At 38.9% G+C, this 101,497-nt stretch overlaps 3 protein-coding genes across 4 annotated transcripts; 1 reads left to right on the forward strand and 2 right to left on the reverse strand.

Moving 5' to 3' along the window:
• The first annotated feature begins 10,494 nt into the window (after nucleotides 1-10,494).
• Nucleotides 10,495-16,585, forward strand: hspa8b (heat shock protein family A (Hsp70) member 8b). The gene is made up of 9 exons (XM_042486484.1): nucleotides 10,495-10,680; nucleotides 12,877-13,085; nucleotides 13,168-13,373; nucleotides 13,683-13,835; nucleotides 14,519-15,074; nucleotides 15,170-15,372; nucleotides 15,461-15,659; nucleotides 15,752-15,984; nucleotides 16,074-16,585. The coding sequence occupies exons 2-9, from the start codon at nucleotides 12,881-12,883 to the stop codon at nucleotides 16,257-16,259; spliced, it is 1,941 nt and encodes a 646-aa protein (XP_042342418.1). The 5' UTR covers nucleotides 10,495-10,680; nucleotides 12,877-12,880; the 3' UTR covers nucleotides 16,260-16,585.
• Nucleotides 16,586-18,328: 1,743 nt separating this feature from the next.
• Nucleotides 18,329-23,582, reverse strand: lim2.3 (lens intrinsic membrane protein 2.3). Its single transcript, XM_042487312.1, has 6 exons — nucleotides 23,432-23,582; nucleotides 20,148-20,280; nucleotides 19,331-19,523; nucleotides 18,748-18,897; nucleotides 18,526-18,660; nucleotides 18,329-18,429 (listed from the first exon to the last, which is right to left on the reverse strand). Exons 3-6 carry the CDS (start codon nucleotides 19,503-19,505, stop codon nucleotides 18,368-18,370), a joined length of 522 nt encoding a protein of 173 aa, XP_042343246.1. The 5' UTR covers nucleotides 19,506-19,523; nucleotides 20,148-20,280; nucleotides 23,432-23,582; the 3' UTR covers nucleotides 18,329-18,367.
• A 6,126-nt stretch (nucleotides 23,583-29,708) lies between these two features.
• On the reverse strand, nucleotides 29,709-99,262 carry zgc:77784 (uncharacterized protein LOC402947 homolog). 2 transcript variants are annotated; one of them, XM_042486367.1, is made up of 26 exons: nucleotides 98,712-99,262; nucleotides 86,983-87,309; nucleotides 70,484-70,641; nucleotides 68,610-68,730; nucleotides 68,389-68,527; nucleotides 66,002-66,129; nucleotides 60,457-60,581; nucleotides 57,752-57,923; nucleotides 57,154-57,359; nucleotides 53,774-53,855; nucleotides 53,385-53,553; nucleotides 49,360-49,526; nucleotides 48,928-49,049; nucleotides 48,471-48,687; nucleotides 46,730-46,848; nucleotides 44,098-44,275; nucleotides 42,091-42,309; nucleotides 40,381-40,423; nucleotides 40,158-40,294; nucleotides 39,787-40,074; nucleotides 37,664-37,799; nucleotides 35,663-35,988; nucleotides 35,330-35,446; nucleotides 32,297-32,476; nucleotides 31,861-31,982; nucleotides 29,709-30,244 (listed from the first exon to the last, which is right to left on the reverse strand). In XM_042486367.1, exons 1-26 carry the CDS (start codon nucleotides 98,758-98,760, stop codon nucleotides 30,233-30,235), a joined length of 4,059 nt encoding a protein of 1,352 aa, XP_042342301.1. In that variant the 5' UTR covers nucleotides 98,761-99,262; the 3' UTR covers nucleotides 29,709-30,232. The 2 variants fall into 2 exon arrangements, with proteins under 2 accessions (XP_042342301.1, XP_042342300.1); XM_042486366.1 differs by having other exon boundaries at nucleotides 39,787-40,077.
• Between the last annotated feature and the right edge of the window lie 2,235 nt (nucleotides 99,263-101,497).

Raw genomic sequence — 101,497 nt, forward strand, 5'->3', positions numbered from 1 at the left:
ATTAAAGTACTATCTTTCACAATGCATTAAACATAAAAAATTACCTACAGTATAAAAAATCTGGGACAAAGAATTGATAAAGTATGACAGGGACTCACCTGTAAGTCTTCATTTTCTGTCTCGCTATCGGCCAACAGATCTCCCCATTTATAGTGTCACTCCACAGGGGCGTGTGAGGGATGTAGCAGACAATAGTGTAACATGAGCTGGACTAGCATCTTCTATTTAAAAATATATTACATGTGCATTTGGAATTTTAACAACAATTCATCTAAAATAAGATATTTTTTGCACAGATCAAGACCTCAGCTTCAGTTTTCCCTTACCTTAACCTGCAGTTTTTAAGCTTTTTTGAAGCTATACCCAGCTCTCTGCCACAATTTACTGGTGTTATGGTCGTTATGGTTGTTATTAGTAACAAATAATGATTGTTTCTTTACATATGTATGCAAAGTTGAATTTGTCAAAAAAATGGTAGACTGAGGTTTCATATGCCATTTCGTCACCTTTTGGAAACAATTATCTGAGATGTGGATTTTCTTTATCAACAGTTATTCATCAAACAAGTTCGTTTAGTTTTGAAATCATTAGCCATACTTTCCGGATTCAAATGCAGACATCTGACTTTCTAGTGACCATATGTATAATAACTCACAAAAACAGTATGCACTTTCACTTTCAAAAGCATTTTCATGCTTTTATTTATCACCTGGCTAAAACAATTATCTGAGATTTGGATTTTTTTTTAAATCAACATTTATCATTGCTGTGATTAATTGTTTTATTCATTAAATAAGTTTAATCTTCACTCTGAAATCGGTTACCACACGTTCTGGATCAAATGCTGAACTTTAAATAACTTTCAAGTGACTACTATTTATAATATTTAACAACAACAACAATATCAACATTAGTGCTTCCAGTGACACTGAGCCGGTTTTCTATCTTATTTGTTAATCTAAAATGATCAGTCTCCATGCCATATATCCACAGCGCTGTATTATTAATGCTATGATATTGATCTCAGCAGAGAGAATTTATTTTTGCTCATCCCAGTCCTCAGTGAGGTCAACATGTTATTTAAAGACAGATACAGGAAATTGAAACTGGGTGCTTTTCCTTGAGAGTTGAATGAGTTCCCTGGTAAGTTATTTGTTACTAAAGATGAAATATTGTAATCCATTCTTTGCGTTTATCACACTGTGCTGAAATAAGGATGTTTGCCAACACGGCATCAGATTCTGACTTAATCTCCTTTTGTTGCCACATTTACAGCAGTCAGCTTCCAGTAATGCATTAGCAACCATCTCACATTTTGTTTGGCATAGGATACATAACTTTATACTGTATGTAGGGTAATGCAAGATTAATGTCTGGTGATGCACGATGGAAAAACACTCGACCTATGTCCTGGGTATGGGCAGGGAGAGCGTTGCATAGGAAACCATAATGTATATGGACAAACAGTGTTTTATTTTTCGTAGGATGGTGAAAGAGCAAGATCAGCGATCTGATCGCAAGTGTTCTCCTCAGAGATCTTCTGATGTGATAAAAGTCTCATTATTGTTCTTCTGAGTGCAAGTTTTGTAATGGATCAGTTTTTGTTATGGCCTCAGGCTGTAAATTGTAAATAGAAAATTTCAGTGCTGTTTTGTACAGTCTGCGGATGAAAGACACACCTATCTGAGAGAAATCCAAAGTCTTTTGTGAAGCATCATGACACGAAAGGGACTCCTGAGTAACTCAGGTCCCCAAAGAACACCACCACAAAGCACCATGAGGATACAGCCTGAAAAAGGTGCTTGTTAGATTACTTTAGACGTATCCGATGTCAAATGCCAGTTTTAATCACCCCTTTGTTGTCTAAATAAGCATTTGTCTGCAAGCAATGCCATCAGTGTTACTGAGGGCACATTTCTCAAAACTTGGACCCAGAAGCTGTAAATGTGGTCACCCTTGGGGATTATGATTTTAACTCGGTACAGACCTCTGGCATATTTGGGTCAGGACTCATGAAAGAAAACAAATGTTTGGTATTAAAATGGAGCGGATAAAGGTAGTGTTTTCTGCTGGTTTGTCTGAACATTCAGTTCACACACGTAGCGTTTTTAAAGAAAAACAAAACTTGGATTTTGACCATTTGAGGATGAACCGAACCTCTGTTTGAGCTTAAACATCTAGCCAGCTAACAATACAGGCTGACGCGTACTTATAAGGTATTAAATAACTTATTTGAAAAAAAAAAAAAAGAGATGGGGTGACGTTGATTCCCCTTGTTTCCTGGGAATAAAGTAAACCAAGAACGTGTATTCTTAGCTTTGATGAGATGCATGGATTGTAGGGCGCGGCTTATAACAGACATATCAGTATCAGCGTGTACATCACTTTATACGTAATAAGAAATTGTAGTACAAAAATAGTCATATAATATATAAAGATATATTTCAGGTCATTTAGAAAAATGTTCCCACTCTACATCCACTGTACACCACTACTCTGCACCAAGCATTTAGCGAATAGCTGCCAAAGATAGTGGAGCTTTGAGCAGCTAAAGAACCAGATATATCCCTCAGGAGACCAAAAACAGAGTTAAAGTTGGATTTAAATTTTCCAGGTGGACAGAAAAATTACTCCAAATGAATGATAATGGTGCTCCATAACTTCTGTATATGTATGTATGCAGCTGTTTGGTATTAAATATCTGAGTTAGAAATAAACACAAGATAAAATGGCTTTGTTCCCTCGTGTTTCCTGGGAATAAAGTAAAGTAAGGTTTATAATATATAATAAAGTAAGGATGAAACATTTAGCGAATAGCTGCTGAAGACAGTGGAGCTTTGAGCAGCTAAAGAACAAGATATTTCCCTCGGGAGACCAAAAATATTGAATATTGAACTTATATTCACCAGGTGGACAGAAACACAACTCCCAATGAATGATAATGTTGCTCTGTAACTGCTGTATGTGTATAGCAGTTTTGTGGATGATTATATGTCAATGTTGTGTTCACAATTTTTTTGCACTGCCCCCCATGTGGCCAAAATCAGTTACTGCAGGTTTAGTTTTTGAGCTTGATGGTGCATTCACATGAAATTACATTAAATAAAGGCAAACCAGATATTCATTTCAGTGGGTGAGACCAACATGGTAAAAATAACTGAGGCAGGCAGAGAATATGCCCACAGAAACTATGCAAAGTTAAAATATTTGAACTTTTTGCCATCCTCCACTACAAAATATATAACTGGATATTATGTAGCTCATTCACACAGGGCAAAAACACACGCAATCTGGACAATTAATGGACATTCTGAGCAAATTACATATAATAAAAAACATTATGGTCATGCACGATGGTTTAGCGTCCTACCATTCTATCAGAAAGCTTGTTTTTCTTGTGGCATCCAGTAGTAGTTTTATGTCTGCTGTCTGCCTGATTCCATGTGAATGCAGCATTATAGAGGGTAGGCAGACTTTGCAGCCTTTGGGCAGAGCCTTGCTAGCTGTTTCTATGTCTCTAGTCTTTATGCTGAGCTAAACAAACTGGCTGAAACTACATACATGCAGGCAGATGTAACAGAGACATCTCTCCCCCAGACAGCAAATAAGCATGTTTCCCAAAATGTCAAACTTTTCCAGTGTGGAATTTTTATCAACAATGCTTGCTTGTTTTATGTATTTGTGTGGAAAACCAGATTTTCAAACTTTATATTAAGACAGAGCCATGACAGCTCCTCAAAAATGAAGCCAAAATATCCTGATCACCCCCTGGTGGCTGGCTGCAGTGTGCATTGATTGCTTGAGTTCAAAATTGTTACTTGCAAAGACTTAACGGGGCTATAATCAAAGGCTGAATCCAAATGTCCACCCTCCGGTCTTGTAGACTGGGCCTTGCGGACTTCAGTCATCCGCACTGTGACGTGTTCACTGTCATCACATAAAACCTGCAAGCTCTGATAGATAGGCCCGCCATACCAGATCTTTCACTTGTTGCAGTGGAAATGTTTGATAGCTAGAGTCATATACATGGTAATCACTTCTGTCATATTCTATGTGCTCATCCGTCCATACAAATAACAAAATCTAAATTCCATGTATAGGCTTTTTTGTGACAAAATGATATTCACACTTTTCTATTCAACATATAGGCTACACATACTGTATCTTTCATGGTGTGGTTTTGTGGCTCAAATGATTCAAGTAAGGTTTTAATACAGTAATTTAAGTGTGGTATGTTGTTTTTAGTCAGCATTTGGAGAAAAACAACAGCGCCATGTCTGTATTGCTATGAACTGTGGGTAATTAAACCTGCGAAGTCTGGTGAAGTCTACACCCCGAGTGGACTTTCTGGAAGTCTAGAGAAAATCCGCTTGAGGCCTCTCGTGGTATCGAAATTGTTGATTTGGACAGCCTTCAGCACTCAAAGACTTCCTGTGAGCACACCTGTAAAGTCTGTGAGTCTGCAAGTGCAGTGAAATCCAGAGATTTGGATTCAGCCAAATTTTTTCCCTAAACAATGAATCACATAATCACATGTGAAAGGGAATTATCTCTCAACACTGCAGTTGTGTGTGCACTTGCTGTTTTTCCTGAACAACCATACGTTGTTCAGGAATGGCAATCTTGGTGTGTTTATCCATAAATGTTAAAATCCAATAAGTCTTGAACAGACACACCTAGAGCAGCAGGGTAGTGTTTGTGTGGAAATGAATGAGCTTTACTTCATCAACTTGCACAACACTTTGCAACAAAGCCAGGCTACTGCACATGACACTCTCATGTGTGTGTGAATGTGACTCTCAGACATGTGAGGGGTATAAGACTTTACATACTCTCAATGGGAACAAAGGCATCAATGGACGTTTACAATGAAGCAAGAATGGCAGTCAAGTCTCAGGGGATAAAGCAAGTGTCTTGTCTCTATAGACTTGAGATGCAAAGCAAATTCAATATACATCCACTAAAGGGCCTCTTGGGAACACTGCAGTGAAAAATACAGTTCATAAACAGAATTACATAACCCAAGGCCACACTGAACGGCCAATGTTTTTGTACAATCTGACATTTTTAATCATGTTTTTTTTTTTTTTTTTATGCCCACTAAACAATGTGAGGAAACCTGACTTAGGAGAGGAGGGTTTCCGGGTATAACAAAAGGATTTTTACTGACAAATTAACAGTTAACTTGGCATAACTGAACAAAGCTGAACTCAAAGTAGGGCGACTTACATTAACTTATCATGTGCACACAGCTACACACTGACATCCAAGGTTCAAAGTTCAAATAATGCAACCAGCCAGAACCAAATGCTCAAACAGACCCTTCCATCAGCAGGAGTCAACCGCGGCTGTACCATACTATTACTGCAATGGAGTGGTGCACCACTGAGTCCTAGAACGCAGAAATGAGTTAGCATTTTAGCACTCCCAGTTCCCTCGTCTTGAAGTCAGTGGGTTTTTTGAATGCGTTTTCAGTTAGATGCCTGAAAAAATGTGGTGTGATGTAACAAATTCATAATATTTCATTCCAGTACTTAAGTATTTTTTGGAAGTTTGTGTACCTAACTTAACCTAACTTTTTTTTGTATTATTTCTGTCAACTTTTGCTTCAATTTTACTACATTTGCTTATTAAAATGTATATTTTTATTCCACCACATTCCCCCTAAGTATTCTAGTTACTTACTACAAAATAGAGAAGGAACTGGGGAAGGGCCGGATGGACAAATAAAGGAATGGGAGGGAAGAAGACAATGGATTTTGCTCTTTAAATCCTTGAAGTTGTAAAAAAAAAAAAAAGACTTAATTTTTCTTCAAATGTAATTTAGGCTCCATTTTAAGATGGTGTATATTACGAATACATAAACGTCATAATCCTAAAAATTCTGACCACTTGCTTTTTTATTAACTGCATTTATTTGTACTTTAACTTTCAATACTTAAGTAGTAGTATTTAATATCATAAAATTACTTTTGATACTTGAGTAGAGTAAATATCAGACACTGTAAGAGTTTTACTAAAGTGATATTCTAATAGTTTACTTTAACTTCTACCAAAGTCATTTTCTGGTAAGAAATCTGTACTTACACTCAAGCATGGCTTTCCAATACTTCATCCACCTCTGAAATGAGGTCTGTGGTTAACACAAGCTTAACAAAGTTGTGTTAATCAAATTTTGTTCTACGACATAAAAATGTCAGCTAATAACCCACTTGTGAGTGTTTTTTTAGATGTTTAAAAAAAGACAGTTGTTTTAATAGTGCCTTAATGAGACTACAGAAAGTCATCACATTAAACATGACTTTGCTCATTGTGGTGGCAAAGTTAAATTCACATGACTGTAATGTATTTCGTTTATCGTCAAACATTAGCTTTTTACTCCTGGAGTTTGCATTTACCCTTCAAAAATCCTAAAAGTGGTGTTCAATTGTGAAGATTATCTTGCTGAACAATATGTAGGCATCATCAACTTTTATTTGGCACAGAGCTTGTTTTTTTTTGCAATGATCCAAAATTCAATAGGAAAATTCCATTGACTTTTTCCTGAGGGATCCAGGGCAATGCAAACTTCCGTGCCAGCCTAAAAAAAAAAAAACGTTTTGCCTGCAGCACTCTATTGGCACTCTGACAATAATGAGTTGACAGCACTTGACTCCAGCCCCAGCCACATAGCCTGTGCAGACATAAAACAACCGGAGAACAACACTGGAGCTCCCCAGGGCTGTGTGCTCAGCCCCCTCCTCTACAGTGGCTGATTGAAACTGCCCAGAACATCACTGGTTCCCATTTACAGAGCATCAGTGACCTCGCTGAAGTGAGGTGTCTGCACAGAGCCCAAACGACACTGAAAGACAGCAGCCATCCCAGACGCAGTCTGTTCACCCTGCTGACATCTCGGAAAAGCTACAGAAGTATCCGTTGCCGAACCACCAGACTTCGGAGCAGCTTAGTTCCCCTGTGAGACTCATAAAGTCTTCCTTTGACTCCAAAAGATGTAGCAGGACTTTAGGACAAATTTTTATTTTCTTTTTTTTTAAAATAGATTAAAAAAATTACTAATAAATCTATTTTGTGCCTTGAATTCAAAAGTTGCCAATCAAACATATTTAGCAGCTTCTCATTACTGTACAGTTTGATGTTCCCTTCTTTTCACAATCGGAACACTCCAAGTTACCCAAGTTTGAAAATGTATGTGAAGTTTACTAAATTAATGGTTTTACCCCACAATGGAGTAAAATAATTTACAGCGGACATCTTATTTCCTATTACATGCTGCATATTAATGCCGTCAAAGATTTTTTAAAATATTTTTCGTTTTTTTTGTGTTATATTTTATTTCAATATGCATGTACATTTTAAAATGTATATTTCTGCCATCTTATCAGATGTTATATTTCCCCTTCTGTTTTGTATCAGACCTTTACCAGATCATTTTAATCAGAAAGTATTTCATTGTTTAGTTTTACCTTACAAAGTATTTCTTTTCAACACCAGGTATTGTAGGTACATGCTGCACACTGAGTCACACTCAAATAACACCTAAGCAGTATAATAACAAGTTATACCAGTATCATAGGAGGAGCCCTGAGTAAAAAAAAAAGTTACACCAGGACACAGGCCTGGTGTGTACTGTACTGTAAAAGGTAAATCAATCCCAGGATTTGATGTAAACTTGATGATCTGTGACCTACTTGTATTTTTTGTTGGAAATCCACCCTCATCACATCATCTATTCACACATTAATATTTGGTGTTGGTCTACATATCAGGTATTTTTTAGAGGTATTAGACTACGATTCACACCCTTCATGCTTCCACAGGTTTTAACATGACAGTTAAAGGCGTGGTTAGGATTTTATGTTCTCGTTGTTCTAGCACTGACTGCAACAAGTTCAGTCTTTGAATTCTCCTTCTTCAGCAGGAGTACTCCATGCCAATCATTCAAAAGCTTGAAACTTAATAGGACTCATAATACAGCAGAATAAGCCTTCAGAGTGCTCTGTATATGCTTTATTTTGCTGTTTTTTATCTCTACGACTGATTTGTGTGTAAGCAGCATTTTAATCCTGTAGTTGGTCAAGATAAATCTTTACTTGATATAAGATACTGTTGGGTACTGTGATAAAATAATGCATTATACTGTATTTTGTAACATGTTTCACTAATGCAAAATCTTTAACTAAGTAAAGTAAAGTAATTACAGCTGCTGGATAAATACAGTGAAGAAAAAAAGTATGTCTCTTTAAAATATAGTGAAGTAAAAGTATAAAATATCATAAAGTGGTAATACTCAAGGCAAGACCAAACATCAAAATTGTACTTCAGTAAATTACTTGAACAAATGTATGATTAACTTTGTTGGAGTATCATTTTCAATGCAGGACTTTAACTTGTAATGAAGTACAAAGTACATTTATTCAAGCACTTTATGTACAAATTTGTACTTGAGTATTTCAATTTTATTCTACTTTATACTTCTATCCCACTAAATCTCAGAGGGAAATTGTATACTTTATACTTTTATAAAAAATTATTTTGACAGCTTCAGTTAATTTGCAGATTCAGATTATACACACAAAATGTCAATTAACTAAAACATTATGTTGTAATATTATTGGTTAACTAATCGAGCCATATAATCAGCCCTAACTTTACCAGCTGCAACATTAGTGATGCTAAAATATTAATGCATTGATAATTATCAGCGTTGAAGAGCAATCAAGTACATTTACTCAAGTGCTGTACTTAAGTAAAATTTCACAGTACTCTCTCTTAGATGTAGAAGAGTACAAGTATAAAGTACTATTAAATGGAAGTATTCAAGTAACAACATTGTGCTCTTGTAGATTACATGTAAATGTACTCAATTACATTCCTAATGCCGCCCTGTAAAAATACTCCATTACAAGTAAGAGATCTGTATCAACAAAGGTTACTTCAGCTAAGTATTTATTATGTAAATGCAGACCTACTTATTTAAATTACTTTACTTAAGTAAACTTTTGAGGTCCTTGAGCTTATACATCTTTAAAACCAACATTATACTTTTTAATCCATGACATTAATCTGACAATAGTTTCTGCTGTAGTTAACTATTGAGAATATTAATACAGAATATAAATCAACTTACAAATTTAAATGTATTAAGAAAAAAAATTGTTGAAATTAGCCCCACATTTACCAGCTGCAACCTTAGTGATGCTCACACATTAATACATCAATAATTCCAATAGAATTACATAATATAACTGTGATATTCTTGTCTTTTACATGAGTAACATTTTGAAAGCAGGACTTTAATTTCTAACAGAGTATTTTTGCACTGCTACCTTTACTGAAGTGAAATATCTGAATGCTTTTGCCAACACAGACCATTGTGCTCAATGAGTACTTTTACTTCTGGGAGGCTATAGTATAGTCTACTTTGATTGTAATGTAGGCCTATATGTGATCTACTTTTATTCAAGTAAGATTTTGAATGCAGGGATTTCACATGTAACAGCATTTCACACTGGGCTACTTTACTGAAGTAAAATATAGTACTTCTTCCATTACTGATAATTATAACAGAACATCAGAAGCAAAGAAGTGGCAATTGAAAAATCGCACATCATAAGACTTCTCTGTGACAGTCATTTTTTTCCCATAAAAGGCTCTGAAATGTGGAACACCCAACCAACCGAAGTAAAATCAACACAAGATATTACGATTTTTAACAAAAGTGAAGTGAAACCCTTCAAAGCCATCGAGAACAAAAATGTCAACTCCAAAAACTGCTTTAAAAATATTACAGATTCATATTTTTCCATTTTAGTGGGTTTTATCTTCGATCAACTTCAGTCTTGATCAAAACTAGCAAATATTCAATTAGTTTCAGGATTTTAACACTTTAAATGCCAGTTGGTTTACCTGACGTCATGTAGTTTTTATGAAAGAACACAAAAAAGTGATTTTCCATATAATAAATGCTGGGGGGCTGGAGGATTTTTTTCACAGTCTGGTTGTAAATGTGTGCACAGTGTATTACAGACCCATTTGAAGCATTGAAATTGGAACTCCACAATTTATTAAGAAAAAAAAACAATCATGCCATATGCAATAACACAGCAAAATGATTGCCAAAACAAAAGAAAAAATGAACCATTTTAACAAAAATGCTCATAACGATACCCGAGATTAGGTTAGATTTTGTATGCAGAACTTTTTTTTACTGGTACCTGAGTATTTCTACACGATGGTTAAGCTACTTAAACTGAAGAAAAAAATCTACCTTCCATCTCTGGGCATGAGTACTTGTTTGAGTTGCAGACTTCCTCCTCCACCCCTACAATCAACCAGTGTCTGACAGCAGGAAGAACCCGTTGGGTTTCATAATAATAATCTTGATAGCAACTGCTGTGGCGCTGTGCGGAGCGTATTTTTGATTGGCCCGTTTATGGGGGCAATGATATGATGGAGGGTGATTGGTCAGCATCGCTCCTCCTGGTTTCTGGAGAGTTCTGAGGGGACTGCAGGAGGAGAGGCGGCCGCTCCCACACACCGACACACGGACAGCGGGGACCAGGGGACCAGGGGAGCCGACACACTGAGAGCCACCCAAGGGAAAGAAGCCGGCCAGTATTATTAACTACCACTTTGACTTAAGCCGGTTTAACGACATACTTCTGAATCTAACGGAGGTGAGTATTAGCTAGGTGGATAACTTACTGTAATGAAATATCTTTTACTGGTCTTTACTTAACTTAATGAAGTGTCAATCAGTGTTTGCAGTTTACTTTAATTCAGCAAAAATGTGAGCAATCTAACACTTGTTGGCGTCCATTTGCTATTATTCAATATCTGCTCATTATTCACACTAACTTCACTTATCACCTGATGCTTCAAGCTAACTTTATATAACGTTATTGCGCATTTAACGAGAGTTTAGAGAAAGTGGCTAACAAAAGTATGAAGTGATGTTGTCAACACGCTTACAGTGTGGTTTGCAAAGTTGCTAGTGTGCGTTGATCATGCACGTCATATGCAGAAGCGGTTATATAACAGACAGACTATTGTGGGCAAGTGGCAACGAAGTGAAAGGAATGGTGGAGAAAGTTCCCAGCCTTAAATGTGCAGGACACGCCCTCCTGGCTGTAGCTGCTGCTGATAGCTAAGCTAATGATGCAGCACAACATGCTCTGCTGCTAACCCTGCTGCTGCTCAGTGGCTGTCAACTTTGTCTTTCCCCCAAATTAAATTACTTTTTAACAACCATCAATATGAGGGGAAATTATAATGCCTATAATTAATAATATGTATATATATATATATATATATAATATAATAATTAATAATATATATCCAGTTATATAATTATAACAACAACAGGAGTCAAGTCCTATTGCATAAACTCTATCTAGAGCATGAACTTGCATTTTTTTGCAGTAGTTTCTGCAGTGCAAATTAAAAGCTTTTGCACAGGCATACACACGAAAACTCAATGCCACCCTGCTTTACTTACTGGAACAACTTGGCAGCAAGGTAGATTTACGCATGTTTTCAAATTGAGTGACAATTGAACTCAGTGAGCTTCAAGTGTTTTTCAAATATTTTTTATTTCATCAGGAATTATAATACAGTTTTTTATTGTTGTTTTTTTTTTTTTTTTTTTGTTCTTGTTTTTTGTTAAGTTTTTTTTATTCTTTAATATATGATGAAAACTGTAATGAGGCAAATAAAAATAAAACATTTAAAACAATACAGATATAAAATATATATATATATATATATATAAATAATACAGGTTAAACAAATAAATCGATAATAAGACAGGATATGAGGTTATGTATAATGAATCAATCACTGAATAAAACACATGAGATAGGCGGAAAAGCAGCAATTCCTACCATTTGAGTTGCATAACCCAAAAATTGTAAGAAAACAATAAAAAAAATCAGTTGTACAACTAACTGCTTCAGCTCCAGCCCCATCATGTGCATTCTCCTGCAATAACTCTATAGTTCTCTCCACCACAGCAGACAGCGCCCTGCAGTTTAGTAACTACTGCCTGGGTTAGAATGCAATGACCTCCTATGTGGCATAACATTTGGCTAACATTACAGTATATTGATGATCTGCCGTGTAGCAACCGTAAAATTAGGGCCTGTTCCAAGAAGCTACTGCTCACTGAGTCATCTGGATAACTTATTGAGTAAAATCAGTACCACCCAACATCAGCTCATTTTCCAGATTTGCACTTTTTTATTCAAATTAATAATAATAATAATAGATTTTATTTATAACACACTTTACATTTAGCAAAATCTCAAAGTGCTTATCCAGTGAATTAACTAGTAGAGTTTATTTCAAACAGTATCTAACTTTAATGTTATAACTGACCAAGTAGCAAAGTCCCACAGCCCAAGTTAACTTAATGTAATTGCTTGTTTTTTATCTCAAATCCAAAGACAATTTTACTACCACATAAGACAAAGAACAGCAGAAAAAATACACAATGAATCAGTTGATCAACTTAACAAATAACATTTCAGCTTTGTGATATAATAATGAGTAAAGTCAATGGCAGTCCAGTGTGGTTATCAGTTTACAATAAACCTGCGTCTTAGAAAAGGTCATCTCCTCCCTGTTGTTGCCACAATAAAGGCAGCCGTTGCCAAGCTGTCAAACATGGGAGGCTCAAAAACAGGTGCTGCGGACCTCTACCTCACCGAGACAGTTTGTCTCCACTTCTGTTTAAGCTGCTCAGACTCTGTTAATAGCCTCATTACAGCCTACTGCAGCATACTGCCACCGACAAATACTCATCTGTCACATACCCAGAATGTCATTGTTGAGCCAGTGTATGATTAACAGGTGATCATATTCATATTCCCAGGAAACCATGTCCAAGGGACCATCAATCGGCATTGACCTGGGCACTACCTATTCCTGTGTAGGCGTGTTTCAGCATGGCAAAGTGGAGATCATTGCCAACGACCAGGGAAACAGGACCACACCCAGCTATGTTGCCTTCACAGACACTGAGAGGCTGATCGGGGATGCAGCCAAAAATCAGGTGGCCCTGAACCCCAGCAACACAGTGTTCGGTATGAAACATTTCACTAGAAAGGTACAACTAGTTAACTTTGCTGTTTCTGCTTAATTATGGCCTCTTTTATCGCCCTGCAGATGCAAAACGTCTGATCGGACGCCGGTTTGATGACAGCGTCGTCCAGTCAGACATGAAACACTGGCCGTTTACAGTCATTAGTGAGGATTCACGCCCCAAAGTTAAAGTGGAGTACAAAGGCGAGACCAAGACCTTCTACCCAGAGGAGATCTCCTCTATGGTGCTCACTAAAATGAAGGAGATTGCAGAGGCTTACCTGGGGAAGGTACACCTGTGTTTTGTTCTTGCAGAATTAATATTAGAAATTATTTGTTTGTTTATGATGAAAGGGGAGAACTGCATCAGTACACAAAATAATGCAATGACAAATTTCCTCTGTTTCCACTACTGTATTTTGGCAGCTAAGTTCCCTCCAAAACATGGAATTTAAACAGAATTCTGCAGGGATTTTATGATGTTTCAATAGACTGGGGATCTATAAGCTCTGATTTGGAAAAAAAATACTTTTAATGTTGAGAATGACATTTATTTCTCAGTAATAACAGGTCTTTGTAACCATTTTTTTTTCTTGCAGACTGTAACAAGTGCAGTCGTGACTGTGCCTGCCTACTTCAATGACTCTCAGCGCCAGGCCACCAAAGATGCAGGGACCATTTCTGGGCTTAATGTCCTTCGTATCATCAATGAGCCTACTGCTGCTGCTATTGCTTATGGCCTGGACAAAAAGGTAAAATAATCCTTAGGCTACAGCTGTATACAACAGTGGGTCCCAACTGGTCCACCCACAGGGGTCATATTTTGTCTTTAGTCATTAGTTTAAGATCCACACATAAGAAAAAAATCCGACATATTCAGTGCAATTACTTAAAACTTAGAGAATATATACTCCAGCAGCCCAAAAAAGTGCGTATTATTGCTTCAAGATCGGTGACATAAAAACACAACAAAGGTACAGCATGTTATTAGATCAAATAATACTAAGAACGGTGCAATAAAATAGCAGCTGAACAGCACTAACAGTTGCTTTCTGGATTCAAAAAGTGCATTCATTCATTAGCACTTGTCCTCTAGAGGGTCGTGGGGGGGCTTGAGCCAATTCCAGCTGACATTGGGTGAGAGGCGGGGTACAACCTGGACAGGTCGCCAGAGTTTCACAGGGCTGACACATTGAGATAGACAACCATTGACACTCACATTCACATCTATGGGACATTTTAGAATCACCAATTAACCTGCATGTCTTTTGACTGTCCCACTCTGGGTTTGAATCTGGGACCCTCTCACTGTGAGGCAAGCTGTGTTAAGTAATATAATAGTATAGTAATATAGACCTTGAATTTGAAGGTCAAGGTGGATTTATCCAATACTAGAATAAACAACATATCAAAGTAAAATCTTTTCAAACTTCAGGTTGGAGCCGAGAGAAATGTTCTCATCTTTGACCTGGGCGGTGGCACATTTGACGTCTCCATCCTGACTATTGAAGATGGCATCTTTGAGGTCAAGTCCACAGCAGGCGACACACACTTGGGTGGCGAAGACTTTGATAACCGCATGGTCAACCACTTCATCTCCGAGTTTAAGCGCAAGTACAAGAAAGACATCAGCGACAACAAGAGGGCAGTGCGTCGTCTGCGCACGGCATGCGAGAGGGCAAAGCGCACCCTGTCATCCAGCACGCAGGCCAGCATCGAAATCGACTCTCTGTACGAGGGGATCGATTTCTACACCTCCATCACCAGGGCTCGCTTTGAGGAGCTGAACGCAGACCTGTTCAGAGGGACCCTGGAGCCTGTGGAGAAGTCTCTCCGCGATGCCAAGATGGACAAGGCTCAAATCCACGATATTGTCCTGGTGGGAGGTTCCACTCGCATTCCCAAGATCCAGAAGCTGCTGCAAGACTTTTTCAACGGGAAGGACCTCAATAAGAGTATCAACCCCGACGAAGCGGTGGCCTACGGTGCAGGTATAACCCCTTTACGTCCATAAATAAAACTCATCTCTAAAACATTGGAATTATATACAAATGTAAAACTCTGAATCCACCTATTTGCTCCGCAGCTGTGCAGGCAGCCATCCTGTCAGGCGACAAATCGGAGAACGTGCAGGACCTGCTGCTGCTGGATGTGACCCCCTTGTCTCTGGGTATCGAGACTGCCGGAGGAGTCATGACGGTTCTCATCAAGAGGAACACCACAATCCCCACCAAGCAGACCCAGACTTTCACCACCTACTCAGACAACCAGCCTGGTGTGCTCATTCAGGTATGACTGCCATATTTAGCTATTATTTTTCAGTCTTACATTTCAAATAAATCTCTATTAACGTGTTTACCCGTCGTTATATCTGCAGGTGTTTGAGGGTGAAAGAGCCATGACCAAAGACAACAACCTTCTAGGGAAATTTGAGCTGACAGGAATCCCTCCTGCACCTCGAGGGGTTCCTCAGATCGAAGTGACGTTCGACATTGATGCCAACGGCATCATGAATGTGTCTGCTGTCGACAAGAGCACCGGGAAGGAGAACAAGATCACAATCACCAACGACAAAGGTAAGCTGAAGCACAACTCTGTATGATAATTATTAAAAAAAAAATGACATATGGTTTTCAGGCATTCTTCATTTGAAATTAAAATCCTTCAGGCCGGCTGAGTAAGGAGGACATTGAGCGTATGGTCCAGGAAGCGGAGCAGTACAAGGCTGAGGATGACGTGCAGAGAGAGAAGGTGGCTGCCAAGAACGGCCTGGAGTCTTACGCCTTCAATATGAAGTCCACCGTGGAGGACGAGAAGCTGAAGGACAAGATCAGCGACGAGGACAAGCAGAAGATTGTGGACAAGTGCAACGAGGTCATCAGCTGGCTCGATAGAAACCAGGTATGAGTTTGAAGTTTTGTCGTCGGAAATTTTGGCAACTTGGTGCATTGGATTGTTAACTAAATTCCACTTCTTCGCTCTTTTTTCAGTCTGCAGAAAAGGAGGAGTTTGATCATCAGCAGAAGGAGCTGGAGAAGTTGTGCAACCCCATCATGACCAAGCTGTACCAGAACACAGGAGGGGTGCCGGGGGGAATGCCAAGCGGCTTCGCCGGATCAGGCGGTGCTCCTGGAGGAGGAGCGTCCTCCGGCCCCACTATAGAGGAGGTCGACTAAACTAGAGCTTCCAATCGTGCATGAGCTTGTTCTCTTTCCTGGTTTGAGGTTGGTGTGAGGGGTTATCACAGTCATTAAATCACAGTTATCTACATTGTTACACTCAGAACCATTAACCATGCCTTTTTTCGTATCGTTTTGATAATTTTTTGTATGCCAGGCTTCAAGGCAACTCTTCCACTGTGGCTTTTCTGGTTGGCAATCTTTTCAAGCAGCTGTGTTGCGTCACGTTAAACCAGTTAATGTTTGGAATATCACTTTTTTCTCCTTTCTGATTTGGTTATGTGCACTTTGCAAGATGAGACTAAATAAAAGACTTTTTTGAACTTGGACTCATTGCTCATAATTTTCATCACCTTACATAATGTAACATAGATTTCAGGTCTAAATATTACATACTAAATGTGTGTGGGTTTGTTCTGGTTTTTTTTCAAAAATTAAAAATATTAAAATGTATTCTATGCAAGATACCAACCCCCCCAAAAAAATATATTTTTATTAGGTACGAATGTTATTAAGGTTTCATAACAGTTCCTGTACATTTTGAATAGCATTTTTATTATAATATTTCTGTCAGAATACAAGTAATGTGTCATTTGGGACATACAGAGATATGGTACAGGTCATGGTCCCATGGTCATGGCAAACCTGGAAAAGTCATGGAAATTCACAATCATCTTCATCATCAATCATTTTTCAGTCCTGAAAAAGTCATGGAATTAGTAAAAGTCAGCTAAAGTTTTGGAAAAGTCATGGAATTTTGTTGTGTGTAATTACATTTTAAAGTTATCTTACATATATTGTCTGCAGCTGTCGACGTAATGTAGCTCTAACATTGATCGATGTGTGACGTTTACTGACATCTGAAACTAGAAGACCTAAAGAATCCAGTGGAACTAACCATGTCATGCTAGCTTCTCACTAAGGGGGCTGAATAATACACCAAAGTTCAATTTTGGTGATGAAAAAAATGACATGGCCATTTCACAGGGGTCCCTTGACCTCTGACCTCAAGATATCTGAATGAAAATGGGCTCCGTGGGTAGCCATGAGTCTCTTCTTTACAGACATGCCCACTTTATGCTCGTCCCATGCAGTTTTTTGCAGTTATTTGATTCCTAAAAACTGTAATGAAAATACACTGTTATGAAATACAAAATAATGGATTTCATAAAAGGAATTACAAAATGCAATTAATTGCGATTAACTATTTATATTCTGTAATTAATCACAGTTTTAAAAAATTATAATTTGACAGCCCTAGTTTGAATCCAATATGTCCAAACAATTCTAGGCAGTTAGGGCAAGGAAAAGAGGTCCTTGAAAAGTTTTGAAATTTTGTGCATTAAAAATGAGGAGGAACCCTGATTTTAAAACAAAAGTAATTCAGGAAATATTATATAATATTGAGCAGAACATCTTCACAGTAAATATGCCTGTTTGTAATGCATCTTGTTAGGTGGAGGTTTTTTCCACTCAGAGCTGAACATGGAATTACATTTAAAAAAAACAAAAACAAAATGCCACCCACAAATCATCTTATTTGCAGGTCACCCATTTACCCTTCACAAGCATTAATTCTTTGAACTGTGAGAAAATTCATTTGTTTTTGTTTTTTCAAAAAAAGGAAAAAAGGCAATCAGCAACTTGGCATGAAATGTTCCCCAAATTGCCAGAAATGTGTAAAAGGTGACAAGAAAATTGCCTACAAGAAAAACCAATCAAGAAAACTACATTTATAATTATTATCAATACGTATTCAAATTAGGTTACTATGTATACACACACACACACACACACATTTGATATTATTATCATTAATACTTATTTGATTTTTTTCAGGTCATTCCCTCTTTTTTTCCATTTAATTTTGTTTGTAAATTTCAGGTAATATTATTGTAACTTTTGACTAATTCTTTGGTAATATCTTGTTATGATACTTAAAGTATTACTGTCGAGAGACAACACAGAAAACAAATGCATTTGTTTTTTCCTCATTTATTTTGCTTGTTCATGAATATTCAGGTTAACAGGAAGCAGTTGGAAAGTTCATACTGGTGTTGGTTCATATATTACGGACCAGTGCTTATTTGTGTGTCTTTGGCAGGTCAGCGTGAGTTAGAGTTTCTTGGGCATTCATGCATCCGGTAGGCACACATGTAGAAGATACCTGGAGGAGAACAATCAGTTCATCAAATAAAGATTATAAACATGAGAACAAGGCATGGCTGTGTGTTTTAGTAAGTTAATAAGTTGGGATGCATACCTGAGAAGAATGTGAGCACCACTGCCACCCAGCCCATTATATAGGACCAGGAGAACCGCCAGCTGCCATAGCGTTTACCGTAGTAGTTCACTGTCACTCCTGTGTAGACAGCCATGGCCAGCAACACAAAGAAGCCTGCACAAGAGACAAAATCATTAGGCGTTTAACTGGTTAAAAGGTCCTAAGTTTATCAGAGAGGCATGCATGTAGCTAGGAGCTTACAGGAGATGAAGAAGAGGATGCCAGCTGCAAATGTCTTGTCAAACCCATCAAAGGAGGAGTAGTGGATGAAGGCCATGACGCCGATCACAATGCCGATGAAACAAGCCAGCAGGGAGAGAATCATGAAGGCCCGGGTGGCATCCCAGTACGCTTAGGGTGAAATGAGATGAGATTAGATTTGAAAGTATGACCAGAACTTCTCCTATTTTATACAGACATCTCATGTAATTTATAGTGTTGATATGTTTTATTTTCACAGTTATTTACACCTTTTTCAGCTCTAGCTTGCCCTCTAGTGTTTAGGAAAGGACTTGCACCTGATTTGTTAAATTAAACTTATGACAGATGACTGAAAATAGCCTGTAAATTTATATAAAGAAATCTGTTAATACAGTGTCTTAACCAAAAGAAACAAAAAGAGATTTCTTGGTAACATTTGCACTGAAACAAAGCCCCCAAAGGAAGCACTCCCAGTGTCAAGAGAGTTTGTGTGGTCTTCACAGGGTGACTGTCAGCAAACTAATAAATATAAATGAGGATCTGCTTGTGCACATGCAGTGAAAGACAACCCGAGAATTCTTACCGATGCTGTCTGTGTGTGTCATGCATTTCCCGGGCACACAGTACCGCCACAGGCCCTGGTGCATGTAATTGCTGGAGTGACGGTATTGCATCCAGTAGTCAGTTGCCGTGGAGACAATGAGGAGTATGTTCCCAACTCCGGCGCAGAACAACCCACCTCCCATGAAGCTGTACATCCTGCCAAAAAACACTGACTGACACACGGAAAAACAGAGCAGGTCAGGGCCCCGCAAACATCTGGCCCCAATTAAAGCAGCTACTTCCTGTTGCAGAGCATGGGGCTGCACTGACTATGAATAAAATAATATTGAAATTCATTCAGCAGGGTGCCACAAATGTTACGCTGAAGCTTGACATATCTGATTATAGAAACAGTACTTGTTAGGCAATGACAGACACGAAATTTACATGGTCAAGCAGTCAGCTCAATCTGACAAGTCATTAACCTCTAGCTGAGAGACAGATCTAACTTTAAATCCTTTTTCAAACCCTCATAAATTCATTTTAAATTCTAATTAAGATCGCAAACAAGCTGAACTATGAGCAAAAGTGTATACAATAATTTACAACAGATCTAGAATAGTTTTTAAATATTTGGTTCAATTCTGCATGCAGACAATCATGGCCTCTGGAGTTCAGTAGTTCATTAAAAGTGGTGTTTTTCCCCACATTTTAAGGCAACATAAAAGGTTATTTATTTAAGCTAAAAGAGATTTACTACCAATTGTAGCAAGAAAGAAAGATAACTTATCTATCTATTTAAATTTCAAAATATTGCACACATTTCACAAATTATGTTTTTAAAATGAATGACCTACCTTTATCTTTTTTCCTCAGAAAAAGTCAGAGATTCCAATATTTCGGGGTTGTCAAAGCACAGAGGAGCCCAATATTGTGCGGGGCAGGCAGGAAAGTTTTGTTTGTGCGTAGGAAACCAAGCGAACAAACGGGCTGAGGGAACAATGGAGCATGCTGAGCCACAACCAATCACAGAGGATGAGTTTTGTGTTTTAGGGAATCTGCTGAAAATACAAAACTGTTAAAGCACTGTGCAGTAATACTGATGACACAGGGCTTTTAATTCAAAATGCTGCACAACCACACACACAGTAAACTCACGGCCTGCTATGGGCTCACCCACAGCTATTGCTAGAAAGGTTCATTTGACAGAGATTATTTTAAGTGGTCAGAATGTAAAGCTGAACTCATTTTGAATCATGTTTCAGTTGATGCGTTTTCGGAAAATCCTGCCCTATATGCTGATGGACAAGCAACAATATTTTCAGTAATTTTCAGGTCATTTCAGCCTAATACAATTCCCTGTACCAACTTATGTACAGATTATTGTAATAAAAGTTGTGCAGTGTGCTCATTTACATTAAATCAATCATTTTCTCAGGCATGTGGTATAAAATGATTAAGATATTCCAGCATCTGCACTCACTACAGTGTGCTTTTAATGGTTTTGCATCCATAATAACAACAGTGGCAAGACAAATTGAAGGTTAATTCATTAATGTCCCATATTTTAAAGTTCCTGGCATTTACTTGGCACGCAGTGAACCCAGAGGAATTGATTTAATTACAGATGACAAACTGCTCAGACATTTATAAAATAAAAACGCGCGTCGCAGTGAACTTGAATACAGTGAGCAGCATAAATTCACAGGCCGAGGTGCGCGCGGATAACTTGGCAGAGTAGAGGAGGATAAGCAGGATGGTGGGCGGCTAATAGAGTTATGGGTTTGTACAGTTTGGGGGATGAAGCTGCAGTAAAAGTAATTTATCTTTGTTTCAGTGTGTTGTAGAGAGAGTGGGAGTTTAAAAAGAGAGTTATGGGTGAGAAATTAATATTTCAGTTACTCCGTTGATGGTGTGACTGGTGTAGCATACTCAGTGCCGTTTTATGTGGAAAAAAATGGTATGAAAACCTTTTCATTGATGCAAAATAAGGCAAATAGAGAGTTTATCAAGGACACTGTCAGGTAGACAGGTCTGCTGCTTTCACCATATTAAATACTTACACACATATTATGTTGTTGTTTGTTGTATATCATTTTCTCTCATATACATATTTTGCCTCATGCTGGGAACAGCCAGGGCCAGAGACATTTTGTTTTTTTGGGTTTTCAGCTCATCTATCCCATTTCCATGAACGCAATATCTCAAGAACACTTTGGAGGATTCTTTTTTTTTTTTTTCAAATTCGGTACAAATGTCCACTTGAACTCAGTGATGAACCAATTAAAATTTGGTGGTAAATGACCTCATGAAACATGTTTTTGGTCAGAACTACAACACATTTATATAATGACAAAATCTGATACAAATTCCTAACAGAATAAACTTCTGAAGTAAGGGCATTTTACATCCAAAAGGTCAAAGGTTGACATCACTGTAACATGTTCTGTAAAAACACTTTTCTGACCATTATTTATTATCATAACATATAAGGGGGAGACATTTGGTCAGATACTGAATTGGTGACACTGATCTCAGGTGTTGAAACTGATTGTAAAGATCCTGTGTGTGTGTGTGTGTGTGTGTGTGTGTGTGTGTGTGTGTGTGTGTGTGTGTGTGTGTGTGTGTGTGTGGCTGCATACGAGTCTGTACAGACATGGATGTTAACTGCAACTTGACTGGTTTGCAGAGGCATATGACGCAAGCCAGTAATTTAAGTTTAGGCTTATATTTATTATGCCAAATACCACACTGGAAGGGGCAACGAAGCATTTCAATGCACAGTGAAGAGATATGTCGAGTACATAGGTGTAGATTTTAAGCGCAGCGTGTAGATTTGTGCCCCTCAGTATACTAACATGCCCCTGCCAATAAAAACATTAAAGTAGCAGGGGACTTATTCTGATGAATTGCTAGAGTGCAATACATTAAGACAATAATGCCTCCGGTACAGCAGGTGGTGAAAGAATGCAACCTCAAAAGCAATTATGGCAATCTGCCATTAAACAGGAAGAAAAAGTATGCACAATTGAAGCAGGAAGTGCCACCATATATTGAGGCAGAGGAGGAACAAACAAGTGCAGAAAAAAAATCACCAGAATGCAGGAAATTAAGTGCTTAACATTCAAACATTCTTGGAGGAGGACCCGAAGACTCGAAGACTCCCGCTTAATATCTGAAACAAAACCTACACCCTTGGTTAAGTATGGCAAATAAAAACTAAAACTTAAATTTACAATTTCCCCATTCTTACACTCCAGTTAAACCCCATAAGACCTGTGTACCCGCCAGCGATCACGCATTACTTCACTGTTTTTCAGAGGCCATGGCATGCTGAATTTTAGACCTCTCATCTCATGTTATGCGAGTGAAAATAACACGAGTCACTTTATAAACATGACCACTTTATGCTCGCCTCATGCAGTTTGGGGCAGCAACCATGCAGTGTTTTTGCATTCTATACATATGTGTTATTTTTGCTTATTGTATTTGGATATTTCTGCATACTGATGTTTCTAAATAGACTTTAAATTTCATGAGAATTTCATGCATTTCTTGAGTATTATTGGAAAGCTGAGACTGTGGATTCTATGAGCCCAGTTTTGCATGATAATGTGACCCCCTATTGCAGCCTTTTTGTTGTAATGAGAGTTTTTAAACAGACTCGCTGTATATAATGACCTATTGTGACCTCTAGGATAAACACAGCCTTATTAAACTTTACAGCCACAAACTAGAGATGAAGAACATTTAGAGGATACATAGCTTTTATAGGTATATCAACAAAAAGCCAGTCCCTGCGCGATTTTTCCAAAACATAAATGCTCGCCATAAAATCACTGAAAATGCATTTCATACAAAAAATCTCCAAACGTTGCATGTTCTAATACCAAATCACAACATAAAAAAAAACAAAAAACAAATGGTATCAACCCAAAAACTAATGCAACAACTTCTGAGACATAACTGAGCATGGAATGGCCATTATATACACCCACCATTATGTTTAAGCTCCTATATGCTCTTTAAAAGTTTGAATAGGGGCCTAATTTGACACTTAGTGCTGAGCTGCTATCTCCCCCCTGTCCCCCCTAACAAAGACAAAACTTGGTCTACAGTGGGTGTCAGTTTTAACACATACCTGTTCTCCTCAGTTTGCTTCCATACAGTTCCATTCCCCGATTTTTGCGCTGTAGCCCCATTTCACCACGTTGTCTTGCTGCTTGATGTTTGGAAATCCTCTCAGAAAGATACTTCAGCTCCTGAAAGTCCTGCAGTCACCTCCAGCAGACACGGAAAGCAGAAAAAGCGTCTTCTCTGGCAGCTCGCAGCCATAAGCGCCTGCAGAAGCGCTCCACGTTACACCTGGAGTCTGGTGTGTTTACTCCCAACTTTCTCTTCAAAAGGCAGACTTCAAGTTCGAGCAGCAGAGGTAAATCCGCATTTCAAGGTGACCATAGTCACAATCTTAACACACACGTTAACACAGTTTGGCGGACGGTCAGATTGCAGTAAGGCAGCAGGTAATCAGCAGCAGGTGGTATCAATTTGTGCGACCCGCCTTCATTTCAAAAACCTTTGGGCATGCGCATTGCTGTTTGACAGGTGAGGGCCTACCTATTGAGTCAAGCGCAGTTAACCCTTTGAAACCTAGAACGACATCACTTTTTTGTGCTGCACTCAGGCGCCTTTCAAAAGTAATTAAACCTGGTTTGATTTGTTTAAAAAGCATGGAGGAAAGGCAATGAGCAACTTTTTTAAAAAAACATTTCTGGAGCTCCAAAATGTAATTATTAGAATTACACATTTAAAATATTTTAACTGAGTAATTGTAATTTCTAAGCGATCACGTAATTTTCCTGTGCGTTTTACGAATTCCCTGCTAATTTCATGGTGATTTCTTATTTTTGACAGAAATTAGGCCAGTTTACAGAGGTTTCAAAGAGTTAGAATACATCTAGGCCCTGTCTTGAAATGGCAGAAGGATCCAAGGATTTTTATGGCATGCAATAATCCATTATTATGCAAATTTCTGAAATAATCAGTAAAACTAAACTACACTTTTTATATATTACCAGCAGGTGGTGCTTTACCCCAAAGGACCCAATGATCATACTTTATGAATAAGTGCTGCTTTTTATAGGCTCTGGGATGAGGTTTTTTGTTGTTGTTGTTGTTGTTTGTTTTGTTTTTAATAAGATTATATTTTGGGCTTTTTGCATGTATTTGATAGGACAGCTTAAGCTTGAAATGGGGAGAGGGGATGTCATACATCAAAGGGCAATCATATGGCCAATTATGAAGATTGTTTTCAGAGAGTTTTGAACAAACCAGTAAACTTAATATACCTTATATTCACAGGACTAAATGTTTACAGACATACAACCAAACACAGGCATAAGATAAGGCAAATATAAAGAAACTGCTGTATACAGATATAAACTGGACAACATCTGTCCACAGTAAGCCAGACTGCTGATCATGCAGAGAATACCCACACAGTCTGCTAAGGCGTATACTGTAGCAGATGAAGGATACGAACACGTCACAGGCCTTAACTGTAAGATGGACCTTCAGCACAATGCTCTCAACATCATGTAAACAACTTAAGTTCCCGAGAAGCTTTTAGACCACTGTTTAGAAGAGAATATGGCAGATTATATGGCAGTTTTAAACAAGTACGAAATTTTACTTAATTACAGAAATAATTTCTTGTTGAAATAATTAATTGTTGTTCTATCTGAGAACACTGGGTGTAGGTGTTTCTTTGTTCAGTGAGTCTTTTCACTGAGGAATGAATATACACGTATATATATTTGCTTTTGTCCCCATTTTTTTTCTTAAATAAAAGATCTAATATTTTTTGCACAAAAAGCGTAGTTCTCTCATTTTTTATCAACAGATTTGTTTATATGTGTGTTAGAGAGCACCTTTCCAATGTAATCCATAATCCATTCATCTTACATATCAAAATACTAATTTTATTGCATTATTGCTACGCAGATGTGCTTGAGCTGGTCACAAAAAAGGCAACTATGAAGTGAGCAGTTAATCACATAACACAATAGCATAGATGTTGCAAGTTTTGGGGGACTGGTTGGATATACTGCCAAAATCTGGAGACAGTTTATGGTAGTGAATTAAACATTCAATTAACAGGCAACGGCTATGGTGTTTTTAAGGGAAAACTAAAAGCTTGACATCAAATATCAGTGGATGTCCCAGTAAGGTAGATAAATTCCACACAAACCCCTGCAGCTTTAAGTTCTGTATAGAGGATGTACTGATGACCAACAAAATACAGCCAATGAATTCACAGAGCAACACAGTCACCCTCCATGTCTGCATATCACCACTAGATGGCGCTTTTCATTTAGTTCTGCAGCAAAGGCTGAATCATTACTTGGAGTTTTTCTCACACGAATTGGTTTGTTGCCCCAATGGGAAAGAACAATCACAATCTTTATTCAATTCTGAGATTCTCACTTGAGTGATAATTACTTTTTTTTGACCTGCTGAGCCAGACAATCTTCTTATCTCACCCCAGTTTCTATTATCAGTCTCTCCTGATGCAGAATGCTGTACTTAATTGTCTGTTATTTTAAACGTGTCTATCTAAAGCTGCCTTTTTAATAAGTAATATTTGGGACTAATTTTAACTTATTTTTCCTGTGTCTTTTTTATATTGACTTGTGTGATGGACGCATCTTTATGTCTTACGTAAAGCACTTTGTGTTGTCGTCAAAAGGCAAATAATTTGCTATAATGATAATGACACCAGCAGCTCCTGATGAACAGACACAGATGAACACCTGTAGAGCTGCTGGGGATACAACGTCTTTCTTAAGCAGGATTATCCGCAGCTGGCACCGTGGCTCAAGCTAATAATTTCTCATGATCCGGGAATTGTCGCTGTTTAGACTGGGTGTCTTTTATTCATTAATGTTCAGGTTTGTGTACTACTAATGTTTTATTCAGTAGATTAACATTTCTATTTTGACTTCTCTGCTTACTTTCTTACTAGCACATGTCAATAAGATGTTAGAGCTCCTACAGATTGGTGAGAGGCGTGTTTAATGTGTTTTGTGTACTAGTTATAGTGTGTTTGTTCTGCAGAATATTATTCGTTCCGTTAGGAGGATGATTGGCTGCAGTTTCCTGTCCCTCCAGGAACTGCACACCTCCAGGACCCTGAGACAGGAAGGACTGCGGCTGATCCCTCCCAACCCGAACAGAAACTCTTGGAAACACTCCCTTTCATCAAGAGGCTGTGGTCAATCAGGACCAAAACCTGTACTGTGAACCTGCACATACCTTCAACAATTTTGTCCCATTTTGTCCAAAATCAAGACTCGCAACTTTACTTTGACTTTACCAGTAATGACTGGTGACTTCACTTGATTTTTAGCCTTCTGACTTGAAAATACTTGATACCACAAGTCAAAAGATTAAAAAATCTGCTATTTAAAATGTGTTTCCCTTCCCGAATCAGCTTTAACACTTAATTAACCAGCAAGTCGACACTTATTTTTCCAGATCCACTTTGTTTGAATCAATTCAACGGCATCCAATCAAGGTGCAGGAGAGAACTGTAACAAACTGACTTTATATTACTGAGCACCAGTAGAAATAAATTTCACTAAAGATAATTTTCCATACAAAAACACTTCAGTGGAAAATGAATATCAAATTGCAGTATGCAAAACATCCTACATTCATGTCTCTTGATTAATTAATTAATTAATTTATTTATTTATTTTCCAGAACATGTTTTCATTTCTGAGTTTCATTTTCTCTTTTTTATGCCCCTACACACCAAAGCAAATTCCATGAACACCCACTTTGCAATAAACTGGATTTCAGTCCAGGTCCCCCTACATTCAGAGATGTGTTTTACTTATTGTTACTTTACTCAGATATGTGGCCTTCATTCTGCAGAATGGTGTTTGTGTGGCATTTGACACTGGAAGGTTGTTTTCACATTGATCTGCAGAGAAGGGAAAGTTTCTCTGCTCTCACCTTCAATTTCAGTTTAATCAGTTCTCAGTTCAGTTTAGATATGGTCTGTTTTGGTTGTACTTAACAACCTGTTTGGAGACCAGTGTGGGCTAATATGCAGCTCACAGTTTATGTGGAAGCTTGAAATTTCATTATTCCAAGCAGAGTATTTTTAAGTCTTAAATTGTGCCTGGGTGGCACCTTTGAGGTGATTAAAGAAGTCAGAGCACACTGTTTTAAGAAATGAAGTGTCTGTGAGAAAAATTCTTACTGTTGTTCCTGTTGAGAAGTGAACATGTGAAGTGGCCTCAGTAACACACCACAGCTGTCTGTGTGTGTGTGTTAATCCACGCTACAGGCCTAAAAGCATAAAATTGTAGAACCCTTCTAAATTGCATCGGATTACCATTATCCTCCTAGTCTGGTGGGACCCAGTGGGTCTGTGCCAGAGGCAGCAGAGTCCAACTCACTTTCCACACCATCCGACTGCCTCCCTGCCAAAATACTGTCGTACTTACACCAATGAGATCTGCACACAAGAGGCACATACAGCAGATGAAGGTGCAGACATGAAGAAAGCCTTTTTATATCCCATCGCTGTCACATCTCAGGAGTCACACTGAGAGATGAAGGTTAGCTCCTTTCATTGGGCCACATTCACAAACATGCCTCCTCACAAAGCTGAAGAAGGCATCAAATCATGCACGGTATCTTGTATCAGAAAAGCCATTTTACTGGGAACACGAGATAACAAACTCCTCAGAGACTTTTGGCTCTGATGGAAAAATTTGAGCTAAATTCTCTGTCCTCTTTTCTCCCCTCTTTCTCTTCATGCTCTGTAAATCATCTGAATTACCCAACCCACACACACACACACACACACACACACGCACTAGGATTATTTTAGAATATATTTAAAATATGAGTCAGTATTTTCCAAAACAAATAAAAAACAATTCAACAAACCTACATATCAACAACAACAACCTACATATCAACAATACTTAAAGTCATGTTTTCTGAGGCCGTGCTTTGGTATAGCATGCTCACATGCTGATGTAGAAGGTATAATGTTTACCATGTTCACCATCAGCATCTTAGATATATGTGATGTATACGTGTTAATAAGTAAAACCTCCCAACACCCCAGATGATATTAGAAAAGCCCTGAATTTAACCACTTTTAATGTAAACCTAAAAACTGTACTATTTTACATTTCGTACTCCCCCCATTAATTGTTTCTTATTTCATGCATTTTTTTGCATCTGAATGTGGAAGTATTTAATGTGCTTTTATTTGTTTTTCTTCACTTGCCCATTCTTTGTTTTTTTTTAAATCTTGCTGTATCTTTTTTATATCCAAAGCACATTGAACTGCCCTGATGTATAAAATGTGCTGTAAAATCAAAACTGCTACGACATGCCTTCAATTTAATAATCACTTCACACACAGATGAGAATGTTTTGCAGGTATTTTGGTCACTACAATTATTACACTCCATTTGACATAATTTATCACTTTCATGTTGTTAGTCTTGTGGTGCATTTACTCCCCCTCTTTTTGGATCTCGGACTGAGCTAAGTGGATATACTTCAGGTTTTTTGCTGATACTTTTAGATCCTTTTAACATATTTTACAGGTTGACAGGCTGTTTTGCTGTGAAAATTTAAACAGAACTGCATATACTTAGTTTAAAAGGGGGTTCTGGAGCACTTCATAAATGTTTCCATTGTCTTCTTTAAACTCTTGGCTGCCTTCTATAAGATGGGAGGCAAATACATAATGGGATATTAAATCGACAGCACATAATTTGTGCACACAAATTATTAACTAGAGAGCCTAAATTATTAAATTGAGCGCATGTACAGGGTTCTGCGGGTCATAAAACAATTGGACAATTATGTTTTTGACCCGATGATGGCACAAGATGGAAAGTCAGTAGGTCATCAAAGTTATAACAGTTCAGGGCTATGGATGGATTACCGAATGGCCCTACACAGCACAAACAAACTGCCACTCAAATGAACACAAACCAACCAGGTAGTGACTCCATAAAAACACCCCACAAAGAAACAAAACAACTACAAAGAGACAAAAAAGACCACAAAGAGATTCAAAAATGACTAAAGAGAGATGCAAAACACCTGCAAAGATATTAAAAATGACCACAGAGAGCAACTACAACACATTCAAAATGTCTACAGTGATGCAAAACATGAACCAAAGTGGTGGACCGACATTCCAAGGCCTACAGCGAGGCTAAAAATGCTTTAGCTATTGTGATATTCAATAATGTCACACATGGGCAAAAACTTTTTTGTAATAAATGTTTTATTGGTCAATTTAAAAATCTTGACAGAACTAACACACTTGTGATCTACAGGGATACCACAGTACACAGTCACACCGAAATGAGAGATCAAAACAGTAACACACACAAACACTACAACATGCACTGACACGCATACGCACGCACGCACTCCCGCATAATGATTTATTAACACATTTTCTGCCTCATGTCTTTTTCAGTCGTTCGTCAAACACTCACATTATCATGGTTTCATAGTCAGGAGTAAACAGAAGATACATTCATTAATCTGCTGTACAGTAATTCCATAGTTACATTAACTTCCCATTGCCTAAAAATACATTATTTTTTTGAGGCCCAGATCCATTTTCAGTAGCACATCTGATCACATCTTTAAAAAATAGCAAAGATGTCTATCTATATACACAGAGAAAAGGTGAAGGAAGTCACAAAAAATAAAGATGAAATCATTAAGATTAAAACAAAAATAGTTTGTGAAAAGGCAGATGGCAAGCCTTGATGCTTTCCCTTTAGTCTTCAGTTTTTTGAGAAACCATGGCAACAGATTGATGGTTCGCGAAGACAGGAAATTATGGAGGAAAAGCAGGATGTCATGGCATGTAATCGGTGTCTGTCTACATGAGATTCTGGAAACAAAAGCAACATAGAGAGCAATGAGACGGTGCAAAAGTCTGGGAGAAACATTTTGAAACGGGTCAAATACAGAAACATGGAGGTGGTTAAACAGGATAAAGCCTGGGCAATTCTGAATTTCATATTTAATTTTACATGTTTTTTTTCTAATTCCTTTTTTGAGACCATAAACACAGAGCACGAGAAAACACATATAACAATGTTTTCGTTTTTCTGAGATTGTAACTATATGATATGTTCTGATGGGACCAATTTATTATTGAAAAATAAACTTGTCAATGCTTCCTGGTGGATAAACTATCAGTAGTTTTAATGCAAATTTTCAGAAAATGGTAGAAATGAAAAAAAAAGGTTTTATTCTTGCTTAAACTGGAAACATTGGTGTATCAATAAAAACAAAATGCAAAATAGTGCAATCAAAACAGATCCTGCGGATAAATGACGCAGTGAAAACATGTGACACCCGCTAGAGCTTGAAGCCTTGAAATCAAGTCAAGGAAGTTTCTTTCACCTTGATTTATTAAAGCATGCATTCTTTTTTTTTTGTACCACCGTTAAGGTATGTAAAAGGATAACCATTTAACCATGTCAATCTACGGGCTAATGTTGTTACTCTTCAGTTTACTGCACTGCTTCCCAACTGGGTCTGGTGGGGGCGAGCTAGTGGTGCTGCTTATTCTGCAGTTACCCGAAGTAACACTGTGTCACCCCAGCAGCATTGCAGTGAAAACACTGTGCCACCGGTCTAACCCCTGGTCACACTGGGTTTAAAATAGCAAACAATGCTAAACAAGGTATTGCAGCCCAAAATGGAGCTGCTGTGTCACACGGGTGAGCTGGGGGGAGACCACAGGGTGGGCACAATGTTTCCACAGTCACGCCGTCTCGCCACAGTGACCCATTCCGGGCAGGACGGCCAGCTAGCTCCAGTCCAACCCATGTGGTGCCCAGTACAGATTGGCCGAGACTTGCTAACCAGCAGAAATCAAAATGTGGGCAGTAAGCACTGTTTCCACATGTTAACATGGCCAACTATCTGTGAGAAAAGCCAACTAAAGAATAAAATAAAACAAAAGGCGAGAAATTTACATCACAAAACATTAAGGTCTCACATCCTCTACTGGATAGCGCTTTAAAATGCAGCCCTAAAGCAAACTGAGTATATAAAGCTCCAGTCTCAAGAAAAAGGCCTCTTGTAGATCATATGTTTTTTCATGAAAATGAACTAGCTACTTACCTGTCAATGGCTCTAAACCATCAAAAGCAAAATTTAACGAAACTGACAGCCCTACCACCTTTATTCATCTGAATACTTTAAACACAGGATAACTTTTTTGAAAGTTTTGACAGCACTTAGGCATGAACAGCATGATCTTGCAATTTCCTATTTTGTATTGGGAGATTTTGGAAACTTCTGTTGAGTCACTATGTTAGATAACTTCTTTTGGCCCTTGCCCAAAACCCACGGGAATCTTCTACAACTCACTGTCTCGAGGAATCTGATAAGCAGCTCAAAATGCCCTCAGTTTGCTGTTGAACTGACTGCGACCCACACCAGGCAGACACAGTCTGTTCAGCAGTTCCTAATGTAAGTCTAGACATAGCCTACCTCATCCCTCCTCCGACCGGCGGTGGAGGTTCGTGAAAGAACTCCTCCACCCAGGGATCCGTAGCCTGACATCTGGGCCTGGGGCATGAAGCTGGACTGTCCATATGGGATTACATTCTCATCTGTGGATGACAAACAAATCACTCCAAGTTACAGCTGTATTTATATAGGCTAAACCCTAAGTGATGGTGCAGACCGTGCTATTAAAAGCAGAGCTACTACTGTGAGATAATAAGTGTGTATACACTGGTGGCAGTTGGTTCTGTCTAAGCTCAAAAGGATTTGTATGAAGCATCAGAATAACATTAATACACATCTATTTGGGTTCCAGCTGTTGACGCAAGATGGCTGTTGGGACAGATATTGTTCTTTTATAATCTCTCAATGACAGATACAGAATGACACTACACTGGTGAGGATCACATTTTGCACTTACCCTGCGATAACCACTTTGCAGCTCCTCTCCTTTGGGGTGAGAAATGTTCTCCCCTTCTCTGAAGAGTAGGCGAATCGCTCCCCTCTTTTCTTTCAGTGTCTGTTCGGCTGCGGCTCAAAACATCAGCCAAGAGCTGCAGGGAGTCATCTGTGGGGGGCGGGGCTGGTGGAGGGGGAAGTTCTGCAAATGATTGAGAAATGGTGATTAATAAAGTACAGATGGAAATAATGCTTTAAAGGTACAGTGCAACTTTTTAGAAATACATTTATTAGCTTTCTTGCCAAAAGTTTGATGAGAAGACTGATACCTCTTTAATGCCTGTCACTTAAATATGAGGAGTCGGTTATCTTAGCTCAGCATAAATATGGGAAACAGCTTAACAGACTCTGTCCAGTTGTAATAAAATCTGCCTTCCAGAGTCTCTAAAGCTCACTGGTGAACATACTCTATGATATCAAAGGTAACAATATTGTAACTTGTTAGTTTGACACGTCCAAATGATGCAGATTAACTCGGTATACCACCACATGGTTGCATGCCTCCATGCACCCAATTAATGTGCCTTTACAGTTTACATCAATGTCTGTGAAAACATGGCTGTTTTACATACAGAAGATTTATACAATCAGCTCAGTTCAAGGTGGGCACCAAAGGTTCTTGTGTTATGGCCATAAACATGGTTAATAAGGTCACCATGACATTGACCTTTGACCTCTGACCAACAGATTCTAATCAGGGCATCCTTGAGTTCAAGTAAACGTTTGTGTCAAATTGAAGAAATTCTCTCAAGGTATTCTTGAGATATCAAGTCCAAAACAGTGTGCTGGACATTTGGACGTACGTATGGACGGACAACCAGAAAACAAAAGTTCTGGCTGCATAAAAGCGACAAATGAATGTTTTAATGGGGGTAATGTGCCAAAGGTATTGTTTTTTTTCCATTTTCAATTTACCTTTATTTAACCAGATAAGTAAATTGAGAGCCACTCTCATTTACGATGAAGACCTGGCCAAAAGGCATCGACAGGAGGTAAATCAATACAAGACATCAAAACATAGATGCAATAGTGCAGGAAAGTAACATTTAACAAAATTAAAACATCACAGTATACACAGTCCACTATATACAACAACTGAGAGCTGTGTAGTGTGTTCAACTCAACAAAAACAGATGCAGTAATCAGAAACAATCTGTACATCAATTGTACTGAGATATTAGCGGGTGTAATGGAATGAGGGTGTGAAGTTTTAGCATATTTTGCAACTCTCTCCCATTACTAGGAGCAGCAAACTGGAATGCATGACGGCCAAAGAACGTGGGGATATTAAAAATGACCACACTAATGAATTTGCAAGAACGTAAATTGTGTATATTGTTGTAAATATATAGCAGTGAGCAGAGATATGGAGCACGTTTGCCAAAGATAGCTATTTAAAAGAACTGAAACCAGTGGATCTGTCGCCTGGTATGGAGTGGTCAATCAACTAGAAAATATAAGCTACAGTGTTGAAAATGGGCATCAGTGGCAAAGCCAATGGCAGGATGATAAATGTCATCTAGGTTATTAAGTAGGGTTTTGGAAGTGAAAACCTGTAGAACTGTCATTTTAACAAAAGTGTGCTTTGCAGTGTGGGCGAAAAATTCCTTAAAGTTAATAGTTCTTGGTTGGAACCAGTTGCTAGGCAACCAGTGAAAAATCCAGGATATTTCAGGTCCCAGCCAAGAAAGTGTGCGTCACCCCTTAAAACTCTTGGCAAGTAAGCACATAAGCATATTTCCCATATGTCAAACTTCTCCTTGGATAGTGTTTGACATTAAAAATAAAAGTTGGTTAAAATGATTAAACCACAAATAATGCAAGCTGAATTATTTCTCCTCCATGATGCTGAGCTAATAGCTAAAATGCTATCAGTGACAATACTAACATGCAGGTGCTAATGTTAACTATGTCAATAATTTTTCTTAGCGTGTTAGCATGACATTATTTCATACTTAGTACTAAACACAAAGTACAGCTGGGGCTAATGGGACACAAAGCATAGTTTTGGACAAAGTGAAATTACAAGTTGATGATGGCACCAGTAGAGTTAGGTCAATCCAGTCTGGTGTGCATGCTTAAACTGACTTGATTTATGCAAAACAGCTGAACCGGAAGCTTTCGTCATCTGTGTTTCTGTTTATATCTGATGCTGGCTTTGAAAGCGCTGCAGTAGATGAGGACCAGTGGATTCATTAAGTTTAAATGAGTAATTATTTACAGAGAACCTCCTTTTTTCACTACAAAAACCCAGCTGGCTGGAGGGAGAATGCTGGAAAGCTGAAAGTTTCTGCTGGGGTAAATAACCATCACTCAACACAAGCTAGGCGAATTTTACTTGCTGTTGGCTATCTTTTATGTAATTTCCTGAAAATATCCCATTGTAAAACGTGTTTACTGATTTAAAAAGTAACGTTACAAATCTAGGAAGATCTCTAAAAGGCTACTTACACATCTTTTATTTGGTTATGTCTTCAGACTGATCCCGAGCACAGCTGATATTAAGTGTTTTTTTTTTTTTTTACATGACGTGAAGTGCATTTTTAATGGATTCATTGTGGACGGAGAGCTACAGTGTTACACAATGCTACATAGTAGTCTGATGTTCATTTTCTGTTGGGACACACTGTCATTAGGTTCCCCTCAGGACTAACTGCTGAATCATGTGGGAAACCTGGTACAATTTGGTAAACCAGTCTGGTCCAATGTTTAGCTTAATATCAAACTGATTTAAATATTTTCACACAAGCCCAACCCTACGGGCCAAATTAAAAATGAAGGGATCACCAAAGTCATTACAGTTCAGCCTAAGTGGAACATGAATGTGTGTAGAAAATTAAATGGCAAACTATCTAATAGTTGTTGAGATATGTCGGTTGGGACCAAAGTGGTGGACCACCAGAATGACATTGCCATGCATAGAGCCATGCTGCAGGCATGGTTAAAAAACTAAACTAGAGCAGAAGTTAGATATGTTACAAACAGTGTGTCATACCTGCTTGGCCATGTAGCTCTCGCCTGACTTGTCCATCCTTGGGTGTTTTCTTCTTACTCCTGGATCTGTGTGCCTGGGCTGTGGGGCTCGACTCAGCAGCTGGAGCAGGAGATTGTCCTGACAAGAAAGCAAACTGATGTCATCCTCAGGAAACTTAGAGGAAACCAAGAACACTAAGCTGCACTCTGTATAAATACGACATGAATTTCGTGTACAAATACTTTCTGCCGGGTAACATCATAAACTAAATTATACATGACACTGTGTGATTGTGACTGCCTCTCGGGAAGTCACTTACTAAGATGTGAGGCTTTAAACTGAATATGAACCGACCTTTTCCAAGGCTTTCCCCCTTGAAATCTTCTGCCCATTGGCTGGTGTGGTACAACTCCCCGGCAACCCGGGTCTTGGTGCTGGTAAACAGATCTGGGTTGGACTGGGAGACCTGGGAGTGCTGACGAGCCAGGAGGTCAATATGCTGCAGCCGCGGACTGTCGCTGAGCTTGTGTGTCTCTCGCTGGGGGGAAGATTTTAGTGTTGCTGCGCAGGACAACTCATCTGGTTTTGAGGGTGGGCTGGAGAGTTCCTCCCTGGAGGTTTCCATCAGGTAGGTTCTGGCTGGCAGTGGAGGACACCAGTTGTCATCCTCTTCCTCAGAGCTAGAGGACGGACAGTGAGTAACAGCAGTATGAGTGTGCGTCTCAGAGCGGAAAACACTGAAACTTACTGATACATAATTAGAGAAAGTAAAACAAGTTTACAGTCGTGCTTGTGGCTCTGCGATGGTGCCCAATGGTGCTTTGAGCTACATGGTTACCTCAATGTCAGTTAGTTTAACGTGTTAACATGGTAACATTTGACAATCATCACTAAAGACCAAGGACTGTCTAATAAATGGACGTAGCTGCCATGACGTCACCCAATAGTTCGTGCAATGTGTCTGAGCCTTGAGTTTGGCATTTTGGTCGTCGACATCTCTTTTTATGGAGCCAGAAGCAAACCTTTAGGAACAGACCTGGGCTTTGAAGCCAATATGACATCATGGCAAAATGTGAAATTACAACTTCCTGTCTGTCACAAGATGCCATGGGGCCCAAACGGACTATTTCTATTCCAAAGGACTATTATTATACTGTCCAGTTCTCTTTGTACATCAATGGCCGAAAGTGATCATATTTTGACAAGAGGGTGGAGCTATGGAGGATATACATGCATAGACCTCCATCCTTATTGACAGGTTGCCTTGGAAGCAACTTGTCAGTCACAAGGTAGCCACACCCTAAAGCATACCCCTAAGGAAAATGTTTACTGAGGAAATAAATAAATCAAGTGAGAGGTCATTTTCTTATTGACTTCTATAAAATCAGAGTCTTCTACTGGAATTTACAACTCTTTTCCTATTTGTTTGTCCGTTTCCTGTCTTTTGGACTTCTCCCCCCCCTGCAGCTTCTCCACATATACTGCAGTCTGCAAACACAATTCATCCTACGTGTGTCGTTTTGCCATCCTGCCATTCTGTCAGACTGTTTGTTTATCCAATGCCACACAGAGGCTGTTTACCGTCTGGAGTCTGGCAGAATCCATGTGAACGCAGCATTGGGGATACATGAATGTCTTTACCAAATCTTATGGCAATCCATGTAATATTTCAGTCTGGACCAAAGTGGTGGTCTGATAAAACCAACACCTCTACACATAGAGACATACTGCTGTCATGGCTACAAATATTAAATGTAAGAAAATAAATTTATAAGTAAAGAAATCATTTATTTCATCTATTCATAATCATCTATTTATGAGTTCATATGAAATAGAGGAATGTAGAGGCAGAGAGAACCACCTCCGTGATGGTTGTTGTCACTTGAGTGCCATCAGCACTAATTTAATGATGGACGTGTCATTGAAAATGGAAAGTACTAATCCAGACTGTCAGATGGTGGCTAATGTCATTACAAAAGACACGGCACGGTCAGAACAGCCCTCCGATCCCACCCCGTTATGTCCGCAATCTAATCTGTCAGAACTAGTTAGAGGAGAGGCTCCCCTCCGAAACCCCACAGCTCAATCTACTCACCGCCTGCAGACACAACTGTTGTTAATTCGAAAACTCCCCAGACTCCAAACCTCACTCAAGTTTTGTTTGACAGCCTTGGCAGAATTACAGGGCAGGTTTGATATTCATTTGCCTTAACTCTCTCTGTCATGTAGGTAAAGTCAGAGGCCTTGATGCTATAAATAAACTGAGTATTAGACAGTACAAAGACCAATTGTGTTCTAAAAGGAAGAAAAAATGGGCATTGATGTACGAGTATAATAAGTCTGAATAAGTCTCACCTGTGTTGCTCTTCTTTGTCTGTCTTCGTCTGACCTCTGTCTTTGTTGGCAGGAAGAGGCAGCGACAAAACATCCACCCAGGTGAGAGGAGCTGACCTGGAAGAGGACCCAGCGGACCTCTGCTTTACCAGTTTGTCTATAAGCAAAACACAACATGTCAGATTGTGAACAAGGTGTAATCACTGTTTTTTTTATTTTTTTCCATCCCGACCCTGAGGCTGAAGCCACTGGCCTATTGAATATGCTCCAGAGGCTTTTAAACTCTGTGTTTATCCTTGCTCTGCTTATGAGCGCCTGAAGGATGTTTCTTTTTTGTCTATCAGTCTTTTTATTTTCAAGAGCTCCTTCAGGTTCTCCTTCACCTCTGTGTGGGAAATTGATTGAGCACTTAGCCTATTCATTCCTGTACATTTTTATTCACTCTAAATTGCCATTTAAATCTTCAGGTAAGTTAAGGAGAAAAGCAACAAAAAGACAGTTCAAAATGCTTTATCTAGAGCATGGAAAGGCCTTAAGATCAGACTGAAAAGAAACAAAACATAGTAAGAAAGACAAATATAGAAACACTTAGGGCATCAACTCTTCGGTAACTGTAACTTTATGCCATTTTATTACGTTATTATAATGAATTACTATGTGTAACAAACAGTATGTCCGTGCACACACTACAACACTTTAAAAAATCCTGTAACCAAACTGTATGCACTTTGTTTCTGGTTTATCTAGAGCTAAGGCATGGCACAATGAGTGGCGGTGTGAGGCTAATGTTGCTTTTATTAAGGAATATGACTGAATTACAGTGCGCAAGTTAAAGAAGCTCATGGGATTACATATCAAAGAAGTTGTACCTTGAATAATTCCATATGACAAATAAATGAATGATTGCTTGATTTAAGGTGGCGCAAGTTATCTCTGTTAGGAATGTAACTGCTGGAATGATGGTCTTTTCATTAAACTGGGATTATTATGCAGTAGAAAGACACAAATACTAGAAATTTGGTGCTACATGTTGAGAGAAATCGGAGAAAATGGGGCTGTGGCATTTGCTTTTGCTCGAAAGGTAGAAAACAAGCTACCCGAATGCACTGTGCTGCACCAGATAAATTAACGCTCCCACTGGTGAGTGACGTTATGTGAGCTTGGGAGTTTTTCCACTGGAAACAACATGGCGGACAGCTAGTAACAAACTCGAATTACAATTTTCAGTCAGCTAAAATAATTTTCTAAAAACATTTGAGATGAGAAAAAGGCAACTCAGTAACAGTGAATGAGAGACAGAAAGAGAGAGAGGGGCACATCTTTTTTTGATCCACTTCTTTACTTTTTTTGTGTCTGGGGGGAGATCTCAGGGAGATCTCTGCACTGGTAAGATGGAGGAAAGATTACTACACATACCACCCACACTGTTATGATACAAAGCTTGTTGAAAAAAATTCATTTTAGTCACATCTTTGTTAATTTGTCACTATTTCCACCTGCATTATTCAGATGCGTCTGCAGTTTTCTGGCATTTCCATTTTTTTATTGTGCAAAAATGCTATTTACATTTTTCAATTCTGGCATCTGATGTATATTGTATATTATATTTGTATTCATAATTTGGAAAAAAAGAAAGAAAATGGAAGAAAGAAAGCATGCATGCTGTGCAAGCATTTATAACACACAAACACTACATTTAAAAACAGTTTTGTGAGCATTGCACTATATCCGACTTATTATTTGAGTAGCATCATTTGAATTTACAGCCATGGCTATAACACTGTTTTACTGGCATAAAAGTTGGTATCAACATGCATCAAACACAGTTTAAACAACAGTAAAAACCTCAGTTCAAAATCATTGAGCATGGTGCAATTATCTGCAGGTAACCATGGCAGCAATACTCAAGCTTCATGCTGCATTACACAGAATCTCCCAGATGAAACTAAGTTGGCTGAAACTGATTATAAACCTGAAATATGGATTAAAAAGAAGTTAATACAGCTCTGGATCCTTTTGTAAAGTCAGCATTACATAAGAAATGCAATTACCCACTCAAACTGTATCAGATCAGAAGAGATGTTATCACATTTCTTCACTGTTTTATGAAATTAAAATGGATTATTGATGCATCAGACACTCACCATTGCTTTTCTTGGTGGTATAGTGGAGCTTGGCATATTCAGACCCAGACTGACCAGACTGGATGGTCCACTGGTCCAGGTCCAGCTCCAGACCTGCAATGCCAATGTTTGACAGTACTGGATTGCTGCTGTACGGGTCTGGACCCTGGTTGTACGACGTACTGGAGTAGGTGTCGTAGTACGCCAGCAAGTCATCCTCAGCAGCTGTGTTGATAGTGCTGTAGATGGGACTGTCATTGGATGCCGTGCTGTGTTTCTCTGACTGGTTCGGGTAGTTCATGATGCCAACTGCTGAACAGCAAAGGTTCATTAACACTGACGATCATATTTTCAGCATTCTGATATGAGATATTTTACCAAAGAGCTCTTACAGTTATAATATCTGTCTGAATCCAGTTTGCCAGAGCAGCAGTTGACAGAGTCTTTGCTGTTGTGAGTGAGGTTCGGAGTGGGCCAAGAGTCGGCTAGCCAGGGGTAGTTCCCCATATTTGATCCTAACAAGCCAGGCCTGGAAAAATAGATGAGCAATATGTCAATAATTTGTTCATCACATAGAGAAACATCATCGGCATCTAATTATAATCTTCCATTTACCCTCCATTGATGATTCCAGATCCTTCACTGTGAGCAAATCCAACTGGAAGAAGAAAAAACTCTCAATTACAAATCCTGTTTCCAAGCAGTTTTTGTCTATCAACAGACAAGATGATAACAGAGTTATTAGAAGCACTAGGACTACATTCTTCTAAATCTAGGTCACAATGACCTTGGACCATCAAAATGGAATTATTTCATAATGGACTCCAAGTGGATGTTTGTGCCAAATCTGAATAAATTCCCTTCAGGTCTTCCTAGGATATCATGTTCAGGAGAATGAGATGGACCAGGTTGCAGTAACCTCAAACTTTGACCTTCAATCACAAAAATCCAATCATCTCATCCTTCAGTCCAATTGGATGTTTGTGCCAAATTTGAGAAAAATCCCTCAAGGCCGTAAGATATGGTAATCACTACAATGAAATGGATGCAAGGTCACAGAAACCTTGACCTTTGACCACCAAAATCTAATCCATTCATCTTTGAGTCCAGGTGGACACTGGAGCAAAATTTGAAGATATTCTTACGGGGTCCTTCAGATATCACCTTCACAATTTTGGACAAGTTGACAATTAGAAAACATAATGCCTTCAGCCACAGCTTTGGTAGCGCAAAGGCACAAAAAACTGCAGTTGTTAAGAAATATTAATTTGCATTACATACATTTAAATTGCATCATCCCTATCAAATAAATTAATAAATTCTTATTCTTTAGAAAACAAAAGATTAACTGGAAAATAAATGCATTTGTAACTTAATTATGCTCCATTCCTTAGAAACAAAAGTTGATCCAGCACAGGGTTTAAGAGTTCAGAATTTAAGTGATATTTTATGAAAATATACATTTGACCTACATAAACACATCTTCATACATTATGCCTGCAATCCATGAGTTTGCAAATGTCATTTGATGAATCGATGAAGCTTAGTTTTGAGTTTGAGTCTGTGGCATCTAAATGAACAAGATAATAATAGACTCCATATGAGAAACAATACAATCTCCAGTCATTAGTATGGCAATAATAGTCACTGTTAAATATTTATGGGGAAATCAAATTGCATATGGTTTTGTAAAAGCTCTGGGCTGTCCATTGAGTATTTATGAACATGGACAAGTCAGAAAACAACTGATGTGTTTATGTGCTGATGTGCCAAAGGGCAAAAAATCTAAAATAAACTGCATACAGTGGTAAATGTTTACGCTTCAGTGTGTCCTCAGTGTTTTCTGTTATTCCTGCCATGAAAAACTGCCCAGTGGGGATAAATACATTTTAATTAACTGAATATGCAGTACCAGTGCACACAAACTAAAATTGAAAACATTCATCACTCCCTGAGATGTCCCTGGCGGTCTATTAAGAGCTTGTCACTTAAAATCTGACGGTTTGCTGTACAACAAATGAAGGCTTTTTCCTCCGTGACTTCTCCTTTTCATGGACAAGAAATTTATAATGAATAAGATGTGACAGAGTGCATCTGACGGTGTCTGAAAACTGTCCTAGGTCGTGTCATTGTAGCCTTTTCTGCTTTTTACAGTTAGTATTTAGGGGGAAATCTTCCTGACATAAAAAAATCTAAAGCTGCTGCAAATCTCCACAAATGTCAAATTCAAGAAATTCAATTTACTGATATTTTACTGTAATACTTTGAACACCCAACACCTGTCATGATGCTAAAACCCAGTTAAGATAAGCTTTTCCCACTTACCAGCCGGTGTGTACGCAAAGGAGGTGGTGTAGTGTCCCAGCTGCTTCCTCCTGCGGTGTCGACAGTACAGCCAACCGCTGAAGCCCATCAGCACCAACCATGCAGCCACTCCCAGCCCTGCGATGAAGGCCGGCTGGCGGACGACGCCTGTGATCTGCTCTGATATGCTGAGGTTACTGCCTTTCTTCTTAGGTGTTGAAGTCTTGTCCAGAGGGAGAGCTGAAAGAGCAAGCAGCAAAGCTTAAGACAAAGTGGACAGCTGTTGGCATCTTTCTTGTAAAAAAGAACATTTCTAAGTTTTTTATACCACACTGTATCATCATGCACCAACAATCTGGTTAAGTTTTTAGAAATACACTTATTTGCTTTGGTGTCGAGAGATAGATGAGAAGATGATGCCACTCTCATGTCTGCCGGTTATCTTAGCTTAGCTTAAAGGCTGAAAATGCAGGGAAACAGCTGGCCTGTTTCTGTCTAAATTAACAAAAGATAGATAGATAGATAGATAGATAGATAGATAGATAGATAGAGACATCTTTATTAATCCCAAAAGGGCAATTCAGTTAACAAGCGTTTGTTACCTCTACAACCACAACGACAAGTTATGTGGCAGTAGGCTTATGGAAAACAGCCCTCAGCAACTCCTCTTGCAAACATGTATTCAGCCAGTCCCTGTGAATTCTGTGCAACTTTGCAGTTTTCTTACATTCACTGCAACTGTACTGCAAATTTCACTATTTAAAAGTTGTAACCAATTTTATAGTAGATCTATGTGCAGTGTGTTGATTCACTCAGCCCCTCTTTGCCCTGCTCTGTCTTTCTCTCACTTTAGACGACTGCTGTGGGGGTGTGAGCTCTGTGCCATGGACAGAGCTACACGCACTGACAGGGCTAACTGTTAGCATCACATGTCTAAGATTATCAAACCTTTATTAACCAGTTTAAAAAGACAGAGTTGAGCCATTTTGGTGTCAGTGTAGATTTGTTGTGTGTTTGTTAGGGTTTAGGCAGAGAGATCTGACGGAGAGTTGGAGGACAGCACCTCACAGAGACGGTCTTCAGCGCTGCATCAAAGGGCACCAACATTTGACCTTTGGCAATCAGCTGTTGCTGCCCCCACCCCCATCCACCTACCATCACAAATAGTCTAATTCTATAAGAAACACTGGATGCTATAATATTAGGCTCCAAATTTGAGATAGCACTGCAACTGTTTTTGCAGTTTTCACTTTCCCCTACAATTCACCACAAAAAACCTTTAAATATCGCAGCACGCATCATAATCTGCTGTGAAATCAGGCATTTCAAGCTGGATCAATCCCAGAAAAAGCCTGCGAAATCCTGGAGGTACTGCCTCAATAAAATCACAGCCTTTTTTCCGCAATGTTTGTACAATTTGTTTTTTGCATGGGTTAAACAAACATGGTGCAATGTGTTGATTAGTAAGATTTACAGGTGGTGGTGGGTGGATTTCATTACCTCTGGACAGAGCCAGTTTCCAGCTGTTTCCAGGATTTATGTCAAGCTAAGATAACCAACTGGCTGCTAGATGTGGGTTTATATTTACTGTACAGAAATGAAAGTGGTATCAATCCTCTCATTGCTCATCTAACTCTGCAGGAGAATGAATGAGCATGTTTCTGTTCCTCCCAAAACTGCAGTAGAAGGTAAATAGGAGAGGAAAGAGATCTCAGAAAATACCAAATACAACACACCTCGTTTGGGCTACAACTTGTCTGGATAAGTGGCTCTATAGCTGACAAGACGTTTTACTCATGTTTTTCATGATCACTTCTACACTACTGCTAATTGTATTTATTGCAGTTTTATTGAACTGTGAATTCCTCAGTAATACTTTTTATGTTTTCACACAGAAAATCAGTGTTAATGAAGCCCCTTTTGTAAGGTCATTCACACAGTATCATTAACATTCAATATACAGATTTCATTAGAGGTAAACTGAAGCTGCTGAGAGCACATCTTGCCATAACAGTTTGAGTGACTCACTGAGGAGCAGGTTGACAGGTGGGCTTTGAGCACCCACACCCAGACTGGTGACAGCAGCCACCACCACCGTGTAGCGGACATCAGGCAGTAGGCCTGTCAGCAAGATGGACAGAACCGCTCCATCCACTGTTCGGTTTATCTGGTTCTCCGTCTCCAAGCTGCTGCCAAGACACCAGACCTGATCCACAGTAGACATTAAGGGTTAATGTTTGAATCATGTAAACACATAAAGACATTCATTTATCCTGCACACCCTGTGACAAGATGTGGCCTGTGATTATTATAAGACAGAGTTCAGATAAAAAGCTGCTTTTCATTTTTTGACACTGACGCTTTAACTGGTAGTACGCAGCAGAGAATGAATGCAGAGATACAGCAGAGATGAAAGAGAAAAGAATGTCAGTGCAATGACAGAGAAAAGCCAGATTTAAAAACCCGATGTTACAAGTGTACATGCCTTTAGATATTCACTTTATGTGTTGGATGTATTACTTTTCCCATGAAACGTCAAGGCAATGCAAGTTGGACTTATGAGAAATAAATAATAACATATAAGAAGTCTTCAGATTTCTTATGTAAAAGTGATATCACAATAGTTAAAATACTCTTTAATTTTCTTTCCTAATTTTTTTTCACAGCATCATGACTCCATGTAACGTAAGATTGTTTTTACACATTTTTTAAAAGCTGCAAATAATTATCATAAATTATCATTATTAATTCATTGCTGAAATGATTTATTAACTAATCAAGTCAATCAAAAGAGAGTCAATAAACAAACAAAAAATATTTTGTATTAAAGGGCTGTTTTGGCTACTGTGGCTATGTTACCATTACAGGATAATGGTAAGTGCTTAAGCTGTGTTGTAAAAGTTGCACAGGTGAAGGAGTCATCAAGTCAGCATCATCAGCCAACTGACTAAGTGATTTTTGTAATACAGCAGCATCTATCCAAAGTTTGCAAACGTTTGCCAACTTACTGGTCTTAACAGACCTAATAAGGCTTGGTGCATTTTACTGTGTATGAGAGCAACTTTTTATTTGTGGGATGAAGTATGTGTTATTTCCTCTGTTTAAAGCCACATACTGAAGTATTGCTTTAAACATCCAAATGCAAAACATGTACTTAATAGGAATACTTCATCCACACCCACCACCATGTGTACGAATATCAATTAGTCATGCAGTGTTACCTTGAATTTGAGAAGAAAACTTTATCTATACCGACTGAGCTCCTGGGCACCCCACTTTTTTTTTTTTTTTGCTAAAACATTTGCTCTCTTCAAAGTCAAACTAAAATACTAAGGGTTTTTTTTGTGAAAAAGCACATGTGTGTAGGAAGTACTGGGCACATGGCTGGATAAAGGTGACTTGGATTATACTGCATAAGTTGTGTGGGAGTTGTTTTGATAAATATGGTTATACATGGTCCCCAGTCCATCAATAAACCAAAGTTTTCGATTTTCTGTGGAGGAATGTGAGAAAAATGTTTTCTTCAGGTAACACAGCATGACTATTTAAGTTACAAATGGTCATTTTGTGGATGAAGTATTCCTTTAAAATAAAAGTACAAATGCAGAATTTAAGATGAGGAGGAGAGGGAGCTAGTTTGAATTACTTTTTGAAACAGCTGAATTCAATCAATATCAGTGGTTCACACTTAATAAATGAGCATTGAGTTATGTGGCTTAAGTCTTCTGCAACTACTAAGTAGTGTTGTAGATGAATGCATGCACTATTTGCTTCAGTGCTTGAGTTCAATATTGCCCTCCATCTCTGGCATAATCTGCATTATGTATAAAAAAAAACAACAACTTTTTATTAATCGTGTTTTTGTGGGGAAATTCTTTTTTGCTATGAGCTGATTTACATCTGCAGTATTTGAGCAGAAAACTGAGAATAACATTTCTATTTAAAAAGTAGTAAAGAACAAATGTATCCTGTAACACCTTACTGCCAATCCAACATTTAATTTTTAACATTTAAGCCACAGGGAGGCTTGTACAACACAGTGTGCCATTTTCAGCAAATTGAATGTTTAAGGGGATTAGGTATGATCCTTGCCTTCAGCTGATGAGCCTCCACACACAAAAGGATCTGGTATTTCATGATCAGACTTGTGCGGTTTTCACAATAACTTTCTACATGTAGGCACAGATGGGAAGAATAAATCAAAACAATAGAACTGCGTGTCCCTTTTTTTTCCTGGAATAGCAGCCTGATGATTAGTAATCAGTGTTGCACTCATACGAAGAGACAGATAATCAGAACTCAGTGTTTTTTCACGAAGCAAACAGATGACAGGGACAGTCAGTGTTCAGTCTGATGACAAAAATGAGTCTCTTTCGGTGGCTGCAGCACATGTACTGGCAGCAGATAAGAGGCATGAGTGATAACTAATTGTTAATTAAAATCAGTGTTTTTCATCATAAGTATCTAAACAAAAAAAAATTGGACAACACTGAGTAATGACTGAGTAAAAATACCATGGATTAAAAGAATCTGTTCCACTTTATTTTTAAAATCTATGGCTGCGTCACCGATTGACGAAATTAGAAGCTGAAATAAACATCCGAGAATAAGGTGGTCAGATTTTGTCTTAGGAGTCGTGCGCTGATAGCTGTAGTCTCACCTTGTACTCTCGAATGATGCCGCTCTGAGTATTGTGAGGCGGAGGCTCCCAGGACACACTGATACTGGAGCTGTTGGTGAGCTGAACCACAGAGACAGCCTGCGGAGCTGCACTTAGAACTGCAGACAGAGATAAGAGGGAAAATTACATTTCTATTATTATTAACTGATATCAGTGTTACAGTAGCGCTCAATTTTACAGGTCCATAAATTTGTAATAATGTCCAAGAGGTTGCCTTGAAAGAACTATTTAATTTGGTACTTTTATTCTGGAAAATAGGAATGTCCTTGAAAGAAAGGCTTAGTATAAATCCAATTAAATAGTCATTCATTATTTATTTATTTGTCACTAGAAATGTTATCCTCAAATATGTCACAGTTTTACATGTTCAGCTGACCTGTTGTGCACTGGCTCTCCCAAATATGCGTGGAAATGAACTAAACTGAAGTTTAACTGTCTCTGTACTACATCCCAAATTGCATAGTTGGGTCAAGGAAACCCTTTTGAAATAATAAACCTGTTGTGGTCAGTGTTTAAATGCTTGTGAGAGGTGTCAACAATCTCCTGCTAAAAAGTAGAACCTAAAGCTCAGGGCATTGTTCCAGGTATTCCTTTTTGCCTCCTGTCTTATAGCTTTTCTCTCGATGCTGGCTACAAGAGTAAAATTGGCCAGCTGGAAATCTCATATCCTTATGACAAGAGAAATCCTTTTTTTTTCTTAGACTGTAAATTTGGGGGGGGGGGGGGGGGCATTCTTCGTCCTGATTGCAGTGAGTCCAATGTTTTAGAGTGGTTTTATTGTTGTGTATGTTGAGGAGTGGGTGGTGTACTGCTGTACTGACCATTAGTGTCTATTAAATACAGGATTTACTGTAAGCTGGTTGACAGTATGTTTGTTTTCTTGTTGTTTTATTTTCATTTTCTCACTTTTTTGTGTTTGCGGTGGCATTGTTTCTTTTTTTTGTAGTCTCTTCAAGTTGTTTTGGGGTGTAGTAATATGTCAACTTTTTATGACATCTTTGAACATAATATTTACCTTTTTAATTTTTATAGAGACAGAGCGCATACAAGTCCCGCCCCCAGCAGGGACAAACAATTCATCGCTCTCCACTGACTTTGTATAGAAGGTGCCGTCTTGACATTCACTTCTGCTAGCAAGCAATACAAAAACGGCTTTAACCTGCCATGTGGTGAGATGCACTACCAACAGTGTAAAGAACCCAGAAATAAGTTTTTCAAAAACTGCCAAATCAAAAATGTGAGCTTTTAAGAGGACAAAAGTGGATGCACAAGTGGGGAATCAGAAGAGAGAATGGGGTAAACCGTTGGACCCTGACGCAGCAAGTAATTTGACAACACAATCTGTGGAGGTTGAGGCTCACTATTACTTTTTGTCTGTGGTAGACATAAAGTGCAAAAATGCTGACATCTAGCTTTAGTTAGATGTGGGTATTTTGTTAGTGTTTTAGCCTTGTTTGCATATGTAATCGCCAGTAGTTTTTCCCCTGGTGGGCATGACACATTGTGCTTTGTCTCTATAAGTGCTCTGATTATACAATTGCAAGGTTATCTTAAACCCAAAAATAAAGTACAAAGAAAGAAAAAGAGATTTAGGAAATTATGGACCATATCCTTAAGCGTTACCTACTTTAAACTATACTTTTAAGGGCAACAATATCAACTCTTCCTGTAATAATTACAGTTCTTTGCAACTGAAAAGTTGTTGAAAAGCATTTCTTACCCTCCTCAGGCGTGCGAAGTAGAACCATCAGGCTGTCATGTCCCTGTAACTCATTAAAGTAAGGGCGTATCTTGACTTCATACTCAGTGTTGCTGTACAGATCTACTAATATGACGCTGTGGTCAGACGTGGCCTCCACATCCTGGACCAACCAGGAGCTGCCGATAGTGCGGTAAAATACCCGATAACCCTGAATGTACCGAGACTGAAGGGCAACCTAAGAAAAGTGAGAAAGAGAGACAAAAAAATATATAAAAAAATACAGAAACCGAGTTTTACATTTATATCAGTAATGAAAAGCAGCCCCAGCTGTGTTTGTACTTCAAGTTAATCTGTTCGTGTCACGTAATGTTTGGAGGAGTTTTTGAAGTTAATGTCTGGAGATTAGCGTGTCCTCCGCACACTTCAAGCCGACTTTGAAAAGTAGACTTCTTCATCAGCCAAGTATACAACTCACAGTCCAAGAAATCCTGGCACTGGTAGGAGACAGAACCACAGGCTTCTGCAGGTAGACAGACACCTCTCCTAACTCCCTCTGCACCTGTCTGTGGTCCACGCCCTGTTCTGCAGGACTCCCGTCTGAAACAACAAAGAACTCCTTTCAGTCCAGGCCAAAAGAAACTGCTGAGCAGCAACTATTCAGCGAAAAATGTAAAGCTTTTTGATGAAATTCAACATTGCTCAAGGCAGAAAAGCATCACACTGAGAAAGCAATTAGTTTTGAGATTGCAACCTTTTCTAAACCATGTAGCTCATTATCTTAGTGCCAGCTTCAGTATCTGTAATTTCTTTCTGTAAAAATATAAACTGAAATCAAACAAGTACAGTGGGACTAATATTATGCAAGACTGTAATCAGAAAGAGATGAGTTTTTGCTTGTATAACTCACCCTGAGTCCTGACAGGCTCAGAGATTGGACTGGGGTCACTGAGGCCGTACAAGTTGACTGCTCGAACGATAAATAGATAAACAGTGTTTGGGAAGAGTCCGATGACTGTGTGCCTCTCCTGCTTCACGTGGTCCGCCACTGTTTGCCAGGTGCTGCCCACAGATTGGCTGAAGGACGAGAAACAAGAAAACATTCGTCCAACTCTTTTTTTTATTACAATTTACCTCTGTCCTGAGATTAAAGGAGTGAATTTGATGATTCTTTACTCATTTAAGGTTATAAGGAAAGTGAATTGGCAGTATCACACTTGGAGGTCAAGATCTGGAGGATAATATACTCTCATTAGACCAAAGTGCTGCACTCAACACAGCATTTTTTCACTCCTGTTATCTTGACAGCATGGCTTCATTATCGTGTTATCTTAAGATAACAAGGTAATGGGTTTGATCAAAACTGTTGGCCCGTTGCTGATAGTCTGATAGCACAGCCTGATAAAAGTGGAACAGGCAATGTCGGGAGGAGAGATCCAACTCAGCTGACATATTGGATAAATTACATGTAATATGGAAACTCCAGTTAATTACTTTCATTATGATATAAAAGCATCTGCTGCTATGTTGTGGCAATAAGAAAACAAAGCGTGATATCTGAAGATAATGACCAGGCAGCAACCTTGGGGGCTGAAAGATGAAGCCAATGCTTAAGTGCCAAAAAATTCAGTTCCTCAAATGGCCACTTGAGGCTGGATCCATATCAGAGTACATGGACCCCCAACTTTCCAACTTTACACAGAAATAACAGCAAATTACAGCCTAGTACAAAAATTGTTTTGGTCTCTGTAACTAATTTCCTCGTTCATGACAACTGTGCGGGTGTGAACTCTGTTTACAATTTTATTGAGGCATAAAGTTACGCATAATTAAGTAGCAGCTTCGAGTGACAGGCTGTCTGCCAGGCAACACTACAGATATAAGCCACCCTGTCATCCAAATGTGGTTATTCTGGTCCCAAAAATCCAAGATTACGATGAATAAAATGCCAAACTAAAGGCTTCAGAAAAGGAAGTCCACAAACCAATGGGTGACATCAGGGTAGCCATTACTTTTTACAGTCTATTGTAATGACAAAAAATAGGTGGGATTAAGGATGCAACTATTATTTTTACTATTAGTTCATTTGTCTGTTATTGTTTAGATTAATTAATTAATTGTTTGTTCAAAGACTTGTGAAAAATGCCAGTTTCCCAGAAAAAAGAGGGCAGTTTTTATGCCAGTTAAAATGTCATACAAAGTGATAAAAAGCCAGATTTTGTCTTGATAAGTGTTATTTCAGCACAAGTTGGTATATTAAAGCAATAGTTTGACATTTATAAAAAAAAAAAAACATGTCTTCACTTATTTGCTTTCTTGCTGAGAGCTATGGCAGATATTTTGCTTTTATTATCTTAAACATTCTTCTCAAATCTTCCCTGGGTAAATACTACTACTACTACTACTACAACTGCTACTTTGAAACTGCAATAAATTTGCCTATTTTGTGCCAAAGTTGCCTTTTCTCTGCTCTGTTTCAAACACCCTTTGGTCATCTAATTGGAATTAGCATGTAATTCATTAAATTTCTGTATTTTCTGTTAAGTTTGAACAAATGGCTAATGATAATCATGCCTCTGATCTCTGTCTGTGCTGCTGAAATATGTGCCAAAATAGATATACTAGAAGTTGTTTTTACTGTTCTCTCTGAGGTATATAAATATGACATGCAAATATTAAGCATTGTGAGTGTAAGAGAGTTCTTTATGTCTACACAACATAAAGGTGATATGTCACACTGCCATACCTTCGCTTTTGCTGAAACAACCCCCCTGGAAAACAGTCTGGCTCTGTCTAACACTAACAAATCCACCTACTAGGAACCTTAAAGCTATATTATTTTATATTGGGGTTTTTTTGTTTTGTTTTTGTTTCCGTTTTTTTTTTTTGTACAAAATCTGAAGTGTAAAAACAGCAAAATCTTTACGCTAAGCTAAGCTAAGTTTATCATCTGCTTACTGTAGCTTCATATTTAACAGACAGATAAGAGAATTTTATTGATTTTCTCTTCTAACTCTGTACAAGAAATTGAACAAAAAATGTCAAACGATTAATTTAAAGAAATCAGGGCAGTATCAGAAATGCAAAACAATCTAAACACAACCAGCTGTTGACATCGCCATGGCTCCTAACAGCTTCCATGAGACTCTGCTCATCTAAAGCTGGTCTCAGCGTGCGGACAGATACAATGACGAGTTTTATTCCTTCTTTTATTACCAGCAGGTTATAACGAGGGCTTCTCAATGGGTCCTGCGAGGATCCGGCAGCCCGATGCTGTGCGGGGACGGATTACTATCAAACAGCATGAGCGCAATTTAACATTTTCCTCAACTCTGTGGAGGGGAAAACGGCGAGGTAATTACAACAGGCAGGCCACAGAATTTTCCTATCATCAATGTTTCCTGTTATGCCACCTTTCTCACCAAATGTTCTTCACAGAAACTGTTTTGCCATTTAAATAGAGTCATCCAACAATTTTTTTTAAAAAGCTGCATTTGTAAATGGGTTCAGCGTGGAAACAGCGGCTGCTTTCTGCTTGAAGTCCTCCTTGAAGATTTCCTCTTCTTTAAATTAAAAACAGAAAGCAGTTGTTATGAACTGTTTACAAGAGGGGATACTAGAGAAATATTGGTTTGTACTTTTTCTTTGTTCCTGCTAGAAGCCTGAAAACAAACATTTTGTAACAATTTGTAGGTGGTGGAGCGTGCAACAGCGAGTGGATCTTCATCATCGGCTCTGCGTGCGAATCTGCCACACTGAGCTTTCTTCCCACACAGCGCTAACTTCACTTTTGTGTGTATTTGTGTCTGTAAACTCGGCCTGTACTCTCTCTCCTGCTTCTGTAATGAGAGAACTCTCCAACTGGACTAGCACCCCCTCCTTCCTTTGCCCCGGGACAGGACAGAGCTGCCGAGCTGACCACTGCAGTGATTGTCTCCTCTTTCACTCACTGTCTGTCTCACTAAAGCCTCTGGTTGGTTGTTAGAGCTGCCATGGCTCTCCTCGGGATTGTCACAGCTAAATACTGATGCAGCGAGTATCACGGCTTCACTTCAGTACGTCACTTAACAGAACTGTCTGTCCCTCAGGCAGAGATGAGTCATTTTCAAACTTTAATGACTCCAAATGAAGAAGAGCTCGTGATGTGTGAATAGTCGGAATGCGAACAAAATACAGCAGAAACAGAGAAGATTGTGGCTACAGTGAAAAAAGCTATAGATACTAGTATGTGACTATGGAAAACCACAACAGGCTAATCTTTTTGGATGGGTTAAACAAACAAGATATAATGCGTTAATTAGTAAATTTAGAGTTTAGAGTGTTTTTTTTGACTGTGCAGAGTGTGCTATTTCCCTAACTTCATATTTATCAGACATGTGTGGAAGTGATATCAATCTTCTCCTCTAATTCTCAGCAAGAAAGCAAATATTTCCCAAACCATTTATGTATTAGTCATTTTTTAGGTATTTTGCATTTTCTTTGCGGTGGCTTCTGTGTTAAAGCATACAGCAGTGAATAACTTTCAGATGCTTATGTCATTATGTTGTATAAAAGTGGGGTAGGATTGAACTATTCTACATCTTTCTACTTCTTATGATTTCTTAACAAAGTATTATTTTTGTCAACAGCTTTTTTTATGACTCAGACAAGTGTTGTTAAAAGAAAAGGGGATGTAACACAGTGGTAGACAAGCTCCTATCCCAACTTTTTGAAAAAAAGTTGCCGGCGTCAAAAATAAACAATAAGACTACAAACATGAAAACATCTTTGATGCTTTTAATGATATATTTAAAAAAGATCCAGATTTGTGCTGGCTAGATTGTAATATAATGTCTTGCATGACATTCAAATTTAAAATATATTCATGTTCAATGTCCAGTCTTTACAAAAATCTTAAGGTGTTAGTTCACTCTATGTGTGTGTGTCATCGCTTACCTGAAGGCCTCAATAATGTAGGAAGTGACGGCGGCACCGCCTTCGTGAGGGTTGGACTGCCAGGTGAGGGTGACCGTGTTTTTGGTCACCTCTGTCACTACAGGCTTCTGCGGAGGCCCAGGAAGCTGGATGAACTCGGATGCTCTGGATACAGACGAAACTCCGTCCTCTGTTACATAAACAGAAAAGCATACCATCAAACAAAAAAAATATTGATTCTGATCAACATTTTTGGCTGAGACTGGAGTGAGTGTGCTGGAGTGAGTGTGCTCTTATGAAGTATGTTGGCAGAGCATGTAGTTTCTTGAGCATGGAGGTGTAGTGTGTGAGAGTGACAGAGTGTGAAGTGTAACAGAGAGACAGAGTGTGGAGAGTTTTGGTGTGAGTACCTCTGACAGTCAACATCCCACTCCAGCTCGACTCCCCTGTGGCGCTGGATACCGTGCACGTGTACATCCCCGAGTCAGTGTCCTGTTGAACATCAGTTAACATTTCAGAGAGAAGAAAGAGAACAAATGCTGCAAGCTGTTTTAATTTTTGAAAGATGTTTGGATCTATTTAGGTGACTGAACAAAACTTTGGATCAAAAATATCTACAGCAAAATCATCTTTCTCAATATGTCAGGCAGTAGTAAAGCATATATTTTCTCTAGTATTGAGCTTACCGTACAAATAATTTTAAATACTTCCCTATCATGCTATTTTAGACTTCTGCTCCACTACATTTATCTGACAGATATGGTAAGCAGAAGGTAAGGTTGTGCCAAATTCCATTTTTTTGAGCTCCAGAGCATCAGCAATAATCAACAGCAAAAATCAAAGCTTCAGTTGTGCTATTTGTTAATATAAAATATTTTTTTCCAAAAGGTTTAGTTTTTATGCATGTTTAAAATCCCGAGGGGTTCAGTTGAGCAATGTCTTATCTCTGACTTTGTGACACATTGACAGCTTGTAGTATTGTTTCTTATTAGTATTAATTATAGAGCTACATAAATGCACATAATAACAGGCTCCGCATCCGAGACAATGCCTGATATGCGCTGTGAAATCCAAGTGGCGAGAGTGGGGCAAGAAGGGCCAAGACACTCAATACACTGTATACAGATCTAACAACAAAATCTGATTTTACTCATTTTATATGGTGAAAATATATAAATAAATAAATAAATAAATAAGATAGATATGTGGTGGATACTGTTGATATTATGGTGGTCCACTGCAAATGATTAAAGGCATGTGAAACAATAAATCTATATCTATGGATAATCTTTTGTTATTTTTAAAAAAGAAAAAACAAATATCCAAACCCTAAAATTGAAGACCAAATACCTACCCAATGAATATATATCTGAAAAGTTGAATATTTGGGACCAGCCCTGGAGCAAGTTGCACCTTTTAAACCCAAGTAAATAGTTTTTCATTTTTAATTTGTTATTGGAGACTTTATTTTCAGTATAATATGCTGCACTTTTGCATGTTCTGCTGACCTGCTATGCACTGACTAAAAGACAGTTAATGTTGAGCCAGTAATTGCGGTTGTGTACAAGTGAATTATTATTTTCCAATAATAAGAACCAAATTATATGTGTAGTTCTTTTCATGAAGCCTCTCAGAAATGTTGATGAATCGGAAATCACAGACCTGTAAATTAAACGTTTCCCTTAAACCAGCAGTAACTGATTTTTGGAGCAGTGGGAACAGTGTTGATATATCATACTGACGTGGCAAAAACAAAAATGTTGCTTATTTACACATCCAGCACTTATGGAGCAATACTAGCATCAATTTGTAGTCATGTTTCTGGTCAGGTTATGAATGCAAGTCCAACATTCACTCTCTCTAAGCTCTGTTTTTGGTCACTAACCTACCCAACCCCTAAATATCTGGCTATATCTAGCTGCTGAATGCTCCAAAATGTTCACCACCTTGTCCTTAACTTGGTCTGTCTCCTGTTTTGTGCCAGTGAAGATGAACAAAACTCGAAAATGAACACCTCCCAACATAGAGCGAGCGAGCAAACTCTGGCAGCGAGTTTCTGCGAGGTCTGGATATACTACGAGCAACATCAACATTTAGGGAGCCTATCAAGCCCTGATTGAGCCTTACAGACAGCTTGAAAATAGGTTAGGGTGTGCAAAGCTTCGCACAGAGCACATTTGGACATTTTCATTCTGAATCGCTCAAACAATCTAATGTCCGCTCGCACGCTTGTTTGCATCACCTTCAGTTATAACATACAGCGGGCAAGCAAACTTGGAGCATGAAAAGATATATAATACAAGCCACAACAACATTCAGAAACCCTGTCTGACGACAAGTCACTTAGCCTGTTATATATATATATATATATATATATATATATATATATATATACTGATATTCGCACGTTCACTGGTTTGCATCAAGTCCATTTAAAAAGAGGTTTCAGGGTAAAAACCTAAACAATAAACTGACAGACACCAAAAAGCTTTGTAGAGCTGAGGGGAACTGCAGAGCCACATGATCATTTTCATAGGTTTGTTGCTGCATGCAGCACCTTTTACATGACATATACATCCACTGATAATACAAAAATATGGATTATAGCACCTTTATATGAATGAATACTTCTTTGACCACGCTGTTTGGTTTGCCATCATTCTTAAATTCAAATGTAATCCACACGTGCCCAAACTCACTCAGTAGTCTTCAGCTCAGCCTCAGCAGCTCTCAGAGCTCCACTGCTACAAACCATGAGGTCCCACACCACACTCGACTGCACCTGCCCTCCTGTTTACATTATGACCTGTATATGCCTTCATGGTTCACTGACACTCCTGGTGTTCGCTCCAGCCCCGTCCTGGCCGAGAGCCAGTCTGCTGGAACCATCATCAGACCATATGAGATCATCCACCGCAGTGTTGACCTCTGGCTGACAGACAGCACAGCGTGTGGGCAGGTGAACTTCTTTAGATGACTTCAACTGCTGCTAAAATATTGATGCCGGGTAGGGGCATCAGCAGGGTAAATATTTTTAGTCCCTCACTCGTCATCTCCATTTCCCCTCGTCTTTTTTTCCCCTCGTCATCCCCTTGATGCCACACTAATGCATCTCTTCTGTTCCATTGAGCACATTGGCATGGCAGATTTCCCCAGCCTCTGTGGTGCACTGGAGCAAACCTTAATGTTCCAAGTTTTCATGAGCAACAAAGCCGAAGAAACAGGACGAGAAAGGAAGTGAGTAAGCAAAGCAGGGCTAGGAGATTTAATTAAAAGCCGGTCATATGATTAATCATCTATTGCCAGTCTATTAATGAAAATGATGCAGCTTTCGCTCCGTCCTGCGTGCACTCGCTGACCTCCAGGTGGGGTTATAGCATAAAGGGGCTGCCAACTGCTCTTCCATCACAGCAGAACACATTAGCATTTACAAACAAGCACCTTCATTAACATTACAATTACACACCGCATGAGCACATAATTGCGCTGGTGAGATATGCACTGCCTTAGAGAGATTGGTCTTTGAAACTCAGTCTCACCTTAATTTTATGGACAAAAACTGCATTTATAATGGAAAAGGAAAAAAAAGTAACACCACATGGGCTGCAGAGAAAGTGAAAGAAGGCCAGAGATCAGACAGGAAGGTTCACAATATTATGTACTGCTTTTTTTGTTGTTTCCATCAGTCACACAGTCAATTTTTTCCTTCAGTTTAACAGCAAAACTTATCCTTTTCACGTCCTTTGCAATAAATGACACCCACGTAACACACACACACACACACACAAACCTTTATGTCTGTGATTTGCAAAGTGCCATTCTCCATCAAGGTCAGTCGAGGTTTATTTCCCAGAAGTCTCTCTCCATCCTTCTCCCATGCAATCTTTACTGAGGGCCCTCCGATTACACGGCAGTGCAGCTGCGCTGTCGCACCCCGAGATACAGTCTGATTGGCCGGACCTTGGCGAATAATCGGCGGGACACGACCTGAAGGACCTAACAGTTTGAGAAGAGAGGACAGTATTATTTCTCTCTTGCCTTACAGCGGAAGGTGTACAAGAGGTCTATAGAAAATAAGGTTATAAAGTTGCCAGCCGTTGGAGTGCAAAGGGTGAAAATACTTCAGATGCTTAGTAGGCAGAAAATAATAGGCTGCATAAAAAGCAAAAATCTGGTGCTTACAAGCAGCCTGAGGATGAACATTAAGCCTAAAAATCATTGCTCATCCAGCATGGGGTCTCTAACTGTGTTCTTTCTTGGTCCTTATGAGCCTTATTGTAATGCACCTACTTAGTAATTAATATGTTTTCTACTCATTAGCTGAAAGTAGAGAATAAAGAATAAACCCCCCTCAGGTTCCAACGTGACTGTGTGGTCTGAAGTCTCACCTCCCTCCACCTCAAGCAGTGCCTTGGTCAACACGCTTCCTGCTACACTGATGGCCTGGCAGATGTAGAAACCAGAGTCCTCGGGGTGGACGTCTGTGATCGTCAGCTCTCCACTCATGGAGACGGAGTAACGGCCAGACTGTGATGGCGGCTGGCCGGGGAACAACAACATCTAAACACACAGAGAGCAGAGCAGAGCAGAAAGTAACACATAAGGTTATATTGTGTCTATTTTTCAATAAATCCATTAATCGTTTAGTCTATGAAATGTTAGGAAATAGTGAAAGAATGAGACCCTGAGGCAGCGTCTTGAAATTGCACTTATATAAAACAGAGACAGCATAAGAAACATATTTAAGAAAATGAAAGCTGTTTTGAATTTTTACTTGTTAAATTAAATACTTTATCAACTATCAAAATTGCTGTTGGATACGCTCTTTTGCTGACAGACTAAATGTTAACACTTTAAGGCTGAAACTGATGATTATTTTCATAACTGATTAATCGAGACGGCACCTTTAAATTGCTTGTTTTGTCCAGACAAGGTGAATTTGCTAACCATAGAAGACAGAAAAAAAAGCAACAACTTACTATCAGAAATGTTGATGACTCATTTTATGCTCATCAACTAATTGGCTGTTTCAATTATTCACACTCTAGATTTTTATAACGAGCCAATTCATAACTTTTTCTAAACATAGGCAAACAACCATATTAATTTGGCGCTGAGGCATGCTAAAATTTACTGAACTCTGATCAGAAAGTGAGTCTGAAGCTGATGGTTATATAATCAAATGTTTAGTCATAAAAGTTTTGGAGAAATTGAAATTTTGACCTGATATTGGCACTAGTACTTACACACTTGCACACATACATACATTCAACATGTGTAACATATTTTAATTATTTAATATGATTATGTCACATGAAAGAGAACATCACTATTTATTAAGTGTTCAATTTACTGTAATTGTAGCAATAATATTTATAATATTATGCACTTTTTAAGAAGAAAAGCCAAAGCAGGGACAGGGGTCGCAAATGATCCTGAGCTGTAAATCCTACATGCAGTACCTCTGAAACATGTTTTAATGTTTTTTGCATTGTCTGTAATAAATCAAGTAATAAAATAAATAAAATGTAGCCTACCAAATTCCATGGCCATCCATCCAACTGTTGAGACATTTCACTAACCACAAATATCAGCCTCTTAGCAGAGCTAGTGTTGTCAAAAATATCAATTTATCAACACATATTGATTTCTAATATTTGAAACAGTTTTAAAAACCCTTTTACGAAGTATCGATACATCCGTATCAGCTGTGCTTTCTCTTTTATTGTAAATGTTTACTGCCGTCATTCTGCTGTTCTGTGCTATTAACCAGTCCTGTTATAATTCCCTTTTAATACAACTTTTAACTTGTCCGTGTTTTCCCTGTCTTATTGAAAATGGTATCAAATATTATCATTTTATTATGTATTGTATAGAAGTTAGAAATTCTAGTATATTGACAACACTAGGTGGCGCTTGAGGAAAACTTGCAGGATCACTCACGTTACGAGGAACCAACATTTTGTTTACGTGTGTGTGCCAATTCATCCAAAAGCTGTTAAGATATTTCAGTCTGGACCAAGATAGTGAACCAACCAACCATCCAGCGTCACCACTAGTATGGCTTAAAAAAACTGGAAGAGATGGGTTGTTTTGGTGTTTTTTGGGATGATGCCCACTAACAGACGTTTTGTTGCTGTCCCATTCTGTTTTTCTGTAAGTGAGACGGATGTGAACAAGGGGGAAGGGATGCACATCAATCCATTCAGCCTTCCATTTCATTCCTCTAAGAGGCTTAGACTTTGGTGGAGGGACCAAGGTTATAAGGCTACAGATAATCCCCCAAATACAGCAAAAAAGCTTCACAAACAGCCAAGCCATGCCTTAACCGTCCTGCAAACGGATGCTTATTCACAAAATCTGTAGCACAACTTCCTGTTTGCTCTGTGACAAGCTTCTGAAAACATCTGAAGCTTCTCCTCCAAGTCAGTGATCCCAGCTGCTGTTAAGCAACAGGGTATTTATAGTTGGGTACAACGTGGAAGGAGGACAGTGTTTGTCTGCAGGTTTGCCCTGAAGAAGCAGTTTCAACACCTGGTGTACTTCCTGCAACCTCTCCCTCCTTCTTTTCTACTTCCTCACTCCCCACCTCTCTCCTCGTCACTACCCTTACACTGCGGTCGCAAGCAGGAGAAACATTTCTCGCCAACGCAATACCGCAATGCCTTCCAACACTTTTGTCTCTAGTCATATCTCTGAGCCAAATGCAAATGTGCTGCACTCTCTTGTTCGCTTCCCGTTCATTGCGCTTAGGAAAAATGTGTCTTGGAGAGTGTGGGCAACCCAAGAAAAAAAACTGTTAGAAAAAGTATGATTCAGTCAGACAAAACCTGTTCATGTTGCTGTGAGTTGTTCTCGCCTTCAAAACAAAGAAGGTGTGAAACTCTGCTTGTTGATATATGATAAAGAATACAGTACGAGTTCACAAAAATCCCCAAACCACACATAATTATTTACCTGAGGCTTGTTAGAGAGCAAATTTATTCATAGGTCGCTACTCATCCAGTGATTCGTAAACAGGTATGTACTGTACTAGATGTTACTGAAATATTCAGCATTAGAGAATCTCTTATTCTCTGCTCCAGCCTCTTACCTGGCTGCCCTCTTTCTGCCAGAAGATGGCAGGTGGAGGGTTTCCTGTGGTACCACACTGAAACATGATGCTCCTCCCCTGGGTGGCAATCTGGTCACGGGGCTTTGTGGCAATCTGGGGTGGGACTGGAGGTGGAGAAAAGGTGTTAGCACCCATTAAAAGTTTTATTTATGCATGAAAACTCATACTTTGCTCAGTATTTTCACCATTTTGCATTCAACACCTGATATTACCAGTGATGGAAAAAAATATTAATTACCTTGTAAAAAAAAGTACCACTTCAGCAATGTAAAAATACTCAATTACAATTAAAAATCCAAAAATATTATTATCATTATTATCATCGTAATTTGTTACTATATATAACATTAGTAGATTGTTGACACTGATGCATCAGTGTAAAAGCAGCATTTTACTGTTGTGGCCAGCTGAGTTTCAACAACTTAATAAACAGTTTTAGTTCTCAAAATGGGGGTTGGGCCCCTCCAAAGGGTCACAAGATAAATCTGATGGGTGATGAGATGAATATGAGAAGAAAATAACATTTTGGATTTGCTGCACTTTACACTTCATTGTGCTTCACTTGGACCTGTTGTCCTTGTTTGTGGACACGTTTATGTGCATTTTAGTGGTAGCTTAAGCACAATGCACTTATCTTAACACAAAAAAGGTAAATGAATGCTAAATGGACTTGCACAGGTGAAGTGCTTTTCTAGTTGTCATACATGTCGTCAAATACAGTCATACAATTTGGAGTTTAGTATCTTGCCCAGCGATACTTTGACATGCAGACTGAGGGAGCAGGGGATCAAACCACGACTTTCCGAGCACCTGAAGTGAGTAAGCAAAGCAGGGCTAGGAGATTTAACATCTGAGCCACCTGAGTTAAAAAAAGTGGACACTTTATACTTCATTCTGCATAACTTGGTCCTGTTGTCCTTGTTCATGGACACTTTCATGTTCCATCTAGTGTTAACAAAAGCACAATACATTAATCCATGGAAAAGCAAGAGGTCAGTCTACAGTCAACTCTAGCTTGATTTGGTTTACAAATTTGACTAATTTTAGCAACATTAACAAGGTTAAACGCTGTTATTTAGGAAGTACTCTTTTGAGGACATTAGGACTTCTATATTGTATTATCGCAGCATTGCGCAAAGAGGTTAGACAGCCTGTTCCTACAGACAAAAAGGGCATCCCTAGCTTGGAGTATGGAACAAGGAAAATTTACACAAAGTTACAAAACAAAACAAAATCACAAGGCTTTTGGATTTGTTGCATTGTTTGCAATTAGCACAGCCATGCTTAGGCTAGGGCTGCACTTAACGATTATTTTTTTATCGATTAATCTGTCGATTATTTTTTCGATTAATCTATTGATTATTTTTTTTAATTGATCTAACTATTATTTTTTTATTACTCGATTAATATAACAACAAAATTACTGAAAATAACATTTTAAAACTTGTCATACACTTCCCCAACAACAACTGCTCAGTCTTCACTGGTAATCTGTGTTTTACAGTCTGATATAAAGTCTCTACAAAATAAAATTAATGCAAGAGCTTGTTCCACTCAAGTAAAAGGAATGTAGTGCAATCTACATTTAGCGATCCAACAGCGAAATAAATAAATCAATGTAAAATTCAAGTCACTTAACAAAACAGTTAGTCTTTAGCACAGTAACAAACCTCAAATCTAGCAGTTCAACAAAACATCTTACAGTAATATCAGTGCAATTTGAATAACATGATAACTTATCTCTAACAGAAATAACTATAACTAGTACATTCTTTCTGCATCATAATATTCCAGCCGTAACTGGACCTTAAGGCATATCGCTGCCTGCTGATATGAGTGCTGTATTTTCATATTTATAAGCACATATTCCACTCATTTATGAAGTTAAACAAACTCCTGCAAAGCCTACAACCCCATCCTGTTTCAAAATAAAATGCATTGTATCAGCAAATGATGGCCTTCTTTCCAGAGACGCAGTCAGATAGCTTTTGTTTGAAAAGGAAGCAAGGAATATGAGGTAAGACAAACATCTTTGTATTTCCTCATCTCTGTGACAGAGAGAGACTTTAAACTGCAGGATAAAGTGGTATTGAGTCAACAAACGCGAGCGTCGCGCAAAAAAACAGCGAGCCACCTGACAAGGGCTGCTCAGGCGCTCACAGTCACACCTAAGAGCAATTTAGCATCACCAATCAACCTGACTTGCATGTCTTTGGAATGTGAGAGGAAGCTGGACAAGACAATGCTTAGATGTTGGGTTTTTTTGTTTGTTTGTTTGGGTTTTTTTACTCATTAGGTCCTTCTTATCCAGAATAGCTAGAATAAATTAACAATACATACAAAACAAAAGCTCAGGCCTCAGGAGATTAATCAGCTAGAAAGGTTAGAAAAATCTTTGGTTTATTTTTGTGAAATATTTGATCATTTCATCTCTAGGCTTTGAACAGTTATCTATACAAAGTTTAGAGGGGAAATGTTTATTTGGTGTTACTGCGAATAACTCGTGAAATGTGACAAGCAGTCTTAAAATGGCTTTTCTGCAAGAGGACTTGAGCCAAAAAGGTTTGGAATCAAAGGTTTAATTTATAACAATACATTTAATTTCGTAATTCCTATTATATATTTTCAGGCTGTCAGATAAATGTGGTGGAGTAAAACATGCCAGAAAAGGGCACTGATTGTTTACTTGAGTACATGTACTCAGTTACTTTTCCACCTTTGCTCTAAACCTTGATCTGTATCGATAGAGCACTCATCAGCTCTTAACAAGCAGAGATTTAAGAGCTGCCTCTTTAACCTTCTGGGATCTTTCGCTGCACTCTCATCGCCCTCTCATCTTTAATGAGAGACATCGCCTTCATGTCTTCGGAAAATAACAAATCATCACAGCACTGGGAAGCGGCATCCAAATGACATTTACTCAGTTATTTTGGGAAAGGTCTGGGCAGAGCTGCCAATTTCCAGCTCGGGTCAGATCATTGCGTTAGCCACATCATCACAGCCTCTGTGGATTTACACTGACCACCGCCTTCTACCTCCCGTCTGAGTAATTGGCTCACGCCTTCCGTCAGATGAGAAGCTTCTCTAGCCAGGATTCATCCTCTCTACAAATCTCTGTGCAGAGCATAGCAACACACACACTCACACACACACACACATCAGAGAACACGCAAACACATATCTGGCTCAATAAGCAAGGTATGTGAGTCATCTGTGTTGTGTTGTAATGTTCTCACTAAGATCATATTCCCAAACACTGAACACGTCTCACTCTTTCATAAACATCAGAGTGTTTTGATCATGTTTTTGTGAGTTTCCTTTATTGAGATGCTGTAAAGAACTCTTTTGTCTTACACATATATGGTCTTATGACTTATAGCATTAGATTTTTCTTATCTACTTCATTTATATAACTCTTGATGGCAACCTACGTTTTTATTTATGATATAGTTTTAAGCTATATGTTTTGTGTTATCTGTTTCAAGTTGAAAGTTGAAGTCTAACTGCTGCTGTAGGATATCTTCACATGAAGAAGCTACATACTGTGTTTGGTAGAAAATATATATATTTTTTATTATTAATGGGACTTTGACTTTTTTTCCAACTGGGGAATTATTGACAAAAAAACATCCTCCACAGACTTTGTATCTAATTTATTGTCTATCTGCTGTTCAACGCCTGCACTATGTGAGTATAATCTCAACTTTCTGCAGACAACATGGATTTCTTTCTTTTTTTTTCTTTTTTTTGGGGGGGTAAATCATTGTTATTATACATTTTAATACAGATACTTACAGATATTTTTTAATAGACATTTTCCCTCCTCGTCAAAAAAAACGGTCTTTTTTTTTTGCAAAGTATCTCCGTCAACACTAGAACAAAACATTGACTCCAAGCTCCCAGTCTCCACTCGTTAAAGGTTGATGCGTGTACAGAAAAAGTTAACGTTTCCTAAAGAACGACTGAACATCTCATCAGTGCTGACTTCCGTTTCATTCAAGGATCAACGAATGAGTTCAAAGATAGGAGTGATGCTCTGGAGATGTAACAGTCTTCCTTCCACTTCTTATCAGAAATAATGCTACACTCAAAATTACCCCACCTTTGCTGATTCGACTGAGCCTGATCCAAAACTGTTGTCTCCGGCGGACTTTAAACCGCAGACACTGAAGTGGACCATATAACAGTGGGTGCCGCAGACACCTTTGTTTGTTGTGAAGTGGTGCAGTTATACTGAGGTTAAGTGTAAAGTTGTCATTATTTCATGCTGTTGTTATTGTTTCTGGTGCATACTCATTACATGAAGCAACAACAGGCATGCGAAAATTGAAATTACGTCATTGTTTCCCAAATGCTCCGTTTCATATGTCCACATCAATATGCAGTCACCACAGTTTAAAAAATCTCAGTTTTAGTGACCTAAAACTGTCTTTGTGCAAACTGATGCGAGACCAAAACATATAGGAAAATGTCAGTTTACAAAAATATCTGTATACGTGTAGACGGGACCTTATATTGAGGACCTCCACTAAGTTGTAATTAAAAACCTTGCAGCTGCATTTCAAACTACTGTAGCTGCAAATGAGAGAGGGATTTACACAGTGTCACACTATCCTCCTGACACACTCCACTCTACACAGCAGATGTGTGTTTGATAGAAACCCTTAATCTGCTGTACATTAAGTCGCTGTGTCTGAGGCTTACTTAATGCTTGACTGCAGCAACAGGCATGCTGTCAACAACTCGGTGCCTAATGGAAGAACTTATTTACACCATTAGGCATTGATTGTTGATTTAAAAACCATTAAGACTACCACACAGGAAAGAGCACTGTTTCCAAAAAAATAAATAAATTAGCATAAAACAAACGCGAAAAGAGAGAATTAGATGGAGAGTGAACTTACGGAACGGGCCGACTGGAATGATGATAGGGTTTGAAACAGGATGGAAAGAGATGGAAAATTAATGAGATGGATGAAACGCTGAGCTACAAAACAAAACCAGTGATAGCAGGGAAAAGAGCCAGGAGAAAAAAAAAAGAAGAAAAAGAAGCAGAGTGAATGGAAAACTGCTCGGTTCGGATTTCATTTACACTGATAAAAGCATTAGTGGATGAAGTCGTCTGAGACTATTTAAACCAAGACACACAGAGAGAAGGAAAAAGGGCACGCAGAGAATGAGGAGGCGAGAGCAGTGAGATAAAGAGACAGGAAGGGAAAGGGACGGAGTCATGTCTTATTAATACAGGGACTGCTCTCTGGCAGTGAGTTAAAGAACACATCTACCAAACATCTGTCAAATGGCGTAATCCATACGGTTTAGCATAAGCTCCTGGCAGCGCTGCTGGACAGGGACTCACAGAGATACACCGATATAAAAACACAGGGCATTGGACAGGAAATAGGAACTGGCTTTTGCATGATTCTGTTGCCATGTGCCTATTTGCATGAACATGAGCTTTGTTATGCATGCCTAACTGTGTCTGCGTGTGTGCCCGTATACAATATGCATGATTCCCTCTTACCATGGACCTGCAACATGGCTGAGGCCTCTGTCTTCCCCACACTGTTCTCAGATGTGCAGGTATACGTCCCTTCATCCTGCTCTTTCACGCGGAACAAACGAAGGCTGTTGCCGTTTCGGATTTCAAACCTGAGAATGAGAAAAAGAGAGATAATGAAAGATCCAACAGAAAGAAAATGACCATAGTGATCTACACAAAGCGTAGAAAATCTTGCCAGTAGCACGAGATAATGTCATCTCGTTCCTTGTCAATCAACCTGCTGCAAGGATGTTTGGTTTTTTTTCCAATCAAGTGACATTATCTTGAAATGACTGGAACAATCTGCCTTAGATACTGTCACTGGCTCTTGGAAAATCCTTGAAACGATTTCAAATCAATTAGAAACAAATAATATTTTAACCCACTGAAGAATGATTCACTGGATTCTAAAAAAAAGAAACTCGTATTTTATCTCTTCTTAACAGTAGATTATATTTGAAGTTAAGATGGATTTTGCAGAACGGAATGTTTGAAAATACCAAATGCAGCGACAGCACAGAATGCTACTGCAGCTGTCCTTGTTGTCTGAGATACAATGAATCAAACTAGTATAATTCAATTTAATTTCCTATACTCAGAAACGACCACAGAAGCAAAAGATAAAAGAAATACAAAATACCACAAAAAAAGATGAAAGACAGAATATAAAAAAGCTCTTTGCAAAAATGAAAAGCAACCACCACATGTAGTTGTTATTATCACAATTACCTGTTCTGGTAATTTTACAAATAAGTCACTCTCTGTTCCACCGGCTGCTGTCTCATGGTTGACATTTAGCATACTGGAGTCTGTATGACACATATTGAAAGTCTAGACAAAATGACTCATGCTTTTTTAACCCTTTAGGATCACATCCCCAACCATATTGTGCACCTATACAACAATCTGCCAAAAAAAAAAACAGCAACAAAATGTAAGGGGTGGGAATCACCAGAGGCCCCATTATATAATATTATCACAACACTGAAGTCACAATATCACTGTGATTTTAAACATGTTGCAATGTGCTGAGTATTTTGTGATAACCTATGTGATATATTGTGACTAACCTCTTTTCAACTGCAAATTATGTCTTGAAAGAAAGACTTATCTGTTTTATCCAAAAAGTTAAATTGTTTCAGTCTGTAATTGTTTTATCGCAGTTACATTTGGACTGTAAAAGCAGCTTCCAAAAGTGTAGCTGTATTGTAATATTAATTATTTATCAAATAAAAAATCAATACTTGCTGTCCATGTATTGATACAATACTGCCATGCAAAGGTATGGCGATGCTATGCAGTATAGATTTTTTTTCCCCACTTCTTCATATTCTTTTATCAAAATGTTCTGTTTTCTGTAAATGAAATTATGATCCATGCTTAAATAAGTTTCACCAATAATATTATGACAGCTATCCATCAATCAATCTACAGGTTTAAGCCTGATGTTGTGCTATTTCTTTTTTAAACAATCTACATTATTTATTTCTATATTTTATTATTGCTTGCTGATTAGTCTTTTTGGCATTAAATCTGATATCAATTTCAACACTATAATGGTAAAATATACTCTACAGCCATTGTAGAGCAACACTGCAGGATGAAAAAAGAACAAAACATCTGCATTCATTAAATAAAAAAAGTGTAGAACAACTATAATTAATAACCTCAGTCCAACATACAGTGTTAGCTGCATAGGCGTAGATATCAGGTTGGACACAATGGGAAAGTTCCCCTTGATATTTAGAGCATGTGCATCAAAAAACATAAAAGTTGCAGAGGACTTCTATTTTGAAGAAGATAAAGGCATTTCAACATCAAACTGTTACAAAAAGACACAAATTGATGCATAAAAATTCCCCACAATGCAGGAAATTAAGTGTTTGATACTCAAAACGACCTGGGAGAGGACCCCTAAACCCCTGTTTCATACATATGACCCCTCTCATGTTGAGATGAAACCTGCACTTTTGATTGACTGTACTGTTTTATTATTTTTAGAGTATTACGTTTGAGAGTAACACAATGCAAATTGGATTGGAAAGTAAAAACAATGGTATTATTTAACAGGCTTAGCTAAATATACATTACATTGAATTTAGATGGAAAACTGGTCACAAGGGGATTCTGCCAACTAATGAATCCCCTTTGGTCTCTTCCATTTATGAATTTATATTAGCAGACTGGTAGAAAGACCTGAATTAATGAACAATTACTCCACATATGTTTTCTGGGTCACATGTGTTAATAATCTAATACATGTCTTGCCTCTGGTGAAGCAGTGTTTCTTATTCAGCCTCATAAAAAAACTGTATATGCATCACCAGTCTGACTCTTCACTAGTCTGTTCTCATGCCCGTCACGCTCACCTCCCACGGGGAAGCTCCCCTTCCTCTCGCCGCCATCGGACAGTTGGAGGGGGATCTCCATGGACTTCGCACAGGAAGTCGACAGTCTCTTCCTCCATGACCACCTGGTTCACCGGCCTCCGTACCAACACCGGTCGCTCTGTAGGAAGACAGAACACATCACATATGTCCACCCATGTTCCTCTTTAGGACTTCATGCTGCAGCAGGGACATGTACTCACCATATACCACTAGCTCTGCAGGATCACTGTCCCTCTCTCCAACCATGTTTGTACCCACACAAACATACATGCCTGCATCGCTCTTCCTGGTGTGAGAGATCATCAGTTTGCCCCCACGCATCTGAAAAACAGCGCAGTGAAAGTTGAAGCTCTGTGCACTGAGATGTAAATACCTCAAATTTATACCTCTTTCCTACTACTTTTTTTTACTTACTTTGTGACAAACCAGAGTGAAATATTGTACTTTGGCTCTTCTACATTCATTTCACAGCTCTGATTACAAGTCACATACATATGAGAAAAAATGCTGCTTTTTGTTTTAAGATTTTTTTTTTTTTTTTTTGCTTTTCTTGCCTTTATTGCAGAACAGTCAGAGAGTGACAGGAAAGGGGAAGATAAAATGGGGATGACACGCAGCAAAGGCCCACAGGCCAGAGTCATACTCGCGCCACTGCAAAGGACTCAGCCTATCAGGCACTTGCAGGTGAAGAGAAAGAGAAAGTTTCTGAGCTGAAGCACAAGCAAACATTTAAGTTATCATGAAAACAGAGTTTAGTCGGATGACATGAGATCATTTGGCCAAACCTCCCACTTTATATTGTGCAGTTTGCTGCAAGTTTACAAGCCAGATGGGTAAAGGAGGATTGTTTCGAGGCACTCAAAGGCACTTCAAGTCTCTGAAAATGTTGCTGGAGTGATATAACAAGATAGATTGTTAAATAGTTTATCTATTTTTTTCCACAGCAGGTGCATACAAGGCATAGACAGGTAAGACATAACAGGATGCATATAAATAACACATAAAGCATACACACAAGTGGCATATAAGAGCAGTTTAGGCTCATTTAATAACCGATAATAACTAAGAGAATATGCATAGAGGCAAGTGAAAAAAAAACATTACCACTGAACCCTGTGATGGAGTGGGATATTTTTATTGTGTGGTATTTTTAAGCAAAGGGTCTGAGTGCTTCCTCTACCTCTGTTTCTATTACTGACGTAAACACTGTCCTTCATCAAGTGCAGCTTGGGATTTCTAACATTTTGGGGAAAAAATCTCCCTTTAAAAAAACACTAGATGGTGTCCAGCTGTTGATTTTACGCATGAAAGGAGAGAACAAAAGTGACAGCAAAACCCAAGGCATTTTTTGGTCCATGGAAAACCAAGAAGTGAATTGAATTATGGTTTACTGAAACTATTGTGACAATAAATGAATATCTCTACCTTTCCCAGGACCGCTGAATGATGGTAATAAATGTAGGATTCACAAAGAAGCTCTGAAGAAAAAAAAATGTACAAAACCTGAGCCTTATAACCAATTTTTTGGATTATATTTCCTGTTAAATGTCTTATTGTAAATTCTAGCTATTATACTATACATTATTTGTTTCTAAAAATATATAGCTAAAGTTTTGTTATTGTCAAAAATTCCGCAAAACTTCTGCAAAAACGAAAGAGCAAAACACACAATGCGGTGGGCTGTTTCTCGATATTTTCTCACTTTGCTGTTGCTCTCAGCACCGAGGCCATTTGTTCGTACTGAAAGCACACAATAAGACTTATTTTCCTTACAAAAGGCTATAGAATTTCATAAAACAGCTAAGCACTGTAGATTACTTTAACAGAAGAAAAAAGTGAATTTCGTGAGGACTATGTCATGCATTCGTACACATTTGCTCTGAGTGAAAATTCATTGTATTATTTCTCATTTCATTTTCCATTTTTCTGGAAATTTGGTTAAAATTTAATGAGCCAAATTTTGTATGGAAACTTGACTGAATCTCAGCTACAAAACACAGAGTTTTAAATGTTAAAAAGCTGTGTATGTATATACAATTTATTTTGACTTGTTTAGTGTTCATGCTTAACTCACAGAGATGCGTTCATCCTTAGTGCTGACTCTGACGTTGTTGCGTTTCCAGGACACAGTGGGCTCAGGGTGACCACGTGGAGGAACACACTCCAACACTGCAGGCTCACCAGCAGCCACCACCACATCGCTCGGGGCCTGCCGGAAATCATCTCTCAGGACTGAGGAGAAAACACAAAGAAAATCTAATTAGCTCCAGTAGCCCTGTCTGTCTGATGTACTCTAAACAAAGACTGTAAATCAGACCCACAGATCGGTGAGCAGCAGCCCAGACACACGACCAATATCCTGAAAAGAAACACCAATTCATCTTGGAAATCATTTGGACTTGTTTTCTTGGGTGAACCATCTTCTCGCAGAGAGTTGGCTGCAAACAAGCTCATTGAGCGAAAGTCCATTACTGTGTTTGCATGTGCACGACTGCTCAAATCCTTGGCAACGTCTTTGTTAGACGGCGCTCTGTTTTAATGTTTTCCCAGGCCTGTGTCCTACTCTGCTGTCTCTCCTGTCAGAGCAGATGAATAATGCACATCTCTCGGTCCAACATGGAGTAAACAAATAACAGCGCATTCATAATTTAGCCCATGTGTGAGGGAGAAAAAAATGGCCCCTGCATTAATGAAAGGATTGTGTTTGATTTCAAACGCTAACTTACAAATCTAAAAGACTCTGATTTGAATAACATCTGCCCTGAACTGAAAATCTATCCTCATGTCAATGCGAAGTCTTCACTCTCGCCACCCTGCGGATGACGACAGGATGAAAAGACTTCAACACGGCAACCTCTGATATCTATCTAATCTCTAATCTTTGACTGTGACTGACAGATGAAAGCCTCAGTGTGAACTGTGAACTGGAGCCTTCTCACAAGAAGTCCTGTACACTGGAAACTCCTACTCCAATACTGACAGACTCACCTTTTTGAACACACACACAAACACACAAACGGCTTCATGTTGGACCACATCCTGTATCTACAGCGTAATATTTCTGCAATCAATATAATCTCCTTTTACACTGTCATGAATATTTTAGCAATCTGTCACAGATACAAAGATGAAAAATCACCTGCTTTTCTGTCAATCCATGGCAACAGACTGAACATTAACACACTCAATCATCAAATGAGATTTCCCTAAAACCCGCCCCCTCAAGGCAATTATCCAATCAGAGCTTAGCAACTGTAATTAGGCACAGCAGGCCTTTAACTTCAACTATGACTTAATTATCCCAAAGGAAATTTGATGAACAGCAGGCATCAAAACACAAAAAACACATAAAGGACAACATCAGAATTAAATATAGAAATTCTCCAGCTCAAGTGAAAACAAAGATTCTCCTACCACATCAGAAAACAAAACTGTTTAAAAACATCACAGTAAATGCAAGTCAAGTAATGTGCTGTGCAGTTGCAACAGATAAAAACATAACAATAGGTATACAATCTAAAAACGTATCTTTCCAGACACACATAAATACAGCAAGTTAGGCTAGCCTGTCAAGCCTAAGCAGCAAACTCTGGAGCTGACAGTGTTGTGCTACTGGATTGTCTAACTTCGATATAATACCTTGAATAATATTGACATTCAATACCATTTCTGATACCACAGGGTATTGACATTGACATAGGAGCCTGCTGACTGAAATGGCACTCACAGTCTTTGGGCATCAAATTATGTACGCAGCTTCCATGTGCATATTTTATATACTGTATGTCTAGGATTGCCAGCTAGCTACAGTTGATAAAATCTGCTTATGACAGCTTTTATTTAGGTTGACAAAATCTACAGTTCAAAACATTTTTGTTATTAATTATTTAAAAAATGACTGAATTTTTGGTGGTAAATAATTTTAAACTACATGTTCACAATCAATCAGTTGGTGTTATCTCAGTCTTTACTCATTAGAATTGGGTGACATTACTGTAATCCACCTTAAATCAACTAAACAGAGCACATTAAGTATATAATTAAACAGATGCCATATTAATTATCCACCAGTGCGCCTGACAGGTCTGTGTCAACATGGCAGCCCTGGCCTTTAATATGGCATCAGTATTCAGACACACTGGGGTTGAATAAAATCTCATCTGAACTGACTATCACAGCTGTTAAAAGATGGAAAATCATTCCTCACTCTAGTTCGACGTCTGTAATTGTCTGGGGTAAATCACTAAGAATATTCCAAAACTAAGTGAAGCGGCTGACAGTTTTCTCTCGGGATGAAGTGGACATAAGTCAATCTGTACATCATACGCCCATTTTATTCAGCTTAATTGTGGGGAATGAATTAATCAGAGACAAATAGCTGCCTTCTTAAGGGGATACTTTGGTGATTTTCAACCAGCTTGGTATCATAACAATGTGGGTAGTATGTGCAAATGAATTGTGTTTAACTTCATCTTACCACCACCCACACCTCATCTCCCACTTCACATTGTTGGATTTTATGTGGTTCTAGAGCTGTTGCCCAAACTAAAGATTGTATGCCCACTACCACAGACAGAGAGGGTATAGACGCAGATAGAGAAAGACCCACCCATCTCTCTCTCAAGCTCAGACTAAACTCTGACACAAACATCAAACAAGGCAGTGTCGATAAAATATAAAAAAGATTCTGTTATTGTGTCACCAATTTCAGCCTCAGTGTCTTCAGAAACATATTTTAGTGCACTGTTTAACTGTAATATGAGAATTTGTGAAGGAGAAGTGAGTGCTATACTTTTTCCTGCTAAAAAAATACTGATATCAAACAGTCAAACTAAGTAGCACTGATGAAATATGAACCAATATTCTGTTGCTGCGTTGCCTATTTCTCACTTGAAATGTTTCCGTTACGGATATACCGTTTAATTGTAACTCAAGTTTGTTTTATACAACCAGGACTCCAAGTTGTTTCCTGTGGAAAAATGCAAGTAGGGAGCTGCAGATGGAGCAGCAACATTACCCGCCCATTATCCCTTTATGTCAATCCACAATCAGCCTCCTTTGCCTCTTGGGCTGGATGCCAAAAATGTTTTTTTGCGCGATTAGCTAGCTTTGAAAATTAGTTAAAACAAGGTTCTGTTTAGGGTAATGGCAAGGATTACATCTTGTTATTTATTTATTAATTTCTTTTATACAATTTTTTTTGGGCTTTTGCCTTACGAGATAGGACATATTATTGAGCGTGAAAGGAGGAGAGAGAGGTGATTACATGCATTATAGGGCCACAGGTTGGAGTCTGACCAGCGGCTGCTGCAGTAAGAACACATGGGACGCACGTCTACTTCTTGTTCTTCTTCTTTTTACTTAATTATATCAGTGAATCATGTCATCATATACAATGAATTATAAATGGATTATTGCTACCTTTGGTCTCATATTTGTTCACTTAAGTGTCGCATTGTAGCAGGATTCAGATAACCGTCAAAATGGCAGGACTGTCTGGAACTACCAGTGGGCGCATTGTGTAGGGGCTTGTTATGTACACTATTAACAGAATGTATCTGCAGCTAGACATGTCACCAAAAACAGCCAAGCTTGCATTACATTACCCACCAGCCGCAGTGTTTATAGGTCTTGTGTGGTGCAATACATTCTGGTAGTTGTAGGTTTTCTACCTTCTGAGCAAAAGTAAATGCTACAGACCTTTTTTTCTGTTGTTGCTGGTCATACAGCACCAGTATTTGCATCTTACTACTCAAAGACTGCCAAGTATTTTGAACAGAAGCTCTTTCCAGCGATAAAATACATCTTTAAACTGAGCTTTACTGAAATTAAGTGGAAATTTATTCTCTTCAACAAGTGGGAATTTGAATGCCATGACATTTAGGACAAGGAAAACTGTTACGACTTTACAAAACTAAGACTCATTTAAAACTTCAAACCGATTATATTAAGTTTCTTATTAGACTGCATTGACATTTTAACCATTAGTCATTGTAAAACACTGTTATATATCTCAGAGCAGGTGATTATGTGACAGCGGAGCAGGAACTTCGTTGAGCAGGGAGCTTGTAGACATACAGCGTGGACATCTGCCACAGAGAATTAAAACACCCTGAAGAGTCTCACAAACCAAGACAATTAGAGAGCCTCTGCAGGAGCTATAGCAAAAGCATGGGTGGACTATAACCAGCAAAGGCACTCACACTCCTCCCAAAGGTCTTTTCACCAGATAACCCCAACCCTGTTCACTTGGCTGCCTGTTTCAAATGCTTTGCAGAGCTGAGGGGCTAATTGAAAGCACTGCATTATTTTTAGACCCCCGTCTGTAAGGCCTGGTTAGATGTGTGCACAGAGACCTTTGTTTCTCTGCCATGGTGACTGAAGTGAAAAAGTTATGGGCAGAGAGCTAATCCCTGAACTGCACACACACAGACACAAACGCGCACGCACACACACACCTTTAGCATTTGAAACCCAGAGTCCCCAAGCACAGACTCACAGAAAGTGGGACATTTGAGGGTTTGAAACACATGCCAGAGAGCAGAATATATTCTTGACATCACTACCCCCAAACACTGTGCAACACGAGCTTCGACATTTTTCTTTGAAGCTGTGTTCAAGTTAATGTGATCCTTTCCTGCTCTGACTTTAAAGCCTGCCACGCCAAACACAGTTTCTCACGGGTGTTTATGTGTGATGATGATCCCACTACAGGATTGTCCAATCTCCTCTGAAACACAAAGACGAATGCCCCCGACCCCCCTTCCTGAAGGGCTACTGTCCCAAACTTAACTTCTCAGACATTATACGATAAAGTCTGCCAAATAATCTCCTAAATCAAGGTCTGCGCTCTCTCTTCCGTCCATCCGCGCTGGGCTCAGACGGGTAGCGTGGTTGCTGCAGGGCAGCTGAGGTCTGACCCTGCATCCGCTGAGACAAATCCTCATTTTCCCCAAGGCACTTCCTGTTAGCTTAAATAATGGCGAAGCAGGGCTAAATGACTTTCAGCAGTTTCGTCATTATTTCTGTGGGCACTATTCCGAGAGTGTCCATTCATTTTCATAACTTTAATATTTCAGGGATATACAGATTAGGAGATTTAATCTCCCCGAGAATATTCATCACTTGATTTTTAAGTGACATTTATCTCTATAACGTAGTGTTTAGCAGAGAGGAGCACTAGGACTGCAGAAAGGCCATCTGTTAGTGTTTTTGGAAAAATGAACAGAGGGAGGAGGAGGAATTAATCACAAGAAAATTGTATGGATGGCATTTGCACTTTGTATTGCATGCACAGGGCTGATTAAATTATATTGTTGTATTTCTGTTAATTGATTGGGGCTCAAATTCAGCAGTCGTGGTGCTAATTACTCAACAGTTCAAAGACCATTTACATACTCAGCAAGAAAGGGAGATGATGCGTGAGGGTGACAGACAGGAAGGAAAAAAAGGGTTTTGTACGAAACACAAGGGGACAGTGAGTATGGGAAGCAGGCAGCTTAGACAGCGTGGGCCAGGCAGATGTGTGAATGGCGACCAGGCTCCGTGTTTTCACGGCTGACAGGTAGAAGGACTGACCGAGAGGTTTAGCGGAAGTGCACACTGTTGGGAGCATGAGTCGACCTGCTGCCTGGCTCCTATTGTTCTTTTATTTGGGAGAGCAGTAAACCCGTTAGGGAGGTGGTCTAATCCCATTGCCATGATACTGCCCTGTCACAGCTAATGGAGGCTTTGCCTACAGAGAAGAGAGATTGCTTTAATCCATCCATTGTCTGATTGTGTTGATGGAGGATGAGAAGAGACTCCAGGGCAAATAGCCTTTATGAAAAATTTGTCTTTCCAAAAACGCAGTGATGTTTCAAATACAAACATTGCACACAAACAACACATTTTGCATCGATAGTGAGGCTTCATAGTGCTCATGTAAAACTTAACAGAGGTGATTTGTCTCATACCCTTCTTCTACCAAAGTTAGTGTGTAAATTGTGTGTATATTTTTTAAACGCCAGAAAACGCCCAACTTTACAGCAGAAATAAACATATCTAGAGCCTGGTAAAAAACATTTTGGTCTCTAGAGTGAATTTCGCCATTCATGTGAGGGCTTTCAAAACAGTAGTCCATAAACCAATAGGTTTATGAGACCACTAAAAATGAAACAGTGGTTAACTTTGATTTTTCTCTTACTTATTCAGTCTCTCTTTCAAACTCAGTGCAGACTAATTTGGAACAGTATATGGAGCACTGCTTGGATGGAGTCAGATGGCATTTTGTGGTGGCATGTTACGCATTGCATTGGCAAAAAGTGAAAAATTCAAGTAGGTAGAGCAACGGCTGAAGTAAGTACATACCAGCCAACCAGCTGCATGACCCAAATACTATCATACTACGACCAACCCCTTTGAAAATTAGTCTAGAAGTTGACACCCTGAAGAAAATTCAAAGTTAGTGTTGGTGTTGGTTTCAAACAGAATGTGGCTGCAACTGTATGTCTTAAAAACTAGCACATCCTCCCTGTTGTTGTATTTCCATCGCTGACAATCAAAGCCAATCGGAGCTGGAGCTGATAAATATCTGTCTACTGTGGATTCATTTGTTCTGGGGGTGAATGCAAAATGTAACCTTTCCCATTAAATACAAAAGCCAGATATTAGTGGATGTTAGTGGGTTTTATGTCCAGTAGGACAAAGGCTTCAGAGTCAAATTTTCTTGCATCCACATACAGATAAATTTAGAACTGCAAATATAAACTCTGTTCATCAGGGATGATATGTATCTGATATATATCTCCAGTAAAAATCTAATGCAGAGCAGAAGAAGCCAAGAATCAAGCTGCAACTAGAACTTTGATTCCTTCATAATCCCTCATCAGGAGTAAGAGGAACATCTGGCTCTAAAGCCTTTTAAGCAAGTTTTATTTTTTATTTGTCCTACTTTATGCTAATCCTGCCATACCATGTGACCAGCTCCTCACTGAGACAGACACACACTCACATTCATGATTTTGAAATATGCACTACCAGTTTTACTCCCCTTCTTGTTTTATTTTAAAACCAAAAAACGCTGTTTTAGAGAATGGAGGAATGGATTTCAGTCCACCCCCACTCTCTCATTATTCTTGGTTTTTTTTCAAAAGCCAGCAAGTCAGCCAGTCACCCTCAGCTTACAGTAAAGGGGGTAAAAAAGATAGAATAATGACCACTGCTGGCATTTCTGTGAGCTCCTTGCTAAGAGGTATTCTAGAAGGGAGCAACAGTGGCTATACAAAAAACATAACTTGTGGACCACAGGGTGCGCAAAATGCATTTGAGCATAAAAACATCACCTCATCTGCAAACTGTGAGGCAAATAGGGACTGACTGTACAGAACAAAGAAATCTCCCAGTTCATGAATCCTTTTTTGGATTGACTCAAATGCTGAAGTCAGTGTTTGTTCCCAGCTATATTTTCTTCTATTTATTGAGATACAAATCCTAAAACATCCACATTATTGCACCTGAGCCTGTCCGAGTTAGTGGTGTGTTACAGGTGTCTTTCCATTTTCCGGATTTTTTGGGGGAATAAATGATGTGGGAAGAAAACCTGTCAAACCTTAAATTGGCTAATGTGATCATACCTCTGCCAACGACAGGGGATGATCGGACAAACGAAAATGGACAAAAATGCTAAAATGTCACAAGTTCACAATTTACGGCTGATCCGGAATTCATTCAGTCTTTTTTTTAGTCTTGATGAATCATTGAGAGCAAGTTCTCATTTACAATAACGTCAAGAAAAATAAATCACACAAAAATTAAAGTAAAAGTGTACAACTTGAAGAGCAATAAAATAATTTAACCACTTTAAAGCGATTAAAACAATAAAGTTAAAATAATTTTAAAGAAATAGTATTTAAAATGAGATTAGAAAAGATAAATAATCATTTAAGACAATCAAGTTATGCTAATTTCAGGACACTGTAGCTGTTTTTTAGATGTAAACGGTCAACTTGGCTACCTCCACATAGGTGATAATTTATTTTTTGGAGAGCTGATCAAGAAAAAATGCCAAATATCAGCTGCTCAAATGTGAGAATTTGTGCCAGCTAGTATTTGTTTTTATGCAGATAAGCCAATGGCCTTTTTAGATTACTCATGGCTTCACTGTCAGCGGCAACAGAGTCTACATGATCCCATTAATGGAATTCAGGTGTGACAGTTTGTGTTCCCAAATCCTTCAAAAAACTCCAGGAAAAAGGAAGACACCTGTAGCACACAGCTGAAGCTGGAACTACGCTTGTCCTGGCTGCGTGAGCAAACACACATGGGTGTTGATGACGTTCATACTTTGAGATTGGAGGTTTAATGCTCCAATTAATAGGTGGTGTCACGTTTAGTAAACCATAAAGTACACAAAACATAAAAGAAATCCACACAAGTCATCCAGCCCACTGGTTCTGAATCTTTTTCATGTCAAGGACCCCTAAATTGATGATCATCAGGTCACGGCACCCTATTTGATAAGATTTGTCTCCATCTGAAAAGATTTTGGTCGTTGAGATGAGACTAAGCCCAGAATTCTTTAGCTGTCAGTTACAGTTGAGGAAATAATTGTGGAGGCAGTCAAACATATGATCAGAATCAATTTTATGAACCTTATTCACAGTGGGCTCACTTCTGTGGGTAATTAAATAGTGAAAACAAACTTACCCTCATTCTCTAGGGACCCCCTGGAACTCCTTCAGAAACCCCTGGGTTTCATTGGCTCCCGTTTGAGAACCACTGATCAAACCCATACAACCACAAGGGTCTTTTGTTCCTACCCTCTAAAACGACCATTTGTGAGCAAATAATTAGTGCACCTACCAGTGGATGACAGAATTGCTCGTATAAAACCAGTAACATCAACAGTTTTAAACACATGCTAAGGATGTGAAACCGTGTTGCACCAACTACTTTTGTTAGTTGTTCTTTTTTTTTTCGCCAGAGTGGCTGCGAGTTTTTATTCCAGCCTCAGCCCTTTGCTGCATGTTATCCCTCTTTATCTCCCCCTTTCACACTTAAGCTCCTAATAAATCCTTATATATCATAAAATATATCCTGAAGACAAACCCCCAAAAAAAGTAACCTTTAAAAAAAGATTACAGTTACACATCTCTGGTTGGTAACTGTTGTGGCAAAACACCTCTGAAGACCTGTCTAAAATTAACTCAAACTTAGATCTAATTTAGCTATTCTTGCAAGCTTTCTTCAAAAATGATGGTGGATGTTGTAGCTTCTGCCAAGGAGCACTGGAAATGAGCAAAGTCAGTTGCTCAGTAAACGGTCTTTGACAACACAACAACAAACCCGAGCCAATCTCAGGATTACACTAAAATAACATTTCCCAAATGTTTACTTATATACTGGAGATTCTGGGGTCTCTCCGCCCTTTTCTGGCGACCCAGGAGTCTCCTCCTTCTTATGCTCTCATCTTTTGGCTCTGATTCTAATAGTGTCAGCTTTTGCTGGGATTCTAGGTACTTTTTCACACCCCAGCCCCATCTCTCTGTGATACATTATTTCCAAGAACTTAAATTCTGTATTTTCAAAAATAATGTAACTTAGTTTGATTATGATATCACACACAGGTTACAAACTTGTTATTCATACTGGTTAAATGTTTACCTTATTTCAAAGTAAAGCATAATAGACCACACAGTAGATAAACACAGGATCGAGATTCAATTTACGTGAAAATCATATTCAGCTATTGAAAGGGTGAAAGGGTGTTTGTGTGTGTGTTTGTGTGTGTGTGTGTGTGTGTGTATGTGTGTGTGTCAGGATCAATTTACTTATGTGAAAATCATATTCAGCTACTAAAAGTGTATGTGTGTGTCTTGTTCACCTTTTCACCTCTCCTGTTTTTCTTACACAATGAAGATGCAGCTGGTCATGTCCTCATGCCAAAAAGTTATTATGACATTGTATCTTATCTCTTAGCTGCATGCACCTGGCCATTATATTTTTGGTTTGCATTCTTTAATTGTTATCTTATATTGCTCATCTTGCAGCTGCTTCTTTTGTTCTTTTTCCCAGGCTGCTGGATTTTTCACCCAATTTTCTTAATTTTATCACTACATCACCAGACATACTACATGTTATGCCATTAAAAGAATTCAGCATTTTCTCTTGGTTTCACACTTGACACAAACACCAGTCTCCTGGATTGAGGTTCTGTGTATTTTGACCATTCAACCTCCACTTTCTTCCTCCAACACAAGCAGACTTTGACGCTCTTAATGCTACGTTGCCTGACTTCCTCTTTGACCCTCACATAATTACTACAGCCACTAGAGGTCGGCACCAAACATAGATATGTGTCATAATCCAGTGGCAGTCTCCGAGGCTGAAAATCTGAAGCCAATGCTAAAGCGAAAAAAAACATCTCATCCTCAAATTGCCCCTTGAGGCTGGCTCAAAGAGCCAGTCGATGCTCATAGACCCTCATGTTAAAATGGCTGACTTTACAGCAGAAACAAAATGTTTACAGCGTGGTACAAAAATGATTTTGATCTTTATAGCTGATTTCCCCATTTATGACAGCTGCACAGAGGGAACTTTTATTTAAGTCAACTGTTTAAGTTCAACATTTAAGGGCGGGGGCGCTTTAATGACAAGCTGTGTATGAGTCCTTCGCTCCGCCACAGCTCCACCCACTCGTTCAAATGTGGTCATTTCTCGCTCAAAAAATTTGAAATGTCAATGGCCGAACTGTCAAACTCACGACTTCAAAATGGCAGTCCATAAACTAATGAGTAACATCACGGTCCATTATTTTTATACAGTCTGTGGTTGTAACTGTTGTTGGCACAAATGACCTATGTGGTTGTATTTTGGAGGAGCACTGACTTAATAAACCAGGCAATCATTTCACCACTGTGACAGTGTAAACAAACCACTGTATCTGTGAAAGAATTTGGATCTATTAACATAAAAGAAGCAAAGGATGACAAGAAAGGCAGCATTATTAAGTGTCTTAAGCATGGTTGAAAACAAACTTATTTGTCCACCTGCCACTGTGGCTTGTGAATTCCAGAAACTACCAGCCACTCAATGGATTAACTTTGTTTTTTGGCTGGCGAGTGAGCGAATGTAGAGGCCACTTTTATATTACACCAGCATTTGGCTAGTAGCCGGCACTAATTTCCAATTCTCGTCTTAAGGAGGAATTAATTTTTCTAGAACATCCAAAGTGTACGTACAAACAAGGATAGAAAAAAAATAATACAATACAAAAAATACAGTGTTTGAAAACCTGATCAGCTTGCTTAACATGATCCTGACTACACGGTGTTGGCATCTGGGAGATGAGTAGGGTGCACTGGCTTCTCTGCTATCCACAGTTACACATTAATCCCTTTTCTGCATAGTTTTGCAAAGACATGTAACTCCATGGAAGCACATCCAGCTAAGTCTTGCAGATGCCAGTCCAGAGAAAAGTTGTGGTCCCAGGGCTAATGTGGCAAGAATGAGTGAAGTGCAAATCTGTAAGTGCACTGCAGACAAAAAGTCTTTGTCATGCAGAAAAATGCATTATGCATAAATCACCAGCAATTAATGTGTAATTAATGTGGTTAATTCCAGGTTAGTGTCAGCACTCCTGCTCACTCCAGCTCATACTAACAGTCGAACAGATGCATTGGTATTAATTACTGCTCAGTGGGAGTTTTAAGCTCTTCCTCCTCCCACCTGTTGTCCCTCAGACTGCTGCCTAACACACAGACACCAACACACACACACATTTCTGCAGGACCACCAGTTTAAAAACTGGCCTCTTATTAACACTGCGTACTCCCCCCACCTCCCTGCCAGAGCTAATTGGGTCACTATTTACCCCACAGTCAGCACAACCTCACGCAGAGGGGAGGGGGGAGTCTGAGACCACCACCATGCTGTCTTAGCATATGCCCTCTCTAGCCCGAGGCAGCGAGATTAGGAGCAAAAACAGGCACTTATTAATACTGTTAGTCACTCAGTGCCTGCAGGTAAATCATCCCTTTACCAATATGACTGTACTGTAATCTACAAATGCACACAATGCTAAATTTCATTATCAACGATTTACAAGAGGCAAAACGACAGCATACGCATCATATCTTCTCCAGGCATAGATATTTGCATTAGTTGCAGCTGCTCATGGTTCCCTAATATACAGTATATCTGAGTCCCTATTTTTGGATGCGAGCTACAGATGAGTTCAGCCAGCCATGAACACTTACACACACAGTAGCCTCAATATGGTGGAAGATAAGACCACGCTCAAATTGCTGTTTTGTGTTTTTTAACGAGGACAGTTCGACCTTGCTAATCTGTTATGCTCCTTCCCCTAATCCACCCACTGACTAATCAATTTGCTCATGCCAAAGAGAAGCTGCAGTTCAGCCCAAGGCCGAGGCACACTGGCACAATTAGGAGAAAGGGAAGACAATGGCACGGGTCCCCGACCGAGGAAGGAAAATAATAGACACAGCTCCTAGTGGGAGCTTTTTACTTCAGTGCACTTTCAACAAGACAGGAGAAGGCACCCACTCCCCTGTTGTACTCAGTGGCAGCAGACAACATACAAAGAGAAACATAGCTATACATGCATGCTCACACACGTGATCTTGTCTGTGCACACAGAGAGGACTCACAGGTGATGTGGTGATAATCTGGTTGCGGTATAGGAGGTCTCTACAGGTCAGCAACTACAACTGTGTTACATTTCACAATATCACTGACCAGTGACGGTTTGTTTTCTGGAGACATGATCCATTAAAAAAATGCCACAATTTCACCGGTTCCAGTTTTTAAATGTGAGTATTTGCTGCTGTAATTTGACGTGACGATAAATGAATATCTTTGAATTTTAGACAATTAAGCAGACTTAATAAGACATTTAAAGACATGCACTTGGAGTCTGGGAAATTATGATGAAAATTTTTGAAATTCTATAGACAACCAGAAATACTGCCTGAAGGCTGTTTGCCTACATGAACCAGTCAAGTTGCTCTTATAGTTTACATCCATGACTGTGAAAATGTTGATGCTTCACATATTTTCAACCCAACAGCTTAGAATATCTATACAATCAGCACAGTTTTAAGGTGGACCTTCTGTTCCTGACTTATTGAGTAAAATAATGGCCAGAATAGTGTTTTTTCAGACCATTATGATGTCACAGTGAAGCTGACCTTTGACCCTTTCAATGAATTATCTCATCACTTCACCATTTCATCCTATAGGACATCTGTGTGAAATTATCTTAAGGTCTTGCACTCATTTGGGCAAACAGGGTTGTAAATGTGCTTGTCAGTGTGGTTTGGCTGTGTAGCTGTCGTTAAGGAGTAACGTGCGTAGTCGGGGCTGACAGGAGCTCATTAGTATGATGCCGATTCTTGTGTAGTTCAACACCCTCTTGCAATATTTGCAAACTGTTTTTGTCCTTTCTGTTATCTTCTCACCTTTATTTTTCTTTCTGACCTAACAGAGCTCTAATGCCGCCACAATCCCGATTTGTAACTTGAGGGTGCATATTTTCTCAATATCGCCTGTCACAGAGTCTTTGCTTCGTCTTATTTACGTTGGCGAGTTGTCTCTAGTCTCGGACATGATGTAGGACGTTGAACGCGTAGGACGTTGAACACGTAGTAATGTGGCAGGTCGAGCAAGCAAAGTGAAAAACAGATTACGCCCTCTTCTGTTCAAAAAAAGTATTGTGGTTCATTTATCATTTCACCAATTTTCACATTAGTGTCGATTTTTAACTGCCTCGTGATGCATTGTTACATCCCTAGTTATGGCCTAAAACATGTTTTGTGAAGACCATGAGCAACGTGCATCAAATTCTAATCAGTTCATCCTTGAGTCCAAATGGGCATTTACTGCCTAATTTGAGAAAACTTCCTCAGCTGGTCCTTGAGGTATTGCTTTGATAACAATGACATGGCACAATATCACAGTGACCTGCGACTAAAAAAATTCAAATCAGTTCATTGTTGAACTGGACGTTTGTGCCAAAGATAAAGAAATTACCTCAAGGTATTCCTGAGCTATCATATTATCAAGAACAAAACAGATGAGGTCACAGTGACCTTGATTTATGACCACCAATATCTAATCAGTTGAGTTAAAGCAGACATTTGTGCGAAATTAGAAGAAATTCACCCAAGGCATTCCTGAAATATCACGTTCACAAAAATGCGACAGATGGATGGACTGACAGAGAACCCGAAAACATATTGTATTGCTGGCGCGGGGGCATAAAAAGGTTAAGACATAAATTGATGATAAAAATAACTCTTAGTTGCAGCTCTAATTTTCTGATTTTTAATGCACTAAGACTTTCTCACTAGGTAATGTAGAATTGACCAATAGCATATAAGAAATGTTACTGTGATGTAAATAAGGAGGCCAGGCAGGTAGGAGCAGTTTAAGTGTAATTTTGGACATTTGTCAAACTAGGCAGTATCCTCATACTTTCGTCCATTAGTCATGATAACTGATCAGGACAAGAAGCACAAGTGGCTTCCTACAGCTTTCAAAACACTTCAGTTTAAGAGAAATCATCTCAAACACTTGTCATCGAGTCCAACTGACAGTAAACACAAAAAGTAGTCCCCTGCAGCTGTTGTAGTGAGCTGCATAGTATAACAGATGACACAAAGACAAGCGTTTGAGGTAATGTTTTTCCTGTTAAACTGAAGTGTTTTGAGAATTGTAGGAGGCTTGTGCTTCTTTACTGATTGATGTTGATCATGGCAGAGTCTGAGTTTCCAAAATTTTTGCAACAAAGATGCTGAATTAAATTAGGGATGTACAGACTCAACTTATTGTCCCCTGATACTGATTTCTACAACTCAATTCAAACTGTCAAGTGATCCAGTAGCAGTCTATTACAAGAATTTTTCTCATATTTTAAATCTATATCCCACATATTCATTCAAATACTGTTTTAAGAGTAACTGAATGATTGCTTCTGGTAGCAGAAACACTTCTTTCCTACGGTCAGGATCGGCATCCATACCTGTGCATTCCTGAGTGAGAAATGTAACGTAAAGTAACAGACTAGGTTTAGAAAAGTAAAGTTACTAGAGCTGTCCTAAATACGCTTTTAGGGGGCTTTGAAGGTTCAGTGATAATAACCTATTAATATAGGGACCTGGGGTGGGGGGTGTAATAGTAATCAATCATATTCATGTATGCTAATCACCCACCCGCACCCTAGCTGACTTTAGTGGGACTTAGTGCCGTTGTGCAATGTGAGAGAAAGAGTGATGGATAGAGGGAAGAGAATGTTGCAGGTGGACTACTGCATGCAATGTTTCAGTAAATGATCTAATGTTTACATCTGGATACCTTGAACTGGCCAGCTAACAGTTGCAAGAGAGGACCAACTGGTGAGTTATTCAAAATTCAGAATGCTGTCGGGCTTCATCACTACATGCAAAGCAAGTGCTTCACTACAGGTAGCCGCTGCAGATAACATCTGCAAATCGTCTAACCTGTTCCTTTTCCTAGTTGGACTGCCAACTTAATGCTTGAAGGGGGGATTGATGACTGTGCTGAGAGAACTGGCCTCTTTCATGTCTGACACTTGCAACCTCCTTTCAATTTCCTCCACCATTTTAGTGGTGAAAAAAACAAAACAAAAATCAAAGTATTCAAATACTGATTTGGGCATCAACTACCATGGTTACAAAGGTTAGGTTTCGAAAAGAGGCATAGTGACAAATTACTTTAAAATAACTGTAAGTTCACTTGGTTTCAAACAGAACATGAAAATCTGTCTCCGGGGGGAAAGTCCTGGGTTTGTTTGATCCTGTTAATGTGAACTTTCTTCTTCCCACATTCTTTAATTCCCACATTTGTCAAACAATACACGACAACAACATCTCTTGACTGCTGCCTTACCAATAATGTGGATATATGCAAATTCTGGTGCTCTATTTTTCATCGGTATATGTGCTAACTAGGAGCAGTGTGCCAGAATGGACATTGTCTAAACAATGATTAAATTGTTAAAGTTAGCCAAAATCTAAATCACTATACTAAACATGTCATAATATTGTTATCCCGTGCATATTACCTAAATCGTCAAATACTTACATGTATGTCTGATTTGCTAAATTAGTAGTTAACAAGCTGAAATGCCTACAATATAGCACTAAGAAGCTAAAATGCCCAAAACATGTTTATATTCACTGGCCTGACTCCTCTCAAGCTGGAACAACACACCTAAGGGCTGAAGACAAAATACATTATTGTCACCGTAGCCTAAAATTAGGAACAAATCCACAGACAATTAGTTAATACTAAATTTATCTCCACCCACACCACCATCGTTTAAGAGACTGCTTCCTACATTCTGGTTGTTTCATATCATTATTCTTAAGCACGTCCAACTCTCCAGTGGATCTCCATAAAGCTGCCAGACGGCTGCAAGGAGATCTGGGACACAACTGCGAAGCATCTGTATGCAATACACACACACACACACACACACACACACACACACACACACAAAAACGTGCACACACACACTTCCAGACTATGATCAATAATGTAGAGCCTTACTTGCAACGTCCAGTGAAGCATTGCGACTAATGGCCTCTCCCAGGTAGTTGCGGGCCACACAGGTGTAGACACCCTCGTCTGGTTTGCTCCGGCGTCCGTGTACGATGCGTAGAAAGAAGAGGGAGCCGCTGGGCAGGAGCATGCGGTGAGATCGGGGGTCATCTTTGTCCGTCTCTACACGCTCGCCATCCTTGTACCACTCTATACTGGGAGAGGGTCTGCCCTCTGCCTTGCAGTTGAGGGTGGCAGGCTCCCCCTTGGACACGATCAAATCAGAGGGGTCCTCCACAATCCGAGGTGCGCTGTCTTCAAACCGTGCCCGGGACCCTGTGAAGTGGAGACAAGGGCAGATGTTATCCGTCCAGCTGACCACCTACCATTCATGAAAACATATAATCTGTTTTGTAACAGGACAGGCAGCAGCAAAGCCATCTGAAATTGGCAAACACATCTTACTTTAGAGGTTGCTGGACAAAGGCTGATTGTGTGTGTTGGATAAATGTGTGTGAAGTGAAGCAGAAAGTCATGGGTAATCTCTCCTTGAAGGTCAACTCTAAAATTCAAGGGAAGACATCACGTTTTCAGCAACAACCCGTGCCTTTCAGATCACTAAATCTGATATCCATTTGTTCTCGCTATATCCAACAGCAAAACACAGCAGCCGTAGGAGAACATATATATAGCAGGGTATGTTCAAAGAACACTCCATCTGTACAGAGGATTCAATCAGCCATGTGATATGGTAATGGCCAATCTCTGTGTCAATCGGGATTGTTGCAGAGGCAGAAATGATGGTGGACAGCTGAGAATAAGACAAGCAGATCAATGAATTTATGGGGGAAAGATGGGAGTTAAAACAATAAGAGAGGTAAAGAGAAATAGATAACCCCCATATTCTTCTCTCTGGGGATCCATTACTATCTTCCCTTGACTGTGAGGGAAAGGCACATTGTTTCAAATCCTGAGGTAAGCTTCTAGACGAAGACCAAATGTCTCTAACAGCGTGTTACAGTTAGAAAAATGAATAATTCAAAATGCCGCTGCTTTTAGGAACAGATGGTCTGTCCCTCACTCTGGGAAAAAAAAGAAAGAAAATGAAATGGTCACTGTGCCACTGATTATTGTGCTGCTCTGTCTGAGGCATTATTTTCAGCACATAATCTAGACTGCATGAAAATCCTCCATTATTACCGGAGAGGAGCAGTCAGGGGTAACCTAATGACACACATGTTGTCGCACATGCTTCTGCTACATTATACTTAAATCTGAGGCATCAGGATAAACCCTCACTTTTCAGCTATAAGCAGATTTATGTCTTTTCATGAAGTGATTTGATCCTTGCGGGGCCAGGAGTTGCCATCACGGCAAAAACCTGAAGTCAACATCTAAAGAGCGATCCGAACACTCTCAGCTAAACACCCCGGGGTCACAAACCAGGACAGCTCAAAACACTAATGCAGGATGTAGATGAATACTAATCGAGCCATTAAAATGTGCCACAGAACCTCCTCAGTCAGTCACAGCAAAAACACACAATTTGTTTACATAAAGAGAACAAGTGTAAATCATTTCATGCCAGGCCTGTAATACTAATCCTTTATGATGTACTTTCCTTTAGATTATGTTCTATCACATCTGTGTGGTTTCTGTCACAAGTACATATTGACACATGCAGCTGTGCTTGTCCATATAAAGTGTGTTTTGATTTTGAAGAGGCAGCTCCACAACCGAGTGATGTCCCGGTGGTGAACCGTGTTTTTAAAAGCATGCAAAGGATTCACAGGCAGTTTGAAATCCCAGCTCATGTAACACGTTACATCACTCTGAATGCTTCCACTTCTATCGTAACTGGATTTTACCACAAAAACAAATACTGTGAGAGAGTGGACCTCTGAAGGATTAGTTCAATGCTGCATTTCTGTGAAGTTTGTGTACCAGTAGTAGTCAAAATGCAAAATATCAAAAAACTTTTTCTGTTTTTGAGTCAAAAATATTGAATCTTATACTCCCCATAATTCAACCCAAAAGAGTCCTTCCTACACATTCATTTATTTGTGATGGCCTACCACAATATCAACACTGGCTGCCACATATTGATTTTCTATTTTTGGAGGTGTGAGCCCCTCTCTCTCTGCCTCTGTCTCTTTCTTTCTGCCAAACACATTATGTGGGAATGAAAATAGTGACCGTTATTTCGGAGCACTGTGGGATAATATATACTGTTCGTTCATTTAGAGCATCTAACTCTTGGAGTGACAGAGGCAACCTGTGCCCTCTGAAGAAAAGGAGCGGCAGAGCACAGAACACAGCTAATGTGCTTAACTTAAACGTACGTTAATTCATATGGAAATACAACACTATATTTTTTGGTTAAACAGTGCTCTACGTCTGCGGCTATCGTTTCTCCAACTCATGAAGAAAAAACCAACTGTGTTCCCATAAAAACCTCACAACCAGCGGCCCAGAGCTAGGTCTAACCTTTGTGACAGCAGCAACAGAAAGTTTGTTGTTCCCACTATCAGCCATTTTTTTGATCAAAATTAGCACACATATGCTGTCTTTTTAAAAGTGAATAAGCCTGCTAAAAACAGGCCAGTAGCCACTAGATGAGTATGCTTTTCTGTTTGTTTCTAGTGTGTCATGTTAAACTTTACAGAGACACCAGAAAGCAGGTTAATAAAAAGAAGAAAGCAGTACGGAGCCCAGTGAAAATTTTCAGTGGTTACTTCTTTTTGTATTTTTTACATATTCAGTGCCTCATTCAAACTCAGTGCCGACTAATTTTGAACATCACTGAATGGAGACTGACGGTATTTTGTGATGGCACATCATTTCAACACACTGCAAACGGGTGACAAGTCACGCATCCACCAGGGTGTAATATTTCCATTACTGATGATTGGAGGCGATCAGTGCTTTAGCCATTAAACATCTGTATTTCCTGCAGTCTTTTGTCTCAGGAGCGTAACCTTTACAATCAAATATAAAACCCAGATGTTATCAGGTGTTAGTGGGCAGTTTATTTCTACAGCGGTAAATGGGCTACAGAACTTGATTCTGTGGGAAAAACTGTTCTCCAGAGAGTGGAGTGAGGGAAACTGCAGAGCTCTGAGTGGTAATCCTCTGTGGAGTGTCCCCTTTCACATCCCACATCCATTGTTAACATGAAAAAATTATCAGTGCAGCTTAAATATAAGGAACACTCATTCCTTTGAGGGACTTTAAACTTTTACAAGATCACATTCTTAATAATATATGTGATTGTTTTAATTAGTGTGTCTGTGTTTGTGTGTGTGTGTGTGTGTGTGTGTGTGTGTGTGTCAATTAGATTTCCTGAATAATAAAAGTTTAACTAACTGACTAACTAATGTAGTATACAACCATTTGTAGATTCGTATTGGAATGTTATCACTGTATAATCCTATAAAACAAATGTTTCTCTCTTGAGACAACTGCTTTAGTTTTATCTTCGGATGCATTTAAACTGTAATCTTTTTTATGGTCCCAAAATCTTAACTTCATTTTCAAGGTTCACAAATGACATTATATTTACTTACAGAAGTGCAGACAAAGCTCAGCAGTTCCTTGATCAATCCAATACAACCATCAATCTGCCATAAACAATATATTTAACGATAAACCATGTGTCATTTTCCTCCTTTTATTATATGCATTTATAGCAGCTGTAGTCTCAGCTCTCTGTTTTATAATGTTCTCCTTCCCACAATAATGAGATCCAGCTGTCCTCGTACTCGGTGTGTCAGCACATAATGTGAAGTTCTGGCTGCTTTCAGCTGGTTTGAATGGCATGAATGTCACCATGACAAATTCCTGTGTATTCGTTTTATTTGGTAAGCCTATGTTCGAATGAGACGAAAGATGAATTTGAAAACTGTCGAAAAGAATTTGAATGCTCCTGAACTATGCAGACATAATCCAGCTGAGAATTAAAAGTTCATCAGAAACACTTTTTTATTATTATTATTATTATTATTATTATTGATGTTGCTTAATGGTAACAACAGCTACAGCTATCATGCAGCAGTATCAATGCAGCACCATGCTGATAACTTACAGAGAAAATAGTCTTCTTAAAAATATCAGAGCAAACACCCTAAGGTGGCCAAAGTGACAAGCAACAATCTGCTCCTGTGACAAGTGTGCAATCAGTGAAAAGTCTGCAGCACCTTGAGCACAACAGCAACACATTTTCATGGTGACGTTTTATTCATGACAGGAAGATTGTGGTGCAGCAGTTGAAAGCACCTTTCAGCGAAAAAGAAACTCTGTCAGCCTCGTTTATGACACTGAAAAATAAACGTCACAGGCGTTACTAGGGGATCTTTTCGAAGGTATGTTTTTAGTCACATCATAAACACGGCCCATTAGAGCCGGCAGTAGGTCCTTAGAGATGTCAGAGCACATATGGGAATTTAAAGTGTGACTTGATTTGTGTGAAAAATATTAATCTGGGGCATTCTGGTGTGAAATAACTTTCATATTTACAAGAGATGAACAAGAAGGAAAGGACATCGGCTACTGGTTTTGGAGAGTTTCAAAACAAATTACATAAATAGGAAAAATGCTGCACAAACTACTGCTTCAGATCATTTAAGCCGTTGTTACAAATCCCAGAATTCGCAGCTTTGATTGATATGTTGCAGCAAATTACAGCCAGAGAATATTTTCAATTTACTGTGCATTCAGGTTCAAGAAAGTGTTATATTAGAGACTTCAGAATAAGAGTTTGGAGTTTCATCTGCCTGCTTTAAGTGGTTTCTCAGCAGCAAACAAAGCAGTTCTTTACAATAAAGAAATACAGCTGTATATGCTTCAAAACAACAAGAGACAACAGTTCATCAATCTAGGTGTTTTTTTAAACAAACAGGAGGAATATGCCCAATTCAACATGCATTGATTAAATGTTGCAACTTGCAACACAAAGCAAATGACTGTTTGACAAAACACACATCATCTTTGTTTCCAGAGGTGTGCCAGCGAGGACGAATCAATGAAACCCTTTTAAACACATCTTAACTTCTATGAACCTCGCACAGACATTCAGTGTGCAGGGAAAAAGACACTAAAGATAATCCATAAGAGTGAAAAGCAGCAACCTTCAGCTGTCGTCCAATGCGGAGGGGGCTTTGTGAGTGAGAGTGTGCATGGTCTCGTGCAAGGTTATCACTCTTCTGTACACTCTCAAGGCTGTCCTGTGTACAAATGAACGTGTCAGTGCGACAGGCAGAGGCTCTTTTAATGAAGAAATACAGTAAATCTCATTCAACAGCTCTACTCATTTGATACTCAACAGAATTGAAACTGGTATTTTAATTTGATAAATAAAACACTTCAGCCTACTTATTAGCATTGTTAATGTTATTTTTCCGCCAATGTTGTTATAAGTGAGGACCGTCCCATCCTCACCTCCCCCTGCTGCTATTGGTCTTGATGTATGAGTGTTTTGTCAACATTTTAAGTGTTCTTGTTGTGATATGTTTCTATTGTTGATATGTTTTCATGTTTTTTTATATTTTTTATATTATATATTGTCTTATATTTCCCTCTTTCTATGATTGATTTTATAATATTTACATTATTAATCTTTTCTCCCATTTTTATACCCCTTTGTGTCTGTCTCTAGAAGAAATCATAGTCTGGCACATTACTGAAAACCAAAGATATGTAACATACTTCAAACAAAGCATATCATCATTTCTACAGTGACACAGATCAGATTACATGTATATGAGTTTACTTTGTCATGAGGAAGTGGAAGAAGGGGATGGTGGATGGCATGACACCTATCAGACAGCTGCCAAGCAGCAAGCCAGTGTTTGAGATCAACACAAAAAAAAAAAAAAAACTGGTTTTATTTCAGCAAGAGAGCAGGACATGTCCATCCACACCGACTGTGGCAACAAAACCAGGTATTTTAAGCCAAAACATGATCTTTTCCATAACCATAACCAAGTGTTTTTTTCTTTGTTTACAACATTTTTGTTAAAATGTAAATAAACAAAACATTTGCAGACTATGCCAGTCTGCTGTGATTTGAACCAACTTTCTGTAAAAAAAAAAAAAGTACTGTTTGTTCACAATTGGAAGAGCTCAGTATTGCACTTGTTGTTATATATGAAGAGCCCCTTGAATTTAAATCTGTAATAATTTCTTTTTTGGCCACTTTTGTGAACAAATACAATGAAATATCACCTTTTAAGTTGACATGAAAAACTTATTGGAAAAAATTTACAGAGGAACATTATCTTTTAGGCAAAACTCTGACAGGTATCATCATGAACACCAATATTTTCTCAGAAGTAAAGCACTTGATGGATTTCTGTCATTTGTGCCAGCGATTAGGGAATTATGATGCTGGGGTAGCACTATTGTAGTCAGCTCAATGCACTGAGAAAGGCATTGCCAAAAATGTTTCTGCTAGTAGTGAAAACAAAACTCCTTTACCCTGCCTTTTGATTAAAGTTTTTATATCGTCAGTCAGAGTTCATAGTTGCAGTTGCAAACAGTGGTTGAACAAGAGTGCCAAATAAAACCTACTGATTAAAGCAAATATTTCAATAAAGGAAGTAAAACAATTAAACTATATTTAAAAAGGATAGGTGGTCTAAAAATCTTTTGTCTTTTATAACTGCTTCAAATACAGAAGGAGATCTACATTTATGTGAATAATATTTTGCCAACACAATAAAATTTCTTTATAAGATATTGGGTATATCAGTGTTTGTGGTCATATTTTCAGTCTCAAATATAGCTCATCCTGATCATATGATACACTATTTGGTACACAAACAAATATTGCTGTGACAAAGGTTGAACATTTAATATCAATGAATTCACATTATAGAAACAACTGTGTATCCATTTTACATTTGGCCATAGCTCATTAATTTTTTTCAAATCCAAAAATATGTAGCTTGTTAAAAGTGTTTTCTTGAGCCAGTTGGAGGCTCAGTGCACATGAACGTGTGTGTGCATGATCAGGATGGTACCACCTCTGCCACGTTTTGAGACACTAAAAACCCTGACAGTGAGTTGTTTAGTGTGTCTGTCTGCTGTTTGGTGCTGAGCAGGTAGCAAGCAGTCACTTTTGAGTTTTTTGCTGAAAAATCTGCCTGTTGCTGCTGAATACAACACTGGGAGGGCAGTGAGAATGAGGCAAAACAGTAAAAATGTGGTCAGAAGAGCTGCACAGATGAAACTAAAGACATAAAGCTCCACAAAAGCCACCAAGAGCTGCAAATTCAAAAGATAATTCTCTGTGAGGTCATGGCTGCAAGAAACCCCTTTGACATTGTTATTTAAAAGCATTGCTATAATAAAAATATTTTTTACAGCCGCTTTAATTTATATGCATACCAGCAAGTGTTGTTGGCTTTTCCCCCAGCCTATAGCCTATACTGTCCTGTATATATGGTGCTGTTTGTCTATTATGAACTTTCTGTGACTCAACCCATTGTGATGTGATCGTGTGTGAGGATGATCAGATGTAGCAATTGTCATGATTGCTTCTAATTTGTTAGAATTTCTTCATTTACTGACAAAGCAAATGAAAAAATCCAGAGAAAGCGAGAAACCACAGTCAAATGATGCCCATTAGTGCTGCATGCAGCTCTGATAGACAAGCAATCGCATTGGTCCTAATTGCAAACTCAGACACACACCCACATGTTTGCTCACAGCATCCCCTACATTTCTGCCTCATCTAACACACATAGTTGGCAGGGGAAGAGCCGGAGGGTTATCAAGATCACGTCTTGAAAACTCTGTTGATTCAGGCTATATTTGGCATTTCTTGGCTCCTAGCTGCGGCATTACATAACAAGTGGTGCTTTCATTAATTAGTATTTTCAAAATATTAACCTTGCATCCTCCCCAGGGGCAGAAGTGTACCGCTGTCACGCTAATGTGTGAAAACAACAAAGCCGCAGAGGGCAGGATCTGTTTTGCTTCAGATTTTGGTCCCTTTTAGCGACAGCCTGGCTCTGAGCGAAGTGCATACGAGAAGCTGGACCTGTCTGAGCTGGCTGCTTGATATCTGGTGAAAAACACAAACTATCTACAGGCAGAGTAACTTTACAAGTTAAAGCGAGACAGTAGCAGAAGGCTGGCAGCTTGTCTGAGGGGCTGGTGGCTGTCTGCTGAGATTTACTCGTGTCTTTTTCAATTTCAGTTCATTTACATACTTAAAAAGGCCAAAAACATTCAAGGAGTTCTTGTGGCATTGCCAAGTAATCTCTGCGGGAGGGCGATAACGTGCCACAGCAAACTGAATTTCAAAGCGGAGGAGTCAGGTTTGATGTTCTTCTGGCAACAGTCTGGACGTTTTGAGCCTTTGTTTGGCAACTGTCCTCCTCGGGCGTAATCTAATCTTTAAATGATGTCATCAGCAACTGTACCAGAAGAGGGGCATCATCAGCATCCGGCAACATGACTCAAGCATGAGGTACATAGTGGTTTCATCATGCACGGTTGTTTCATCAAGAGGGACTGTGAGAGGCTTTAGTCAGCCTTCAGCCATATTTGTCACTAAGTAATGAACAGGAGGACGGAGGGGACACAAATAACCAGCTAAGGGTTGTTTAGCATCGTTTAATTCCACGCTGAGCACACAACAAGCTGAATACAGCTCAAGACAACTGGCATTTCAATGAGATGCATTACGGTAGACACTGATGCCGTCTTAATTGAGGTTTGGTTTGTGCGTGAGAGAAAAGGACTGCTGTGTTGAATGGAACACAATTTGCAATAGAGACCTGTTGTTGTTTCAGCTCACAATCACACAGAGGATTGAGAAAACACGAACAAAACCCCCACAGACCAACAGAGAAGAACTTATTGACTGGACACAAGTGAGACATATCTCTCTGTAATGCCTACATTTTAGACATAAAACATAAATAATAATAAAATCCACTAGTGTGGGATTTGTTTCAGCACAGCTCCTGCAGAGGTCATGAAGCCTGTGTGAATCCTCTTCTCAAGTATTTTTATGAAAATACACATCACCCTGCAGGTATGTGCAGTATAATAGAGGTGGGAATGAGAGAAAATACCCACTCCACATTAATGGATGTAGGCAGATGGTGTGGGTGTTGAAAAGTGCCTTTAATGTTGAGAGGTGGCACCAGTTTATAATAATGAAACCGAGCAAGTGGCAGGACAAGTCACAGAGCTCAGGATTTATCATCAGATGATAGTATATCATTGAAGAAGGTGTAAAATAGTGCCAGACTGAGAAATGGGCCAGGTTGATAAATCAGCTGTTATTAGCTTATTTCAGTCAGCCAATAGGTGAAGGGAAATTGCAGTACTGCAATGCAAAGATGTGATTGAGGTAATTTAAAAATGAAGATGTCAAAGTTTGTCCACAAACAGATGACTGATGTCTTTTAACTGTCACAATTCTTTAGAGCTGCTATAAGAAATATTTTTATATGAACAATGGATCACACGACTACATGTATGTGAAAAGGGTCGCTTATAGTGAGTGGGGACTGCCCATTGTTGCAATGGCCCAAATTCTAAAGCTCCGTTTGTCCAAAAAATGTCTACTTGGACTGAAAGCCCTTTTCTCAGACAGCCTGTTAAACACACTCCCCCGTGGTTACACAAAGCAATCGCCAGAAAAAAAAATGTTTGCATTGTACACTTCTGTAAACACCAGATATGTTACATTTGACAATAACAGTTGATTATGGTTAGGAAAAGATCATGTATTAGCTTAAAACACCCATGTTTGGTGGTACAAAAGTCACTGGAAAAACAAAGATCAGTGGCTAAAACGCTGCTGCAAAACGCGGCAAAAAGTCTGTAAAAACACCAGTGAACATTGGCACATATGATGCTCGTGAACTCTGTGAGGGGGTCAGTCAATACACCCTGGATCAACAGCTCTTACACCGCTGGCAAACAGCACAAAAATTCTATAAAAACACCCGTGTACAGCGGCTCGTAAGCTGCTGGAAAACTGAAACTAACTGCATAGACTGTGCATTTAAGAGAAACAGGACTTCAGAGTTAGGGGTGTTGGCTTTTGGTCTAATGGGATGTTTTTTTGAACTACTGGAGCCTCAGAATTTTGGGCAGTCAGAACAATGACATGGCGCGCTTTGCAGTTCTCCTCAGCTCTACAAAGCATTTTAGCATCTTTCAGCTCACTTTTTTTTTTGGTTTTACAAGCCGCAACTACTAATTTGGTTCACCATACCTGCTTTTAACAGCAATTAAGCAGCGGTAAACACATTAAAAAAGCTCTAAAATCTCATTGTACACCACCTGTCCAGCACACAACTGCAGACAGACAAAGTTAGAGACCAGCTGGTGAACATAGTGGAGCATTTAGCTGCTAAAGAGACTGATATTTCCCTGGGGGGTGGGCAGAAACCAAAAACAGAACTAAAACAGAGTTAAAGTTGGAATCACAGTTGTGGGGTTGCCAGAAACACGACTCCAAATGACTGCTCCCAAGTGGCTACAATCTTTTATTGCAAGTTTTAAAAAATTGCAAGTTAAAAAAGTGGTGCCAAATGGAGTTTTCTTGCAAACAACACACAAGTGTTGTTTATATTATGTTTCTCACCAGATTATTTTATAATATTCAGGCCTAACAAACATGTTGAGTGCATTTCTTTTTTAAAAATATTTCAAATCCTGCATTGTTGCGACCAGTCTTACTATTTGTTTTTGTTTGGGCATTAAATGGTAGCATAACATGAATGAAACCACCAGCAGGATGGAAATCATACCACCACGTGCTTGTGCATGAGAAAAATGCTGTGTATATTATGTGTTTGTGTAACTAAATTAACATCAGCTGATGTATTATTTTCAAATTTTAAAACTGTTCAAAATCAATATGTTTCTATATGTAATGGTCTCAAAAATACAGCATCTGTCAGGTTCTAGTGCAAAACAGCATTGGGGATTTCTTAGTATAATTTCATTTTATATCCACTGTGTTTAATTCACTCAAAGTTTAAAACTGAACAACACCATTCAGACCTTTAATACACGATTTACTATCAAATGCTGCATCAATTACTCTGAGAATAAAAAACATCTGCACTCTCATGAATTGTTTTTCTGAGCCCTGCTATTATTTGGGGTATGGATTAAGGCTCAGAAATGTAATCTGTTATTAGAGCAATGGTTAAAAAATATAATCCCTTTCTCAAAGGTAATCAAAGTGAGCTTTTAAAAGCATTTTATGATAATATGTGTGCACCCCCAAAGCCATGTTTTGGGGGGGGTGGGGAGGTGGAGGCTTGTCAGACTATGACACTGTCTGTCCATGAGAGTTTATGTGCTCACAGCTGAACTCAAAGTGACAGTTAAATGGTTTCACTTTGGTTACAGTGATTTGACCTTTCCTGCTGCCTAATGGACTCCCTCTGTGACCACCTCAGAGCTCAGGGGGGGACGCTCTGAGAAAATGTGCGTCTTCTTGGCTTTCACCAAATATTACAGATGAATGCATGCATGACATTTCCAGTTGACAATTAATTTTTGTTGGGAAGATGTTCCCACAGCTGTCTGGGAAACGTGTCCAGCTCAACACAACATTTACATCCATCTGGGGGGACAGAAAACACGATAAGACAAATGCACGCTGAGGCAGTCACGCCATATGGGCTGAGCGCGCGCGCGCGCGTGTGTGTGTGTATAGAGAGAAGGGCACCTTTAAAAGCTTAATAATGTGAATGTCTTACCTGATGCGATGGTGATGAGTGACACAAGAAGGAAATTTCCAAAGTTCATCTCCACGCTCTCAAGGGTCTGCAGCCTCTTGAGAGTCCAGACAAAATATGAATCAAACCTCCAGAATATCACCAAGATTTGTTTTTTAACTAAAATCGGGGAGGGAAAAAACTGAACCGGTTTCAAAAGTCTGAACCTCAGCTGGAATATTTCAAGCGCGTAAAATCATCCCCCACCCCCGAAAAAAACTTTCGTGTCACTCCCAGAAAACCATGACAGCAGCAGGATCAGCAGCAGCAGCAGCACCGCCCCGGAGAAACCTAATAACAAAACTCAGCAGCAGCACTTCTTCATCCCCGCATGGTCACACACACACACACATACGCCCACTTCTTTCTAAAATGCCCCACTGATGCTGAGAACACACAAAAAAGGAGGTTTAACTATATTTAGCCCGGCCATAAATAAAATAAATCCTCTCGCTCCCTCTGTCTGCTGTGATCCGGCCAGTTGCAGGTTGCGGCGTCAGTTTGAGCGAGAATGAAGCGCCGCACATGCCGAGCTGAGCTCCGCACTCCCTGCTATCCGCAACAAATCCTCGCCAACCTCCAGGAGTCAGTGTTTTAAAGAGACAGGGACCACATCTGCGCCCTGTGTGTGTGCATGTGGGTCTAATGCCGAGCTGCATGGGTTCACACAACACAGTGCAGTGAGATAAAACTAAAAAAAAAAAATAATAAAAAGAGTTATTTCTGAGTTAAAGTAGTTACAGAAGTTATCAAACTGAGCTTTGCACTTTGAGTTAAGAAGTCCAATGTGTAGTATTTAGGGCTACACATAGGTAGAAATTATATATGATATTCTTAACTACTTTTTCAGTAGTTTATATTCACCTGGAAATAGAGTGCCCCAGGGATAACGTTTTTTCTATAGACCAACCCGGGAGCTCAAGTCACCCTTTCTATATAGTAATTATGACATTTATAAATGTAAATGTCTTCAAAAGAAACCCAAAATACAAGCATTCAAGAATTGAAATAGAACATTAAATTCAAGCATTACAGGGCCTGAAAGATTGCAAAACTGAGAAAACGCTGGACATTTGTAATTTGCTTCATTTATATACTTTGGTCAATACTCCTATTTCTTATGTTTTGTTTGCAGCAGTGCCTTAGAAACGGTTTGCAGTGTCCTACTTCCTATTTGTTACATGACTGAATCTGTAAATATGCTTGAGCCATGTATGGAATAAATGAAAACAAAAGCAAAAGCCTTTGGAAGCATCATTAAAATGCTTACAGGTTTTGTTCATCAACATAATCTTCACAAATGAACACCGCTTTGAGGATTTTTGAAGTAATGGCCAGAAGTAAAAAGTTAACGCTAGGCTAAAATGAATCAAACTATGGTCGCATGACCCCCACAAGAAGACTGTAAAACTACATCAATGGTAAAACCATGTTCGGCGTGGCTCGATGTGATGACGTTCTGTATTTTCTTTTAGCCACTTGTTAGCAACCGTCTTTTTTTAAGACACATAAAAACATCAAAGTTTACGAGTCACCTGTTTACTGACATATTTTAGGTTGTAGAACAAAACTTTAAAAGTATCTTCTGCTTGTGTTAACCACAGACCTTATTTAAGGCATCTAACCAAAAGCCCATCCAAAAAACTATAGACTTTTCACTGAACTGGAGGTGATGAAATGCTTAGTCATTTTAGGATTCATTACTGGGGTTCTCTACTGGCACAACTGATAGGCCTATATAATATTTATATCCATGTTTCCATTCATTTATTATTACCTGAAAATAAGAATAGTTATGTTTTTGTTACCTTATAAAGAGCCATTTATATCTATAGAGCAGGTCCTCTTTTACATACTTCGCCATGTTCTTTTCTTCAAAAGCCAATACAGTATGCCTCTTGTCTGACCATTTCAGCTTTTCAAGTCCAACAACATTGCTATCATTGCCAAATGTGTCGTAATATCAACAAAATAACACCAAAAATGTTAAGTGTGCTATCATAAAAGCAGTTTTCCCTTATTTTCCTATGTCCCAAAATGGCCTTGTGTTAATGGATACAGTGTTTTATCAATATATTATCATTTTAAAGACCTCATCACATTGTTTCACTATGTTTTAGTAATAAACTTGAAACATAGGCTACACGTATTTACCATTTGCAATTTTGTTTACCTTATTTCAACTTAAACACCATATCCTGTTAATTCATAACAGTTAAATAATATGACACATATGTGCAGTCTATGTATAATATTAAAAGATTTAAATCATTTTAGCTTAACTGTTTGACATGAAGGATGACTGTCTTTCAAGAAAAAAAGAGAGAGAGAGAAACTCATTGAAGCTGAAGTATTTACAGTTTCGTTTTGTTTATCTTCATTTTCCCATTCTTTAGGATATTTCATCCCAAATTTTGCCCACTTACCCTACCAGGCATCGTGGTTCTCCTTGGGAGTGTGCAGCTGTAATGGGCCTTTTTCAAAGCAGACATTTTTACTTGTCATAGTAGAAAAAGCACAGGTGAAACTGATAACAATAATGATGTCTCAGTTCCACTGAGTGTCCCACTTCATAATACTTCAAAGTAGCCCAATTCTGCAGGAAGCATTGAGTCAGAAGTCGTGAATAAGAGATTTTAAAGTTTGCGGTTGGGAAATTGTATGTGATTTTAAAGTCCAATTTAGACTCAAATTCAAAAATAAAGAAGCAACTTTCACTTCCTGTCAGTAACCTTCACTATTAAAAGAATCATTTTTGACAAGAAGTT

This window comes from Plectropomus leopardus, chromosome 5 (assembly GCF_008729295.1).
Source record: "Plectropomus leopardus isolate mb chromosome 5, YSFRI_Pleo_2.0, whole genome shotgun sequence".
NCBI lineage: Eukaryota > Metazoa > Chordata > Actinopteri > Perciformes > Serranidae > Plectropomus > Plectropomus leopardus.

Coding starts and splice junctions, on each gene's coding strand:
- hspa8b (XM_042486484.1), top strand. CDS start 12,881: ATGTCCAAGGGACCATCAATCGGCATTGACCTGGGCACTACCTATTCC. Junction 13,374..13,682: donor CAGAGGCTTACCTGGGGAAG/GTACACCTGTGT, acceptor TTTTTCTTGCAG/ACTGTAACAAGTGCAGTCGT. Junction 15,985..16,073: donor GCTGGCTCGATAGAAACCAG/GTATGAGTTTGA, acceptor CTCTTTTTTCAG/TCTGCAGAAAAGGAGGAGTT.
- lim2.3 (XM_042487312.1), bottom strand. CDS start 19,505: ATGTACAGCTTCATGGGAGGTGGGTTGTTCTGCGCCGGAGTTGGGAAC. Junction 18,898..19,330: donor GACACACACAGACAGCATCG/GTAAGAATTCTC, acceptor TTTCACCCTAAG/CGTACTGGGATGCCACCCGG. Junction 18,661..18,747: donor CATCCTCTTCTTCATCTCCT/GTAAGCTCCTAG, acceptor TCTCTTGTGCAG/GCTTCTTTGTGTTGCTGGCC.
- zgc:77784 (XM_042486366.1), bottom strand. CDS start 98,760: ATGAACTTTGGAAATTTCCTTCTTGTGTCACTCATCACCATCGCATCA. Junction 44,276..46,729: donor GCATCATTCGAGAGTACAAG/GTGAGACTACAG, acceptor ACTGTGGATCAG/GTCTGGTGTCTTGGCAGCAG. Junction 40,424..42,090: donor CTTTGCGTACACACCGGCTG/GTAAGTGGGAAA, acceptor TTCTTCTTCCAG/TTGGATTTGCTCACAGTGAA.